Consider the following 144,179-nt stretch of genomic DNA (forward strand, 5'->3'; position numbering starts at 1 on the left):
AAAAATACAGATTAGCAAAAAGAAGGTTTATTCATAACCATAATCCCACTACAGTGAGTATTTGAGAAATTTTTCCGTATATTCCTACTTTTCTCTCTTTCTCTGCCTGCCTGTCTGTCTGTCTGTCTGTCTATCTATCCATCTATTTATATCTGACTTATGATATGAGAATCATACCATTTATAATCTCATAAAGCAAGAAGGTATTTTTTAATTAAGCTATGTACATAGAGATTACCACATGCATCACCACTGCAGGTACTTTGAAGAACTCCCTATGATATTTATAACGGAGAAGTCCTGCTTACGCCACCAGAAGGAAACTCATTAAAGAGGCAAGTCAATAAAAATCCCAAACAGACACCGCCCTCCAAACCCAACCGCATGGCACTGGAACGCCAGAGGAGAACACAGTGACCAGATACAGGTCACTCCTCTCTTGAAGTTGTGGAGTCTCTGATGAGGTTAATAACCAAGTTTTTAGCAACAACAACAAAAAAGACAAACTTTCAGGGTAGAAAATGTCACTTGAACCAGACCTCTGAGCAACCCAGGTCCTTCAAATGACCAATGGTGATCTTGCAAGCTTTTGATTTTAGACTGTGTGGCTGAGGCGCTGGTGGTTTCAGCTAGTATCCCCAGTCCTGAGTGGGGAGACATCATTGTCCTCATGAAGGGATCTATGTAGCCTATGCACCATTTCAGCCCAAAATGTGGGCAGCCAAAACTACTCTGTTGACTCTGTTGTTTGTTGGCTGGCAGCCTGTCCCGCCATACTGAAGTTCTGGGGGAAGGCTACCTCACACCGGATGGACTGGCTTCTGTAATACTCGTCTGAGTGTTCCCATGCCTGCTCTCGGTGTTTCCAGGGCTACCTCAACGATGCATTCAACTGCCTGCAAGTTAGTCTTGCACAAAAATACAGAAGCCTGTGAACCACAATCCACAATCCTATCAGAACCACTACTAAACATATCATCTGAATTCTCAGCAAATTACATGCCATTTAAGACCCAAAAGAGAGGAACCCCGAGGTTTTCACAAGGAAAAAAGAGTTACGCTTTTGAAGGAACATAGAGCAAAATATTTATATGACATTTTTATTCTAAATATCACAATTGCAGTTTTCTAACTTCTTTTTTAGTTTTAGTAATTTGAAATGATATACTAATGCTCACTTCTTCACATGCCCAATTAAACTAGCTTTATCTATGGTTGTGAAGGCATAAAATGCCTTTAGATGAAACATTGTTTTAAAATATGACTTATGCTTTTTACCAATTTATTTATTCAACTATCGAGATTAAACATTTTTGTTCTGACCGCAGTTTACTTAAGGATGCTGTGGGACAAATTTGAGCTCTTAAATACAACAATTAATTAGTTTAATGTATACCTAACATACAGGACAGACAGGTGATATCAAATATCAAATTGATTGTAATACAGATCTTTTCATTTGCAAGTCTTGCTTCTCAGAACTAAGGAGGTTTTCCTGGAAAGCTTGTGATTTTTTTTCCCTTTGTTTTGGCACATATTATTCAAATTATGGAAGGGGAGGGTAGGCGAGGGGCAGTCTGTGAAAGAGAGAGAAGGAGGAAGGAAGGGATGAAAGGAAAGTCTTACAAGTTCAGGAGGAAAACTGGGGATGTGGGATCACCGAGTGCATGCTCATTTTTCCCAAACGTCTCCTACTATGTTTTGCACAACACCCTAATTACCTGAGAGGAGTGTGTTTGTGTGTGTGTGTGTGTGTGTGCACGCAGTGCACAAGGTAAGACTTCGGAATGTAGGTCTTTCTACACCAGGAATTACCTTGTTCTTACCAGATCGTATTTATGTGGCCCGGAACTTCAAGACACAAACGTCTAAAACGTCTCCATCTCAAGTGAATTCAATGACAGAGAAAATGCTCTCCTGCTGCATTTGCTTCATCCATAATGAATGCAAACAGGATCAGTTCTAGTCACCGAGTATAAGCCTTTTATTTTCAATTTAGTATATGACAGGGATTCATTTTCTCTCCAGAAATGTGATGCTAAATATTGACCATTTAAAACCTAATAAGATGCTGAATGAGAAAGATTAATAAATCAAGCGCATTAACATTGCAAATGTCTTTGAATGTTTCAGGCTGCCATCAGAGCAGGGATTTGCTTTGACTCCACGGTACCATTATGCTCGCTGTTGCTCTAAACTTAGCCCATTGACTGCCTGATGGAATGCCATGTACTGCGGGTCCATTATAAGCACATCGGCTCCTGCATCTGCAGTTTGCAAGTTGAGACAGTTATTCTTTGAAAGAACTCTTAATGGGCTTCAGCGTTTGATAAACTGCGAACTATTTCACCTAGGACAAGGCTCTTCGAGTGAAAACAAGGGACTTTCCTCTTCTAATTTAAAGATCACAGCAAATTCAACAAAGCAATACGAGCTATATTAAATTCTTATTGTATAGTTATAGATATCCAAGGTGAACGTCCATTCAATCAAATAAAATATAAAAACAGAAAGCTGATGCTATTTATTTAAAAAACAAAAACAACTCTAATGATAATAACAGTAATAAGTAAAATTAATAATAATAAGGAATTTAAAAATAATGAAAAATAAAAAGGACAGGTTTCTTCATGGAATACTTGGGTTAAACTGAAGACTGGCCTACATCGAGATGTTCCACCTCACAGCAACTCTCCGAGTAGGCATTATTTTCTGTATACACCCGAGGAGACTAAATTTCAAAGAAATTAATTATTTTTGACAGAGTCACAGGGTTAATCAAAGCAGAGTCAGATTTGGAGCCTAGAAGTAACTAGTTCCAAAGCCACCCTGCTACGTAACCATCCTAACAGAGGTGTGTGGTTAGTTACTCTTGTCTACTCTCATAATGTGAGTGGTGGTCAGCTATGGCCTGTAATTTAGGTTGTGAAAATCAGGGTATGTTCACAGTAAGACCGCCAACACTGGAGCGATTGCCTAGCATGTGTTCCATACATCGGGCGTCACGTGGTAACCTCTCACTATGTTCAGGAAAATGCCTTCTTATACTGAATGAAGAGTGAAGAGAAGAAGAGAGACAGAGCTTGACCTGCTCTCTTGGTCTCAGTCATTCCCGGTAGCAGTTGTTTCCCAGGGGAAAACAAATTCCTTATTTATGCTCTCAGTACTCAAAATAATGAAATGTGTTCAACCACCTCCTCATTTGACATGGCTTCATCATCAACGCAAGCCCCATTTCATGATGGAGCAACTCGAAAAATTATACAACTAATTACAATTAAATTGCAGTTTCAGTCTTTAGATTCCAATTCCTTTGCATTTTGCGACAGTGTTTTTTTCTTAGAAATATTTGGAATGCGTACTCGATGTTTTCCTTGTCCATTTTTTAACATAATAAACTTAAACGATGCGACAATCAGTTTATACCCTCAGGCTGCAGATTTCTTATACTTGTCCTGCATTGTAAGTCTTTTTTATTTTTCCCCATAAGGCAGATAGGGAAAGTAGGTCTGGGCAGATTTAGGCAGAGGCAACTGTTCCTCAACCCCAGGCACTATGAAGGCCGAGCTTTCAGAATTCTCTCTGATTTTCCCTTTGAGCACCTGGTGTAAAATCTGCAAGAAGGTGCCAGTCTCCCTAGGGCTTCACCCTCTGTCAATAGCCCAGAGTTGGCCTCCTACAATGCATTGTAAATTTCTGGCCAAATCTTACCAGCTTTTATGGTATTTGGGGCATCTCTCCCAGATAAACGATGCTCAGGTCTTGCTTTCCCCTGCAGGAACAGGACTCCGGATTTGAGAATACTGGATTGCCCTGAGATCTCAGCTCTTTGATGGCTTTAAGGAAAGTTGTTTACTTAAAGTGCGTCCTCATTTTTCCTATTGTAAGGGGAGGAGAGATCCTTTCCTGCCCTTCACATATTCAAGCTTTCAGTCCTTGGCAGGCACACAGTTATCATCTTTCAACAGCAGTAACAGGTTGCTCGTAGCACAGAGGAGGGACACTTACCCCAGTCTCCAGCACTCAGGAAAACTCTCTTTAGGACATTTTTTTAAAAGGAAAAATTGGGATTCCAGGGAAGAAGGGACATCCAGGGAGAAGGTTGGCACAGGGAAACTGCATTTTGTGATAAAAGGAATCATAAACAGGTTGGGATCTTTAGAGCTTAAATTCTGAAGGAAAAAAGTGCCCAGAAGTAATGCTAGAAAGGGAGATAGCTCCAGATACTGGATGCCATTTTAAGAAATTTAGACCATGTTCTCTTGTTTATAAGAAGTTGTGAAAGGGGTCTCCAAGTAATTAATGTGGCGAGCTTTCTAGTTTACATACATTTTAAGTGTATGTACAAATGGAAGCCTCAAGAGGCCGTCCAACGCCTGCAGGACGGCTCTCGGTGCCTTGTAACAGTGGCACAGGAATAAGAGGCTAAGAGAGCGTGCGACAGTGGTCATCAAGGAGGGTAGACTTACCAAGCTTTAGAAGCAACATAAAATTTAGAGATTGACTGAATGTAGCAGGTGAAATGATAAATCTCTTCAGGTTCTTGACTGGAGATACGAGACACAGGAAAAAAGACAAGCAGGCTTATTCCAGAAGAAGATGAGTTTGGGTTTTGACCATGAAACTTGAGGTGTTTATGGACCATGGAGGGCTGTCGGATGCATGACTCAGAGGCTCAAAGGAACTGCTTGGGCCTGGAGACAGAGACTTGCCAGTCCTCTGCATCAATGTGGTGGGTTGAAGGGTATCAACAGGGAGCTGATGGAGGGATGATGTTTCAGGAGGGAAGAACAGAGGACTAGGACACCACCTGGTGAATTCCTGAAGGAGCGAAGGAGGGGAGCTCAGGAACTCGTTAGTCTGCAAGAAGGAAGTCTTAGACATCACCAGACTGCACCCGTGGAAAGCCAAGAACAGAGCATTACAATCTTGTTTACAAGAAAGATGGCACGGAGCTCTAATGGGATGGGCTGGGAAGGAAGGAAGAAGGAAGGACCAATAAAAGCCATTGTGTCTAACAAGTAGGAGGCCAAATTAGAAAAGGCAGTTTCAGTGGCATGCTGTGGGCAGAAGTTGAATTGCAAAGCATGGAAGATATCAGAAAATGAGCAAGTGACGATAGACTCTATGAGAAGTTTTGAATAAGATGATGAGACTACAAGAGAAGCGCAGCTGCTCGCAGGGACAATTACAAATGATGATGTGACAGAGAGTGTCAAAGGGTAAAATCCATTTGTGGGCACGTGCATCGACACCCCGGCCTGAATTCGAGTCCTAGGTTATCTGCAAAGTCAAACGCTCCCTCTCCATCCACTTCGTTTCTTCCCACAAATGTCTCTCTGTAGCCTTCACTCTTCTCTCTTCCTCCCTCCGTTCCTTCTCTGCCCTCCTTCCTGCCGTCTCTCCTTTTTCTGCTCTTTCTCTCTCAGCAGATTCATTATTGCTTTCCCTTTCCCTATTAATACACATGAAATTGATATATATCCAAAAATAAATTCTTAAAAATTAAGGAAATCAAGGGAACACGAACACTAACTTACATAGATTGGTTAATAGGAAAAAAAAAAAAAGTCAATTACAGAGGGAGGTAAGGGCTAGCAAAAGGCTCTTTGAAGCCAAATGACATCAGTTATGTGTAATGTTTCCTTCCCCTGGGAACAGATGAATTTGATAAACCATCCCTATTTTTTCTGAAGCTTGTTACTACAAGGCTCTAACATTCCATCTGATGACAAGAAGGAAAGGAACCAGAAACCAGCTAATACTCTGCAAAATTCCTGTGATAGCTTTCTCTACCCAGAAATTTTATATGCTTAGTATCTTGAAGTTTCTATCAAAAAATAAGACGAGAAGGACACACAGGCACACACCCTCCTCCTTCTCAAGCCTCAATTTGGGAAAATCTGTAGTTTACTTTTTACATTTTGTTTAGAATTTTTAAAGGTTACACTCCACTTAGAGTTATTACAAAATATTGACTATATTCTCTGTGTAAGCATACTTTCAAAATATCTGTCATTTCTGCCATGAGAGAGATGAAAAAATCAGAATCCCTTGACATAGTTTTGGCCGCAACACACCCCCATCTTTGTCCATCCATATGTCTTTGAGTGAGTCTAGGTTATAACCAAGAGTCAGAGCACAATGTCCACCTTTAGATTAGCCACAAGCCTTAGAGTTAAACAGCCAGTTCCCAGCCCACGGTTGCCATCACCTCTGCCCTGCTGTGCACCCAGCGCAGAAAGATCCCCTCACCAGTATTATAGAATGCTGCACTCACACTGCTCCACGTACCACCTGGGCATGACCGAGGCAGGCAGAGATGAAATCTCCCTTAAGGGAGTATTAATAATTAATTAACACAATTATTTCTCTGTTTCTAAGTTTTCTCTTTGACCACTGTATGCTTATTTCTACTCCAAGTTTCACTCATGTGTTTATTTATTGTTTTTGCATAAAAATGTTATCTCAGTAGACCAAGGAATTTCTTGAAGTGCTGAGAAACGAAAGAAAAATGTGCAAAAGAGAGGCAGGAGGGTTTTGTCCCCAGCTGTTCTTGGATTGATCTTAATTTCCACTTGCAAAAAATGATTAATCATTTACTTTTATTTTATGTCATATTGAGGTATTCTATGTGACAGATGTAAATGATAAAACAAAATAACACAATTAAAACCACATCCTTTAAGGACAAGGAGAATATATATTTGTACACAGGCAGACCTATGCAGATACGTATGCACAGATGTACACGTATGTGATTCAATGCAGGTGTCAGAATGTATCATCAGATTCCCTTGGAAGACTGAGCCAACAAGCAACTAAAATTATTACAGTCAGTCTTCTGTACTTTATCACTATATCAAGTTGGAGATAGATAGATAGATAGATAGATAGATAGATAGATAGATAGATAGATAGATAGACAGACAGATAATAGATGGACACTTAGATAGTAAGATTTTAAGATCTGTCCCAGGCAGAATTCTAAGACGACCTGAAAAGATCCACACTTTTGTGTAAATCCCTCCCTTTGAGCTTGGGTAGAATTTGTGGCCTTTTTGTGGCCAAAAGAGTATGGAAATGAAATGGGGTGTTTACTTTTTGATTATCTTACATAGCAAAGGGGATGGAAGGATTACTCACAGATTTCAGCATAAGACTCCACATTCGCAGTCTGGAGAAAGATTCTCTTGCCGACCCTGAAGAAGCCACCGTGTTTCAAAAGGGCCCATGGGCAGCTTCTAAGTGTGGAGTGCAGCTGTCAGCTGACAGCTGACAAGACAAGGAGGACCTCAGTCGTGCAACCTCATGAGATAAACTGCCAACAACCTGAGTGAGCTTGAATGCTGATTCTTCACCAGACGAGCTTCCAAACATGGATGCTGCCTGGCCTACCCTGATGATAGCCTGTGAGACCCTGTGCAAATGCTCAACTGCTGACCCCCGCAAACTATGAGACAATATGTGTGTGTTGCTTTAAGCTCCCAAGTTTTGGGTAATTTTTTACAGAGCAGTAGAACATTTATACAAGACTGATGGCATCATACACAGGTCAGGAACTCTGTGCAGATTAAAATAATCTGTGTGTGTGTGTGTGTGGCCATGATATAGGGTAATGGTTAAAAACATAAGCAAGTGTAAAAATCACATATAAAAAGAATGAGGAATAAGAAGAGAAAAGAACAAAAAAGAATGAAGAAAGAAAGAAAACAGACTGACCTGAGGAAGATAAAGGAAATGTTTCAATAAAGGAAATTGGAGTTAGACCCAGAGGACAGAAGGGACAATCACATCATGGAAACAAACTAAGAGACAAAGGAATGTGAATGGATGCGGGGGAAGTTCAAGAAGTCGGCTTGAAACCTAGTCATTCCTTTCACCAGAGACTCAATTCAGGACAGAGGAAGAAAAGGAGGCAGATGGGCAGGTAGCTTGATCTATTCTCTTCGTCACCTGGTCCTCTGTCATCTGCACCGAGGAAAAGAACTTATGTCCGAAGTACCGTTAGCAGGATGTAGATGGGTAAGGTCACCTGTAGGAAATTGGATCTGGTATCCAGAAGGAATGACAGCCTAGGGAATGTCACATAAGCTCTACAACTCTTACCTGGACAGAAAATAGAGACTTTTATAATTTAAACAATCCCTCTGTGTTAGGTGACCATGGACCTCATTAGAGACCTTGTCCATCATTCTGAAACAGAAATGCATGACTGGTGCAGGGAGACAGGACCCTGAGGTGCTGCCCTCAAGCCCCACAGCCTTTCCTCTGCTACAGCTGAGCACTGGAATTACTAGTCATGCTAAAAAAATCAGGACGATCTCTGCTTCTATTAGTCTGATTTGACAATGAGATCCCATGTGTTAGTGCACAGTCAACATTATTAAACGTTTCATAGAATCCAGAAAAATAATGCTTAAAATATTGGTTGGATTTCTTTTTTTTAACTTGGGCAAGCATTAGCGGGCCTTCGCTGTGAGCAAGATTTTAGCTGACTGTAGATGAAATCAGGAATAACAACGTGGAGACGTTCATTCTAGCATCATCCATTAAGAAGGAAACCTGAGAACGAAAGAGAGGAAGCACATTTTCTCTGGAAAAAATACCTGAAGAAGAGTGGCTTTTTCCTTTCCCTCTTCTCCTCTTCCCTCCTTCTTTCCTTTTTTCCTTCCTTCCTTATTTAAGTAATGACAGAAGAGGAGAGGGCCTCAGAGCAAGAGCAGAGATGAAGGGGTTTTCTATGGACACAAATAGGAGCATCTCTCACTCTGAGACCAGCAGGAGGTAACAAATGATGAATGGGGATCCTGGGAACTTTTGGAACTGCGGGAAGTTGGGGGATGTCATGTCCGATGGCCTCTATGGTGTCACTCATGGAAGTGACGAAGAGCTATTATACATACGAGCATCATGGGGTTAAATTTGAGCTGTGAAACAGGGAAGGTTAAGAAACGAACCGAGGTGGAGGATTAAAAAGGAATCAATGAGAATCATCTGAAATGCATTCACTGGTGGATTTCATGACATTTAAAGCATTCTGTATAACAGAATATTCTGTCTCCTCGTACCCCTCCCTTACACACTGAGACCACTGTGTCATGGCCGTATGAAATCCAAGGTAAAAAGTTCTCTTCTTTGAACTTATTTACTCAGCTAAACCAAATCATTAATATTTATTCTGCACTTTGAAAATTCCACAAGCTAATTTTCTGTCTCTAAACTTCTGGCATGGAAATCCTCGTGGGGCCTCTCCAAAGCCTCTTTTTCAATGGCGGCCATCCTTTCTTGTCTCGCAGCTTGCTGAAAGTATCTGAAATATATTTTATTAATCTCACTCTGTCTGCCACATCCTGGAAGCTAGGTCACAGACTTTTATTTTGTTTTTTGTTCTTACCTTAGTTTCAAAAAGTGACATTTTATATTTTAGAAGAACTAGAAGAAACAAAACCTATTCTTTTGCAACATTTCATAATACCCACTCCATTCCCAATGGAAGTTTTTCTCTCTGTCCACAACCAAGATTATAGAGCCTCGCATCAAGAGATATAAGAGCAGGCAGCCAGTTTGTAAGGGGTCCTAAAGCATCACACCAAATAGGTGGGTGAAATATAAATCAGCCCCAAATAAGCACCCTCATGTGTATATATCTCTATCTGTGGAAAATTTTTCATGTACATGATGCTGTCTCTATGGTTTAAAATTCTGAAACAGAAGAATGCAGAGCCTAATGCTATTTTCCCAGAATAAATTATATTTAATTTAAAATTTAAATCATTCAAAGATCTCATAAGAAGTTGTCCATTTCAGGAAAGCAGAAACAAAAACAAACTGAAAGAATAACAACTAGGTAAAATAGAGAAAGGGTTACCAATTTTTTTTTATCATTGTCTATTTTTGTTGGTACAAATGTGTTAGGAAAGGAATCTGGTTTCATTTGGAATTACAATATAACATAGAGTGTAATAATTTATGCGTAAGTATCTGTGGAAAACAATATGATTAAAAATAAATGAGAAGCAATATGTATCAATACAAAGTGAATTTCTTCCCATTTCCTCCAAATAAATTTTAATCACTTAAAAATTTTGGTTTTAGAAAGAAACAAATTATTAGACTATCTGATGACTCTGCTTCAAGGTGTCAGATACTTGTCCTATGGCAGCGCTTCCTTTCCTCTTTCCTTTAGAAAATGTCCAATTTAGCCAAACATCTAGGGCTTGGGTCACACCCACGTCTCTACTCTGTGCACCCTGCCCCCAAGGCCATCATTACTTACGGAGAAGAAGACTGATTTATTTTCATTCTGCAACCCAAATGGGGGAGATAGACATAATACATTGTAAGGAAAATGAGATCACAAAATGTTCCGTTCAATTATGTTTGGTGAGTATAAGCGAGCATGAGAAATGACAGGAGAGCAACAGCATACTTGGTCTGGGAAAACAGTAGAGGTAACACCACACTGACTTTAGACTAACATACCCTGTTGCTCAGGAAGATGACTGGAGTTTCTGGATCCATATCTGCCACCCTCTTCATACTCTCTGGTGCTAGCGACCTGTGTACCAGTCCATGGAGCGTCCAAACAAATGAGGATATTTCTAACGAGTAGCAACTCGCTCCAGCATACAACTTTTATTCACCCGTTTTAGGCTGCTCTGGGCCTTGATACTCCAGGGTCACTGCTAGATGTAATTTGTAGCCTCCATGATCTCCCTCGAGTATCGTGAAAGCGCCATGTAACCTCTGTGAAGGCCAAGGCAACGAGGCACTCGTATTTCGTTTCAATGTCTAACCCCTTCCTAGTGTGTTCTCAGAGACCCAGGTGACATCAAGACTGAGAAGACAGGAAGTAAGAAGTGATTTGGTGGTTTGTCACCTGGTCACTTGGTGGGCAATGAGGACAGTAGGCTGAGGGATTTGTGGGAAGAGAGAGTTTCTGAAACAAGATGGCAGCCTTATTAATGAACATTTCACTGGGAAACATTTTGGTGGAGAGAAATAAGTGATTTCAGCATTTGAAACATATGCAGGAAACAATGTATACAAAGAGTTGTCTGGTTATTGAAAAAGTGTGTTAACTTCCCATCTTACTCAGCTTAGGTGGTCATAACAAAATACCATGAACTGAGTGGCTTAAACAACAGAAATATATACATCACAGTTCTGGAATCTGGGGAGTCCAAATTAAGGTGTCAGCTGATACTGTTCCTGGTGAGAACTTTCTTCCTGACTTTCAGATGACTGCCTTCTTGCCATGTCCTCCCACAACAGAGTTTGCGGGAGCTCCAGGATCTCTTCCTCTTCTTAGAAGGGCACCAGCCCTGTTGGATTGGGGCCCCACCTTTATGACCTCATTTAACATTTATCATCTCATAGACCCTATCTCCAAATATTAGAGCTTCCACAGGTGAATTTCAGCAGAGGAGTGACACAAACATCCAGTCCGAAAGACTGAATGAGGACTTCCTGAAGAGAGATAATGAGAAACTGAGTGCCGTTAACCAAGTAGTTAAAGGCTAACCGTGAAACTAGACGTCCTCTTTGGAAGTTTGCTAAGAGGCCCGTATCTCCTTTAGTAAGACAGGGTACAAAGATGAAGAGCAGACTCAGAACCTGAAAGTCGCAGATCTCCAAGTGATGTTCATATATTCAGCCAAAGCCCAACTTTTGGACTAAACTGAGGACCCTGCTTAGAAAAACCTGAGAACTGGAAACACGGAGTAAGGCACCTGGAGATGTCCCAGTGGATTTTGGTTTTGCAGACCCCCTAAACTGCCATGGCTTACAAAAGTGGCCCACCTCTCCTTCGTGAAGAGACTCCGTCCCCTGTGATGAAAGACAATGCACAGGGAACAGAGCTCCACCCCCGGGAGCTTCCAGGCTGGGAGCCTTGGTTCAACCATAACAAATGTAATCTGGCTAAGGACCCGCTCCGACTGATGACAGAGGACAACCACCAAGGAGCTACAAGGACTGGTGAGTGTGTTCTGGCAGGAGTGCCACTGGGGTTAAAGTCTGAGTATGCTTGATTACAAGTTCTGGAACTGAAGACTGGAAAAGGAAGAATTCATGGACCTGGTGGCAGTTTCTTAGGACACAGTGAAGACCTTAAGGATGAGCCCGACACACTGGTAGCATGGCTATTAGAAGCTCGGAGAACTTGGGGGCCAAGGCTAGGTAAGGTATGCAAATCTGAGTTGAGATGGTCGGGGAAGGTAGACAGAGGCTGACAGAGGAGGGCATGCTGGAACAGATGTATTATGTGATGCCAGAGCCCCTGCTCAAGGATTATATTTCCTAGGGCCACACAGGGAATGTCCCATTCGTCAAGATCACCAAGAATGCCGTGGTCGAGAGATAACCAAGTTTAGAACTTGCTGTCTTCTGCAGGCTCGGACTAATGTTAAAAATGCTTCTCTAAAAAGATAGGACCAGGGGCATTGTTGATATAGGCTGAAAGAATGCTTATATATTTGTGTTTCACAGACCAGAAAAATTCAAAATGTATATGAGAGAATTGCAGCTGGGTTGGCAACATTAATTTTTTTTCCTAATAGAGATCCAAAAAGACAAAAGAAAACTAGATTTTACCACCAAAGTAGAATCTTTCATCACTTTTGTTTCATGGAAGAAACTGTATTTCAAAACCAAAAATTAGAAAAGAGTTAATCTCAGCTCTTATTTTAAAGTCCTTAATAATAAATAAATCTGGTTTGAGGAAAATTTTACTGAATTAACCTTGTTTCTTTCATTTTGACATGGGCCAATAAAATCTCATTTGTGGAAGAAGACTGGTTTGCTGATCAGAACTTGGAAATAGCTAAATTAGATTTTGTTCCAAAACAAACCATATGTACCAGGGATAGAGACCAGTGCAGTGCCAAGTGCTTAGATGTGGTTGAGAAGACTCAAATTGGAAGGTCTGAGTCTTAGTAATAATGCATTTGCTCCCTATTAAAGACTCTAACATCTTCTGGGGAAAATCTGCCACTTAGCTCTTGCTTGAGCTGGTAAAGCAAAACTTCACTGGGCACAGGTGAGTGGAAATTCAAATTGGATTAGCTGGCAACAGATCAAAATCAAGACGGGGGAAATTGCCATTAGATCTTGAGGACACAACCTGTTTAACTTTTCCTTGTGTGTAAGTCAGGAACTTCTCTTTTCATCGCTGGTTAGAATAATATGCTTAAGGATTAGCACGGCACTATGTATCGGAGAGTGGACTGTTTCTCATGAACCTCACTGAATAAGCTTAGCCTTAAATATGGGCTGTCCCCGGAAAGCGGGAAGACAATAAGACAGCGCTGGGCTAGGGTAGGTGGAATTTAACCTGGTTCAGAACTCATCTATCAAAATTGCTTGTGGGCAAGGAATTCTAAAGAATATTCTTGTGTTATCCATTGCTCCATACATTACATTCCTCTGGGATTCCTCATTTTTGTGTAAGCATCCTGTATTTTCATGTATTTCAGAAACCTCAGTCCTGTAGATGTGTTCTGACTCTACTTTCCAGTTCATTAATCTTAACTTTATGTTTGACTCTTCGTTTAATTTACTCCCTTGGTTTCACCAACATTTGTGGCTTTCCGTAATTATAATAGCAAATACCATCAACTTGCATAGAGTTCTTGGGAACCAGGCACACATAAAGGGTTGAATCCCATTTCTACCTGCTTGTATTCCAGAACCTTTTGTCACAAGGCCAAAACTGTGGTTCAAGAACCAGAATGTTGGGGTCAGATAGAAAAGTTTTGACTCCACGCTGATAAGTTTGGATTTTGTCCAGTAATGAGCCAACAGGGGGCTGTCCTGATAAAATTAATTTAAAACAGCAACCCTGGTGACAAGGGAGGTGATAAATTAGAAGGGATTAAGACATGAGTAAAGTTAGATAAATAGTACAGTCTTTTAGGTAAGGGATTCTGAGAGGCTGAGACAGGAAAATTTCACTGGGGCTAGAGAGGAAGGAGTGGATTAAAGAGACATTTTGAGGTAGAATTGACTTAACCATGGTAAGTGATGTAGATGGGAGAGAAGGAATGGCTAAACTCCAAGACAACCGGGGTTTCACTGTGAAGACACAATGTGAAGATCTGTCCATTGTTTTCAGAATAAAGTCCACCATATGTGCTAACAGAGCCTGTAAACATGACTGCACTATCCGTCTGTGTGCATTGACTGTCCATCTTCCTGGATCCCTTCGTCTCTGCCTAAATGTTCTGCCTTGTTGTTTATTTCATTTCTCCTTTTGCAGAGCTGCTTCTGCAAGAAAAGTGCTCACCTCAAGTAGGGTGAACACTTACTTAAAACCCACACCAACTGAGTCACTCACTCACTCACTTTGAAGTTTTTCTTTTTAATTATTTGTATTTTTTCCTTTCTCCTGAGTGTTCACCCTCAAGATCAAATCACAAATTACTCTTACTTGCCCTGAATATATCCCCCATGTATCTATCTCATGACAGACTTCATTGAATTCAACGTTTTCACACTTATTTCCCTCAATACAGGACAGACACTGTATTACATTTAGTCCAATAGCCAGTGTCACTAGGACAGATTGTTTGTTGAATGAATAAATGAATGACTAGTTGAACCCACATTGTCCATTAGGCAGTTGTAATTATGAATCTGATATCCTGAAGATAGGCTGTTCATTAATAGATAGTTGGGTGGCACCCAAGTAGATAGAAGAGCATTTCAGTGGGAACGTAGTTGGTTAAGAATTTCAGATGTCAAGGGGGGATCTAGAGGATGAAGACTGAGAAGAAGCTGAGTTTGTAATTAAAGAAGCAATAAAGACCAAAATAATGGTTGATTTCTGAGCATAGCACTGGGCAGTTCCATAGCAAAAATGTAAGACAATCTATCTATCTAATTGTCTATCTATTATGCAGTTAGTGCTCCTTGCTCTTTTTTATGAGGCATTTATAGAATACACACATGGGCATATCCCGTTCAATAACCCAAGCTATCTACCGAGAATGAATGTTCATTTACAACTAAAGTTCAAACAAGAAAAAAAAACCTAATATTCTGCAACCTGGACCTCTGTGATCTCATGCTGGGCAGACTACTTCCTGAGATAAATAAATAAGTTTTATATATATATATATTCAATTTAATGATTGTATTCCTAAAAGACATTAATATGTTTCCTTCCCCTTCCCACATTTTGCAGGACATTTTTACACAGAAGAGCAGAACGGCTTGAATATGGATTTATTTTGCTATAGGAAAAAAATGAGAAATATTGAGGTATTTCAGTCAACCATCCAGGAAAAAGTTTTTTTCCAAAGTGATGAATCATTTAATTTATTTTTATTGTTTAGATTTCGAGCTGACCAACCAACCTATGTAATAAAACTAATTTCTCATATAATCATTTTTGATTAAAACCAAAATAAACACATATCCTCACGAGGTCTAGGATAAAATAAACATTTATATGGAATAACTACATCTTAAAAGTCTATATAAACTAAAAAGTTAGTGAAGTGTTAATTTTACTTCATTAGGTTAATTGATCTATTTAATTATATTTCTCTTGAAATATTACATTGATTATAACAGAATACCTTTAATCCTATAATTGTGCAGAGATTTGCCAAGTTATAAATTCTTTTTTCTCATAATTAATTTCCTCCACAATATAAAATATCAATTTTCGAATCATGACTATGATGTAGCTCACAACAGCTGAATGTTTCAAAAATAGTTTAGGTAGCCTTCTATTCATTGCAGCAAAAAACTTCAGGAGCTTCTGAAATAGGTCAGATTGTAATGATGATATTGAACTTTTCAACTGAGAATAATTAGGTTTTATTTTCAGTGCTCACTGACCTAGCCTGAAATTTAAGGTAATATAGGAAGAGTTTAGCTCCATTTGGCCTTAGTTAGCAGCAGTTGTTCACTCTGTGTCCTATTAAAATGGTTATCAACCCTGAAACTTTTGCTGACATCTGCATTGACAACTCCTTGCCACAGTTTGGGAATCTGAAGTGATCAGTGGCAAAAAAAAAAAAAAAATTACCATCAGTTTCTCCAAAACAGGCATCGACTATTAAATCATTTTAGCTTCTGTGTCCCTGCATACAAATGCAAAAACTCTAGTATCATTATTTCTGAAAAAAAATTTTTTTAATAATCATAGTAGCTTGGAACAAGGAGGCATTATAAAGTCTAGCTTAAAATTTGGTGCAATATTAAGAAAAGAAAACTACTTTTCTTAGCCTGATTTCTCTTTTATCCCTTGACTCAAGAAAAAGCACCTATTAGCTCGAATAACATCTCTCCTTTACACCAGGACATGTATTCAGTTCAGACAGTAAGGCTTAGCAATAGGATATTCTTTTTTACAATTAGGGATAAATATTTTCCTTGCCACAATAGGTACTGCAGCAAATAATGCACCATCTGCTTTCATTCTGAACTTGTTTTCATAGGTGTAAGGGCAGCCTGCTACTCCGTGTCAGCATCCATTATAAGGCACCATGCAACTTGGCGTGACACAGGATGACAGGTGAAACCCAACTCAGTATGGCATCCGTGAAGCTGATGCAGATGAGGAACTGCAGTGCGTGGAGAGAAATAATGGAGAGATGCTCAGGTGTTTTGTTTTACTGAGCTCTACCAACCTAATTTTTGAAAGAAACAAAACGCGTTCAATTGATTTTTCTCAAAATTCCCAGAGCAGAATCTCTGTGGTCCAGTAGAACTAGAAACCTTCATTTAGGCTGTCATTTCCTCCCAGAAAATGTTCACTAAGCAGAAGATTAAATTATTCAAAGTAAAATAGTAATGACATCACATGGTTTATATTATGGACATATTATCAATGGAACACTTTCTGACACCTAACGTATAATACAGCAATAAATATTACACCTTCAATACTTAGGCATGCTGTGCATTGATAGTTTTGCTATTTTGATGTACAAAATTGTGTAATGGTTTTTATTTTGTCTTACATGCTTTTTTTTTTCTCCAAATAGGTTGTCACTTTACTGAGGAGATGTATCATGGCTCATAGCCTAGATTGGGAGAGAGATAAATAAACACTGTAAAGTATCTAAGATGTAGAGCTTAAGATAGTTATAAGGTACTTTGAAACCTCATGGTAGTAAATGCCAGTTCTCATACATCTTGACAAGATGAAATAAAACAAATATTTTCTTTAAAGTAAAAGCTCAAATTCATTATGGGGTATTGTAAGTTTGCAAGAAAATATGGAATTGAAATTGATATTTTAAAAAATAAATGTATTTTTAAAAATTTTGGTAAGCATAATCTAAAACAAAACACTTTCTGAAAGTTTTCTATTTCAAAAGTCGCAAAGCAGTATCTTATTTTTACATTTCAACAACACAATAAGCAACAGAATATTCTGTTAGGAAGATACATGTAAATGGATTAATATTTTTGCCTCTTATAAAGCAGAAAGAAAGATTCCTAATTTGAAAACCAGAAAATCTAGGTCGTGTCCATGTGGCCCCTTGATTCTATGATTTCCGTAATTTTGTTAGATTCATTTAGTCATCTAATTGTGTCCTAAATAACATAATTATTATAATATGATCTGATTTCTATTAAATCTATGTAGCACAAGGACAGTTTATAATTATATTCAATTTTTAATAAAATAAACGCTATGAACATTTGAGTTGATACTATATGAGAATCCTAAAGCAATTTCACACATACAAATGAAAATCTTTTTCTCTCTGTCTCTAAATATATATATATGCATATTTTCTATTTTATATATGTATATGTGTATGCATATGTACACATATATACTTATATAAGTACTTAGGTTTTAGAAATAAAAATAAGAACTAACTCTAAGTTACTTGCTAGGGGGAAAAAGTTAAATAAGCTTTTAATATATGTTTTAACAAAGGTTCTTAAAGGTTTTAATAAAGGAATTTAATGCAAAATCTTAGAATTTATTATGGGCCATTTCCCTAGATTTTTACTCCTTCTGTAAGTTAAGTCAGGGACTAAATAACTCAGCAGTTTATGTTGTTTTTATATATAAATAGATAGTGTATACATTTGCATATATTCTAAGTGGGGGGTCAGCAGTGTTTTCTGTCATAAATACAAATGTGAGTATATGTGTGACTGGCCAAGAAAATCACCCTTCTCCTCGATAACTTGATAATGAATATTTAAGATAAAAAGGAATTTTTACAACTCTCCACTCTTCCCAATTTAGAACGTACATCTCACTGAAGTACTCCCAGTGGTATTAGCATCCTTCTAATGGGTCAACCAAGCTGAGTCACTTTTATCTTCCTTTTCCTTTGATACTGATATTTATTTTAGTTTTTGGCAGAATCAGCTATTTTCCCCTTTGTTTCCACAGCCTCTAGACTAGCCTCATTATGATGTAATAACATGCATTAAAGCAACTGCCCTCGTTTCTATTTGTCTCCAATGTTCAATCCATAGCCTAGGACATAACCATAAGCACCATTTTTATCCTGCCTCTCCCTTGTTCACAGCCCCCCCAGAAAGTGTTCACATTTTCATATTGTGTTTCATCCATACTCTTAGAATCAAATTTACATTCTCTGTTGGTTAATGTTCAGGTAACGTTTAAATTCTTGTTTTCTGTTGCAGCAATACTGTACTCATAGTCTGTATCTGTTCCTCCAAAGTTAAAGCAGATTCACACTAAACTTGGAAGATCTCATTTTATGTATATATATTTAGGATTCAGGGCATTTATCCTTTAGCTGAATCGCTTCCTTGTTCATGACTCCTATATTAAATAGGACCTTGTGACAACTCATTTCTATAATCTCTTAAAACATCATTGTGTAAGTTTCATTGAATAAGTAACATTTATACAAAATTATTTAGTAACAATATACCACTTAAGAAATTTTTCATTTCTTTCTAGTCTCTTATTGCTCAGAGTTTTCTATAGTTGAAAAAATACAAGTATGGTTCTATAATCTCTTTTTAGCCTTGACAGTACTATGATAAACATCTTCAAATTATTATATAATCAAAACAGTTATCCTTCTAGTGATCACGACCAAAAATAATTATACTTGCAATTAGACTATATACTGTATACATTACCTCGTTTTATCTCTCTACAGAATTTATGATTTGGTACTGTTACTTCTATTTTATACACAAGGAAAATTTTAAGTTCAAGGTATTAGGAGATTTGTCAAAGATTATGCCCAGCTAGCAAGTAAGTGCACAGCCCAGGTGTTTTGGCTTCTCCAGTAACAGAGCTGCCCGTGCGCTGCCCCCATCACTATATCTTTTTACTCCACAATGTGTCCTCAAGAGAATTTATTAACATTTAGGATGGTTTTACTTTTTGCCTTTGTTTTTGGTTCTTGGCTGCTGAGAAATAAGCTATATCTTGCTTATTTTTGCAAGGAAATGTTATGGTTCATTATATGTGTTCAGGTCTACATTCATAAGTAAGTTTATGTTCTCAAGTAACTTTAGTTAGGTCAGCAAAGCACATCCTCTGCCATCTCATCAGTAAAATAAAAATAATTAAGCCAAACTCACTGGGTTTGTTTCATATTTGACGGACACACTGTTCATCAGCATGGCTCAGGGAGGGAAACATAGCAGATATTTCATAACTTTAACAATTATAAAATAATAGCCTTTAGCTTCTGAATGATTGAGATAGACAATTATATGTAATACAGCAACCAATAAATAAAAAGTAAATAAAAATCTCTAACACTGATTGATATTTCATCAATCATTGTAATTGATGGGAAAAGGCCAGTTCCTCCCTCCATCCCTTCCTACCTCCCTTCCTCCCTCCCTTCCTTCCTTCCTCTTTCTGTAAGTCTCTTCCTACTCCTCCATCTCTTTCCTTTCTACATTTGTTTCCTTCTTCACTTTCTTTTCAGGTTACAAATGGTTCTGGGCTTCAGATATTTGTATTCAAGATGTTAATTTATACAAATGTTATGACTATTCGTACTTTCATAAATAATTTCAGGGTGCTCTTCCCTTTGGGGTTTGTAACTGTGATTGACGGGGGTGGATTATCTCTTTTAAGCCACGCACCACGATCTGTATGTTTCAGCCCAGGTAAATTTCACAATCATGGGATCTTATTGCCCCATCTTATAGACTGGGCAATACATGTTGGCAGGGACGGTGCCGGAATTGTGACCTAGTTCTTTTTTATATGCTTTTTAAAATTAAAATATATTTGATTTACAATGTTAATTTCAGGTGTGCAGCAAAGTGATTCAATTATATTTTTTCAGATTATATTCCATTATTGGTTATTACAGAATATTGACTACAATCCCCTGTGCTCTACAGTAAATCTTTGCTGCTCATCTATTTTATGTATAGTGGTTTATATCTAATTTAAAGCACTATTTTGAAATGATTGTAATTTTATTTCACATATGCTTGCATTCTCTATCAACTAGTTTGTAATCCTTCTGAGGACAAATATTTGTTTATTCATAAGTATATATTTGAACTAACAAGATAAATTAAGGGTATTGATAACTAATTATTGAGTTTGTAATACAGGAAATAGTTAATGAAAACTACATATCATGTAGTTATACCTCTACATGGTCCATCTCTTAATAAATATCTTCTTAAAGCCACTGAAGTTCCAGGATTGATAACCATAGTTAGATTTGAGAACTAGACAGTGCATTCTTTTCAGCAAACAAATTAAATGCCTTTAGGGATGGAACTCTTCCCCAAGTACAACATTTCGTCTATTCTAGAAGAACATTTTCCCCCAATTATCAGCTCTAAGAGATCAGGACACTTCTAGTAACCGATGGCCTCTTTCAGTCTCTGCCAGCAAATGTCAGCCATTGGAGGAATAATTGCAATTGCATTTATTTTCTTGCAAAACAAAAATACAGTGTTTTATTGTACCTGAGGTTGGAAAAAACCCACAAGTAGATCATAATGTGTTACATTTTGCGAGTGAGTTATGTGCAAAATGATTGCCCATCACCTACAAACAATATAAAAAAGGAACAAAATGACATCTCCCTTGGAATAGATTACGTATATTTTAAAATTTTCGAAGGCTAGTGTGATGAGGTTATATGCTGTGTAAATTATTCCTAAGCATGCACTATAGTTTATAAACTTCTTTCTTTTTGAGTGGTACATAAAATAATGGTACATTTAATCGTCAATGGCCTGTCAGATTTGAGTGAAAACAGTGTTACTTTGTATCTACAACAGAGATTGCAATTCCATTATTTAGATTTTTAAGCACTTTGTTCAATGTAAATTTTATAAGGAAGTATTTCACTGGATTGATCTAAAGGCTTCTAAGAGCAAGGCTCTGTAAGCAGGACATGAAAGTAATGTTTAGGATATTGGGAGGAAATGGAAAGTACTAAGAGGAAATACAGAATCTTTATGAAAAAAGATTCATACAACTTCAACTGCTGCCTAAGCTCTCAGCAAACTGAAATAGGACATTTATGCCACAAGCAAGCAAATTGATGGTCAAAATATTTACCTCCTTAAGATTTATGTATTAATTAATAGACATTTGTTGTTTATCCACAACATTGAAAAAGGTGAAGTAAAATAAAGGTTTTTTTTCCCAAGGTTGGTACATAGAAAACAGTATTTCACGATGAATTGAGGAATGAAAATATTTCCTTCATCCAAGTGCTTCTGAAACATTCTAAGTTAATGATTTCATTCATGTATTTTCTTCTCATCAGCTCTTGCCAGTATGTAAATTATCCTACAGGAGTTAAGTAATTGAAGAGGCTTAGTAAACCTTCCAGGAAACTATGATACTGTTTAATAAGTTATCCCAGCCAGAGCAGTAACATGATTGATACACTTCCCATATTGTTCTACTTTCTTTACAAAATATGAATGAACGCAGAAGAACACTCAAATAGAAACACATCATTGGGCTGGCTTTCCCATTAAGGATTTCATTAAGATCAAACAGTCCTGTTTTATCCATCTTAAACCTTCACCAGGGGGGGAGGGCATTTTATAAATCATAACCTGCTCCTAAAGTTATGCTTCCTAGAAAACAGGTCACAATGTTCCCAGAACCATGGGGTTGACATGGGGGGGGGGGGAGACCACTGCATTCCTTTTGAATGGACACATGTATTCCTCCAGTTCTCAGAGATAACTCATTTTTTTTTCTTAACAGGTTTACCCATTTCTGTTTGCCAAATGCTTACAACAAACAAACCATCTCTCAGAGTAAACTCACTTAATATGCTACTTACAACTATTCATGTTAAGAGGCAGCCAAACATTGATGTCTGTGTTTCCTCTCTCGATAGCTCAGCCTTTTGGTTCCACCGGATTAAAGCATATTCAAAGATAAGGCATTCCACTGCATTAGCTCTCCCTATGGGAAATGTGACCAATTTGGCCATATATATATTTACATATGCATTGCTGGCATCTTTTATCAAAAAACCTTTCACTTTTAAACCCAGTACATTGGAATTCATTGATAACCCCTTCATATCTACACTTACATTATTTTTGCAGTATTTTCTTTAATCCAGTGAACAGTGAGTGATTCCAGGGCATCACTTACCACCCACACATACTTGCTGACATAAGAACCATGATAAGAAAATAATTGCTTTAAGAACTGCGCGCTGGACATGAACTTTTTCATGCTCCTTAGACACTTAGTTAGACTCCAGTAAAGAAGGACCGAAAAACAAACCCACCAACTAGTTTTTGTAAGTGAAATAGACACAATACTTAGTTCAACTTATTATCGATAGAAGCACAACGCATTCAAAGTAAAGGTGAGGACAACATCATAGCCCTGCTTTGCTTAGAATTCCGGCTTCCAAAGCTCTGCTAAGGAATGCTTTTGGGGTGTATGCATTCCCTGTACCCTGCACTTCTGCACAATGAAGAGATCCACTCCAGCTCCAATTAAATATGCCATGTTCCAGGAGTTGGTTTGATAACCCATTGCCTTGAACTTCACCTTTTTCCTTTTTTCTTTTTAAGAGACATTTTATTTGTTTGTTTGGGGGGAAGGTAATTATGTTTATTTATTTAAATGGAAGTACTGGGGATTGAACCCAGGACCTCATGCATGCTAGGAATGCAGTCTACCAATGAGCTATACCCTCCCCACCCCCGCCTTGAACTCGAACTTTTTCTATGCAAATATGGTTGGCTTCTCAGGTCAATCCTTCAAAGCTGATCTAATGCATAGTGAACACAAACATGGTTCCCAAGCCCCCTTCTCTTGTGTCAATGTTGTTTCTGTGTGGAAATCCCTTAAGCATTCCAAGCAGCGAGGCCAAAAGCACATTCAACTCCGATAGGGAAATAGAGGCATCTCCCTGCCTCACCTCCTGCTACTCTTATCACTGTGAGAGGAGGACCATCCTTAGCACAGTGGTCTGCAGCCCAGTCACTGTGGATTGGGTCAGGAACTCCAAGAAGACAGAGCTATGCCGAGGCTGAAGGTCAAGACTGGTCTTCCCAGAAGGCTGCTGGAGGTTCAGACTCGATCAGAGCTGCCTTAGGAACAAGATTTGATTAGTTTCCTAATCAGCACCTTTCCTATCTTTTACATGTGCCCTATGTCTCACCAGTTCACTTTCCCCATCACCACCATCTGCAGCTACTGCCCAGAATGTAACTTTTCCTTTCTGCCTCTCCCTCAAAGGGTTTCTCCATCTTTGGAAAAGTGATGAGTCATACTAATGGTGGTAGCAATGGTGGAATCAGGCAAGGAGTAAACCATTCTCCTAGAAAGAGTTTCATTTCACTAGATGCGATTTTCTATTCAGCCAAATAAAACTTTACACTTTCACTAAAGACCACACTAAGTCACGGCAGGGGTGTCTGGAGTGGAACAGAGGGTGTTAACAAGGGGTGAGGAAGAGAGTGGGACCGCAGTGCCCAATGATGATCCTGATGAGAGATGGTACAGCTCCTGGGGTCACCGCTCTCCGCTCTGTTGCTCTGCAAGACTGGAGTCTCAACTCCAACTTTAAACTCATCTAAATGTGCTTACAAGAATCAAGCTTGTTATCCAGAAATAGAGCATTCTGCCCGCAACTGGAAATATCTGATGCCCAAGGGTTTCGTTTGGTTTTTTGTTTGGTTTTACCACCTAACTTTTAAGCACCTGCACTCTCCTTCTTCAAACGTGGAGGAATTTATCAGCACACATTCCCAGCCTAGTTTGAGAGGAGATTATTCTGTTGTCTCTGTGCAAAGTTATCCATCAGAGCCAATTTCTCACTTGGCTGCATCCAGAGGCTCACGTGCCTGACCCTTAAAGTCACGCTGTCCTTTACCAGGATTCAGGGACCAACGATTCTGGCATCCAGGGCTTTAGAGTGCCTGACACCTGCTCACATGACAGGAGGGAACCTGGGGAGGATGGGCTGCAGGCTCCTCATTCAACACCTTGTTGCTTTCTTACTTTAGCAACTTGACCCAGAGCCACTGGACCCAAAAATAAATAAAAGGAGGGAGTGGAGGAGAGGAGTTAATTGCATTGTCCAAGGAAAGATCTCAAAACATATACAGGTTACATCTGATCCATTTACTCTACATCGATATTTACACTTATATCTGTACCAGAATCTATACCAGAACCAGAATCTGTATCTCTATCTACCAATATCTCTCTCCATATATAGTTATATAAAATCTATTTCTATCTATTCATACAGATACATATCTGATAAACAGATAGATAAGGAAAGGATATGGAAAAAAAGTTAAAATTCAAAACATACTATGTAACACAATCTTGAAGCCCTCCTAAAATGACCTTAATCTGAGTACAGCAAAACCAAGTGAACAGAATTAAAATAAACTAAGCATGAGCTCAATAAGTAAGAATGAAAAGGTGTAAAATAGGCCCAACATTAGAATAGTAAACTAATAAAGAATAAAATTTATATTGACATAGATAACTGAAAAAATAAAAATTATAAACATTAAAGTTTATCCTATGAAAAATAATATATAGTAGTTTTTTTAAGAATAAAAGGCTAAATAGGAACTATCAAAAATAAAGATAAATATGGTATAAAAGAAGAGCAGGTCCCCGATCATGCAGCTGCGGTGTTCAGTGCTGTCTCCCTGGCACCATGACGTGACCAGACTTTAGTGAATATCCTGTTTTTAGTGTAGATTTTCTTTAACTGATACAATAGCAAGTGGAAAAGTATCTTTGTAGATTTAATTTACTACATAGATATGCCAAAGAAATGCAATTAATATATATTAAGAATCATAGAAATCAAATTAAAAAATTTCCGAAATCTAGCAGTAACCAAGAAGCTTATAGATTCAAAATCTTCATTAACACCTACCATAAAAATATACATCATCTAAAAATTAACTTGATATGAATGTATATCCATATCTATCTATCTAATTTACAGAGAGAGAGAAATTTTCTAAAACTGTATGAATAAATACAAAAGCATTTTTAATGCAACTTATCCCTAAGTAAAATATAAATGTAAATAACAATATTATTTTGGGCTACTTAACAAAAATATGATAAAATGGTTTTGGAAGTATTAATGGAAGAAAATTTGTCAAGTTTTTTTATATTTGATTAAATTGTAATGAGACAACTTGCTGTACTGAAATATTAAAATACATTTTAAACATTCATGTGATTCAAATGTTGTACTCCTGAGTTGGAAGAAGAGAAAGAATTTAATGGAACAGATCCAAAGTACAGAAGTAGACCTTAGTGTATATATGCTAAAGGGGACTCTATGAAAGAAATGAGACATTATGTAATAAATAGTTCTAGGGTTACTTTATATTAAAAAAAATAAGATAAAGTTAGTTTTTCTACTCTGCTATATGTCCAACACATTACATATAGATAACATGAGATAATATTCAAAGCAAAATAAAACAATAAATATCAGTAGATTTTCCATGATTTGAAGAGATTTTGCAAGCACTTGTACAAAACCATAAACTATAATAAAATGTTACATTTAATTTTATACATTTGGAATTATATATATGCAAAAAAACCCTTTAAACTTGCTAAAAATATAAGAAAAATATTGGTAATATAAGATGAGTGATTATATTAATGATATTAAGTAGAAAATATACAAATAGGTATTTATATTTACATAAACATTTATTTATGATAGTTATTCTTAGAAGAGTCCAATAATGCAATTTAAAGCATTGGATAAACATTTTCTTGTAATTTGGAAATTTTATTTAAGACATTTGTATTAGATGCCATAAAATGGACAGTTTAAAAAATTACCGTGGATCTACTTTATAACAAAATAAATAAATAGTGTAGGGTTGTTTTTAATATGAGGATAAAGGAAATAACCTAAATACTCAAAAAATCTGATCAACTAAACTGTGTTGTATCTGTAACATGAAGAATCACAAAGCTAAGAAAATTCCTGTTTCCAAAGAACGCTTGCTGACATAGTAAATATTCAAGATATAATCTTACATGACAGCGTAAAACAGATGCACAAAAGTACGCAGCAAAGTCTTCCCGTTTATATTTACCCACAGCTATAGGACTGTGTCTACTGTATGTGGATCACCGAGTGAGAACAATGCAAGGTGGACAGATACATACCAAAATGTTAGGAATCTAAGTCTCCTGTTATAGGGTTTTTTTTTTTTACTATATTTGTAGCATTGAATTCCTCTAAAATCCTTATGTTCTCTTATAAATAACAAATTATTTAAAAGTAAAAGTCATTCAAAAATCATTTTACTACAAATATAATTTTGAAACGTTATAAAACTGTTGTTTTACAATTACCAAACAATAATAATTCAAATTAATTAAAATCATTTTTTATCCAATAGTGGACAAATTAAGTTCTCATAAATGGTTATACTGTTGTATATGCAAGAAAAAAAGTTATTTTTCTCAAGACCAGTGGTTTCTTTTAATAGCAGTGTCCCCACAGCCATTAAGATGAAGTTTTCAAACTATAATGCTTGTCTCACTTACGATTAGTCATATTAGTTTGCTTTAATTTCCTTTTCCAATGTCTGTTTTTAGAAATCAGGGGTAAATAATTATTCTCCAAATGAATAAAAACTGAAACAGGAAGTGTTCCAGAATTAAACTCTGGACAATGTATTTGGACAGGGGTTACATTTAGAATACTATTATTTTTATCTCAACAGATCAAACAATGGAGATCACATGATATACAGATGCATCTTTTTAAAATGAGAATCTTTCACACACCAGGAGAAATCTGCACATATGCAGATATAAAAGTTTTATAGGTTTATAATATACACATAGAGATTCAGTGTGGGGTGTTTATGCTTCCTTGCAATGTTTTACGTGGCTATATGTTCTAACAAACTACAAAAGATGCAGTGTTTCTTGAGCTGATTACCTATCTTTCATGTTTCTAATCATTTCTTTTTTCAATCCCTTCTCTTAAGGGATAAAGAATCTGGGCCAGCCTGAAGGAGGGCATACTTTTCTCCCTTACTCACTTTATTTTGAGGTATCCCTGATTAATAAGATTTATGGATGGGGGCTTATTCGGTGGGGCTTCGGGGCTGTTTTATTTTACTGTAGTCATTCTAGCCTTCCCTTGTCTCTGTTCTTCCTCAGGAATTGAACTTTTTACCTCCCAGAGTCCATATGCTCAGTGGACTACAGAAAATGCCAAACGCTGCCTAATTGTATTTTTACCTCAAAAGCGGCAACAATTATTTTTATTTCAAACTTTACGGCCGGTGAAAATGCTCAGGAAAGGAAAGAACTGCTCTCTGCCGAGAAGAACCCACTGAGTCTCATTAATAATTTAAACGAAACGGAAACAGAGAAAGGCTACGGGATGTTCCCAAACTTTAATGCACTTTTTTCCCTGTGTTTTTCTAAACTTTATTTTGAAAAATCTTCTCTGGCTTGCTGTAAACCCACAACCTAAGAGATTAGACGTTTTGCTAAAGTGCAACATTCTTGCAACTGACGCTCAAAGACGTCAGTGATAGTGGACTGAAGTTCTACATTTGCTGCGAAGTTTTTACACAGTGTTTCAAAAGTAAATGTACTCAGGACAGAACTAGTTTCTTGAATCGCTCTGTTCTTCCTTTGCTCACATTTTGTCCTCTGTTAAGCACCCAACTTTAAGAAAACTAAGGATGAAAATATGCACTGTTCTCTGTAGGAACTTGAGTCGGAGTAAGATGATACAGGTTGGCATGGACTTGCTAGTTTGATAATAAAAATCTGACCTGTCATCTCTGACCCAAATATTTGTAAATACTGTGCTTCTGGGATTATTTCCATGGCGTGCAAAGAGCAAATCCAGAGCAAAGAGACCGCAAACCCGGGAGCCTCTGGTGGAAGTCATTTGACTGCCTTATCAGCCGAGCAACAATTTTACCAGCATCTACCTTCACTTGTCTGTTTCCAATGCTTTTCACGCAAGGGATGATTTTGAATTTGCTGATTTGCAGCATCCCTGAGCCTTTGGTGTCTTTTTTAAAAGCTATTTCTAAAACCTTTTAGGGTAACGGGGGCGGGGGAGAATTTCCCCATCTCTCGAGATGTGTCCTTATAAAAATAAAATTCCCTCAGGAACTGTCCTGTAGGCTTAATCCTAAATTAAAGTCGTCGCTGAAATGCTATTACTTAACCCCGAGGCACATGCGATTTCTAAAGAAACATATTGCGCGTTTAATTAACTCTGAAATCCTCTTGTAAATGGAGCTGATGTGTGTGCGTGCGGCGTTCAGGCGGGCCGCGTTCGGAGGGGAAAAGCGCTGGGAGGCCGGCCTGTCGGACGGAGGCGGCCGGACCCAGCGCGGGCTGCGCCGCGGCGGGCGCGGAGGTTCATCTGGAGTGCACAGATTAAGCATTTCAATAGGCCGAAAAATGTCTCGAAGGCATGAGTGAGCCTGTCGCTTCGCCTCTGCGGCTCCGGCCCATGATGGATCCGCTCCGTGCCCCCCGTCTCGCCCGGCGAGCCGCAGGCCCCCGGCCGTCTTCCCCGTCCTGGGTCACGCTGACGCGCAGGCTGCGGGCGCACCGATCTGTTTCTATGCAGCAAAGCGCTGTGAAACAGAGCTGATTAGGGCCTGACACATCGCATTAGACCGCGCCGTACACTTGGCCGGTGACTCTGTTGTCTCAGGGGCCAGGCTCTGGCTTGGCCAGTCTTTCTAACGACCCGAGGAACTTCGTTTCATTTTCGTTTAGGGGAGAAAACGTTTGCAAGAGTGAAATAATCATGACTGCAGTCTTACGTATTTTATTTCTAAACATATTGGATGCATTTCTTTTTTTTTTTTTTCCTCTTCCCCGTGCAACTTGAAACCCAGGTTCTTGCCAGCCAGACACTAGACAGATCAGCTAACGAAGGTGAAAACTTACCATTGAAGGAATGGTGTTTTATAGTATTATTGTGTGAGAAATAGCAAGTCAAATATAAAATATGCTATAAAGTATATAATAAAATACGTGTTAAATGTCCCGAAATTGTTTTTCCTTTCGTTTTTTTTTTTTATTGAAGTATGGTCGGTTTACAATATTGTGTTAATTTCTGGTGTACAGCACAGTGATTCAGTTATATATATATATATATTTTCCTTTTCATGTTCTTTTTCATTATAGGCTATTACAAATATTGAGTAAGTTCCCTGTGCTAGACAGTAGGACCTTGCTTTTTATCTATTTTATATATAGTAGTGTGTATTTGCAAATCCCAAACTTGTAATTTATCCCTACACCTCCCCCTTTCCCCTTTGGTAACTTTAAGTTTGTTTTCTATGTCTGTGAATCTGTTTCTGTTTTGTACATAAGTTCATTTCTGTCATTTTTTTTAGATTCCACATATAAGTGGTATCATATGGTATTTTTCTTTCTCTTTCTGTGAAGGTTTTTTTTGTTTTGTTTTGTTTTGTTTTGTTTTTTTCAAGAAAACCACCTCTAAAAATACAACTAAGACTATCCTTTAGTATCTGGCACAGAAATATTACCTAGTTTGAAAACTATTCATAAAAACTACTAATCATCTTATAAGAGGATGGTTGTTATCGTATTAGAGTAGTGAAATTTCTTACGCTTGTACGTATTTCCTGGATTCTGTCATGTGTGTATGTACATTTGCCCACCCAGACAAGTCTAGGGTATCTATCAGTAATTTATTCAAAGTTTCAGAGCAAATATTCCCCCAAAGATGCTTACCTTTAAATACATCATTATTGCTTTTTATGCAAATACATTATACTTTCTTTTTCTGACTCTATAGAGAATTTTGAAAGGTTACTCTCCCGTTTTTATCTGGCAAGCGAATAATACTTTTTAGTAGTCTTATTTGCTTGAGATAGAAATTCATCTTAGGAAGAGAGCAATGTAAAGACCACTACTTAAGAGAAAGTAATGGATTTTTAACTCATCAATTAGTTGCATGCAGCATCTTTTTTCACATCGCAGTTTAACAAACTGAGCTTTAGATTGTAGAGGAGAGTTGGATTTGATATGTGGATCAAGCTTTATGTAAGCACAGTTCCCTGGGCCTGCCTGACCCCCTCCCTGAGAACGCCCCCGCTAAACCCTCTGTTGCCTGTGTGGCCAATCAGCCGCTAGTCTGTGTTGTTCCCACCGGATGGACCCTCAGCTCGGAGTCCTATCTGCCACTTTCCTAGGGCAGGTGATAGAAATATCTGATCTCAGACGTTTTTCAGATATTTGAGTGATGTGATAATGCCAAACAGAATGTAACATACACAAACAATTGTTCACGAAATTGCCATTTTCCTTGACATCTTCTCCTCTAGCTTCTCAATTTCAGGCAGCTCACAGGGGGGTTGGGATTGTTCCAGATTTCTAAAATTTGAAAACGAGATGAACAAAATCTGTTTTATTTTTAATATTTACAGATTCTTACAACTGAAATCCTCAGCCTGGCCTAGTCTGATGGTCACTGTGAAATGTCAACATGTTAGAACAGCTTAACCTCAAAAACCAGACTGATCCTTTTACTGCGTGTGTGTCACAGACCACATGTGAGTGTGGGTTGGTTTGGGGTTTTCCTCCTCTGCATTATGTCTGACACTACAGGAAAGAAATGATGTTTTTTCTGAGCACTTCTAGACATGGTCGGAGCACTCAGGACCACCTACAATCTTTATATGGTGTGGAAAGTTAGGAAGAAACAGGTTCTCATAACTTGTTATGATTTCATGACTCTTGCTGTTAGATTTCTAATAGAATACTGTGGGTGGAGGAGACCCGCAGGGGCTCCCCGAGGGTAGGGTTTGAGTAACCTGCTTTCTGAGTTGGGGTTCAGAGGATTCCAGGGATCAGAGGCTCCAGCTGACTTCGTGACCCATCGCTGTGAAGACTGCATCAGCTGGTCCCATCTGATTCTGCTATCAGGAAAAGCAAGAGGGCCTTTCTGGAATCTCCATTTGCATCTGAACTTGTTTCTTGATACATTTAAAGATTCCTTCACACATGACCATACACACGCACGCCTACTCACACATACACATCCCAGATCTGCGATTCCACCAGTGGTAACAGCAGATGGTTATGAAACACGGTTACAATTGGGAAGTGCATTTTGGTTAACTCTGAAATTATATAGACCTGTTATTTTAAATTAAATCTTGAAATAATTTACCTAAGGTCATTTTCACTCAATATGTCACTAAAATCGATGATCTCTTCCCAAAATACTCCAGTTAAACAAAATATATGGCACTAAAGTACTTTATGGAGGAAATTGTCTTGAATTCATGGATGAGATGGTCTTTTCAAGGACACACCCAAATATCAAAAAAGTGGAAGAATACTGTCTTTGAAGCTAAGCAGAATGATAATAATTAAATCTTACCAAATAAAAAATGTGTCAGGTACAAAACCATTTACTGCTTGTATCTATTTAGGTTTTATGATATAATTCTTTATGCACTTAAATGATATTTGGGATTTTAAAAAATAATTCTTAACTTCAAGAGTTTTACACATAGATGTAATCCTCTTAAAATAATTACTTTCCTGCAAAGCCTACCAAATATTACATACTTGCTACATGCAAACAGATCTAACAATAATTATAGGTATTTTTGCTTCCATATTTTTACATTTCCATTATTGGAAATCACAGTTTAGCTGAACAGTTTAACACTTAACAACCACTCAAGTGAAATTCATTCTATTTTATTAAAAGAAAACTACACTATCATAATTTACGGTAAATTAGTGATATATTAGCTGGAATTCTTAATATTAGATATATTTAAACATACAGTATACAAATGGTAAGTGATGAAATAAAGGTAGTAAAATATAGAAACATCATTACAAATGATTGAAGTTGCAATATGACAGTATTTCTCTCTAGATTAATATGTAAATGATTCAATGATTCAAATTTTTTTCTCTCAGAATTTAAAGGTTTTTTTGTATGTACATCTTGCATTTAAGGTATACATCTTTTTATTTGGGTTTTTCTAGACTGGCAAGTGTTTGCACTATTACTTAATAATACTTTAACACTGCCTTATGATTTCCCATCAGAATGACAGATATTGAAGCTAATATGGTTTGAAATAGACAATTCATATGAGGGGAAGTAAGAGTTGCTAACTCATTTTTTTAAAATAATAACTTGTTAACATAAAATTAAAAATATAAAATTTACCATATTTTAAGCCAAGTTTTGTTGATGCAAAAATACTGATTTTTTTTCCAAATTCTCTCACACTCTTAATGGAATTCTATTCAGACTTACATCAAGATTTTATTTTATTTTACTTTTTTTTTGTCAGGGATGTGAATAACAAAAAAAAACCTGGAATAGTTCATACAGAAGAGCTACAGTGTAAGACTTCCGTGTGTGTCTATTCAGGGCAAGATCAGTGAGCGTGTTGATATCTACACAGTTACTGTAAACAACAGTGTGATAATGACTTTAGACATTCAATTGAGAAATCAGTCCAATTATTTATGAACATTGAAACATGACAAACATATTATTTTAAATTATTCTGACAATGAGGGGTTACTCAGTAGATATTCTTGGTCAGTTGGCAAACACTTTAGGGCAGGTACCATGTTCCAAATCCCGACCATCGGATGCATGGTGCCGAGAGAGAGTGACAGTGCGTGCTCAGTTCAGTGGCATTTTACTAGGAACTCTATACCACACAAACAAATAACTACTGGAGATAATTCCAGCCTTTGACAAGTGCAAGGGATAAGATAAAATCGGTAATTTGGTCAAGGGTTCTGAGAGGTGGGTGTGCACAGGATGTTCAGGTATTATGATCAGGTCAGACATCTGTGAGGAGCTGGTCCTTGACTTCAGAATTATGCACAATTTTAGAAGAAAATAATTCTGGGAAAGGAGTAGCATTCATAGGATGCTGTAATAGGAAAGACCTTGGTGATCTGGTAAAACCAACATAAAGCCACTTGGGTTGGAGTGTTGTGAAAAGGAAGCATGGGCGGCGGGGAGGGTCACCGAGAGTCAGCAGCCCTCACACCATGCAAGATCTTTTAGGTCTTTATACAAAGCTGGGATTTTATTTTAAGAACCACGGGAAACAAGTGGGGGTGGTAGATAGAAGACTGGTGATTTATATTCCTGGGCAATCATTCTGGTTGTTCTCTAGAACATGCACCGAAAGGAGATAGCGTGGAGGTGGGAACCAGTCAGCAGCTGCGGCTACTCCCTCGGGGAGCGACGCTGAGAGGGACTGAGGCTGTGGCCATGGAAGCACCTATGGTTCGAGGTGTTTTAAAAATAGAGGTTACAGGACTAGGTGAGGAGGGAGTGGGTGCTGGGTACGAGAGAAGGAGATGAAGAATTTCTCACAAGTGATTGAGAGAATGGCCCTGGCATTAACTGAAAGGGCAAATGCTTGGGGGGCAGAGTTGGAAGAAATGAGTAGAAGGAGAATCATTACCTCTGTCTTGTCCAAACTGAGCGCAGGTCCTACTGCAGGCAGCAGGTAGGAGGTGGGCTAGAGGGATCTGATGGCCATGGAATGGGCTCTGCCAGTCTCATTATTTGAAAGTCATTGTAGGATGCTGTTTGCTGTCTTGGGACCAATATGTTTGTGTATGTATGACTGAAACATTATGCTGTACTCCAGAAATTGACATAATGTAACTGACTGTATCAATTTAAAAAAATATGGTGGTTCTTCTTTGACTATTTACTTGACAGAAGCTAGTTCAGGTATATATTAATTCCTGGAAGGAAACACGGCACTTCATTTATTAAGAAAGAATGCAGGAAGATCTTTGGAGTTAATGGATTCTAAAAAGACTTGGGGAAGTCTGCCAGATATTGTTGTTTAAAATATAATGAAAATAAGATAGATTGACAATAATAGCCGAAATGTGTTCATCAGTTACCACGTGGAACTATGTTAAATATTTCACATGTATCATTTCATTTAATTTCCACACCAACCTGAGGGGCTAAAGTCTATTCTCAGTTTCCCTTTCCTTAGGAAATGCTAGAGTCGAATGAGGTTAAGAAACCTGCTTGCACCTAAAGTTTGGAAGCAGGATGCAAATCGAGGTTCATTTAATTCAACTGCTAGTGCTTCCTACAGGCTGACTGGACGTTTCATTAAAAAGTAAATAAAAATTAAAAAGCTTCATGGGCAAGAAAGTTTGGAAAATCATGTTTTGTGTGAGATACTTCTTTTGAAGAGTCAATCTATGTATATACATGCATGACTGGGACATTGTGCTGTACACCAGAAATTGACACATTGCAACTGACTATACTTCAATTGAAAAAAATCATCATAAAAAAAGAATCAATCTATATTGGTGCATTAATACATCCAGAAAGCAAAAATAATAGAGTGCCTATATAAAGAAAGAAAAACATTTCACACTTACTTGTCCTTTTGTATTTAACTTTTAATTTTGAGTACACTAAGTCAAATCAGTGAAGAATAGATGGCTTAAAATGCTGGGGTTTAAAATGTAACACTTGATGAGAAGGAATGCTGAATGGGGACAGATGTCTGATAGACACATAGGACCCACAAATTATGGTTCAGATGTGTACGAGTATGTGTGTATTTTTATGCAAGGCAAACGGTAATTCTAAGCCTGTTGTTCATAGAAAGGTAGTAGGTTATACACAGTTCTTAAGTCTACTCTTTTGGTTGGGTAACTGGAAAAAATTCGTGAACAGGAGTAAAACTGCTTTCCAGTCTAAAGCTTAATTATACCGCATTTTACACTAGCATAGAAATTGAGCACAGAAGTATTTCTCATCCGTTGTTAGATGCCAGACTAACAACATCTGAAAGAATCTAATGCAATTCTTAACATCACTTTCCCCTTGGCATCAGAGAAATTCAGGAAACAAAGTTGGCATAGTCATAAGGCATTGTACCGCCGTACAGTCACCACTGTAAACGGAGGGTCTGTATCTTTGAGTCCAAGGGAACAGCAGCAAAATTGAATGTCAATACAAAATTTGGAATAAAATGTACAAAAGTTATCACAAATAACATGTTGTTATTTAATACAGCATCAGTGATAGACAATTTTAAAAATATGTCACCTCCCATGGCCTCACGCATACATCATATCTGGCATGCTATTTTGGCTTGCAGTGTATTTGATCTGATTTTCCCCTTCTTGTTTCATGTAGGGACCAAATGCACTTAATTGTTTATAGACCACACACCACAATGATGATGGGAATTTGCAGTCTGTGCTCTGTGGCTCCTTTTAATTGACATTCTAACAACTGTTGGAAAAAACTTTTAAAAAATCAGCTAAAACTGATTATTCTGAAAACTGATTATTCTGAGTCATATAAATAATTTTTAAAACCCTCATTTTATTAATCTTATTAAAATTAAACCTTTCTATCAAACTCAAGTCAGGAAATCCACATATGTAATAAAGCACATTAGCCAAGCATGACTTTATTACATGCTCATTTATTAGAAGAGAAGTGTATAGCAGAAGGAAGGTGTTGGCTTTTACTGAGCACCTGCTGTATTGAAATTAAACAGCTCAACAGAAACTCTCATTGGGTTTCACTGACTTCATGAATTTCACAAAATTTGCTGGAGGATTGCTAACTATAGATTTAGAAAAAGGAGTTTTGTTTCAGCAACAGAGGGTTAAAATTATCAAGGTTTCACCATTGTGGATCCCCATGATTTTAGGAGGGGGCTGCCTATGGGCAAAGACATGGGTGTGAAGCATCACTAATAAATGATCGATTAATTAGCTGGTGGCCTACAGAGGGGAAACCAAAAGCCAGAAGAGGAGCAGGTAGTGGCAGGCTAGGATGAGTGACAAACTCTTTCAATAAGTGTATCAGGCTGGAAGTTCAAGGGCAGTGGGGGAGGCAAGGAATGGCGTGTGTGTTGCGGAGCAACCTCCCATTCGAAAGACACGAGACTTTTAAGTTTATTATCCCATGTCCTCCCATGAGCCCTATGAAGTATTAATAGCCAGTTTTATAGGAGAAGTTCCTTGAAGCTGAGAGCATTTATATAGGTTATCCAAGGTTCCCCTGCCAGTAAATAGTGAAACCAGAGTCCAAAATCCAAACAAACTCACTAAATAATCCATGGTGTGTCAACTAAATTCTTGCTACACAGAGTGATCTGAGTCTTGGGACTGTGTCTTCATGTGGGAGCTTGCTGGAAATGAAAAGTTCATACCCCCACCAGCACCACAGAAGCAGAATCTGCATTTTAACAAGGTCTCCAGGTGATTCTCATCTACATCAGTTTGAAAAGTACTCAACTAAAACCCTCTCAGGAAGGGACACCAGAGGATGAGTGGAACCAATGACAGGGACTGCGGACATGGAATGAGCCAGGAAGTGTGAGCATGTGAGGGTTAACCCCTCCAAGGAGAGCACCTGCTGGGGTCTCTGATGGGAAGGCTGGCTACCTGCTATGCCAGGCAGAGTGGGAGGATTAAATGGCCCAGATGTGGCCAGACTGTGGCCAAATTAGGAATCAAAGACCCCATATCAAAACGTTCACTGAAATAACTTCGAGAATTATGTGCTCCCAGCCCGTCACTTTCCACTTTAGGCGCTGACATGGGCAAGGCTGGTGGGTTGAAACCAGAACTGATTCTCCTGTTTGTCAGCCCCAAATCAGACCTTCAGAAAAGCATTAGCTCCCGCCAAATGAAACCACACATCCTGGGTTGTTCAGAATAACTCTGATTCCAGATACTGGATAATTATTAGACCAGACATATCAATGTAATGAAATACCTGGGTATATAAAGCTTAAGTTTTGAAAGTGCTGGTTTGCTAGAAATTTTGATAAGTCTAGGCAGAATGCTCTAATATCTAGCATTATGATGTTATATATAAATTCAGTATGACAAAGCCAAAATCTACTGGTTTTTAGTCCATGGTTTACATGAGTTGTTAAATTGATGGCACTTTTCCACATTTGTTAATTGTGTTGAATTTAAGCTTGCTTAAATTATTTCTAAATTTTAGTTATTCATTTATTTAATGTTTACTGAGTGTTTAAGAGATAGATAATATTTTCTAGATAGATAATATTTTCATCTTTAGGGTTAAAAATGCCCCTGATTTGGCTCAGAAAACAGAAGCATGCAAATAAAGTGTACCAAGGAGCATCGTTAGCTGTGCTTTAGAAGCACAGACGATTCAACGGACGCAAAAAGAAAGGCTCAGTCCAACTTGGGCGGAGGCTGAAGCCTTCTTCAAGATACGAAGCTTGAGATGAATAGTGTTGGTGGTTACTATGTGAAAAAGCTGTTTGGGATGAACCCCAGGGTAATACAGCACAGTAAGCAAAGGGATGGGAAAAAAGACAGGACATCTTTGAGAAAAAATACAAGCAGTTCGGATGACTCCCGTGTGAGCTGTGAAATGGATTCTCTTGAGAAATCAGCCTGTGTTTGGTCGAGTCTGACATACACAAGGTGAGACTTTACTCTTTAGACGATGGAGAAGCCCCTGAGGGACAGAATAAAGTGACCATCTGGCCATTTCAGAAGCTCATTCTCGTGCTGGTGTTTGAAGGATAGATTAGACTAGGGGAAACTGTTAAGAGAGGAGAGACAATGAGAAATGGAATTAAGAAAGCATTATGGTGAGTTGATGTTTTTTGCATCAAGTATCAAGTAACCTGAGATTAGTGTATGTGTTTAGGTATTGGGAAAAAATTAAAAACAGGCATTAATATTTCAACTTGGAGGAAAAAAGCTTTAGAAAAAACTTTAGTAAAATACTTGAATGGGAAGTAAGACCTTCAGGGCATGAATCAGAAAAAGGGAAATGGCTGCTTTACTTTGGAAATGGTCAGGAAAATCATGGCGATGCAGCCGAGGAGGAGAGAGGCGAACTGGGGGAAATGAGTAAAGGAGCTGAAACGCAGAAGACAGGATGGTCCCATTTTCAGGATCATGGGTGTCTATTGTTAAGCCTGCTTTACCTACAAAGGCTGATATTAAAATATTACTAAGTCAAGAATCTCTGTGCCCAATACTTGTATGTTTACAAAATTTAGGAGGAGCTAAATTTGATTTCTGGGTCTATGTGATAGGAAAATAGAGAGATTAAGTAATGGATAGCAAAGAGGAGGTTATCCTCAGGGTATGAATAGGAACTCCAGTCTATTGTGGAAGTCAACTCAGCTGTAAGTTAGCGGATCAGCAGAAATAAGAAACTAGATGTGTAAGAGACTCGGGAAGGGTAACATTCAAAATATGTAAGACCCTCCATGGCACGTGCTCCAACCTCTGAGAAAAGATGTATATATCTTTAAACCAATATGTCCATGAGGGGTTATTATCTGAATGCAAGTCTTGCTAAAATTATTGGTAAATGTTTGCTTAGTTTGGAGCTCAGCTAAATAGGGCAAAGGAATCACAAATGGTAAGAATTACTTTCAAACTGCTCCCTTAGGGAGTCCTTTGTATTCAAGAACTCTGGATTTACATAGTGACAAAGGGAGGACTCACACGGAGCCAGTTAAGTATGGAGTCTTTCTGTTTGGGCTTGTGTTTCCAACCTAAGAGCTCACATCGTTAGTATCCGAGACCCAATATTTCCAGGGCCTGGATCTAGAATTCCTAGCTGAGTCATCTAGCTTAGGGTTTCCAAGTTAATATAAGGGCTTTTTGTAGGGCTAAGGGCCTTTGTAAAAACCAAAAATCAAAGGAAAGGAAATATATTTAAAAACATGACCACCAAGCTTCCAGCCACTCTGAAGCAGCCGCTGTTGATTTTGCGACAATCTTTCCACATGTCATGCAAGTGTTTTCAGTGCAGACACAGTTTAAAGGTTTTGATTTGTTGTGTTTGATTGATTTTATTTTTATTTACCTTTTTGCCCCTCATCCACTCCTTACACTAACACCCAAGGCCCTACAAGCAATGGCAAGAACCAGGTTGATCTCCTTCCTAAAAAGTTTTGTATTGAAAATTTCAAAATATTTTTTGTATAAGTTAGTTTTTCAGGCCGAACAATTTTTGTCTTTATCACATAGACATAACAAAATAGAGTGGAAATAACCTGGGCAGACTAATAACATTTGATTGTACTGTCTGATGATATGTTCAAGTCATTGGAGTGACAGTCTGCTGGAGTTTTTCTGCAGGCTGGCCCCAGAGATAAACTGCTTGCAACTGCATCCTGCTGATTCTTTTTTCCTGGCTGTGTGGAGCTGGGCAGTTACTCAACCTCTCTGTGTTTCAGCATCATCTATCAATAAGGGTAAAAATAAAAGCTTATGGAGTGCTCTGGGAATGAAATTGGTGAATACATGTAAAGCAATCTGAATTATGCTTGGCAAAAAGTATCAAAACCTTCTCTTTTTGTTTATTGCTATTGTTGTATTTACCAGTGCTATTACTATTCCATTCCTCACTCTAGAACAATGCGTGACTCCCACTTGACCTTGTCTACGTCAGTTGCCCATAGATCTCTTTTATGATGTACCACCTACATTCAGGTGGTGGGGTGAGGAGAGCGTGTTACCTTTGTCCATCAACATGTTTTGAAATAGTTGTGGCCCCATGAGATGATGTCTCAGGTCAGAGTTCCGTTTTATAAGAAAGCACCTGTCTCGGTTATAGGCATTTTGCACAGTGTCTCCCTTGACCATAACTCCTCTCGAGGTCACCCCTGCGAGCTTTATGAGGGCTGCAAACCTGCCTCCCCGCCCCGCTCCCGACAGCGGGGATGACTTGGAGGGAAGACAGCCAGCCCACTGCAGAGCCCCACTGCAAAAATCACTCCAACATTAATAAAAGCAACAAAGAAAGCTGGAGAAGATTGAGCAGCAGGAAAGCCACAGGGGACATGAGTAAATAAGCCCACTAAGTACCATGTTCAAGTTCTTATCTTCAGATTCATCTACAGGCTTTAATTAATGTGAGGCGCTCGTAATTTACCCGATTTCAAATATCAGCAGTATTTCTTCAAGCGTTTTTGTCTTGATGGTTACCCGAACTCATAATAAACACATTGCATTTTAAATGAACACCACTACAGTCTGACTTATAAAGGCATCATTCCATATATTGTGAAAAATCTTATTTGAATTTTAATAAAGATCAGTATATATGTTGTAAAGGCTCTCCGGTTTCTTCTAAGAGATGACTATCTACAGTTCTTTGAATTTATATAACCTAAACACATGGTTACTTTTCACTTGAAATTCATTATTTTCAAGGATGTTTGGGAAGTTATTTGCTCTTGATAAGTTATGATTTGATGGTAAATAATAATTGTTTTCCCTGGTTATCAATCAAAAGAAAAGGTATTAATGATTAATATGAAATTCGATTTTGGCCATTCCTAATTTTATTTACTGTACCACTAACTGAAAGCTAACAAAATCTAGGAAAGTGAGTTTAAATTAGAGGAAGACTGTTGAGAAGATTTACTTACTCTCTTTGAAACAGGACTTATTTAGCGATTATGCTTGTTGGGGCTTATAAATGCAGACGTCCTGTAAATCAATGGGTCTTAACCGTTTGCATCCGCTGCAAAAGACATAACTTTTGAAGGAAGCTGACTGGCAAATTCAGATATTTATAATAAAGCTTTAATCTATTATAGTGAGTCAGAATTACAAATCTGCCCTCAATTTAAAAGAACCAAAGAACAGTAAAAATCATAAAAAGTAGAATAGAAATATCAAAATATTACATTCTTTCAAGTTAGTATTTTTTCAAATGTGAAGCGTTAGCCAAAATGCAGGCTCATTTTGGTCTTCTCGACAGGGTTTAACTCAATTTTCAAGAACAAAAACAAACAAAAAGCCCTATTTTATTTGAATTCAAATTACTAAGCGTTTTAATTACTAAGTAAAATTTCTTTCACACATAGTGAAGAAACACATTCAGAATTATTTTGAATGATAACATCTAAAGAAAGGTATTAAAGACTAGCATACTCTTGGAAAAGTCACCTTATTATTGAGCCTTTTAAAACTATATATGCTTTACTTTCATTTGTAAGCTAAATAATTTCAGCAGTGTTTAATATTCTTGCACCTACCATTTAAACAATAAGCTAACATGAGAAATAAAATTGCATGTGGATACTCATTAAAGTTGCTTATTGGCTAAATAATGTTTAAAATTAAAATTTTTAAGTGAATGAAAATTATTCAGTTGTTTCCCCTACGGTGTCAGATAGGTATGTGTCCCAGTTAAAGAGGGAGGCAGCAATTAGCGAGCAGCGAAACAGTCCCCAGCCAGGATGAATGCAATATTTAATATAAAGTCAGGAAATCTATAAAAATGCTGCAGGCCCTTGGTAGCTAACCTAGAGACCTCTGGGTGCTGAGCTAGAAAAAATGAAGTCTGATTTTGACTTCATCGTATAAACAGAATGTCATCCGCACATCAAATTCCACCCACAGTGAACCCCTGGCATGGTTAATGATTATAATCTTCACATTTAATCACGGGAACTCAGTGACAGGCAAACAAAGGTTAGCTAAACTGACAGTTCAGACGGTTTCAACAGAGAACTCCCCAAGTTTTATTCTTAAATGTGGATGTACAATTCCAACGGCACTTTCCCACCACGCAGGTGAATTTGTACACAGCGTACGTGCAGGAAAGATTTGACCGTTTGCTTTATCTGCTTTATGTGGGAGGAATTACACGGGAGTTTGTTAGATTTCTTTCCAACGCTTGTTTTTTAATGTTGCTTTTGCAGTTGAATTAAGTTGTGGGTTCTCAAAGCTGAAACAACGATCTGGGTAAAAAGTGGATTCTTTTCACTGAAAATGCTCACATGTTTTCGTCTCTCTTCAAATCCTTGAATTGGTTTTTCTAAATAATCTCATTTTAACGTGTTTTATTGCTTCACAGAACACGCACCCAAGTCATGTATAATCTAATATAATGAGTCAGGACATGTTCTGTAACAGTTAGAGCTCCTTGAAATGACGATAATGTGAAGTTTCTAGAATTTTACAGAACCATACCATGAAAATAAAATTTATTATCTTTTAATTGGATAATCATGATAATTGAAAGAATATGTATTTAATCAGTAATCAATACACTTACTAAAACATTGAAACTGCACAGGATTTAATTATTTTAAATATAATGAAAGTCTTTTAAAAATGGTGTTATAATACATGGTCTGTGCCATTATGTACAAATGATATGTTTGTTTTTATAATTTTTGTATCTTTTCCAATATTGTGCTTTTTCTTAAATAACGAGATGTACTTTGAAACATATCAAAAGTTATTTGATGATTTACGTTTTATTTGGAATTTCTCTCTCATAAGTAACATATAATATGTTGTTTCTCTTTACAAAACGTTCATATAAGATAACTGTATTAAATACTTTGTAGTATTTAATGTGTTATCCTACTCAAGTAGTTTTTTTAGTTACTTTGTATTATCATTTTTCCAAAAAATGAATTTGTCGTCCTTATTCAGCAAGCAACAATAACATAAGAATATTATGATCCTTAAGATATAATAAGTCTTATGACTTCATAATATTATTTGTAAAAAATATAAAACCTATCTTCAAAATAACTACAAAAAACAGGAAAAAGACAAAAAAAAAAAGAAACAGAGAGAGTGAAACCAAAGAATCTACACAGATACAATCAGTCGTGTGGGCGTTGCTGCTCATACAATTTAGGGGCCCATTTTAAGAAAGATGACACAAGCTCATGAATAAAAATGTGTGTAAAAAGCAAATCTCCTGTACAGCATGGTGACAGTAGCTAACAATACCATATTGTATACTTGAGATTTGTGTTTCAAGGGTACATCTGCAACTCAGTCTGAACACATAGACTCACACACACACGGAAACTATGTGAGGGGATGGATATGTTGTTTAGCTTGACTATGTTGATCTTTTCAGTGTAGGCATATCTTCAAACATTAAGTGTTCACCTTAGATATATATGCAATTTTATATGTCAAGGGGGTCTCAATAAAGTTGTTAAAAAATGAACATAATCAGAATGAAAATAAAACAAACCGTAACAAATAATAAATAATGAAAAATATCTCAAAGTACAAAATCTAGAAAAACAGCACATTCGTATCTGGCTACTTGGCAAACTCTGTAATGCTTCCTTAATTTTCAGTTACTTACTTTGAGATCTCCCTTCACATGACACAATATTATTTGCAATATTTTCTGTAGCGATAAGAAAAAGACAATTCAGTCTTTCTTTTAGCCCAACTAATTAAATTTTGCTTTCCATTACTGATTTTAGACAAGTTTAGAAAAGTTCCTTTCAGCTTCACAATTGTAGGATTTTTTATCAAATTTGGGGAAATCTCAGAGGTTCGCCCATATCTGAGCTGTTCCAGACATATCCATTTTTTTGTGGGGCTGCTACAGTTTATGCTCTGCAAATGTAAAAATTCTGATATATTCAACTTTGCATGAAATTCCTCAAGGAAAAACTAAATTGTAGGGCAAATATATAATTTTATTCAATGCATTATTAAGAATGTCTCTGACAAGAAAGATCTTCCAATTGACAAGGTAACCATGAGCATAAATTGGGAGTTTGAGATCTGCAGATACTAATTATTATATATAAAATAGATAAACAAGTTCATAATGTATAGCACAGGGATTCAACATCTTGTAGTAACACACTGAAAAACAATATGGAAATGAATATATATACGTATATGTATTACTGAAACATTATGTTGTGTACCAGAAATTGACACAACATTGTAAACTGACTTTACGTCAATAAAAAACTTAAAAAGCAAAAAAAAAAAAAAAAAAGGCATATTTGATGTTTTGAGAGTTCTACAGATTATATTCTAGCTTCATACATTGTTGACCTTGTTGTCCCTCCGGGACCCACATACTTTGAAGACATATGTCTGGGACACCTTCATATTCATACGACTGCAGGCCCTGGACGTTTGAGTTGAGACACAGACTAGACACGGGGGAAGCATGAGAATCCTTGGAAACCATTTTCATTGCCCGGGAAGCTGGCAATAAATGAGCTGTACACCTAAGTGGTATGAATTACAAAACTACATCCGCTCAGTGCCTTCTCACTCAACATCCCTTAATGGGATCCAAGAAGACCCACATCTACTCCTAGAGACACCAGTCACTCTAGGGAAAAGGTGTTGGTGGATGGATCTGAATGGAAAGAGTGACCTTAATTAACTAGATTTTGGCAGATTTTACAGATGTATGACTGCACAAATACATTGCTTGTCTAGGGTCTTGGAAAGGCCCCTGCAAGTGAGGAGGGTCCCAGAGCTTAAGTTTCTCTAGAGCCATGGAAAATTCTCCCATGGGCACATTATAGATAAAAATGTTGATTCAGGAAACACGTTTGAGGCTCTTTGATATCACAGATTTTCTTTCATGGTTCACATTAAAATAGAAAGTTGTTGAATTACATAGCCATGAAATGTATAGCTTTGTTTTCATAAAATTTCTCTCTTGACCTCTCACTCCTCATACACTCATATGGGCTCGGGGGCAGGCATACCTCACACTGAAAAATCCTAGAGGCAGTGAATAGCCATAATGGGGATTCTATATATCCTCAACAAATGTCCTCTTTAGTCAGTTAGAACATTTACAAATTGAAATAATTAAGAAATTATTGAAAAATAAAGACTTTAAAATCAAGGTCAGTTTAAATCCTCCAGATTTTATCAGCTACGCATAGACCGAGAAAGAATTCATTACATCTAAGGAATAATTCCCAGCAATGACTGAGATATTAACTAAAACCTGGTGTTACTTCCTAAATCAGGGACAATTTAAGAAGCAGCAATTGGGATAGGAAAACAATCAGGAAAATTCACATTTTATTTATGGAAGTTAAAATCATTTCAGGAAAAGAGAAAAACCCCAGAAATGTTCTCTGTATTGTCAAATGAAACTATATGCCTCTCCTTTACATGTGTGAGGAAGAACTGGTAGTGTGGGTGTTACTAACGGAGCAGATGTGCCTTGAAATGGTGAAGGATGATCCTTGTCACCCTGATAATCTATCTCAGACCTTGTTCACATTCTTGTGTCCTAATCATGTAATTAAAGAAACAACAAAAATTATGTTAGATTAACACATGTACTTCCAACAAATAAAAATACAGTTTTTGGTCCACATTTATAATTTGATAAAAGTCAGTTCATAAATGTTGTTACAAACTTTTTAACCACAAAGCAACGTTCTTTTTTACATTACTCTCCCCATCCAATCAAAATTCAAGCACACGGTTTCTCCAGTTTTCTCCTGGGAAATGTTGCTATTATATGAGTTGTTTATAATGCAAGTAACTTGACCTTATCTGAGATGTATCTGGAATATTTGCAATAACAAAGATTTCCCATTCTAAGCATTAAGATGATCAGATAGCCCACTTGTGACCAGGTTATCTGTCCCATTTTAGTGAATGATTTGGCAAATGCCACTGTAATTCCTCAGAATATTTTAAATAGAAGTGTAATTCAAATAAATTCTCAATTTTTTTTAATGTAAAAATGAGGAACAGTAAAAACTCTAAGGAGCATTAGTGACGATTTTGCATTTAAATGAAGATTAGGAGAGACTGAGTGGTGATAGATAATTTTTAATCTTTTTTCCAAGGTTATATAACACAATGCTTGAGCTGTCAAGAAGTTATTAAAGAGGAAAAGAAATGAGGGGAAAAAAGATGTATTTTAAGCCAGCGGTGATAGAGCGATGGCAGCAAAAAAGATTAGAAGTGTTGTTTATCTTCACATCACTGATTCTGGCCGGTAGACGTTTAAACTGATGGCCAACAAACAAGTGGAAAATAAATGGGTAAACCATGTACCTTCTTCAATTTTACAGCCACAGAAGCAGGACGCGGTGACTTATAATCCTGAAACATCTGCTCTCTCTCCAACGGGAAGGAGCAACACTGAGGGGTAGACTGCTCACCTTTCTAGAACAGGTAAAGGTCTGTGAAGGATATTAAGACACAAAAGAACCACACAAGTATGAACATGAGCCTGGAGTTTCATGATTCGAATGTGTTCACGAGGGGATGTCTAGCTGGGAAAAGAAAAACAAACAAAAACTACTATGTCTTACTGAAAAGAAGTTAGAACTCAATTATGAAACGTGAATCCTAAGTGAGCTTCTTTAGGCAAGTTTTTTTGTTGTTGTTGTTTTTAATTTTTAAAACAGCGATCATGCCACATGGAGATCAAGCACAAATTATGTAAGATGATCTATGTGACAGCACTTTAAAATCAGCAAGTGTCACGTAAAGAGCAGGTCCCTACGCCCCGCAGAGAAGCACGGGGTGGCGAGAGGAAACACTTGATCTGCCCTTCTCCCAGGCAGCCTTCACAGTCTTCATCTCTGATGCCTCTCGCAGGGCCAGGGCATCAGTTCACCGGTCATGTTATCCGGATGATACGCATTTTCACTTCCCACGCTGACTTCAGAACCTAACTCCGTAGAAGAGATCCGACGCCATGCAGGACTTCATCTGCGAGTGGAAGTGAAGTGTGAGGCAGAGAAGATGTCCCAAGGGTTATCGGGGCACAGAGTCTTTTCCCAGTGCACCGTGATTCTCTGTTGAGGAAGTCTTTTCTCGGGATATTGTCCAAATGAATTCAGTGCCCAGGGAATAACGGAAAACGACTCTATGAGACCCTAGTGGCTGAGCCTCAGTGATCCCCACCTCTACTGAGATCAGATATAAAATGGCTGCTTTGTTTCCCAAAAATGCGGTGAGAGCAAATACCATTTTCCTTATGGTCTGTGCTGTTCTCATCACAATTTCCATCCTGCTGCACACGGAGGCATAGACAAGCCACATGTTTGTTTTGCTGATTCTCCCTGAGCGCACAGGAGGGCACCACTGGACAGGAAAGGGTGGTGGATCTTTGCATAAAGTCAGATGATCACTCTGTTTGCCCAGCTACTTGCTATCAGACAAAGAGTGCCTTTTCCTGTCAATCTTGACTTCAAAATTCACTTCTATGCATAGTCACAGATATAGCATGACTTGCTAGTAGTTTATTACCTGTGAGTGGTACACCTAAACGCCTAAAAGAGGTACCTCATCTGATTATGGCAAATGAGAAGCTACACAAAAACCAAGCCGAAATTAAGCTAGAAATTAAAGATTTGATATGCATCAAGCTGAATGAAGCAGAATAGTGAAAGATTTCCCCAAAGGGAAAAAAGAAAACTTCCTCACTTTATTTCTTCATCAATATTTACAGCTAGTAAGCCATAAAAGGGGTTTGTCTGTGTAATAGACGTATGACATGTAAATTCACCATTTCAAGGTGTCCTAGGAGGACAGAGCTATGATTCACCCATTGCTAGAGCAATCGTTAATTATCGATTAATGTCATAGCTCCACTGCCCTGCACACTCTGTGCAGACACACAGAAATCCCAACCCCCTCTTGAGAAGGGACTAAAATAATAATTACAAAATGACAATTACTGCTTGCACTTAAAAATATGCCTTTTTTTTTTAAAGAAAACTTACATGAGGTACTGGATCATGGCATGGTCAAAAGAATACTTAACTATCGACATCACTACTCACGTTTTGAAAACACTTAAAATTGAGATGCTCTAGTACTGAGTTTCAGGACCGATGGAACGATACCTGAGAATGCATGAGTCACGTACATCCCTGTCCCAGAACAAAAGTATACAAAACAGCCACAGTTACTGGCCCCATTTTAGAGATGACAAAACTTCACACACTTCACACGTTTCCCAACACCAAGTGGTCTGTAGGTGCTGTGTTAAGTCTCATACCAGAGTCCAGGCCCTAAATTACAACAGCCTCTCCCTACCAGCAGGATAGCAGCGGGAATGGAATGGATCCCCAAACAACCCAACCCTTCCTTCAAAATCTCCGTTTTCTTCCAGCACACCCATTTCAAACTGAGAACCTAAAAAAACAAAGCCTGCTTACTAACATGTTTTTCAATTGTTCAGATATAAATATCACAAGGGATCCAATGCATATATTCATCTTTCACAAAGCCCCAAGCATTTGTGACACATTTCTAAGGTCTCTTATATAAATTGTTATTTCATCACAGTGATTTCTATAATTGAAGATGCACATGCCTCAAATTACAGTCCAACAAGAACGGATGCCACGCAATGCTATCATGCTGCGCACGCGGAAGCAGCAGATACAGGAGACTCTCTGATTTCCAGAAGACGATATAAATTATATTTCTTTGTAGTGGATTTTACCTCCCTTTTGTCAAACATATAACATCTAAGCAAAAAGAAAACAAAGACCCTTATTCCTATTTTTTCTTTTCTCTTTTTTTATTAAGATAGTATTGCTTGTCTTGCAATTTTGTAGGAATGTGTTTTCATTAACAGTAAACGCTGTCATTTTTATTCTGATTAGCTGGCTCAAATTTCAAGCACTTTATTATTTCAATGGTTAAAAATGTCTCGATTGATTTGAAGTATATAATCCATTTTTCTGTATTTGAAAGGTTTTTCCTCACAGATTGCCTTCTATGAAAAAGTTTATTCTACCAAAGTAAACATTTTAAAACAATTTTTAAAAGGCCAAAGCAAGAAAAATCAGGATAATATATAAATCACTGAAGTAACGCTCATTTTACATGATGTTTTTGAAATGTTTTATTTTTAAACAACCACAAATATACAAAACCTTGCAAGCATGAGATGGAGAACTTTTATTTGTCCTGAATCATTTGAGCTTAAGTTGTCTTCCTGATTCCCCATCACCCTGAAATAATTAAATGTTAACTTCAACAAACAAAAACAGTCCCTTACGACCACAGTGCCACTCACAGAATCAACAAATTAATACTGGTACCTTACTGCTGTCTAATCCTTACACCTTCATGCTTCACCCATTGCCCCAATAATACTTTATGGGAAAAGAATTCATTCAGAATCACCGCGTTTAGTCTTCATCTTGTTCTACAGCCTTTCACTTTGTAAAAGTCCCAGCTTTCTTACCCATCATTCATAACCTCTTCACCTGGTAAAGCCTGGCAGGAGAGAGAGACAGCATCCACTATATTTGTGGATAATGCGAAGTTATTTGAGGAGTAAGTGTATTCTATTAAGTGTACAGTGATGATGATGATGAATAAAATAGAAACATAAAGTACCACAACTATTAGAAGAGGTTCATGTAAATATAAAATAAAGCAAGCAAAAGAACTCATATAACAAATTAAAATGTAAAAATAAAAACACAAACATTATAGAATGAAATTTGTCAGAACTAACATCAAGCATGTCTATCACATGAATAAATGCTGGTGAGAAGAGAGAAACTGGTGGCCAAATGCTTCCATTCACCACTCTCAGCCTCTGATTAAAACATACTTTAGTATAAAGTATATGCAACAACAGAGGACTGATTCCTAAATATGTCAAACACTTGACAGGAAAAAAGGCCTTACAGTCATTTTCCAAGTGCCGATGTTCTATTCATAAATATTGACCATATTTTAGGTCATGATCAAAAATCAGTAAGTCAAAAATAGAATTAATATAACAATATCTGATTATAATTTTTTTAATGTTAAGTTAATAAATATTAGGGAAAAAACCCTTCATTCTGGAAATTCATGTAAGAAATCTCTATGCAACATATAAGTGGAAAAGAAAATAGAAATCATCACTGTAAGACTTATCAAACCTCTACGCTGAAAACAGAACTTCTGCGACGTTCCTAAGGCAATGATCTGGGATATATTCAACTGATACTGGCGTCATGACATGTGACAACTGGAATACGGATGAAACTCATTGAACAAAAATTTCCCAAATGACCAATACAAGCTGTTATAAATTTGTGTATGGGTAGAAAATGCATTCACATTACAAAATAGATTTTAATATTACAGAGCAAGAAAAATGCATGGCTATAATTTCAGACTGTATGTGGCAACTAGCTTTTGAGAAAATACTGTTTGTCAAGTTTTGGTGTAGTATAAAAGAAGAACATTCATGGTTATTCTGAAAAGTCTACTAAAACACTCCTTCCATTTCCAACTACATAAATGAATGTGAAGCCAGATTTTCTTTCCCTATATTACAACCATAACACATATAGCAATAGTTAAATGCAAAAGGAGTTGTGGAAATCCACTGGCTTCAATTAAGTCAAATTTTAAATGAAATTTTGGGAATAAACAATGACAGTATTTTCATTTTTCCATTGTTTTCAAAAATATGGTTATTTTTATAAAATATGTATGTAACATGTATGATTTTATTCTTTTAAAAATTGATAGATATCTATTTCAAAATTTTTCATTTTATTTTCAAATATAGTGAATATCAATATGAATAACCCACCTAAAACAATGACCTTTGGAATCCTCAGTAATTATTTAATGTTCAAAGGGCCCTCAACACCAAAAAGATTAGGAGACAGATGATCTATAACTTTCCTTCTGTAACGTCTTCCTCAAGTTTGAGTATCAAAGGTTTACTGGCTTAACAGTTCAGTTGGGAAGGATAACTTCTTTATTCTTAAAGCCATTAAATCCAGGTTATCTTGTTTTTGTGGAAGAGTATTAATACTGGTTTGCATTTTTAAAAATTTTAATGGTGAGGAAAAACACAAATCAATCATTTTTAAGTGTACAGTTCAATGGTGTTAAATATATTTGTATTCTTTTGAAACAGATCTTTAGAACTTTTCCATCTTGCAAAACTGAAACTCTATACTCTTTAAACAACCTCTCCCCAACCCCGCTTCCTCCAGGCTCCTGGCCGCCCTCATTCTCCTTCCTGTGTCTGTAAGTCTGACTACTTTAGCATACGTCATGTAAGTGGAATTGTGTATTACTTGTTCTTTTGTAACTTGCATATTGGTCTAAATTCTTAAGTACATTTAGGAGTAATTCTATTCTGTATTTCTTTTTGTGATGTATTAAATTAGTATTTTTCAATGAATTGGTCGATTTTAAACTGTCAATTTGTAGCATAAAACTTCATCATATTTTATTATTTTTAAGATTTCTAGAATATATAGTGAAATATTTTCCCTTCTGGTATGTTTTGTTACTCTTCTTTATCTTCCTACACTCCTTTTTTACCTTTTACTTGTCTTAATAAGAGATTATCATTAATTATCTTTTAACCAATATTTGACTTGCTGTTCATTGTTTGCCTTAGAATCAGAGGATTAGAACCCCCATTTTTAGGTCTCTTTTCTAATAGATTTATTTAAGGTTAGAGATTATGTCTCTAGCACTATTTTATGTGCATTCCTGTAAGTTTGACATTTTTATCATTTCAGTTCAATGTATGTTCTAATTTCCATCATGACTTGCATTATTTAGAAGCATGTTGCTTGTTTACCAAAATGTAAGGGCTGTTTTTAGTTCCTTTTATGTAACTGATTTCTACCTTCTTAATTTCACTACGATCAGAAAATCCACTCTGAGTGAGTTGAGTCTTTAGAAAATTTCATCAGTTTTGCCTACTGACCTTGCTGTGGTCAGTTTTTGGTGTATGTTGTCTGTACAGTTGAAGAGAATGTGTTTCATGATGTTGATAGGGGCATTTTAGGTCAGTTAAGTAAACTTAATTAATTGTGATTTCAAATCTTTTATGTTGTTCTAGAATCTATGTCTTTTTCTTCTATCAGCTGATGAGAATGATGTGTTAAAATCTTCCACTAAGACTGTGCAGTTTTCTCTTTCTCTGTTGACTCTCTCGGAAGGGCATCTTGACTCAGGTGGATCACTAATCCAGCCAGAACCAAGGCTTTCTGCCTGCGGTTTGTCTCTAACCACCAAGGGCTTTTGTCAGAGAATCTTGCGTATCCCACATGCCTCTTCCCTCAGGCACCTCTGATCCTGGCTCGCCAGACCACAGAAAAACTCCAGTCTACTTTTCAAAAGCTTCCTGTTGGGCTGTTAGTCTGTTGCCCTTGGTCCCAGGGCAGTGTCCCCTCCCCAGGCTTCGCCTCCAGTATCTGTGAACGTCCAGGGAGAAGAATGTCTAGGGGTTTGAAGCCCACAGGTCTCTGCCAAAGCCCTGGGGTTTTGCTGTTGCTTTTCTGTCTTCTTAACCCCTGGCTTCTTTTGATGGATGTAATGTCGGATGCTTACAGTGAATCAGCCTGAGAGAAATTTCTGCAGGTCACTAACCTGAACAAGATTCTCCCTTCAGACTCCTAGCTCTCCGCTTCCACGCGTCCCCGCACCATCCATGTGCTCTGAAGCCAGTTTACCACTGTTCACTCCATCCTTTCTAGCTGTTTAGGCAGAAGTTTCTATCTTCCGTCAGTTATTCTGTTCTACTTACAATCAGAGGACACATGAGTTCAAATTATTAGATTATTTCCTTTTTTTCTTTCGTTGTCTCAGCTTTATACAGGCAGGCTTTTCCTGGAGCAGATTTAGCAACAGATCTTTGGTGCTTTTTTTGTTTTATTGTTTTTGTTTTTACTTTGGGACTTTTCAGGGGGAGGGGAGAGTGGGGCAAGGAGGTGTTTCTGATTACCTGGAGTTTTTCCTTAATAGTCCAAAATGCATGGGTAAATTAGTTTTTTTTATTTACTCTCCCCTAACAAAGAAGGAACAAAATTTGTATGACTTCTTTGTTATTTTATTAATCTGTTTATTTTAAATGCAAAGACTGGATTTTTCCCCTCCACGGGGACAAGCTCTACTCAACAAATACAGATTTTTAATGCAATTCCTTATTAGTCTGCAGAATCGCTTTCTGAAATCAAACATTTCTGTGGTTCTTAGCTACCATCCTACTCAGTCCTTTTTCCCTGTGTCGTAAGCAAGTGGTTCGGATTTTGCCCCCAGCCCTTGCAAGTTGTATTTGATAGGTCTTCTTTGATCCCAAGGTCCTCTTTCCTTGACACCTTCCTCGTGGATCTCTGGTCTCCATATGAGGGCTGATCGGAAGACACCCTGAAGGTCTTACGACCAGTCCTCAGATGGGGACTCTTGCTTTCCTCTAGTTTCACTTTTTTTTAAAGAAAGAAAAGTGAGGCTTCATTTTGGTTTAATTCTTCTTGATGCTTTTAGCTTATATGTAGGAGATAAGAGGGAAATACCAGATTTACATACCTTCAAACAGAATTAGCAAGCACCACTCTTACTTCCCATATTTTAAGGGCAAAATATACAATCAAAAGGGTTGGCTCTGTAAAATATTTTCCTAAATCCTCAAGTTTTTTTAAAAGAAAGAGACACCTGGCTGCCCATATGTTACATTTTAATTTGAATACTTATGGCAATATCTTATTTACATAATAGCCAAAGATTAAAATGTGTGGGACCAAATCAGAAATATAGCAAAAGAGATAAAGCAATAACTCCCTTGAATGGAAATTAAAACACACACACATATGGATAAATGCAGAAGCAATGCTATAACAATGTGGCAATACCACTATGTTTCTAAAAAATAATGATCTAAAGTAAAACTTAAAGAATACTTGGAACCTACTGCAACAAACCAGTGAGTTGAAATCTCCTATAGAACTGTAGTGATTGAGAAGAGAAAGGATGCTTAATAAAATTCAATTGCTTTTCTGAATTAAAGGCAAGTTACACTAAAATGTTTAAGAGCATCAAATTTTTGTTTCCAGATTTGTAAAGTCTCAGGATAGAGACAAACTGACCTAAACTGATGCATCAGAAAAGTCATGAGAAACCACATAACCCTAGTCTTCTTTCAAATCCATGAACACAAACAACAAGAAAAATGTGGAAATTCCAAGTTTTTATCTCAATAATTTAGATTACTTTTCTGGCAGTCTAATCTTTTAAATCTTTCAGTACATCAATCCAGGTAAGACATAAAAGGGAAAGATACTATGTTACCTTCAGGAATATTCACAATCTCATGTAGCAAATAAATACACTGGGTTTTTAAAAATTATATTTTCCATGTGTATCTCCCCTCAGAATGCTCAGTATCTACTTAACGACCTTGTTTGCTGTATCATTACAATTTCTGGAGAGCTGTTGCTAAAGGAACTTTGAAAAAAATCTACAATAGTTAAAAAGCAGGAGGAGATAATTACTTTCATTAATGAGCTTGCTTACCAGATTCTGCAACAGTCGCTGGCACGGCAGGAGAGCGAGGCTATTTTTATGTCAGATATACTTACCCTTGACATTCCTTAATTACTTTTCTTAGTCTTTCTTGACTCACCTTAACTGCCATGAGTGTGACCCCCAAATCCATCACTAATTGTAGGTAGTTCATATGACCATCACCCACCACTGGACTTGATGTAATACTGGTCCCGAAGGTCAAGCTTGTTGTAAAGAAATTAGAACCACAGGCTCTATATGAGATCTCAATCCTTAGGTTTATTTTTAACTCTGAGAATAAAAACTTTAAAACTTGGAATGAGAAGATTGTCATTCATGTACTCAATTTCAAAAAGTAAATATTATGAAGTCTACAATAAGCAGTGATATTCACAAGGGATACATGAGAGAGGGTTTGGAAGAACAATTACAGTTACCAAGTTACTGAATACTGAAGATTTCTGTGTGTCAAATTGTTTCCATTATTTGTTTTGTTAAATTCTTATAATAATCTGATGCAATTAAAAATGAATCCACTGGTTACTTTGATGGTTTAAGATAGGATCAATAACTTGCCTACATGCTAGATCCTGGATTAAATCCCACAAAACTGACATATCATTTTCATGCAGTGGCATGTTTGGGGTGGGGAGGGGGGGCAGTAAAACAAACCCCCTGACAATGCCATCTGCTCTCTTGTAAATTAAAACTGTTAATGATATTTGACAATGAAAGAGAATAAAGGCAACCAGGTGATTTGGTATAAATTTTGCATTATAGAGGGGTTTCTTTTTGTTTATTTGTTTAGAAGTAGAAATGCTTGCCAATATACAGGAAGAGTAGTATTATGGAGTAGATTCCTAGAAAAAAGAAATTGAAGTGAAATGTTTAAAAATAACTTAAATGACTCTGCATGAGTCCTTATCGCCATATAAAGTTGTAAAGCAAATTAACAGAGCTCTTTAAGTGATTCAAAGTGGTGACAAAGGGTAACAGAACTGAGGAGTGACAGGCAGGTGCAGCTTTCTTAGGCCCCAGGTACTCAGTGTCAGGTTCCTGGTCCTTGCTTGATGCAGCTCAATTCAGACAGGTCACTTTGTGTACTTTACCTACAATTTCTAAGAAATTATTTACAATCTCTTAAGGCATATGCTTTAAATACATTCCCTAGTATTAGGGAATGCTGGACATGCTTGTTGTCACTATTGGCTTAGTGCCTCCTAAGAGGAAAACTAACACATAACGTTAGAAGTAATGAGACTATGTGTCCCTTGAAGACTGATTAAATAAAATTGTGACCATAGGTGACAGAGCAAATCACACTGACTCGGATCCCATGACCGTGGGAGCCTATCTGAGACATATTCATGTAGAATAATGCTGGTACCAGTTACTGCGGAACAGTTACTTTGTCCATGAAAATGTATTGATTGATTTGGGATACCGACATTGTCACTGGCTGTCTTAGTATCATCATGGCTCTAAATAACTGATTTTACCAAAATGCATCAATCTTGATCTTTGTCCACGTGACACCAAGTCCTTCAGGTGAAAACTAAAGTACACAGAGGAAATCAACAGCTTAGCCTCTAAGATTCATCCTGACTTAGATTTTTAAGTTTTTGATTCTTGTAGCTTATATATAGTGTTTCTCTTGTCTTTTGATTCTATGGTAATGTTTCTCCTGCACCCACATGTCCCTGCAGGACACAGTACAATCTATTATAGCAGAAGGAGCATGGAAGTTGTACTTATGAAGAATTGGATTTATATCCTGATTTTGGCAAGTAATCTATTGTACATTATAACTTCATAACTGTATTTATGAGCTACAGTTTCTGCATATTGATTAAAATATCTCTGCTCCAGAATTATATTTAGAATGTCTAAACCTTACATAGTATTGGCAGCATTTCTGTCTCTCAGTAAATACTGTTTATTTCATTATCTGGTACATGACTAATTTACGCTCTCACACCCCCATGTACACCGGCAAGGTGGGTGGTTCTGTTTTTTCTGATCCTCATGGGTGCCCTGAATCATTTCCGTGCCCCTCTGTTACCTACACGCTGTCTCCTAGAAAACAAAGCTCTCATCTTTTCCGTATCACATGTGCAATTTTTCTACACTCGAATTCCTTTTCTTTGTCACTGGATTATGTCAAATTAAAAATTATACCTTTCTTTTCACTTAATTTTATAGCCATTTTATATTATCCTACTACGTCTTTACCTTTATAGACAATGTCCTTCTTTAAGGAAATTAAGAAAATAAATGTTATTTTTATTATTTTCCTGTTTCCTGAAATAAATAGATTTCATAGTTTTAAAAATAATTATTATATTTATTATTATTATTTTATTAATCATATTTAATTATTTTACTTTATTTTCATTCTTTGGGTTCTTCCTTTTTTGGATTTCAGCATTTTCTCACAGATCACTTCCTTTCTTTATTTTTTTGGCCTTTTTTGCTCACTGGATAAAGACCCCTACCACACAGACATCTTACTCTTTCTAAAGTCTTTCGTGTAAGGTTTCTCTTTGGGACACCTGCTCCCTACATGCAATCACTCTAACATTGAGTTTCTCTTTGTTAAGCCATCCAGCTCAAATCTCTTTTCATCTCTCTGAATTAGTGGATTTCTCCCAGTCTCCACAGACATCCTCAAATCAATGCTTTCACAAGCAGGGGATTCATGAGATACACTCCAAATCCTTTTATTTCCATTTACTTATCCCCTCATAACTTCTGGTGTTACTCTTTAACATCCATATCTGATGATAGATAACGCATCCTTGTGCCTCCTCCCTCCCTTTTTTCTTTCTTTTAAGTTTTGTCTTTTTCTTCAGATTTTGGGATTTGATGCTTAGGTCCTGGATTGCACCTCAAAACTTTCAGCCTGATTTTCTGCAGTTGAACACAGTTTTATGGATCCCCTGAAACTCTGTCTCTGCATGTAGCAGTAAATGTGGTGAGGAATATATCTGAATATTAGAAACTGATCCAGATTTTTTTAGAAGTCTATAGCAATTTATTCTTAAAAGGCCCACATTTACAAACTGAAATGCTGTTCTCAAACGTGAACTTTTCAAAGAAAGCTGTCCTCAAACTTTTAAAATAATAGAGAAAAATTTTAAGAAATATGACTTCTTTGACCAAATTGGGTAATTATGAACTTCTTTAAATTAACATCTTCATTATGAAACAGATGATAAAAAAAAATCCATCCCTTAGGGATTTTGTTTTTGTTCTTGTTTCCCTTTACTTTATAATAGCAAAAAAAAAAAAAAAACAAAAAAAAAAAAAAAATAAAACTTGTCTTAAAATATGGTTACAGAAATTATAAAAAAGAGACATTACAAGATTGGTATTCACTAATATCTGGCTCACTGCTGAGTCTTAACTCAGAAAACTTAGAAGAAAAGGGTTACGTGATTTTCACTTGAGTAATTACTACCAAGATTTATTTTTAGTGTATTGTTGTAGACACTTACAGGAGTGAATCTTTCCTCTTTCTTCTGCCCATTCCTCCATCGTGGTTTACCATTTGGTAATCATAAGAATGATTTCAATCTTTAAGGAATGCAAATAACTATGATTACCAATATCACTTGATAAGGAATATACCTTTCTCACTGAGTTAGGAGAAATAAAAAGTGGTTTCAATACAAACAGCCCTTGTGCTGTAGGAATGTACAGTGTCAGTCAACGATACAAGTCCACATTAGAAATACAGACATAAATAAACAATCCCAAGCATAAAATATGTGCATTTTAAATCCGAGAGTGATATGAAAGGGATGAGGCTTTCCGGGAATCTGGAGGAATAAGTAATATGTTAAGAAGCAGGATTCGAAAAGGAGCTTAGCTCCTGGCCAAGCCCTCACTGCAAACTCCTTTGAGTGCCGCTAGGGGGAGGTCTGACTGGCACCCCCACGCTGGTGGCCACGTATGCCACCTGGGGTACAAACTCTCCAGTCCTTCTCAGAACAAATGGAGAGTTATCTCTCATTCGAACCAAAATATATTGCATTTTTCTGGCAGCAAGACCAGCAAATGCAAGTTACAATGTAGGTGATATTAGTCTATTGCTAAAGTGAAAAAAAAAGTGAAAATAGAAAATTGGAAGCAGTATTGAGGAGCGCTGAGGTCAGAGATCCTGGGTTTGCATCCTGCTACTAGTCTGCAAAACCTTCTAAAACTTAATGAATCTAAATCTCAGTTCATCTCAATTTCTATCACCTCATGTTGTCATTACCAATAAGGGCCATCACTCCAATCCAAATTCCATGCATCCCACTCAGGGATAACTTCCATCTTTCTTTTCGGCTTTATCTTGTACCATATTTTTATCCAATTTTCATCTCCACCGGGACCTCCAGTTTATTGATTCTACCAGATTTTTACTGTCCATCATTTCTTTGATAGCAATTCTCTCCTTCTTACCTAACTTAAATCCATGATAAATTATTATAACCCCTCCCTTCCCTTACACACGCAACTACCTTACTCATTTGTACACCTCTTTTCTCTCGGTCTCTCTCTCCTCTCCATTAGAAGAAAGCAAAACTTGAATTAAATCTAAGTTTCTGTCTACTCCACACTGCACATGTGCAGCTGGACAAGAACCACACCTGACAACTGGCTTTACTTTCAAATGGTAATGCTGAACTTCAAGTGTCCCCTCAGTGCTGTCAGGAGACCATGCTCTTCCCTAGGTTCCTAGGATATTACTTTTCCCTTTTCCAAGGGAAGACTTCAGTCTCTATTCTTTTCTCAAACCACAGTGTCTCCCTGTCCACTCTCACTTTTAACTGGCTACCCAGACCAGAGCCACACACATCTGCCAACTACCAGCGTCTGCACCCCTTCACTCTGCGGTCCTGCGTCTTACTGTAGATGGGACATCACAGGCCTCCTGACTCCCTCCACTTCTGCACCAACTCCTGCTTTCTTCCCCTTACACTCCACAACTCCAGTCTCCACTCGTCCAACATCATCTGTTCTTTACTCTCTAGTGGACCATTTCCATCAGCATGCCAAGAAACCGTTACTCTGCCCTTCATTAAAATATAAAGTAACCAGAAAACTTCTTTCGAACCCACTTCCACTTTGTTTGCTTCTAATTGTCTGCATTACTGTCCCCAAAATTTCTTTCTACCCATTCTCACAACAACCCAGTAAGCTTTGGTTTCCACCATCCCAGCAAAACTTCTACCATTAATGCAAATGATGATTTCTTTGTTGTTGAATTCCATGGTAAATTCTTGGGAGATGATAACAGTTACTCATTCTTCCTTCTTAAAACATTTTCTTCACTTGATTTCAAGGAGAGCTTACTCCCCTGGCTTTTCCACTTTCCTCCTTCAGTATCCATCAGTTTTCTTCACTGGATTCTCCTGCCTCTCATTCTGTTTGAGAGCCCCGGGGCCCTTCTCTTGTCTAACTACACTGACGCCCCTGGTAAGCTCCTCCAACCCACGATTTTAAATGTTATTTGTATATTAACTACCTCCAAATGTAGTGCTCTCTTTGGGCTTCTCTCCCAAACCGGCAAAGCTATCTCCACCTGGATATCGAATCTTAATCTCAACATGTTCAAAGATAAATTTCTGATTATCCCCCCAAACCTGTTCTACTTACAATTTTCCCATTTATGTTGATGGGTCAAGCCCATAGAGTTAGCCTCATCTTCCCACTTATCTCACAACTGACATTCAATCTGACATGAAATCCAGTTAACTCTACCTTTAAAACATATCTAGAATCAGATTTATCCTTAGTATTTTTGTTACAATTTTAAACAGCACCAATCTAGAATTAATATTTATTTTCTATTTAGCATAGAGGTAATTTTAAGGTCTATCAGAACAAATATTTTAAAACTTGACATATCTATTTGTATACATATATAACATATACATGTACACATAAACATATATTAATATATGTATGTACCCATGCATACATATATTGAATATAAATATACATGTAATATTAACAAAACTAACCATTTTATTCAAATTTCTTAGAGCTTTTAGTAAATTAAATAAAAATAAAATATTTGAGAAACCTATATTTGATTCTGTATTGGATTTCTCAGCAGATCATGAAAAATATTTAAGACAAGAATGACGCAGTAAATTACTACAATGTTAAAGAATTGTGCTTTATATGTGCCTCTGTTTTATTTTCCCATGCTCATTTCCTTCTAAAATTGCCTTTGCATTGTCAGTATTCCTAAAAGGAATATTTTTGAGGTTACATACTGTTTGTATTTGTTTCTTTTTATTTTCATAAACATGGACAACACAACAGCACAATGACGAGCCTTTCCAAATGTGCTAGAACCCTGAGGATGTCCCTCAATCAATGTAGTTCTCTCCACCTACCTGCCCAATGGATCCTTCACAATATTCATAGTATAATGTCAAATCCTACTACGTCCCGCCCTTGCTTAACAGCTCTATTGTGCAGAATAAAGTTCAAGTTCCTTCTGCTGGTAGGCGAGGTCCTCCACGAGCTGCCTTTGTTTGCCCATCTTCCCGCGAGACTTGCCTTTGCCTCCCCATTTCCACAAGGACTCCAGCCATAGCGACTTCATAAAATCCCCTAAAACACCACATTCCTCTCCGAAACACTGTGCACATACTTCCCAATGCGTGACATTTCAAAAATATAGAAAAATGCTTCCTCTATCCCAGACCTTTGGTAACTGACCTTTGGTAACTCCTACTCACTGACCTTTGGTAACTCCTACTCACCCTCCAAAACCCACGCAGGCTTTAGTTCCAAGGGGGGGTGTTTGTGGAGCACACACGACTGGCCTCGCAGCCTCTCCTGCGTTCCCGCAGCACGTTGCAGCCCCTCCGCGTCCACGCTTCCTGGCCTGTTCACTTGCTTGCCTCCCACAGGAGGCTGTTAAGATTTGAAGCAGGAGCAAAGGCGTGCCATTTTCTCAGCCCAGATAGCACCTGATACAGGGGAAGTTCTCAGTTATGGCGGTTTGCTGACCACACACTAACGCACGAATGGACAGTAAAACCTAGCCGCCCCGGGAGTGACAAACACGCTGGAAGACACGGGGAGGAATGGCTTCAGTGCGCGCAGCTCTGGTCTGCAAGCATCTGGCGTCCCCATCCCACCTGGAGTCGCAAGACCGGATAGTTCTCATCGTGCTTCTATCTTTGACATTCTGGGTAAAATTTAAAACTTTTCTTTTTTTTTTTTTCATCTTTATTTTCTATTCCATTCTTTCATTTTTTGACATTGACTCAAATATTACGGCTAATGTTCTTACCAGTTTCACTTTGTTTTCAGTTTTTACTATTTCTTAGCTTCCTCAGTGAATTTCCTTGTCCCTGCTGACTTAATTATCTCCCCTCATACTACAGCTTTTATCACTGCCTCTTTGGGTTACATCTGCTCATTTTCTCGTATGATCTGTATTTCCCATGAGGGTTGATGGAAAGCTTGTTTTCAAAGCTTTTCACCGCAGGCTTTTAAATTTATCATTTATCTTGCAAAAACCTCCTCTTCAACATCCACTTTACTTAACAATTTTACTCTTAAAACATACTTGCCACTGACTTTTACAAAGTTCCAAGCCCCTCTCAACCTTATTTAATTGTCTCATACTCTCTACCTGAATTACTGCCAGCATCTGAGTCATAATCAGTAGACAAAAATATTATACCTGGCCTTCTAGATTTTTTAATTGAGTCTAATTCAGTGACAGTCCTTTATTTCTCTTCCTACTTTCATAACCTGGCCCGAGGTTTCATCCTTTCAGTCACTTCACAAACCATCCTAAAAGTATGTCCAGCTCTGTGCTTCCACCGCACACGCTTGGGTCCATCAAACACATGAGTGGGCGCAAACTTCCAGATCCCCTGCTCACACACCCGGGGCTTGGGCGGTTCTAAACAGCACTGACCAGGGGGCCGTGTGGAGAACTGTTCAACTTTGGTGAAGAAGCTGAAGTGGTCCCTGGAAGATTTACGGCTGGGGTCTGGCAGGTGACCACTTTGTTTGCACCTGGGCAGTGGTTCTCTCTTCAGGAGGATGTGAGCAACATATATATGTGTCTTCCACAATCAGGTAGGAAAAGGGGCTGTCAGACTGTAGCCTGTGCACCCACGGGTCCCCAGCAATATTCAGAACAAAAGTGTGAATGAAGAGTATTTGACAGAATAGTAAGATGGTGCCAACTCCATTAGCATCGTTATTTTCATTGTCTGGTCCGGACACTTGTTACTTGTCACCCAGTGCTTGCTCATTTGTCTCATGACAGTACTCTATTTTTTTTTCGGTTAAGAGCAGCCACCTCCCTGGCTCTCAGTCCTTGTGGTTGGAAGGAGTCACCCAGGCTCAGTTTTCAAGGTGGTCCTAGTACAAGTCAGACAGTAAACCCCAATCTCCCAGCCAAAGGACTGGTCCAGAGATACGCAACTAATCCCACCCAGGCCGAAGGGATCCAGACGCAGAGCCTTTGCAGACAGTCTTCGGGAAAAGCATCTCTCCCTCCTCTGCTGGCCTTGAGGAGGAGGATGCCGTCCCGGGGCTCCAGGAGCCTGCGACGCAGCCGTCACGTCCTCGGGGAGGGTGCTTATGTAGAGGTGAGCAGAGCTCAGGTGGAGAAACACCCATTTCTGGTGACGCACTGACCCCCTTGATCAAGCCATTTCAGATATTCCCTGGAACATTATTTCACAGGAGACGATGAGTTCCTTTCTCATTATGCAAGTCTGAGTCGGCTTGGTTGTCACCTAATAAATCCTCTTGAGTAACAACTGCACCCCGTTTCCAGACAGAACATTCAGATGCCGAGAGCTGAAGCACTTTGTGTGGGATGATGCAGGACAGGGCAGAGTCCAAGCCCTCCATGCCTTGCACTTGAACTCAGACTTCCCAGCTGCATTCCTTAGGATTAGACACTTCCCCGGCTTATCTAATCAGTGACTTGACTTGAATAGCTTTTTAAATAGTTTGTCTTCTTTCAGCTTTGCCAGTTCTCTTCTCACTTTAAACATTCTGGCAGTTCTAGACCAGAGTTCTCCTTCTAGAAGGAATGTATGCCCAGGTTTTTCCTATTTAACAAACTAATCTTGTTTGCAATAACCTGCAGGATAAATCCCTAGTTTAGTGGATGGTGTGTAAACTCTGTTAGTCACACCAAACGTGCCCTGCTCAACTGTTTCCCCGTTTCTATTGAGACCTTTCCTGCAGCCTCAATCTTCCTCAGACCAAGAGTTGTATCATCTTGGGGGGGTGGGGTGGTCTAAACTCACACCCCTTGGGAAGTCTGTGTCATCTTCATACACTGAATTGTGTACCTGGAGGGCGGGCGTTATCTTTCATCCCAGTCCTGTCCCTTCGTAAAAAGAATGGTCCTTTGTGCACGATAACCCCTCATCTGCTTTTGAATTAACTAATTGTTTTACTAGCTGCCTCTTCTGTTGTGAGACTCCAAAGACTGAAGAAAAAAAAAAAAGTTTTTACAGGTTTGGCCATGTCAGCTAAATCAAGGGGGGTACAAAGACAAAAAAGAACCAGTCATCTTTTCATCAATAAGGTATCATTTACTTTTTGATAGCAGTAGACAATCACTAATAAAACATTCTTGACAAAGAAAAAAAAATGGAGCCTTACTCTGACTAAGCACCTCTAGAAAAACAGAGGACAGAGAATGTGAAATAGGACACCAATGAAATAATCAGAATATTTTAGACTGTGAGGAACTCTATGGGACTAGTTACTTGGAATGATTTCCAAATGCATTGCAAAAGGAATGTCAGCAAGGAGGACGTTACATAGTAAAAGAGACTTGCAAGTTATCAACCAGTTACAAGATACAACTTTTTGAATCCTGATTCAAACAGACTGTGAAACCAAATTATTCATGAGGCAAGTGGGGAAGTGAGCCCTGACGAAATATTTGATGATCTTGAGCAATTTTTAAGAGAATGATAATGCTATGATGGATATTTCTGTTAAAAATTGTCTCTCTTAGAAAAAGATATTGAAGTACTTTTAAATACAATGAAACGATAAAAGGATCTATTTAAATTCTGTGTGGGTTCCCAGGGAACAGGTGGGGATACAGAAGAGATTATATTGGAAGGGAGTTTAAAATTTTTGGAGCAGGGTGATGAGTACACCTGGGTTCATTGTACTGTGCCTTTTATTTGTATACATGTTTGCGGTTTTTCACATTAAAATATTTTAAAACACACTCATTATGTCGTACTCCAGTGTGTTTCATCTACAGTTGAGTGTAGAGGATCTCAGAACTTATCAAGAGTGAATTCAGCTTCTCTGACTTCGATGCCCACGTGGACAGCATTCTAGCCCAGCAGTGACACACTGATAACCACAGTGAAGGTCGAACAGATCATTTCAGCACCATCATTGTAAAAAGAAAAAATCAAGTTTAACAGATTCCATGAATTCCATTCTCCTGCCCTTCCTCCTTTCAAAACAAGGCAAATATACTTGTTGTTATTTATACAGAAGCCAGTTTTCTGGCACCCGTTTCTTAGGAAATGTGTGGGTTACATTTTGGCAGCCAGTTACGCACAGGGACACTTATGATTCAAAAAGGAGCTGAATCTCAGTGCTTGAAGGGCTTTGAGGTACAGGCGTCATATCAACAGGGAAAAGAAATGCAAAGAAGTCATTTTGCAAACAGGTTGCATAGACGACGTTTATTCCTGTCCTTATAAAAACAACTGCTGTTTCTTAAGATCATTGCCACGTTCTGCAATGACTTTAGCTCCAAAATGAATTCTGTCCCATTCGCCATCAAATGAAGGAGCTGGCTTGTCTTTATTTATCAGACTGATATCCGATTACCATCATAGCAAATGCTGGTATTTGTTGAGAAGTAATTCAACTCCATTTCCCTTTAGAGAGGACTCACTGAAGTAAAACTGAGAAAAAGAAAGCACTCTGCTCCTTAACATTTATGAACCAACATCCTAAATGCATCTCTCGTGCCTTTAAAACGGGTGGCTAAATTAAACAAGAACAGCATGGCATTAGATCACAGGATCTAAATTCCTTTGGGATTCTACTTAATGCAAATTCCACTTTTGGAGTTGAAAGGAAATTAGAGAAGTTTAGGGTGGATAAAATGTTTCAATCCAGGCCCTTACAAGAAACTGGGTAAATTACTGAGCATCTGCTCAGTGCAGTCACATTGGGGAATACAACATTTAGAAATGAAGCTCCAAAGGAAAAAAAAAATAATAATAATAATAACATAGCTCTTTTCCCCAAAGACTAGCACCTATTGTAAGTTATGTTATTTTTTTAATGACTTCCGTTGGTTAAATAATTTTTTCAAAGCCTTTTGAAACAAAACCAATTATTTACCTTATGAAAACTTACTGCACGGATGCCTAAATTAACAGACACCTAACCATGGCTGAGCCAGTCTTTCCTGTACCTTCTTCCTGGATGAAACTGACTTGATCTGCAGACATTCTACCTTATCTGTCTCACTTCTTGATGACTGATGGAATGATGGTTAGGTCAGTTGGTGGTCTGAAACATATACAGTGCACCATTTTTTCTCCTAAATCTTAATCTGGCTCATATAAGGGAAAATCCATTTACAGGTGTGCTCTTTCTTATAGCTTACTTGGCCACCTGATCCAAAGACCACTTCCAGGAAAGACTGATAACAGGGAGATAGCATCAGCCAGCTACTGAGAGCTGCCAGCCTTTGAAGCTCCTCTCGGCTTAGATGTAAATCATACACAACGAAGGCACAGAACATTAGAGGCAGAAATTCTGTAAAACCAGTTGAGCTGATTAGTACTCAATTACTGATGTTCCATCTGCTGGAGTGGTAATTTCTTTTTCTTTTTTTTTTTAACTGCCTGACTGAAAAGCTTCATTTCACAAAGAATCCATGCTCAGTAGTCTCATGAGATGCACTTTATGGATGTACAAAAGGAGGAGATGGTGACAAATATGCAATCATTTTATGAGGGTTTAATGCCACCATTAAGAAAACTAGCAACTCATATATGAAGGCATTCAGAAAATATGTTTCCTATAGTATGCAAATATGTATATTGACATCAGCGTGCTGAACAGAAGCTAGGTTTGGAGCCTCCAGATTTTCATGCATGTATATAAAGGTATGAATATACAGATGAGGACATATGTCACTGCATAATATCCTACATTAGTGCAGATGCTAAGGTTAATATCCAACCATGAACTGTCCAGGAGAGAGAGAACCAATCACCTTTGAGTATTCCACACCTGCTCAAGTCACTCAATGTTAAAGATTATTGCATCTTAGCCCCATGCAAATAAACATTTGATTTACCTAAAATATTGTAATAATGATTCTATGTTTTCCAAGCAGTTATTCATCATGATTTCTCTTCCCTTGTAGATTTGCTTATAAAAACAGCATGCACAGCTCATAAGGACCTGGAGTCTTGGCATCTCAGCAGTGATATTTCTCTGTAAATGATACAAGTTGCTGAGAGAATAATCTAGAAACGTGATGTTTATCATTGTAAATTAAAATGCTGGAAATCCTGGTGTTTTATAGTATTTACAGATTTTGTGCATGAGAGATGACTCCATAATCAGTATAGTGACAAATCGGGTTGCTAGCCTGCAATTATTTTGAAGGTAACAGAAAATGTAAATTAGGCAATTTTTCATGAAATTTTACTTAATAGACAAGAAGTTGTTCTGATAACTTTATAGATCATACAGCTTAGACTTAGTAACATCATGGAAGCAAACAACCCTTAAATCCCAGTAGCTCACTCGAGTCCAGGTTGGTTGTGCACATACATGTATGTCTTCCAATGGGAACCGTGGTCCTCTGTGCTGTCTTCCTGCCAGGACCCAGCCTGGAGGAGCAACTTCCACAGCAATATCACGATCTCACAGCAGAGGCAAAGAGAGATGGTGTGGAAGACACAGTGGTCTGAGAGTCTGTACAACTGATACGTATCACTTCTACTCACAGTTCACTGATTAAAGTAAAACCAGAGCCATCACTGATCAGTGTGGGAGAGATGCATGATCACTTCTGAGAAAATGAAAACCAGCACCGTTTGCAGCCAGAGCAAGGTGTTCCGAACTGAACACAAAGCATATCAAATAAGGCCAACCTGCAAGCATGTTTGGAATAAGACAAGGACCCAGCACCCCACCACCCCAGCAACGACTGAACAAACCTAGCACTTGATTAGCACGTTGCTTTTTTTTTTAACCAATGACCATCCTAGCCCACTTTAATATTCCTTCTTCCTAGAAAAAATGTTGAAGTTTCACAATATCTGAGTTCCTCAGCTTTCAGAAGATATCCAATTCAGAACCAGCCACAGCTTCATGAATTCCTCCCAGGAGTCATATGGCTCAAGCCTGAATTCTATAAAATCCTCTCCCAACCATCCTTTTCGAGATGTCGCTATGATTCCTATGGGAAGCTCTGTCTTTGCTGTAGTAAGCTAACATAGTCTAACTTTCGGACTACAGGTATACCCCCCGTGGGTCTTTAGTCAGTGACCTCTAACAGTATGTAGGGGAGACGGCCCATTTTCAGCAGTAACGCCAGCGACCATACTTAGGATTATCTGTAAATTACAGCAGCACACCGGCGCAGTGGCGTGCTGTGCAAACACCAGTGACGTTACAGCAGAGCAGTGGCCTATGCTCTTACCACCCCATGCAACTTACACATCATCGTGAATTACTAATTGAACACTGCTTTGAAAAAATATCTACCCAGATTAACCTTAAATCTATCTTCATGTTTACAAACCTTTCTCTAGATCATTCCCTCATACTGTTCCTTTTTTTAAGGTCCACCTATTTGAGTAAATGTATTTTCTCTACTTCAGAAATGAGTAAAGTGTAGACAATGAAGAGGATGAGTGTTGCCTGGATTCTCCAACAGTAAACGTACGTTATTTAAAAGTAATCTATACAAATTAACCTCCTAATAACTAATACTAAGAACTTGTCCCATGAGAGTTTAAGGCAACATCAGTCTTTTCTGTATTGGCCTGCATGAAGAGTTGTTCATCAACTTCTTCCATAAAGAAAGCTATAAAGGCGGAAAGTTCCATTGTTAGGGTACAGCAGGTTAATATTTGAAAGAACACATTTCTATCTCTGCTTTCAAACCAAAGAAAAAGCCAAGTCTTTGTGTTTCTTTGCCCAGAGTGCTTTAACGCTGCGGGGCAACGCTACTAGCAAAGCAAAGGAGTGGGCAGAATAAAAGGAAGCGAATGGTTTGCAATGAGAGGGGAGTATTCGTGGGAGGACAAGAGGCCAGACAGGGCATTGCACATCAAAGAAATTGATACATGCTCAGTAGAGCTTCAGAATAGAGCACTGCTGAAGAGTGATGAGAGTAAGAAGGGAAAGCAGAAACCGGAGCACAACAGCCCCAACAAGCATCCTCAGGAGGGTAAACGTGATCCCAGGAACAAAAGGAGGCACTGAAGAATCTTCATCAATGGAGGACATTGTGATAACAGTACAATAGAGACACAGTACTGGGCGAAATATGGAGTATAGCTTGACAGATACCAGACCGAAGACAGGAAGACAATGAAGATATTGTGGCAGCAAATCTAAGCGCAAAAAAAAAAAAAAAAAATGGCAGTAACCTGAAAGAGAAAAATGGCAGTGAGTTGGGAGGAAAGGGACTAGATGGGGTAATATTTAAGAAGTGGAATATGCAAGATTTGGGGAGCAGTTAGATTGTGGAATGAAGGCCAAAGAAGGGCCTAAAACACATCTAAATTTGTGAATGATGGAGATATTTATCACATGAAGAAGGGCAGGCAGGAAGTGGGAAGTCTGTGGGATGAAACAGGTTTAACTGGGCATTTTAGGGTTGAAAAGTCTGTGGAGCAACTACATAGATAAGTCCAGAGATCAGTTACGTATATCCATCTGATATTTAGAAAAAAAACCCTGCACTGAAAACACTAACTCTGCGCTGACTTTCATTTACATGGTACAAGAAATATGGAAATGGATAAAATTGCATGGGAAAAGTATGTAAAATGAGGGATTAAGTCTGGCTAAAGCAGAACCCCAAAGGACATCTACATTTATTACACAGACTTAGAGAAGCCCACAAATGAAACTGAGAAGCAAACATCTTGACTTTTGGAAGTCAAAGGAGAGCTTTAAAGAGGGTGATGTCATTCATATCAACATTTTTTCATTTTTTAGACATGAGACTAAAAACACTAAGGGTTGATGAGCTGGACCCTGTTAACATCAGAGAGTTCAGTTTCAATGTAGTGTAGCTGAAACAAAAAAATCAGAATGTTTTAAATACATGTGGACAATGATGTAAACAAAGGACATAAAGACAGTGTACTTGTGGCAAATTAACTGTGGACAAAGAAGGATTTAAGGGAAAGTCTTTGACCAAGACAAACAGGGTTAGTTCAAATTGATGAGATGTCCAATCCACAATGAGTAATCACTCATGCATGTTTATATAACAAATACGATGGCAACAAAATATATAAACCAGAACTCTGTTAGGATAACAATGATAAACTAAGAGAAACATAACTATTCTGTGACTTTGACAAATCTCTTTATGGTTCCATTGATCTTGTAGATCCCAAGATAAATAAACAGATGATTTAATTGATAAAATTAATATAAAAACAAAAGATACGTAGAAAATTTTACTTGTTCAAACAGTGAAAGACTAAGTATTAAATCAGGGGAAAGACTCACAAAGGAAGATATTGATTATGTTGATAAAATAAGAAACATTTCACACGGCAAAGAAAAAAATGTTAAAATATAACAAGAAAATATTGATGACAAATACAGCAAATAAAAATTAACCTTAGTATAATCACTTATGTTTCAAATGACTAAGCAAAAATGTAGCTCTCTAAAATTTTAAAAATTCAAGATGAATCTTCAATGTCCATTTATAAAATAATAGTAAGGTAAAATGCTCAGTGGAGAAAGTTACCAAATAGATATGCATTAAACAGCATTTAAAAAATATGGAATTCTGATATGATAACCTTCATAGACGATGAGCATCTGGTAAGAAAAAATATTTTTGTATATGGTGCATATTACTAGTCAAAATGTGGTAATAAACATTAGACCCAAATATGCTGTAATATATAAGTGATGGTCAAAAGATCGGTAGGGTATTAGAGAACTTTAAAACCCACTTTTTAAGCAAAATTATATACGTCTTCAGAAACATCTAGCCTACAAGTGAATTAAAGGACTGCAGATCATACACACAGAATGAATAGACTCGTGACACACATGGACTAAAACAGAGATTCATATTAGAAGGAACACAACCTCCTAACCACACTTTCAGAGATGATTCTATGTATTCTTTCCAATAGTTTCAAAAAATATTATATAAAATATTGTTTATTTTACATAAAAGTATTTGTTGTAATACACATAAATGAGCTAATGTACAGAAGAGGGCATTTAAACCCAACCCGTTTACATCTCTATGGTCAAGTCTTTGGTCCTATGATGGAGATTCCAGCATTTTTTTCACTAAAAAGAATGTATGGCTTGAAAACGATCCTAACCGGTTCTTCGTGTCCTGCACACGTGATATTTACCGATTTCTTTACTACAGCTCCTTCCTCTGCTCTGTTGTCTCTGAATATTCTGGCTCTTGAGTAAGAGTATGGAAACTGACTAAATCTCCGAGAGCCCTGTGTTGAGATTTGTTGGGTTTTGTCGCTTGTTTCCCATGCTGCTCCTGCTGCTTTGTCCTTCAGTTGTCTTTTTATCACTGAAACTATAAGACTAAGTTGGAAGTGGCAGTCCTGGTGGTAATAATTATGTTTCACGAGGACCCAGTTTGGGTTCTAACAAAGTTGGTAAACAGTACAATAAATAAAAATGACTCTAATTAATGTGAATGGTTTGTGGGGTGCATTAAAAGACAAATAACTGAAAAAAAAGATTATTAGAGAAGTGCCCAAAACTAAATGCCATCAATGCAGCAAGGATCATAAATCAGAAAATTCTATTTGAAGTTTTTAAAATATGGTGACTTGAATATTGAATAATACAGACAAAAGAGCAACCAAGAGAATAATACGCCAATCTGGATAAGACAACATTCTATTAAGGGGCTGCTTATCTGTTTTAATTTTCTCTACCACCAAATCAAAACAAGTCAGGCAGGAATAATTTGGTGTACAAATCTATCCAATAAATTATTGGAAAATAATATAAAAATAGCATGGTATCATTTGAGCAGGACTGAATGTAGGATTTTTGTTTAATTATTTTATTTTGGCAGAGGGGGAGGTAAATTAGGTTTATTTACCTTTGGAGGAGGTACTGGGGATCGAACCCAGGACCCTGTGCATGCTAAGCATGCGCTCTACCACTTGCGCTATACCCTCCCCTCTGAATGCAGGTTTTCTGATCTAGCATTCTAAAGCATACTTATAATGAGTTTCTGATATTAAAAATTCAAGTAACTAAATATTAAGTATTTACCCATGAATCTCTAAAACTATTTTCTTCTTGTTCAGTCCAATTTACTAATTTTGCTCTTTCTGAGTCTTGTTCAATTTGATGACTTCTTCTTAGACTTTTCCAACTTTTCCACGTTCGGTGGGGCACCTCACTCTTTTCATCATTTTAGAATAGATACTTTCACCTGTGTTTAGACACTCAGTCTTTATTAGATTCTTGCTCAAAATTCATCTTAAATGCAGTGTCTTGAAGAATTATCAGTAGTGCATAATTTTTAATCCATCTGTTTCGCAAACTACATGACTGGTTATTAATTTGTGAACTGCTGTGCGTTCATTTGAACTGCTTTGCAAGTGAATCACATGCATTTGTTATCATATGGAAATTGGGTCACCTGGATCTTGCTGTCTGAGGGACTCCACCTTAGCCTTCTGCCAAGGTGACGTATTTATTTATTCATTCTTTTGTATTCATTAAATCAACAGATATTTTGAAACACACATTCTGTGCCCTGTCATCCATGAGGTGTTCAAAATATAAAATGATTTACACAAACACAGTACTTTGTAGGAAAGCTGTAGAATTGTGCCAAACCTTTTCTTCTGAGTTTAATGTGTGATCTATCTATATTCAGACCTTCTTCTCTTTAAATTTGCATGGCTGCCTTCTTTGTTAGAGAAACGACTTGTACTTCAAGTGCCACCACATTTCCTTGACCATCAGGTCTTTATCCCCTCAGGCACTGACATCTTATCACAGCTGCCACCTTTCAACGTTTTCAATTATCACTTTACTGATTGACAGTCTTGAGCGTTTGTCAACATGTTCACTCTCTTCTGGATGGCATACGGACATTCCAAAGCAAACATTCAGGCAACTCAATAACTGTGGGCTGTTGGGAAGCATGACTACTGACAGCCAACAACAGGCTGAGCCGGCCAGCAGACGAGACACCATGTTGTCAGTACCTTCTACTTAGCAGGTGTGTGGCTTAGACCAGGAGGTGAACTGTCTTTGAGGGTTTTAGCAAAGAAATTGACAAGTGAAAACAAAACAACAGTGTGAAATGTACAACTGGCCGTACGCACAAATCAGCACCGTGTGTGTGTCTTTGCAAAAATAGATCTTTGTAGTTGAATGGGATCTTTGTAGTTTTTGGGTATCAGCTCTTCTCATCACAGGTGGTAAGACTGAATCCAAAAGAGAGTTTAAAACTTTCCTAAGCTCACAGATGGTTAAGATCAAAATTGGAATTCAGCAGCATCCTCTCCAGGGCTTCACATTGTCTTTTAAGCACTAGTAAGAGTTGCTAATCGACATGTATATTCCAGTTAGAAATAGCTGTTATTGCTGTCACATTACACATATACCTCCACTCCTGTCCATAACACCAGCTTAATGTGTTGCATCTTCACACAGTTTATTCTCCAAGTTTTGAGGGTAAACTTGGTACCTGATGGCATTTGCAAGTGAAATGTCTGTGTAAAAGTTTGTAAGGTCTAAGTAGGCAAATTATAAGCTGCAGTGCTAGGTATAAATATGGAAACAATTTTGTTAGTGAGTTGCCAAATAAAGTCTTACTGGATTTTAGATGAAGTGACTGATACAGAGACACATAGATGATATACAGAAGGATGGATGGATGGGTGTGTAGACACATAGATAAGCAAATAGATAAATATAGAGAGCATTCTTTCTTGCCTTTGTAAATGCAACCTTATTTTCCAGAAAAACATATCATGAATGAAATATTTAAAATTTAAAAAGTATACTTCTTGCAAAAATGGACTTTTCTGCATTTTCACTAGCAAAATTATTTTCATTAATCTCTAATGATACACATTTAAGGTGATATTTACATGCCCTACTTATCTTTCGAGACCTGACTTAAAATGTTATTAGAGTCAAGTTTCCATGCTTTGTAGCAGGTGACAAGTCTGATATTTCTCATGTTTGAAGCTCAAATATACTTGAAAACTAATTAACATAAGTTTAGCATCTGCATCTTACGGTAAAAATTTCCTAAAACAGAAAGGAAGAAGTCTGCTTGGGATCTACTAAAATTTATGAGCCATTGAATTTCCAGTTTGCCCAAATACAACACTAAACTCTATATAGAAGAGAAAAAATTAATTACCTTAGTAGAATCACCAAAGTGGAACTACTTTTTGTTATGTCAAGAAGTTGCTTTTAAATTGAATTAGTTTTGAATTAACCCAATTACACATCACTATTCAACTGTGATATTAAATTTAGGACATTTAATGATGTGAAAATACTTTTACAGAAATATCTTGGTGACAGCAGAACATTTGAAATGTTCATATTTAGAAAATATTAATTATACAAATTGAATTATTTAAGCAATGTTTCTCATAAAAGTATCATTTAAGAAGGAAACTATTTTAGTTGCATAATATGTGATTAATAAAGCAAAACAGATTTAGAATAACACGGCAAAAAGGAGGATTAAAGAGCACCTAGACGTCTTTGGGAACAAATTTTTCATAATCTGGAAAAAGAAGACATGTTTTCAAAAGGGAAATGAAAACCAGATTTTCAACATATTCTGGACGGAAATGAAAAGTCCTTGGAACATAGTAACAAAACACTTTCACCCTAAATTTTAACCATAAACAAATTTTGAATTTACATATTTATTTTTCCTAACGCTTTTTTAAATGCAATGACAAAAGATGGAAAACTGTGTCTAACATATAACTGGCCTAGTTTCAATTTTAAAGTGTGTACAAAATATTAAGTAAATTCTATTTTTAAGTGAAAAAAAATGAAGAAAAATAAAGTTTTATATCTTTGGCTATCACAAAATAATAATATTCTCCTGTGAAGTTCTATGAATTCTGTGCATATTTTCATTTTGAATGGACCAAGTATCATACATCTTAATGTAATGAAATTAGTAGAGCGAATTGTATCATCATGACACAACTCATTGTTTTGGACCCCAAATATATATCATGCAAGAAAAATCATGTTAGCTATAAACAAATCTGCTTATTTAAAGGTATAATGGGAAAACATTTTAAAATGCTTTTCATGCTTGAAATAAATATTTTTATGATTAAATCTTAACAAATCATAAGGGATCACTATCCAATACAGTTTTATCAGCATATAACGTCTTATTGTAAGGTTGTAATTAACACTTTAAGAAAATGAAAAAGAAATATTACTTGGGATGTACGTTGAACTGAATCTCAATACTCTCTAGCTAGTTAATAAACATCAGTTGAAAAAACTATTTTGGGATGTATTAATTGAAAGGGCAGTGACCTGTAAATAATATTTCATTTACTATCTCTCTGTTGGCCATTCCCTTCACTTCTCTATACAAGTAGCACTAAAAAATTATCAAATATGTATCATTTTGACAGATGTGAATGAAACTGTACACGAAATCTTTCTTTTTCTAGGTTACAACCAAGGTAGTCACTAATTACTATTCTTCTACTGTTGGAATAAGATAAATTTTAAAAAAAAATTTTCTTCTCTCCTCATTCATTTAGATAGACTTATTCCTTGAAATAGTTAAGTCTCCACTATGAAAAAATAAATTAAGTTAAAAGATATGATCTAACATGAGTCTGATGACAACATGGCTTTAATTTGTTAGGGGATTTTATATGCTTTTGCTAAATCACAGTTATATTAACTTAAATAATGAGTTCTACAGTAAGTCTAAACAAAAACAAAGAGATTAAGAATAAAAAGTCTTTGCACTACACTTTGTCAAGATCCTATATTAAAACGACAGTCGTAAAAATGGAAGGAAGTGCTAAGCATAGTAAGCAGTCATGAACAAAAGCTTCAGGTGCTTTGTTACTTAGTGATTTCATATTCTTTAATCTTTCAGAATTTGTCTCTCCATCCCTCATGACAAAACCACACTTTCCTACTTTAAATAAATAGTACTGTAGAATGTGTTTTAACCTTTAAAATAATAAACATACTTTATAATTAAAATCTTTCTTCTCCAAGTCATTTTAGTGAGAACTCCATGTGAGAGTTACTGCAAGGTTTTCTAATTCCGCTATGGACAGGCAATAATAATAATAATTGAATGCCAACTATATGCTATTTACTGAGCTGTTTCGCAAGTTTTATCTTATCTACTATCTTCAAAAGTCATTTGCGATAGTTTTAATTTCCCCCATTTTACAGGTGGGAAATCCAAGTCTTACAGGTCATCTGCCCAAGTTCACTCATCTCCTGAATGAGGTATTACAATCCAGGTCTGTCTGACTCAGATAACATACTCTAAGTCATTACCCAATTCTCTCTAAAACACTGACTCCCTCAAGTCATTTTTAGATTTTTGTAACCAAGGATGTTTGCCCTTAAGCCAAAGAGAAACATCACTAATCACTATTTTCACAAGTCGTCTTTTCAGGGAATTCTATAGTATTCTCCCATGTAACCATGTGGCATTAATTCAATCTGCAATTTTTTGATACTGACTACCAACAAAAAAGGTAAATTTATTTTTTTAAACTTAGATTCATATTGTAGCTTCCTCCTCCTTTCTTTCTCTTTTTTTTTTTTTTGAGGATAAGATCTACTTTACAATATGTAATAGATCTGAGTTTTAAAAAAATCAAAGTATCTTGTAGTAGAATTCTCAGCTATCCAATATGATATTGTTCAAGATCTAAATGAAAAGAAAAACCTCCAGGATTAGTCTTATCTCGAACTTCAAGAGATTAATCTCATAATCTCACATTAACATTATAATTAAATGAAAGTATAATATTATCTCTTTATCCCAGGGCTCCCAAACTCTTATCACTAGTTTGAATATTATTTACTTAGAGGTTTCTGAAATCTCCTTCTAGGAGTATTTGATTTGTTTTGTTCATTTTGAAGATAGAAGATAATAGGGTCTTTTATTTCTCTGTGGAGTGGAAAAACACTATTAAGTAATTACAGCATTGCTCCTTACATTGGCTTATATATCCTCTTTAAATACATGTATTTTGATTGGCATAAATACATGAATACATGCGTGAGTGTCAACCCCAAATGGAGAGTGTGGAAGAGAATGGCCTTTATCGAAGTTGTGTGTGGAGATCATTTAATTTTAATCAGATTTTTAAAGTGTCTCTCTTGAGTCAATGAAAGTTGGCTCCAATATATACTCCTGCTCCAGCCCAACCACCATCTGGCTGTATCTTCAAAGGAGACTCCAACTGAAAACTACCTATCAGAGCTCAGCAAACACACAGACACAGAAGAGAAAATAATATAGTTTTCCTTTTCAATCTATAGACACATTAAAGAAAATAACACATTTTTAAGACACTAAATTTTAGAAGGGTTTGTTATACAGCAATAAAAAGCTGGAAAAGACATAAGGAACCTACTAGTAAATTATGATACATAGAACACACTAGAAGCCCTGTTACAGGACAATTCAGAACACGAAGTTGGGTGTTTATGCATATTAAATAATTATTGACAACTTCCAAGGTGTAAGCATGGTAACCTGGGGTGTAAGCTAAGGAGATTCAGTAAACGTTTCTTCAGTTTAACTTCACTTGTCACACGTGAGCAACATAGGGACTTAAACTGCAAACAACGTGCCCAGTACATAGCCAGCACGGTGACCGGGTCACACTCCTTGATACATTTTCATCCTCCTCATACTTATTATTTTAATCAAATAGATACACAAAATAATATTTAATCATCTCACAAATTCAGAAAATGAGTGAAACACAACCAGCAAGGACAACATCAGAACATGGGACAACTGTGACAAAAGCATAGGAAAAAGGAGCATCGTCTTTTTTGAGCATCTCTCAAGACTGTCCCTAAAATGAATGATGAAATGTTCATATTTACTCTTTTTTAAGGCTAACAACCAACCATGATAAAAAGCAGGGCTAGAACAACAGCAGTATTTATAGTATGTTGTTTATGAACAAGGTGCAACTGAAAATTATGTGACTAAGACTAATCTAGTGGCAGCTCTACTGTGGTGAAGAGATGTCTTAATGACGCTGAGCAATAAAGTAGGTACACTGAGTGATGCTTTTGATCGCTCTTCTCTTCTCTGGGTCAAAGGAAATTCCAGAAGGGCTATGTTTACAAGGCATCACTAGCTTCTATTTTATGTCAGTCTGCTCCTGAAAGAGGCTGTTACCACCGATGTAAATGTACTGTTATTAAAAAGTTGTCCATTTTCTTTTTAAATATATTTCATTGAAATAGGTTTAAATGCAAAGAACAAACATGTCTAATGTATTCCTGTTAATCACTAAATGCATTTAGTGTTATCCAATTACCACAAAACATTTGAGGTGGCTTACAAAGCAAAATATATATAAACAAGATGAACATTTTGCAATTAAAAACTAGATCCAAGGGGGAAGAATTGGAAAGCAATATAAAAAGCCAGCTTCACATGGCTGTCATCTGTAGTAACACTGGATACAAATGAAATGCAGATGTTCACTGACTGGTATGGACTAGCTGCTGGTAGACAAGTCTTCCTGCCTCACCAGCTAGAAAAGTACAATTAAATTTAAAAACAGAAGAAAAGCTATAGGAAGACAATAAGAGTGTCTGCAGCAAAGAGAAGTGGAGGAACTAAGACTAGTGAGAGAAAAAAACCTTTCAGAAGGAAGCTAACCTTCTTGCCAACAATCCTATGACAGAGCCATTTTCTAATTCTGAGTGATTACGGAAGGCATTTGATTCTGCTTACATGCCCATGGAGGGCACCTGCTGAGAGAAAAAGAGAACTGGCAACTACGCTTGCAGAGATTTGAGGGGCCACAAACATATAGCCAGTTTCTCCCTACGTACATTGCTCAACACTGGAATTCTATGGGGCTGATACAGAACACCTTAGTTGAAATCCCAGGGAAAGCAAAGCAGAGCATTTTGTCAGTTTTCTGAGACAAGGATAAGATTTCTTTATAGAGAAAGGCTCCGGAGGACTCACAATGACCTTACTTTAAGATCTTAAAGGACCAGGGAGACCATAAATAGAGATGGCCTTTCCGGGACTGCACCACAGCTGAGATACAGCCCCAAGTCCCTGATTAGATTAAGATGATCAGGAACTACTTTATTTGCTGAGAGCTGGGGGCAGATTTTTTCTGTAAAGGTCCAGATAGTAAATACCCTTGGCGCAGCAGGTAAGGCAAGTTCTGAGCTCTGCCAATTTACTGTGCATGTAGTCATAGATAATATGTAGATAAATGTGCATGGCTGTGTTCCAATAAAACTTTATTTACAAAAAACCAGAAAACTAGTCAAATTTGACTCATGAGCTGTAGTTTACCAACTGCTGGTATAAGGGATGGTAATATTACCAGAAGCCTCCACAATTTTTACATGCATGTCAATGTCTGGCATTTAATCAGAAATGGCTAATTTTATCAAAGGATAGAACCGAAAACCAAGAATGAGAAAGGAAAATGAAACAGACAGACAGGTGAGGCAGAAACTGAAGTTAGGTGACTGGAGTTTCAAAATGACTATCATAATTTGTTTTTTAAAAAAGGATGGATGGACAAGGTAGATGAAAAGATAAAGAATCTCACAAGTTAATTAGAATCCATAGAGGGAAATATATGGAAACTCTGGAGCTAAAAAATAGAACACCTGACATTAAGAACTATTTAAGTCATATTTTCAGAAGATTAGACACAGAAGACATGGAGAAGTGGATGTTAATAGAGTACACAGATGGGCAAGTGTAAGATTGAAAATTAACTTCCCAATAGAAATCACAAAATTCACAGGACAATGGGTAGAGTTCTCTATAATCCTTCAAAGAAATAACCAAGAATCCTGAACCCAGGAAAAATATCCTTGAAAAAAAGGCTCAAAAGTATTTTTTGTAAGTCTGCAAAATTCTGGTAATTTGAAAATTCATCTAATTGTCCATGAATATCTCTGAGCTTTTCTGTATTTACATATAGTTTAATAAAAGATACATTAATATTAAAATGTAGGAAAAATAGACACAAACAGGATATTCTGTAAGGGTTAAGTCAAGACAGCGTAAGTGATTAAGTTCTGATAGCCAGGTAAATTCACCAGCAGAACTCAGACCACGTAGCGGAGTGTATATCCTCCATCACACAGAGCGTATTATCTGAATAACATTTCTCTCAGCCAGATTGCTGGTAAGATGCCAATTCAAGAGATTCTCTCTAAAGAGGCTCTGGAACACTGGTACTTTATTCTGTTGGATGAAAAGATCTACTTGCTCTGGACTCAGACAAGGATGTAGTGGGGAAACACTTCTGGGAATCTGGACATATCGATGATCTCATCTTTGGAATCCTTCAGAACTAATCTCGATTGCTAGAGAAATCCACTCAAGAGCTAGGATAGCAAAACCGTGGCTTCAGTGGCATTGTTGTTGAAACAATGGATGAGATTTCAACAATTTATGCTGAATTGATTTAATAAAATTAACATTAAAAAACTAAGAGAAAATGGTAATGATCCAATTGGAGTTGGAATATGAGACAAAAAAATAAGTTTTATATCCTTTCCTGAGCAGCTTATTCATTTTATAAATACATTATCGATGCCTACCACATAACTGAAAAAAACAAAACGTGCTGAGTGCTCAGGCTATAAATGAAATGTAGTTTCTGTCTTGTAGGGTTGTAGACCAATTTTGATAGCTAGCTGGCCAAGATGAGTACAAGAGAACGTATACGCTCAGTGGGGGGGATGGCATCACCTTGATAAATACAGCAAAGCAAAGGCTGCTTTTAAAGAAAAGTAGTAACTTGCAGGGACGCCTGTCTCTCCCTATCCATGCAGCTGCTAACCAGTAATCTAATTCATTGCTTTAAGGACTGCAATCGTGTCTTAGCCAGGTAAGTTCTACCAAACTCTTATATGTGTGTATCTCTCCTCTGTGCCATATTTTAGATTGCTTGCAGGTGATGGGAGGAGGTCTCTAAAATCTCCACATTGTTATTGTTCTACTCAGATAGTTTTGGTCGTTATCAAGTAAAACTTTTTCTATGACTAGTCAAAGCAATATACGATTTTCAACATTCTTTTGGAAATTATGTTACTTATATATTTTTAAAATTATTTTACTTATTTGTTTTTAACTTACTTTTATTTTGGGGAGTAATTAGGTTGGAAACTGTTATTTAAATTGCTTTCATTTGGAGTATTAACTACAGGATATGTGTCTGTCTTTTTACTTCAATCAATTTAAACATCAAAGAAAAAATTGATATTAAAATACCCCATGAAATATTTTTCTTAGCTGGTAAAACGACAAATTCTGTTATAAAGTTGGAAAATACTGTACAAAAGAAAAACTTTTTGAATAACTGAATAAATACCAAAGTGCTGACAATAACCATGGAATCATTGAGAGACCGAAACTGATCCAAGTGTGTTTTGCTTAGATGTAAAATAACAAAAAGAAATAGTGTTATCTTACTTTGATATTATTACTCCCAAGCTTTTGTTTTTTCTAGCAATCTCTAAGAAACCAAAAGCACCATGAACCAAGAAATTTCAGTGTGTGTTAAAAAAAAAATTTGCACTGAGAAGACATGAGGAGACACAGAATCAACAGGAAACTGAATTCCCACGGACGTTCAGTGCGGCAGCTCCTTGTGGACACATTGAGCCCATTAAACTTACCAAGAGTCTGTGACTGCAGACTATTTGAAGTCAATGAAGCAGTCAGACAATTAGACCCAGTTTTCCATTTGGCTTAAATGAGTAATCATCTCATTTCCTTTATACTATTTCTTGACATCTACAACCATTTCATACCCTGCTCCTAGGGGAAAAAAAAAAAAAAAAAAACCTCAATCCAGAGCAGTAATTGTATGGTTGTGTTGACTGAGAGGTGACTGTCAGCAGTGGGCATCATTATTTTTTTAACAAAGAAGCAAAAAAAGAAGTTAATACGTTTATTTTCTTCTAAAACTTTTTTTTTCCCTCATTAGTCCCTGCACTTTCTTTGTTAGGGAGTGAAGAATCCACCTTGGGAGCCAAAGACAATTCTGCATTCTCTTTGCTTGCTGGATGGAATAGAGGTGAAATCCAGGCATATTAATTGAAATTGGAAAAATGCCCTGGTTGCCTTACAAAAATTCTATATCAATTTCTACCTTCTTGTCTAAAAAAATTGGGGAATCCAATTTCTGAATTTCCATAGCAACTTCTAATCACTGTTCTTTGGTAATTAGCACAAATAAAAATTCACAAAAACTGCAACATGTAAATATATTGATGAATAAATAATATGATTATGAACATGAGCTTATTTAATACATCTTTGATTTTTAAAACATATTTAAATATTCTGTTGATAATTGATTCATTATTTATCCTCAAGCCATGAAATATGTTTAGGTTAAGTTACCAGCTGATTAGTTCTCATAACGTCATGAATCAGTAGTGAGCATCTGGAAATACAGTTCATGACACCTGACTCTACGTATAGAATTTAATATGTCATACTGTGTTTTTAGAGAACTCGTTGGGTCTACCAGGCAGAGTTCATACCATTTAAATTCTACCACTAGTCAAAATAGAACATAGGTAGGTGGCCTTTTATACTTAGTAGGTACATATACCGGTTGATAAACTCCAAAGAAATATAAAACGTTACTAAAGGATGAATGTATTCCAAAATAAAAGTATTTTTTAAAATTAAGCATCTTATGAGTCTTTGAAATATGGAAGAGTCAGTGGTGATATATTCCATACAGAGACAGAAAAAAATAACACGATTAATTATTTTAATATAAATTATTTCTGAGCATTGGATAATAAATACGCATGAAAGTGACTGGTATCTCAGAGAGGCAAATGATTTTGCAAGTGACTTCTGTACGTGAAAGGTATCAGTGATGAAACTCAGAACCTGATCATGACAGTCAAGATGCAGGCGAATTAATGCTGGAGAGAATTTTCCCAGATTTCAAGGAGAAAAGTCTGAATCTTTGATTACATGCATAGCGGTTGTAGAGGTGCAATTATACGGGTCCGGGAAATTGTGATGCAGATACAAATGCTAAATCTCCATTTGCATACAGCAGAGGAGGAGGAGTGATGGTCAAGCTTCTTATTCTGGCTGTACTGTAAGGGGAGCCGTAACTCAGTCAATTGAAAGGCCAAGGGTACATACGAAGACTAGTGGGGAAGCTGGAGCAGAAGATCTTCTGTATCTTCTTCGATCAAAAATGAGTAAAAACAACTCTAACATGTTACTTTGCCATCTTGAGGTGTTTCTAGTTTTCATTCGGCACTTGATACTTCACTGTTCACCATACATTATTTTATGGTTATTGAGTTGTTCAATAGCAAGTATACAAAGATTATGTCTCATGGTGGTGAGCTTTCCATCCTCTTGATAACGAGTGTAGTCTTGCTTCAGAAGGACTGGGGATTGGGAGCTGGTTTTGGTGACTTGAGACCGGTTTCCATTGTGTGATTAGTTTTCTCCATTCTAGAATCTTCTAGGATTGCCTGTTTCACATTGATATTGTTAACTTTCATGATAATGTTCTATTTGGTTTTTTTTTTAATTCATGCATTCATTGATTCAATGGCATCACATGGACCATTTGAGATGGTAGATTAAAATCTCCCTTCAGCTCCAGGAAGCATTTTACTATTACTTTTTCGTAATATTCTTCCTTTTCTTCGTTTGTCCCATTGCCTTGAACTAACACTAATACATCAGATATTGCATATTTGCTCTTTTTATCTTGTTTTGTCAACATACATTTTTCTCTAGATTTTATGAAGACTTGTATAATTTATCTTTCAAGATTTGTGTTAATTTTTGAAGTTTTAAGAAGTCTTTCTTGTTTTCTGATTATTTTATTTTGGTAGTATATGTCTTTCCAACCCTCCCCTCCCCCATTAAGTGCCATATCTTCTTGATGCTCTAGGAAAACAAATTAGAGATTTTTGTTCTTGTCATTGTTAAGGCTTCATCTACTTTCTGAATTATCTCAGCACATTTCTGGAATGATTTTTTTCTACTTGTTTGTTTATCACATTTTAATTTCTTTACATTTTTATTTTTAAATAACTTCAAACATAAAAAGTGCAATAATAAAAAATGAAATTCCACAGTCCTTTACCAGACTCACCATTTTTAATATTTGCTATATTTTTATCCTCTCAATACTTACTGTTTTATTTTTAATTTTTTTTAAATTTTAGGATAGCCTTAGATTTACAGAGAAATTGCAAAAATAATACAGAAGATTCCCATATACCCCACACCAAATTTTCCCTACTGTTGACATCTTTCATGGTGATGATATGTTTATCACAATAAACAAAATTGATATATTATTAAGTAAAAGCCATACTTGATTCAGCTATCCTTAGTTTTAATACCTAATTTTTTTTTTTTTTCTGTTTCAAGATCCCATCCAGGAAACTATATTACATTTAGGTACCTTTTTGTTTGTGACACTTTTTCAGATTTTTTTGTTTTGTTTTTGAGTAATTTCTTTTCAATTTTAGCTATGTTCATATGTCTTATAAACTTAAATTTTCCATTTATATTTTAAAATGTAAATGTATGCTCTATTACAAGTTGTTTTTTTTTTTTTTTCTGTAGGTGTGTATGCACATCTTCCCTCTCTTTTCCACCCTCTTACAGCATCTTTCAGATGAAGAGAGTGGCTAATGATTAGTAATTTTGATTTTTAAAAAGTTTATTGTCTGGAAAGCAGCTGTAAAAGTTGATCTACTAAATAAAGGTAGAGCATTCACAGATATGGACTTTAGGCTGGATTTTTAAATGTCAGAATGGTTGAGTTTTTCTTCCATCTAAGGCCATCACTACCTTAATTCCCCATTGGCATTTCTTTTGATATCTTTATTAAAAAAGCACTGAGTTTTGTCTTTCAACTTGGGGATGAATCAGAAGCCAGCTGCTCTTAGTCTGCATGAATATAAGAGAAAGGCAAAGAGACTGAGCTATGATTAAAAACTGGCATTGTGGTTCCACAGACAGATTTTTAATTAGCCATTTCCTCTCTAGGCATGCTGCTTTCAGCCAAAACCACAGACTTTGAAATTAGACATTTTGTAATGATTCTTGTTCTGCATGTTCCAGGGTTCCTCACCTCATGTTCTCTCTGCTGAGAAATCTGAAATGTCTTCTTCTCTGTGGGGCCTCTCTCAGTCTCTGTGACATTTGGTTTTATTCTTTTTTTTAAAAAGTCCTTCCTTAAAAGCTGATGAGACTCGGGAATGAGGAAGACAAGTCATTTTCTCAGTCTTCCAACTTTAACAAGAAAGCTCTTGTGATTCTTTTCAATATTTGACCACCTAACAAGAGAAACAATATATGATGGGTGTATTTCTTTGATTACTGTTGAAGTTAGTGCTTTTTCTTAATATTTATCTCATTCTTTTTTTCCTGGAGTTATATTTTAATTGTCCTTTTATAAATGTAACTCTGGAACTTTTCTTCTCAATATCTACTATTTTCTTTCTGATTTATATTTGTGTTATTGAGCAATAGGTCTTTACAATTTATAAATATTCACAAATATTTATGTACATTTGTGATTTACATATAAGTAAATAAAAACTATGTGTTTATCCAAATAAAATAACTTACTTTCTTCATTTAACACCGTTTGAGATTTTGTGCTTTGTCCATAATCACATTTATCATTTCTGATTCTTATGAAGTGAAATAGCTTCTCAAAACGGGGACTTTCTCATTTGCAAAATGAGGAAATAGCGCCCACCAGATAAAATTCTGTTTGGAAGAATTCAATGGCAGAGCAAAGTATTAATACTTAATCAAAATTGCCTTCATTAATATTGCTAGCAGTGTATTAACAATAACGGCAATACTTTACTTTTGTGTGTATTCTTCTCATCCCTTTAATTTTAAACTTTCTGAGGTATCTGATCAATTGAACTTTATCTCTGGCAATGTATGCCAAAGAATTTGTTGTAGATGTATCCAAGGATTCTACACAAGAATATGGATAACCGTCTCATTTTTAATTGTGACTATTGGGGGCAATATAATTACCAATAGTAAGGGCATCTGTTAAAGACCTCTATTTATGGGTATGGAATAGGTGCAGTAATGAAAATTGAATTTTAGAATAGTTAGTGACATTGGGACAAGTTGATAATTGTTTTTTTCAGAAAAATAGGCTACATGTTGTAAGACACAATTTGGTCCATTTTTAAAATTTGGGTGTTTTTGTGTCTGAACAGAATATAGAACTGAACTGACTAAAAAATTGCAACAAATGTCATTACTTTGTTGGTTGATTAAATGTGATTTTTACTTTCCGTTCATGTGTTTTATTGAGTTCAATGATGTATGCATTATAAATGTTATCAGATAAATAAAGAAATGACATTAATGTAGAAAATTACATTAAGCCACTGGACTAGAATTCAAGGAGTGAGGATAATATGGAAATATTAAAAAGCATGTATGTTCAATCAGAAAGGCATCTTATGAGATGTACTTGAAATATGACTAGTGAGAGAGAAAAGAGTTGGAAGGACAGTGACTGCACAGGACCTTAGAGAGCACAAAAAAGGGAAGTAAATAGATTATATGTATACTGTATGATAAGTGGTCTGAGCATCACTGGTCACCTAAGACATGACCGGAAGGAAGTGAACGGGTTTGGAGTTGGGTGAGTGACAGAGAGGAATAGAGGGAGAGTGATAGAGGGAAGAGGAGAGGGAGGGGAGAAAGTCAGGATGGCTCAGAGATGTTCTAGACGAGGGCGCAAAACAGCCCATGGTCGGATGGCTTCTAAAAACACACAAAAATGGAGTATTCACCTCATAGAGCGAACCCTTTACATGTCGTGGGTAATTGTGCTGCAGAATAGAAAGATGCTTTTGCATATGGATGTACCCAAGACATGCCCTGGTTTTTCCTTTGGAGGGTTTATAGACAAAACATTATAGTGTGAGAATGTGTGCTAAGCGTTGTCCTGCAGTTTTTCCAGGTCAATGAAGGTAGTAAATCCAGCAGTGATTTGCACCTGTGAAAGGATCAGGCTAAAAGTCAGTTGTTTTCTCTGCTTGCTCCGTAGTGGCCCTTATCAGGCAGGATTTTATAATGCATTCATTGGTTAGTTCTCCCTCCGCAAACAAAACTATGATCTCGTAAATTTTTATATATCTAAACCCTAGCACAGGGCTCAATATAAATTTTAATGAGTAAATGGATGGATGGAATATTCATAAATAAGATCTTGAAGAAGAAGAATATTGAAAAGCTGTATCTATAGAAGAATTTATAAGTAAAATGTAATTCCATTACATTGTACATTTTGGAGAAAGAAAATGCTATGGAAAAAATAACAAAGTTCTGTGAATGATCACCAAAAAATAATTGAGTGGAAGAAACAGAAAAATATTCTTTTTCAGAAAAGTTTCTTTAAATAATCTTTCAGATGTATTTTTACTTAATAATAGTGGAAAATAAAATTATTATATAAAATGATAGAGAATAATCATGTATTTTGAGGTAATGGATTACTTATGGCTTAATATATTTTAATTTGAAAATTTTACCCGTCACGCCTGAAATTCAAATTATGCCCATTAAAGCCTAACTTGGCTTAAAATTAAGATTTAATAACTAAACATCCTAATGCAGAGTATGCATAGAATATTCACTACTACTTCAATGATTTTAAAGTGTAGATACTATATAACACTTACATTAATTAGATTTATGTGATTTTCACAAAATCCGTTAATTTTACATACCTAACACAAAATTATGGGACTTTTAGTAGCCCTGATTGTTTTGAGAAATAACAGAGATATACAAACGTAGGTGTAAAATGATGAAATATTTAGACCTTGGGTACATGCAAAATATTTTTCCTAAAACACGAGTGAAAAATAAACAAACTTTTCTATGAAATTATTTTTTCTTGGCAAAATTGTTATTTCATAAGTAAACATAGACATGAATGGAATAATGTTTTAAGAAATGATCTCATATTTTACTGTTTGTTTTATAAATTAAGTAATCTATCTCCTTTCACTAAAGTTTGTTGGCACCATAAGCTTTGGATAATATTGGTTTGCTCCAGAATGTTCCTAAAAACAGAAGTTATGAATAAAGACATGAGGTTATATGATCAGAATCTTACAAAATAAATGAGTTCTCACTTAAAAAATTAATAAAAAGTCAAAGAAATAGATTTTCTCTAAGTGTTCTGTTAATGAGTCTTGGTATTGAAAAATATTAGACTTTCCATATTTGATTTCCATATCTTCCATGGGATTTTAAATGTATTTGTCAAATTTCTAATAATTGAATCATGTCCTTTCCCTGCTTTGAGCACCTCTTCTACCTATGAGAGTTCCTCATTACTTCAAGAAAAAAACCTAAGCACCTCAAAATCACACTCGGTGCCCTTCACAATCTGCTGTGTTCCATCCTTCCAAGCACATCTTTTGATGTCCTGACCAATGACTCTGACTTTCTGGCTGTAGCCGGTCTCTGAACATATGGTACTTTTCACACCTCTATTTCTGACTATACTAGTTTGTTTCCTGGGACGTAATTTAAAGACAACATAAAATATATTTTCCCGAAGTCGCACTTCAATCATAACTGAATAGTGATCTTGTCTCTTCCATAGCACTAACTACAGGCTGCTCTTTTCTCACCCATCACAGTCATCTCCAGGAATGTCTGTATACAGATGATTCTGCCTCAACGTACTGACATATTTCAAGACCAAGAAATGCCTTCCACATTGCAATACGTACTCGGCAACTGATTATAAGTGGATCAGATCCTAAGAGGGAGAGCACACTCAATTTATTCAGCAGACCAAAGGTCTAATTCTCAACTTTTTTGCTAATAAGTATGTTTGCTTATGACACAACTAAAACAATGACATTGGATGATACAAATCTGAGCACGTGTTCAAGCTGAAACTGGCTCCATCACTTACGATTGTATTACCTTGAGTATATTATTTAATCTTGCTTATGTCTAATTTCTTGCTTGAATAATAGGGAGATGCAGGGATATTCTAAGTTAATTGGGTAGATTAACAATTAATTGACCTGCATGAGACCTGCATGAGACCTGCATGAAGTACTCAGAAAAGGGTAGAACACAATAAATATTAGTTCATATTTTCACCCTTACATTTAATAAAATGCTTAACTTTTTTTTGATTCAGTTCATTTCATTTTGAAGAAGGATTCTGAAATGATTTATAAATTTCTAAGTATCATTGATATTCTAATCCAATAATGATTTCATAGTGTTCAGTCCATTAGTCTGTATGCGTGACACCCCTCTTATAGCTCTCATACTGCACCATGTAATGATATACAAACACATAAATTAATAATATTTTATGTGTGCCATAGCTTTTCAACTGCTGACTTGCTTTAAGCATGTAACTACTCTTGCCCTGCTTTTTTTGTAAGTAAATTTGGAGCAAAAGTTTCTTCCCTGCCTAATCTACAAACTTGCCGACGCATCAAATGACAACACATATGTGAACATTCTAAAATAGAGTCCGGTGTGAAATAAGTGGGGAGTATTTTTATATCTTACATTTATAGTTTGAACATTGTTTACATTATCTAGATATGCACAAAAGTCCTGATAGGTGGCTACATATTTACAACATATCTCTTCCTAGCTGAGGAACCGGAGCCTTGCCCAAGGGGTCCTAGCCAACAAGGGGAAGAATTCTGATTCAAACCCGATTTTCTCCCTCTTTATCCAGTTCCCTTTGCCCTGTACCAGAATGTTTTCAATAATTATTCTTACTATAAGTATGTAGGAAATAAGGCAGCGTAACTGCAGAGTCTTCCCATCCATGAATAAACTAGCTACAACCAAGAGGATTTTATCAATTCAGTCATCGGCAGATAAATTATTCATAATAAAATGGTATATAGATAAATTTACGTATCAACTTTTTTTTTTATGTAGAACTACTTTATCATTGCTACCTAAATTTATTTTGTGTGGATGCCTGCTAAGCCATTGTAGGTTAAAAGTCACATGATAAGTTCATCCTTACAGCAATCTTCCTCCTCTGAGGATGTGGAGAAAAGGGAACCTTCCTACACGGTTGGTGGCACTGTAAATTGATGCAGCCATTATGGAGAGCTGTATGGAGGTTCCTTAAAATCTAAAAATAGAGTTACCATATGATCCAGCAATCCCCCACTCCTGGGCATATATCCAGAGAAAACTCTAATTTGAAAAGTTACATGAACCTCAGTGTTCACAGCAGCACTATTTACAATAGTCAAGACATGGAGGTGACCTAAGTGTCCACTGACAGATGACTGTGCTCTCTCTCTCTGTCTCTCTCTCTGGAATACTACTCAGCCATAAACATGAATGAAATAATGCTATTTTCAGCAATAAGGAAGACCTGGAGATTGTCATTGTAAGTGAAGTACGACAGAGAAAGATAAATATTATATAATATCACTTCTTATATGTTAAATCTAGGAAATAATATAAATGAACTTATTTACAAAACAGAAACAGACTCATAGACATAGAAAGCAATCTTATAGTTACCAAAGGGGAAGGGGGAGAGAGATAAATTGGGAGTTTGGGATTAACTGATACACACTACTATATATAAAACAGATAAACAATGACTTACTGTACAGCATACTCAATATGTTGTAATAGCCTATAAAGGAAAGGGTCTGAAAAATAATATATATTTAATATATATAGAGAGATAATATATATTTTATATAAATTTATAAATATAAATAATATATAATATATATATATAAAACTGAATCACTTTGCTGTACACCTGAAACTAACACATTATAAATCAACTCTACTTCAATAAAAAGATTAAAATGATTTCCCTCCCCTGACTCTGTAGGTTTGTATCACACATCCCTAACTAGAGCATCACATACTGTTACTGTCAAAAAAGATAATTTTGAAAGTAAAAAAGAGCTCTACATAAAATTACTTCAAGACATAAGGTCAATCCATGCCTAAGCAATCACTCTCTTTATTTTGCTTTACGATAACTTTTAATAAAAGAATGGGAGAATAAGTTAGGGAAAAGGTTGAAATACTGAGGTTAACTGAGAAAATCAAAAAGCAGAATCTGAATGTAGGTCTTGAACCTAATGATGTTATTAATGAACCTTTGACACCTGATCAGAATAAAGAAAACATAGTTCAAAGCGCTTGTTCACTTGTGGATTCAGCCACTCACTCTTTCACTTTATCAAAAACAGTATTTTTCCATCAGGAATCTTCTTTCAAAGGGTGCAGGTTTCCAAGTAGATGATAAACACACTCAGGAGAGCTCCTGTAGTAAATACAGTTAACAATACTGTGTTGTATATTTGAAGTTGCTAAGAAAGTAGATTTTAAATATTCTCACCACAAGAAAAGAAATGGAGCTATGTAACTTGAAGGAAGGTGCGAGCGAGCTGTGCAGTGATAATCACATTGCAATACAAGTGTATCAAATCGATACGCTGCAGGCTGGAAACTTACACAATGCTATATGTCAACTGTATTGATATAAAGCTGCAAGAAAAAAGAGAACCTTTTTTTTTTTTTTTTTTACTTTTTCATCAGCCACTACTCCTTTTATTTACATTCCCTTCGACCAAAATTCCTTATGTGAATCATCAGTTCTCACTATCTTTTCACCTCTCTTTGCCATTATTTCTTAAACTCATTCTAGTCGGTCTTTTCTCCTCGCTCCTCCATCAAAACTGCTCCTGTCAAAGTCATCCCTGACTTCAGCATTGCCAAATCCAATAGTCAATTCTCAATTTTCATCTTTCATGACATGGCAGCAGCGTCTGATGAAGTTGCCTCTCTCCTCTTGAAATTTTATTGTTTGTTTCTAGGTCACATTCTATGGTTCGCTTCCTATAGTAACATCGCTCATCCTTCCCAAATTGATTTGCTGGATCTCATTCCCAATTCCCCAGCGTTGACCTTAGAGCGCACGGATGCCTCAGTTTTCAGGACTCTTATCCTTCCAACTTACTCCATAAAGCATTCTGTTCCAGCTAGTTAATACTACTTCTGGCCTTTCTTCGATATTTATGATCAATTTCAGTTAGCATTTGTGAATGCCCTTCCGTTCTTAGCTGTGGAATACGAAGAACAATGCTTTCTAGTAAGCCTTGAAGTTCGTAAGTTAAATTTCTTTGAATTTCAAAGGCATTTGCAGAGACAAAAATCCCACTAGTAGAAGTATAGTGTTGAATTTTATTCATTAATTCAATAAATATTTAATGAGCACTTACCACGTGCCAGATATAGTTTTCTAAGACTAAGCTATTTTGCTAAGCATGTTATAGATATAATACATGTTCAGTTGGAATAGGTCAGAAATGTTCACCTTTGATGCTGTAAAATATCTTTCAATAGCTTGTGCTCTTGTCATTTTTCAAGAAGCATTGTCTTCTTTTCTCCAAAGAAAAGATCACAGATGCTCTATAAACTTTTAACCTTATGTGTTGTAAAAATTTGAAGACAAACAATAATACATGAACAACTGAAGCCACGTATGTCATCATTATTGATTTTAATCTTAAAATATGCAAAGGACTTTGGATGTTCTATTGATTTAATGCCTGGCTTTGTTTTACTTTTAAAATTACAATTGATTTTTAGGTCTTTGGTTTGTTTTGGGCCAAAGTGTTAAAATGTGCGTTCTGTAAGGAGGAAGAGATGCACAAACAAAGAGGAGAATGTTTTTGAAGGTCAACCTCTTCCGCAGTAATTCCAGAAAAATACTTTGCCATTTGGAAAATCATCAAGAGGATTCTAGAGCTGGAAATTGTGTTATTAAGCATATAGCATTCATCTGTTAAGTTGGGAGAGTCTTCACATCAGGAACTACATGTTTACTATAACTATTATTTATGTTTTTATGATTGTATGTACTTATTATTTTTGGTAGATGTTGGAGCAGCAAGTGTCAGAATCACTCCAAGAATTTAAGATACGTTGGCCAAGTCAACATTTTTTAGAATATTACTTCCCTGGAAGCCAGGTGAGAAGGAGCTCTTTCTTTCCCAGGACTGTGTAACCACCAAATATGGGACAGGACTGCAGATGAGAAGCCATTTCTTCCATGCTCAACCTACAATCAGGAGCTTTCAGACAGTCCTGTAACAATCACTGAGGTTTCCTGGTCTGTAGCTGGCCCAAAGAACATCAATATGATCACAGGTCTTATCCTTAGTCATGTATCAGGATTCTCTGAATTCCTGGAAGAATATTGTTTGAAGGACACAATCGAGGGGAAAATTAGTGGCATATTCAGTGACAATTTGACATATTCTCAAAAATCACTATAAAACTTTCTTTGGATACAAACAGTTTAATGATTTATATTTTATGCTTTCAGAGAAATGTTCAAAAAGTAAAAATGATTATACTGAGAACTGTATGCATAAAGTAGTTACAAGAGCATCTCAGCAGTCAATGTAATCTGGCAGTTGAGGAAGATGATGCATTCAACATGCACTTGCTCAGTTTTGGCAACTTCGTTTCCCATAAGAATTCATTCTCAGGGACAAGAACCTCCGGTTACAGACCCCGTGCACAGAGACCCAAGGAAGTCATATCGTTACAACAAACCCCGAAGCAAGCAGCCAGCCATGAAGAACCCTAAGTCACACAATGTATAAAGTGGATCTACAGCACAATATTCACAGAAACATGAATATGAGTTTGTGATAGATTTCATAAGCTCTTTATCACAGAACCTATTACAGGAATAAGCTGGGGAATGAATTCTATTAGTAAATCTCGGCTTTGTAATATAACAGCTAATAAATAAACAAAAAAAAATGTACCCTGCAATCAAAGGCAAATTGATTTTTAACATTGAGTATGTGTGCCTATATGTCTCCTGTGCACCCTTTCTGAGTGGTAGTGACAATAATAACTTCTTTCACAAATATCTTTAGTAGAAGTATGCCACATAATGTCAACATTAAGAAATTGGCTCTTGATTACTTAAAAACTCAAACAGAAAATGCTCTTCTGAGCATATTTTTGTGTGTTTTAAAATTAAATTAGTTTAATGGAATTTTGAATATCTTGGAACAATAGTGTTTGTATCTAAAATTGTAATTATATGTGACAATGTACTTGAAGTGTAATATAAAGGAGAATTTCAGAATTATGTTCTCAGGAGAAAAACTTTCTAGTAAAAATTTATGAGCATTTCTAGATCCATAAAAAACAAGAGATAACGGAGAGAGAGAATTAACATTTTGGAGCTACTTATTATTAAACTGCAGAATGTAACTGGCCAAAGGGTGTGTGTGTTTGTGTGTGTGTATGGTAAAATATATATATCTATAATTTTTCTGTTAACAAGAAGCATCATTCTCTGACAATGTATAAGAGAGCATGGTTAAGTGCCTTTGAAAAACAACAGAGATTTACTTCATTTTATTTCATTGCATTTTTTTATGCAGTGGACATTTTGTTATTGTTTTTACTCCAGCAGAAAATAAGGTTCACATTATCTAATGAACAAGCTCCAGACAGGTATCTCTCCATCAGAGAGAGAAGGGAAGTAGGGACTTCTAGGAGATAGTTCAGAATACAGCCAAATATTTATTGATTAAAAAGTAGTTGGTATATCATAATTATAATGAAATAAGCAACATATATTTTGTTCTTTGATTAAGAATAAAAAATACTGAAAATGTTTAATCTCTGTGGAGATCTATTTAAACAGAAATGTGTAAATATTAATCTTAATTGTCATTTTGTTGTAATTGCTGAACTTAAATAATGTAATTTCATCTATATATACAAAAGGATATTATCATTTCTTTCTGGTTAATATGAGAAGACAGGAGTGGACGATCACTAAGCACCCTTGGAGCTACTGCATTGCAGTCACTGACTTAAGTTACAGACTAACAGGGTCAGACATGAAGGTGCTGTGTTTTAAAGCAATCTTATTCTCTTTATTCTCAAAATGAAGTTGTTCTTTCCTTTTGAGTTTACTCAACATTGTCACTGGATTTATTTGTTGAAATAAGAATCAATAAAAGCCTAAAAATGTTAAATTTAAAATACTTTTAGATAATCTTCTAGTCCAGTAAATAACAACAATCTATTAATCATTAGCAGACAAATAAGGTTTGTAACAAAAGGCACTCTTTCAAACATGAACCAGAGCAAGTCAGGTCTCACCAGTGGGGCAACTTCCCACCCTGGGTGCAGATAAAGCTATAAATCAGCAAGCAGACAGTGACCACAATGACTATTTTATGTCTATATATATATATACACACACATATATTTATATAACTGTGTTTTATGTATATACATATAGTGTATAATGTGGCTATACAGAAAAAATATTTACAGAAACTTTAACGTGAGTTTAGAAGTTACATAAGCTCTTTATCACAGAACCCTTAAAGGAATAAGCCTAGAAATCAATTATATTAGTAAATCTACCCTTTGTAATAGCAGTTAATAAAACAACAAAAATATGTCACACAAAGTCAAGTTGATTGTTTTATGTCTATATTTTTTAAATGTACTCTTTCCAGGTGGTAGCGAGGATAACTTTTTTCTCAAATATCTTTAGTGGGAATATGCAATATAGTTTCAACAACAGGAAAATGGCTCTTGATCCATTTAAAATCTCTGCAGTACTCTGGAGAACCCCATCGTTTGGCTGAGCTTTAATAAAGTCAAGCCATCAAGTTTGAATGATAGTGTTTTTTAAAAGTCCCCTTGAGATACTTTTAAAGATTAATGATCACCAGATATTATGGTATATAAAATCATTAATGGTCATTATAAACTTGATGATGCAATAAGTAATCTTCCAGGCCTATGATCCTATGAAAAAAAAGCATGTTATCTCACTGGAGGTGATGGAGAATAATACAAAACAACTTGAATAGAAAACATTCTGTAAAATATAGAATTCTATACAAATAATTGTTTGCATTATTTCTTCCTTGCTTGTGTTATTTCTTCCTCAGGTATCTTGGATAGGGTCATGAAAAGGACATCACAGGGACACATGTGACAAAGAACATAGTGGCCTGAGATGTCCTCCTCTTCAATGTCCAGGAGGGTAACCGGTTTGAGAGTAGGTTTTTCCTTTATACAATAATCAAGACTGCCTTTTCGTATGGGATATCGCTAGTTGGAAATTGCGATCATGATTTGGGTATCTCTGGACAATCCAAGATAATGGCTGACGTTGGATTTAGCCTGAAGTAGTTAGAGGGCTTTTGAACACTTTACTAGCTGTTAGAAACAGTGGAATGTTGACAACACGCCATAATTTTATAGCTTAAAACAGAGCATGCAACTGTCAGGTCCAGTGGGACTCTTTGTGGAGTGTGGAGCATCTGGGTGTAGCCTGAACACACAGCTGTAGTGTGCTCGTTCCATTCTGGTGGCTGCTGATCAGGGCGGACACAGAGAGACCGAAGATGGGAGAGGTGCTTTCAGATCCAGTATCCAAAAGGCAAAAGAGGGATAATTGCATTTTTGGATTCTATACACACAAAAACCTTAACAGCTAAACAGAACCTTAACACTTAATTTGGCACTGGGGATAAATATCAGAGTGTTTGTTATCAAATTTGCCCTTGAGAAGGTAGTATTTAGCTGGGTGCTAAATAGATGTTGCCTTCAATTATTTACATGCCCCTGTATCGGTAGGTCTGCTGTATTCAACAGTAGTAAATTCTAAAATTGCACAAAATTTAAAAGCTAACTTTTCATCCTTTTATACCATCTAAATTCAGCGGGGGAAGGTCTCGGGTCAGACAAAACATAGTCTTGCCAAGGTATTTTTTAAGGGTCTTATATTTACAAAATCTTTAACAAAGTCCTTACCAACATCCTCAGAAAGCGAAATTACAGCATTTTCTAACCTGCCAGTTAGGAGACGACAATACCCCAACCCATCCATTCAGGAAACTTAGTTACTGAGGGTCAGTTAGCTTAGGTAGTCGTTTGTGAGAGCCGCCATAACAAAATACCACAGCCGGGGTGGCTTAAACGACAGAAATGTATTTCCTCATCTCTTCTCCAGGCTGACGGTGTCAGCAGGTTTGTTTTTTCCTGAGGACTCTGTCCTTGACTTGCAGGTGCCACCTTCTCACTGTGTCCTCACATAGTCTTTTTTCGGTTGGTGCGTCCCTGGTACCTCCCTGTGTGTCCTAATATCCTTTTCCAATAAGGACACCAGTCAGGTTGGACCAGGACCCAACCCAACTGCCTCCTTTTAAGTTAATTATCTTTCTTTTAAAGATCCTATCTTCAAATGTAAACAAATTCTGAGGTAGTGGGGTTAGCACTTCAACTTATGGATCTGGGGGAACACAATTCAGTCCATGACAGTTTGTAGAAAGGAACGGCCAAGCCTATGAGAGAAGTAAGTCAGAGACTGTCAAAAGGCTATTGGTGTGTCTTAGAATAAACACCTTTTTTTTGCTCATGCCTGGATTAAACATCAACCCATCCAAGAAATAGCTCCTCTTGGAAAATGAAGTTTGGAAATTGTGAAAAATATCATCTTGCAAAAATAAAAATTGTCATGTCCTTATTGACTCAACCAAATGGAACTATCTTGCCGTCTGGCACAACAAGCTTTACTTCAGATAGAAAAAAGAACCACATTGTGTATTTAAAATTTTGGAAAAAAAATGTCATCATCATACTGTTCTGTCATCATATCCAGATCCAATGAAAACCCTCAGACCCATATAAAGATGAGTATATTCCTTCTGTAATCTTACTTGTGAAAGGGACTCTCCAGCTTGTTCAATGCAGTCACTTTCCTTGAGTCTGGCAATATCCCTGATAAATTATGCAGTTCCATATGGTCTGGAAATAGCTTCTATTACTTTCCTTATCTTTCCAAAAGGAGGCCTAGTTGGAAAGTGATAAATAATGGACATTATGAGCAATTTAATTTGTTCTTGTGTATGTGTGTATACATATATATATATATATATATATATATATATATATATATATATATATATATATACATATATATAACATATATATATGTATGTTCTATTTGGTTTCTTTTTTCCTATTATTTCGTCAGACATCGTAAGTCAAAAGTTATTCACCTATTTCTAAATACTAAATCATAGTTCTTTGTAAAAGCAAATGAACCTAATGCCTTGCCAAGAATACAAAAACTGTAATTTAAGTAAATGCTAGCTTCCAGAATGGGTTTTGGATAAATAGGTCATTTATTACAAAATATATAAATAAACGTTAACCTCCTAATGCCAGTATGCCTTTCGATGGAGAAGGCTGTTTTCTAAAATCAAATGGAGAAGTTGGTTTAGTGAGGCTTATCGCTACAGCCTCCACCACACGTTTATTAAATACATACTTGAGAGAGTCTGCGTATTGTTCGGAGCTGTGATTTGCACAGACGGCCGGCCCAGCCGTGAGTCTGATTACCGAGATCCCGCTAATATCTGAAATAGAATAGAGTCACTAACTGTGATCACTTACACAGTCTTTGAGAATTCTCATCAGTAATTCTGTTTCAGTCTTGACTTGTCTCAATTCTAACCCTAATCAGCAGCATCTTCAGGGTCAGTACTCCTGCCATGTGTGCACAAACAGTCCTTACTGATATAAAAATCAGGTAAGCCATCTCTGCTTGGACTTACATAAATTTCTTTTTTATTATTCCTTTATTTATTTTCATTTGTTTATAATATTTTCTACTTTTAAAAATCTTTTCCTTTTAAAATTGAGAATAGAAATGTGAATTTAAGAAAACAGTGACAGATACAATCTGTTCCCTACATAAAGCCAAAATGCTCCCTCCATTTCCAAAAAGAGATCTTAATGAATTCGGAGAACCCAAGTCTTACTTAACATAAAAATTTTCTTTCTCCTTCAAAATGAATGCCTTGAAACAAACTCAACCCAGTGGCAATTTGACAACACTGCTTTAAAACCACAAAACTGCACGTCAGCGAACCACAAGCCAGATTTCCTCTGGAAGGAACGACGATACCTGGCTTAGTACATTCCAAGGAAAGGGTGATTAAGATGCAGATCAACACATTTTTTTTGAGCAATTAAACATAATGTGGGGGAGGGGTGATTGTTGTCTTGTGCACTATCCAGAGCAACATTTTTCATGTATCACACTCCATTCTTGTACTTACTCTTTATTAAATTACATTCAAAAACCGTACATCATTGTGCATTTTCTCGAATGCTCAACCAAGGGAACTCACCTGTGTGACCATTCCCAGTGGGTCAAGATCAAGACTATGTCCAACACTCAGGTATTTCTTTGGTGCCCTCTTCCAGTCACTCTCCTTCCTCCTGACATTTACCAGCAAAGAGTAGACTGGTTTGGTTTGGTTTTTTATGTAAATCATACAGTATGTGCTCTGTGTCTGGCTTCATTCTCCTTGGTGTGGACACTGTGTCCACTGTGCATTCACACTGTCATCTAGAATTCCATGGTGTGACTACACTATTGTACTGATGATGGATATTTGGGCAGTTTCCAGTTTGTCACCATAACAAATATTGCCATTGCAAACCTTCTGTCTAGTATGTGTCTAGGAGAGGAATTGCTAAAATACAAAATATGCTTTGCAGACCTTGCCAAAATTTTCCAAAGTGGTTCAAAAGGATTGTTACCAATTAACATGTCTGCCAACCATGCCAAAATCTTTCAGGTTTTCCACAGTCTTGCTCACATGTTGTATAATTCTTTAGTTCACAGTTTTTCCTTTTGTTTATTATTACTTCCTGTTTTAAGCTATTTGGTAGTGCATGGTATTATTGTATTATGATTCTAATTTACTTTCTTCCATGAATAAGAATTTATTTTGACTAATACCTTCCTGTTTTTCCCTCCCCCAGCTTCTGACAACCATTCGTCCATTCTCTGCTTCTATGAGTTGGACTATTTTATATTTCTCATACAAGTAATATCATGTAGTCATCGTCTGTTTGTGACTGGCTTATTTCACTTAGTATAATATCCTCCAGGACCATCCATGTTGTTGCAAGTGACAGGATTTCCTTCAATAAACATATAAAAAAACCAAAGAATCTATGTTCCTATATTTATTGATCATGTAGTTACCTTTCTGGCAACATGTCTACTTAAGTCTTTTGATATTTTTCTATTAGGTTATCTTTTTCTTACTGGTTTGTCAGATTTCTCTATGTATTCTAGACATGTGCATTTGTTGAATGAATGCATTGGAAATGTGTTTTCTCACTGTGGGATTGCTTTTTCAAACTACCATTGGTGGATTTTCTAATGGATAGAGAGAAAATTTAAACTTTAATATAGTTCAAATCATATTTCCTTTGCGGTAAGTGATTTTGAGCTCCTACTGAAGAAATCTTTGCCCACTTTGGGACTGAAAGTTGTTTGGCATTTTTGTGTTTTTAGGTTTACCTTTCACATGAATATCTTTATGCCATCTGGAAATAGTTTTGTGTGTGTGACTGAGGTATAGCTGATTGACTCAATACCACTTATATTAAAGACCATTTTATCTGTACTGTATTAAAGTGTTATCTTAGATAAAATCCAGGTGGATATTTATAAATATTATGTAAGAATGGGTTTGAGTCTGGCCTCTCTTCTATTCCATAGATCATTTTTCTATTCACATTATAATGCCACATTCTCTTAATTATTATCATTTATAATAATAATTAATACCTGGAAATGTATATACTACAGCTTTTTTGGTCTCTTCAAGATTTTGATGGCTATTCTTACTTCTTTAAATTTACACATGAATTTTAGATTTGATCTTCATTATATTACTTTATTTTTAAGTATAGAGTTTAATTTGAATTATTTCAATGCACATATTACTTGAGTCAATATATCATGCAATTAGTTTATAATGTTATTTCTATAAACTCCAAAAATTAAATTATATTTCTTTAACATTTTTATAATATAATATACATATATGTTATATATAGGATATACACATAGTTTTTTTTTAAATGGATAATTTTTATTATTGCAAAGTATCATTTTTTTTTAATAGTTTAAACCAAAACTTTGTATGTGGGGTTCTTCTACCTCCACAGCAAAAGAAATAGAAGGAGATTTCCTCAACCTGATAAAGGGCAATGAGGAAAAGCCCACATAACTTAATGGTAAAAATCTGAACTCTTCCCCACTAAGATCGAAACAAGACAAGGATGTACACTCTCAGTTCTTCTATTCAACACTGTTCTGGAGGTTAGAGCCATGGAAATCTAACTAGAAAAAGATACAGGAATTACTCAGATTGAGAAAAAATAAGTAAAACTGTCTATTTGCACAGGACCTAAACTTGTACAAAGATAATCATAAAGAATCCACTAAAAACAATTAGACTCTAATAGAGAAATTTAGGAAGGGTGCAAGACAAAAGATTAACATTAACAAAAAAACAATTGTGGGGTTAGGGGTATGGTTCAGTGGTAAAGCATGTGCTTTGCATGTGTGAGGTTCTGGGTTCAATCCCCAGTACCTCCATTAAAAAATAAATTAATTTTAAAAATTAAAAATCAATTGTATTTCTATACACTGCATATAAACTATTTGAAAACAAAATTAAGAAAATTATTTTATTTACTTTAACATGAAGAATAAAATACTTGGGAATAAATTTAACAAAAGAAGTACAAGACTTGTACATTAAAAACTGCAAGGTACTATTGAAAGATATTAAATAATATCTCAATATTATTCCATCTATAGATTGAATAAAATTCTTTTCAAAATCCTAGCTTTTCTTTTGCAGAAATTTACTTGTTATTCCTAAAATTCATGTGAAATTACAAGTGACCCTGAACAGCAAAATAATTCTGAAAACAAAAGAACAAAATTTCAGGACTTAGATTTCTTGATTTTAAACCTAATATAAACCTACAGTAACCCAAACTATGTGGTACTGGCACAATGCTAAGCATATAGATCAATGGAAGAGAATTTAAAGTCTTGTTATGAAACACTGTATTTATGGTCAATTGATTTTGACAAAGGTACTAACAAAATTCAATTAAGAAAGTATAAACTTCTTTAAAAATGTGCCAGACAACTGGATATTTACATACAAAAGAATGAAATTTGATCTCTAAGTTATATAATATACAGCTTTAGCTCAAAATTGGTTAAAAATATCTAGACGTATGAACTAAAACTCAAGAACTCTTAGAAGAAAACATAGGAATAAATACTCATGACCTTGGTTAGACAATGCTTTCTTAGATATGATGCCAAAAGCACATAAGACTAGAAATCTGGACTTCATCAAAATTAAAAACTTTCATATTAGAAATTAAAACATCAAGAAAGTGACGAGACAATAGAATGGAAAAATATTTTCAAATCATATTTCTTCTTTGACTTAAGACAGGGTTAAGTCCTGATAAACCCATTGTATATTGACAATGCATTTAATATACTTAACCAACCAATCATCATAGCTTAGCTTAGCCTAGCTTAAACGTGCTCAGAATAGTTACATCAGCCTGTAGGGGAGCAAAATCATCTAACACAAAGCCCATTTTACAGTAAGATGTTGAGTATCTTACTTAACTTATTAAATATTAACCTAAAAGTGAGAAGCAGAATGGTTATATGAGCCGGGATGGTTGTTGACAGTCAATTCCACATATCACCAGCCCAGGAAAAGATCAAAATTCAAATTTCAAAGTTTAGTTCTACTGAATGCATATGGGTTTTGTACCATTGGAAAGTGGAAATAATCCTATGTCAAGCCATTGTAAGTCAGGGACCTTCTGTGTTTAAAAGTATTCACATCATATTTAGCAAATTTACTTATGTTGGATTTCATCAAAGTTAAGAACATCTACTCTTTAAAAGACAGTCTAAAGAAACTAAAGAGACTAGTTATTTACTAGGATAAAATATCTGCAATTTATACACACATAATATATAAAAAAACTCAAACTCACAAGCTCAAAAATTAAATAAGAAGTCCAAGTAGACATGGATAAAAGATTGAACAGATATTTAACCAAGGAATATATAAGCACATGAAAAGATGCTCAATATCATTATTTTTCAGTGAGTTGCAAGTTTATTAAACCTACAATTAGATAGCCACCTATTAGAATGTCTTGAAATTTAAAAGTCTGACCATCTACATTTTTGTAATGCTATTCAGTAACTGGACCATTCATGCAATGCTGATGAGAAGGTAAAATGGTACAACACTATGGAATACAGTTTTGTAGTTTTCAAATATTTTTAAAAATAAGTTTAGCCTCTTCCTGACACTTGATGCAACCATTTCATTTCTAGAGATTTAACCCAAGATAAATGACAATTGATGTCACTAAAAGGACTTGTTCACAAATGTTTCTAGAAGATGTATTAGTATCGTCTTAATCATCAGGTGAGTTGAAAAATAAATGGTAGTGTAGAATACCACTCAGCAATGAAAAGATAACTGTGGATACAGACAACATGGACAAGTGTTGTGGGAAAGAAGCCAAAAATATAAGTGCAGACTGGATGATTTCATTTCAATAAAATTCTAAAAAATACAAACTAACCTAACAGTGGAAGAATTCACATCAGTACATTGCCTGAGGATGGCTGAGTGCCAGGAGCAACTACAGAAAGAATTACAAAGGGATATGAGAAAGCTATTGGGAGTGATGAATATGCTCATAAAAAAATGGATACATATATTTGCAGATTTCTGTGGTTTTCCATTAATGTGTATTAATCTGTTCATAGAAAATTAGCAATCTACTGTTCAGGGGGCACAGACTAATTACTCCATTTTATAGTTAGGCATATGGCATGGCTGATGTTGATGCCCTCATGTCAGTGTAAATTGATTATGATCTGAGTGGAACTATCTCTTTGGTTTCTTTCATTTGGAACAGAAAGAAAAATTAATATGGTATAGATGTCTCAGAAAATAAATGTTTGAAAGTTTTTTGTCTAATATTTCCAGGCAAATGAAGATAATTATTTTTAGATTGCTTTTGAAAATGTTTGAAAATTGGTTTTCTATCTCAGTCAGTTATTAAAGCCAATTCATATTTAAAAAAAAACGTTTTGTATTTCTAATACATTAGTGACATTATTCTTTATCTATCTAGATATCACTGCATGCTAATTTATGATGTAATAGTAAGTTCAAATGACCAACTCAAATTTTCCTTGTATAATTTCAATTTTATCTACATTTAATTGAGGTGCAAGTTGATTAATAGAATCACCTACGTTTGTATAGCTCATAAGGAATTATTTGTAAAATGTGTGCTAAAAATATAATTACTTGCCAAAAGGTACTAAACATATTCTGGCTGAAAGTGTAAATTACCTTAAGTAAAAGCTATCTTGGCACAGAAAACTTTTATTGTTGCCGAACTAAAGGAAATTGTTTCTGTTTCTTTTCAAATAATAAGAGAATGTGAACTTATTACCCAATCTGTTGCTAGCATATATTTTGATATAAGAGAATAAAATTCAGGGGGAAAATTGAACGATTTATTTTCTCAAATCATGTCTATAAAGTATTATATGTGGCCCTGCTCAGGCATTAAAAATGTTGTTTTCCTGACTTCAAAAGAGACAAATAACTCACTTTTGTGTCATTTCCTGCTATATCACAATGGTATTTTCCCCCTTTTCTATAATCTTTTCCTTCGTACACCCCTCCATGTGCTTATGCAACTAACAACTCCTCTTTTCAAACGTAAAAAATAATAGAAAAAATGATGAGAACTCATGGCAGGTAGCTGAATAGTTTTACTCGATTTTCTAGTGAAATATTAAAAATCTTTCACCTAGCCTCTAGTCCAACAAAAATAACAAAGAAAAAACAAATAGGGAAACACAAATCTTCCTGATTTTCAAACTGAAAAGGGTCTTAAAAATTTTTGTGCTAAAGATTTAAATTTGCAATCAGCCTCTTTCCTCCAAATCTGCCTAGACTCTTCTTTCTTTTCAGAGCCTTTCTCTTCTTTGGACACTTTTTTGGTTTTTACTTGTGCTTTTCTTAATAACATATGTAGACAGCAATTTTTGATTGAATTAGTTATAGACAAAGGCTTTTAATTGCCTGCTAAGAGGCTGAGGGGCTCATTCTCTTCTATGTCTACTACATCTGGCCTAAAACATCCCATTTTAAAGGCATTTTAAAAATGTATAAACAGCAAATATTTACGCTCTTTAACTACTTGAATATTTGCACTGCCATGTCAAGTAATGTGTTATTGTTATTATGTTTCCTTTTATAAGTTTTCTGAAATTAATCATTTATTCACATATTTTTATCTGCTTAGTCTTCTGTGTCTGATTTTAGTCCCGCCACCCCAAATTCTAAACTATATCAACAGATTTGTTAAACTCCTAGCAATTTTCCTAAATAATTAAACATTCTAGAGAATCCATACGCTACACATAAATTTATGATTAGTTTTTTTAACTTAAACTTAATATCCTAAGTATCTTTGCAAAGCATATGAGATCTTGTTCTTCCTTTTTGTTTTTAACTGATTCTCAATTAAGCAGTCTTTTGCAGAAAGCAGTGTTGCCATAAACATCCTGGTTCACTGTTTTTTATGTTATGTTTTCTATGGGACTGATTTCAGAAGTGAGATTGCTGGGGAAGAGCATGTGCATAGTTAATATTTGATTGAGCTGATTAAATGTGAGAAGCAGCCATGTGCTAGTTAGTGTTAGTTACTATTCCAGGAGTACAAGGTCCAGCAGAAGACACGGTAGACATGCTTGTTATACAATGACACTTATTTGCAGATGGCTATTTTTATAGCTCCCCTCGAAGTCGATAAAATGAATAGGATCACCAGTAGTTGATGATCTTGTTAAATTCCATGCACCACGGCAACCTTTCAAATTTTTACTTAATTTTACAAATCTGATGGGCAAAGAGCCAAATGCCATTGTTATTTTATTTTGATTTATCTTGATCATAAATGAGGTTCAATGTAATTTTATACAGTTAGTGGCCATTTGTAGTTCTTGCTCATTTCCTGTTTGTATATCATGCTGATTTTTAATATTAGTTTCTTATTGATTTGTAGCAGCTCAATTATGTTTTCATGTTTGAGTTAAATGTTGCTGAACTGTTAGTGATACTATCACCTTATATGAATTTTTTCAAATAGTTTATCTGAGACTATTTCTTGCCTTTTCAACTTTGTTTATGGTGCATTTTCTCTTAAGATATTTTGTTTCATAAAGTTTTTGCCTAAAAATTTTCATTAAAAAAAAAAAAAGCCCTGCATTTGATTTTGTTGATGATCCAAACTTGAAAATCTCCAATTGAGGTAATTCTACGTCTGCCTTTTTTATTTGTTCTACATACAAACATCTGAAATGACTTCCCTCCCCTCCCACCAATGGAACTGAAATCTCTGTAATTACTTCGTAATGTTTCATAATAGACAATGTATGAATACATATTATCAACTAAAATTTCAAAGAAAACTCTACAGAAGATGGTTCATGTTGTTTGATTCTATTAGAAAAGTTAGCGAAAGAATTTATGAAAATGTTTCCCAATAATTCAAAATATTGACGACAGAGTTTACATTCTTCTTAAATTGTAATACTCCTTGGGGTAGCATAGCATATGGGTTTTCACTTTCTTGAATAATGTAAGCATTTCTAAAGGTCATAAATGAGGGTTTAATCAATATTGTGGCTCTTTGGTGGTATTATAATGCTGAGAGGCTAACATGTTAGTTAAAATTAAAAAAAACAAAAAAACAAAAAAAACCAACCAACCTAGATCTTTTTATCAATGTGACAGACACACATGCCGAGAGCACTAACAAGGGACAGCTAATTACTGACACAGTTGCCGGAAAGGGATTCTGACAGTCATGATATACGAGCAGATTTGTCTCGCAGTTGACAAGTCCAACGGGCTACAAAACGTGTCTGCCCGAGCACGTTGCTTTGCCGGGGGGTGGGGAGGGGCCGCGGGAGGCAGTCTACCACCAGCTCAGACTGCTGGGTCCCTCAAACATGCTCTTACAATTTCATTAAAAGTCCCAATATTTCTTTCCACGAACGTTTCCAAAAGGATTTGAAAAATCCAGCTACTAGTTAGGTTCCCTCTAAAGTCCCTGCTTACATTCTTTGCATCTGCATGATTTCTCTAGCAACATGCCCTTTGTCTAAATTACACACACTGATATCAAACTGTAGTCGCTTTAGTCATGCCCTCGCTTGTAGATGGAAGTATGTCCTTTCACATACATAAGGCGTAAGTTTCACATTATTGATCATTGCCAAATTTCCTCATTATATTCTCAAATCCAGAGAATTATGTCATCTACAGAAAATTGGAAATTATTTTGCTGTAAGCGAATGGCTATATATTATGTTTTTGTATGTGTCCGCTTTTCAATAAGAAATGACTGCCTGGAAAGTGACGCTTATATTCAGAGGCACAATTTTTAGACTACTGATTCAGGTTTTTCAATGCTAAAAGTAAAATAAAATTCAAGTTACGCATCAAAAGTTTTCTGAATCTCCTCACTTCCACAGCGTTAATGCAACATTCACTGCCATTCATCATGTAATAAAAGAAATTATTCTCATAATAAATTAATAAGAAAGACTAATATGTGGCATTAGTAGGTCAATATCCCAATGCTACTATGAAACCAAGGCTGTGTATAAATTTAATACAAAGCAGACACAGTAATATGTGTACATTTTGTTCCAATCTGCATCATATTAATTGCCTAGTGAGTACTCCTCCTATTTGTGAAGGTTTGTCTATTTATAAAAGACAATGACTCAATGGAGAACTGTACTTTGTATGCCCTCTGTGTGCTATGGCTTGGAATACAAAGATACAAAATGCCCCTTGTAGTATAAAATAAATGAGACTAAAAACAGGTATGTTTTACATATAGAAGAAAATTGCCCACTTTTGTGACAGAATAGAAAACAAACTTTTTCAAGCTTGAAGAAAGAGAGTGTGGCATTGGTGATGGCAACAAAGAGGTTTTATTGTGATGAAGTGGGTGACGGTGCCAGTGGTGGTAACAGTGATGGAGGGTCCTGGAAGGAGGGCAGTTGAGCCAGTCCATGAATAATGACTAGGGTTGGGCTGGTTAAGAGTGAACAAATGGAAGGGTGTTCAGAGAGAAAAATTAAATACAGCCAAGTGTAGGTTCTCCTTGGAAAGAGTGTCATGAGAGATGGTCTGTCTCCCTTCTCCACCCACATCCCCATTCCTGTATGCCTTTGGCTCAGGGAGGATGAGCTATTGCAGAAGAACACGTTTAACTTTGCAATTAACTACATACAAATACAGGAGGTGTTAACACATACTATTCAGGTCGGCTGTTGATTTCCCTCTTCCTTACTAAGTGAGCTGCAGGGAGATTACCTATTAGCAAATTTATCCTCAGCACTTGAATAGGGTCTGCTCCAGAGTGCTTAGACAATAAATGTTTCTTCAAGATTCAATACATTTGTTATCTATTTATTTTATGTCTGAATCCCTGTGGTGGTTAATTTTAGCATTAGTTTGATGGGCTAAGAGATGCCCAGAGTGTTGATAAAGCATTATTTCTGGGCGTGTTTGTTAAGAGATTAGCAGTTGAATCAGTAGGCTGAGTATAGAAAAATCACCCTCACCAATGAGGGTGGGCATCATTCAGTCCATTGGGGGCCTGACTAGAGCGAAATGGCAGAGGAAGAGTGAATTCCCTCTCTCTTCCTGAAGGGAGACATCCAGCTTCTCTTGCCTTCAGACACTGATGGTCCTGTTTCTTAAGCCTCTGGACTCAGAGGATGACTTACACCATCAGAACCTCTGTTCTCAGGTTATCAGACTGAATTACACCACTGGCTTACCTGGTTCTCCAGTTTGCAGAGGGTAGATCATGGGGCTTCTCAACCTCCATAATTATGTGAGCCAATTCCTGTAATGTCTGCTTTATGTACATCTATATATTTTCTGATGGTTCTGTTTCTCTGGAGAAACACCGACTAATATAACCCCCAAATAATATTTGAGGTATTTTACACATAAACATAGTTGTTCATAAAGATAAAATTGTTCAAATGGGGTAATAGGAAAAATGGAAAGTGAAAATAAGATTATATTGCAACTGAATGAACATGTAGTATTTCAAAGACCACACATATACGTATTTCCTTTTTTGTGCATTGTACTCTAATATTTATAAATCTATAAATTTATCTGCTCATAAAGTCAATCAAATAATAGTTGTCTATTTCAAAGCATGCATATTTTCTAAGTTTTATAAATACATGCCATGATAATATTTTAAGCAGATTTTTTTTAGTCCAGTTAACACAGGGCAGTGGCATGGGAGGCCCAGTTGGAGGAGCCAAACACAACAATGCTGTTTTCACTGGGAATGGTTGTCTGGTTTTAGCAAGAGGAACATTTTGCTCTCTGCGTCTATGGAAGAGAATTAAGATGAAGGACCAAATGACTAGGGTTGGTGACGTGCTTGAGCTTACAGGGGAAAACAGAAAACACAGAAAATGGAAGATGGGAAAGAACATGACTTAATTAAAATTAGGGAAAAAGCTGAGTAGAATAAAATTATTTATATTTTTGGCTTCCTGGAAAAGTTGTCTACAAATATCATCTCTGAAAAATTGTCAACCTTTCTTTGTTTTAAGCCCATAGTTTCTTAATTTCATGGGAAGTCTTGTTTACCTTGGTGACATACATAGAGTCTTTCTTTTATTCCTCTGAGTAACTATCTCCTTTGAATGTTTTCACCCAGGAACTAATTTCCTACAACAACTCTTCAGGGAGATGATGGCATCCTGCTAGAAACTTAAAAAATCTTCTTAGGAGACATATGGCAAATTTACCACAGATATTTATAATGTTCTCTCTTGAAGCCAAGTTAAATTAAAAAAATAAATAAATAAAATTTATATAATCCCACATCAGCCAAAGAACAGGGCAGACTTCAGCAGAAAAGAAATTTCCAACCTTTTAGTAAGAAGGAAAGCTAAGGGATGACCATTGATTAATGAGGCTAAGCCAATCTTAATATGATCCAAAAGCTCTCAGAAAGGTTCCAATCTCACTGAGGTGTGGCTTAATATACAAGATGCAAGTGAAGGGTTGTGTGGAGAGCATGTTAACATCTCGAACCAGATCACGTTTTACTAAGAGAAGTAATAAAGCCAGCTGATCATCCCAAGGCAAAAAGGGGGGTTTGCTTTCAAAAGAAATTAAAGAAAAGGTCAAGACAATTACAGTACTTATCTGAACACCTTGCAATAAAGCTTCCCTAATCTTGGGTTTGAGTGTCTCCAGCAGAATGTCTGGTTCTGTCCTAAAGCAAGTGTGAACAAATGATGAACCGTGTCTACCTTTCCTGAGTTGCTAGTTTATAATATTCTATGGCCACATTAAAAAGTATCCGTGGGAAAGTAAAATTGGCCATACCTTTAAGGGAAGCCTGAAATAAGAAAGACTGAGTCTTAGATGAACAAGAAATAAATTCCTAGAGATAAATGAGAACAAAAGTGGTCAAAATAGTACTTTTCATGAAAAACGTGGAGTAACAAATTCATAAATAAAAATCAGAATGGTATGAAAAAAGAGAAAAACAAAAGATCTCTTGAAAACTAAAGATAAACTTACAAATTTAAAATTTTACCACAAATTCTGGAATATAAAATTTATAGAGAGTCTTTGATTTGTCCAATAAAAAGGATACATAAAATGTGAGGAAAAAAGACCAATGATACAAAACCATGAAACTGATGATCCAATTAATGTGTGTTCCAGAAAGAAGAAACAGTAAAAATGGAAGAGAAGAAACTATCAAAAAATTATGAGAAAAGAATTTCTGAGATTTAAAGTGGCATAGGCATTTTCAAATTACCTAAGGGTTACTGAATAAAATGATGAAGAAAGGCATACTTAGCTACATAGTTTCAAAATATCAGAAAACCCAGGAATAAAGAAAGAGAAGCTTTCAGGGTGTGGTGGGTTGAACTGCATTTCCCCCAAAGGATAGGTTCAAATCCTAAGCTCCCAATGTTTATGAAAGTGATTTTATTTGGAAATGGGGTCTTAATCAAGTTAATATGACATCACGCTGCATTAGGATGGAGCCTAATCCAGCCACTGGTTTCCCCTTAAGAAGAGGGGGATAGAAGGGGTGCATCATGTGACCACAGAGACAATGTGTAGGGTGACACAACTACAAGTCAAGGAACATCAAGGATGTGGCGACCCTCGAAGCTGGAAAGAGGCAAGGAATGATGCTGCCCTGGAACCTGAGGAGGGAGCAGAGCCATGCTGACACCATGGTTTCAGACTGCTGGTCTCCAGCTCTATGACGGAATAAATTTCTCCCATTTTTAAGCCACAGAGTTTCTGGTGCTTTGTTATGACAGCCCTAGAAAACTCCTTGACACCTCCACAGGGTGGCAAGAGGTGGGAAACAGGCAATCTCAAAAACAAAACAAAACAAAACAAAAAGCTCCACAGAATAAGTGGGAGTACTCAGCAATGCTGGATGGGTCAAGGAGAAAATGCCTTCAATTTCTGCACATAATGCTTTTCCACCTAGCACTCTTCGCCGAGACAAATTAAGTTAGGTCGAACAAGGATATTTTTAGACAATCAATGATTCATAAAGTTAAACCCTATATACCATTTCTTGAGGTTGTGCTCCAGACAAATGAAGAATTAAATCATTAAATGGAAAGATAGAATGTCTAGAAAATAAAATACCATATTCAGGAAGCAAATGATGGGACATCTTATGAGGACAGCTTTGTACAAGCTAGGAAAACCGCCAGCCTAGAAAGATGGAAACCATCAGAGTAAAAGTCTCTTTGGGGAAAAGTAGATTGAACAGCACACTTAAAATGTTTATTAAACATCAAAATTGGATACTTTGATAGTGAAAAGAGCAAAACTAATTGCAAATAGAACCTCTCAGACAAACAAAGTATACAACAAGAAGTCAGATACAATTGTGATACACTCTTCAGATACATGTTTAACAATATTCTCAGAGTATTATGTAAATATATGGATATATTTGTATATATTCATGCTTACATATAGTGGATTTACATGTCTGCATTATTTTAATCATAAATCAAAAGAGACACAGCACAATGTAATTCTTTACATAGATAATTTCTTATTTATCAAGAGTCCGTAAGTAATATGGAGCAGTGAATCAACCTTTTTGTGTAGTTTGTAAAGACCAGACTAAGAAAGTGGGTGGGGTGTGTGTGTGTGTGTGTGTATGTGTGTGTGTGTGTGTGTGTGCATTTGGTGGGAGATTTCCCACATTAACTAGACCTGCATTGCCAATATTTCATTGCTTTTGACGTCCAAAATAACAATTTCCTATGATTTAACCATGTAGTTTTCTGCATGGTTTGAATTAATCAGATCTAAATCCAGGTTTCTAATGAGAAAGAGTCAGAATAGAGCCTTCAAGTTCCTACAAAATAGCTAAGGGGAGAATTTAAAAGATTTTTTTTTTGGTTCAAAGTAATCTGGGGATCCAAGTTGTTCTGATTCTCCTGTATGGTCAGCCAACTGTGTTGGACTTCACTCACAGACCTTCTTTCATAGGATATCAAAGATCTTCCATATTTAATCAAGCCTAATCTGGACGCTTGGTGACTCAAGGAATAATTAATATATCGCCGAGGAAGTTCTGTCAGATAAGAAGGAAAAAGAAGAAATCCTACCCCTGATGGATGTGTTGGGGTCCAGTCTGAATTCCCAGTGGGCAAGTTAGAGAGTGGGTAGAAATAGAAACATACAAATAAACAGGCAATGAATGAGAAAGCTTTTCTTGTTTCAACAAGTCTGATTGACGTCCCATACAGAGTAGTGTTCAACATGATGTCAGTTAATCACACAGCAGAGGGGAGAATTTGCTACATAGGTGATGAAGAGCTCACACTACTACTTGTTCCTGGCATCCAAGAAATCAAGAAGTTTCTGTGTGCTCTGGTAAGGACATATGTCGCTGCTAAGAACCTCACTCAGCTGGCAGAGACTTGGGATGGGTTTTCACGTGGTCAGCTGCCAGCATCAGTGGTTCCACGTCACATCAAGCGATGGATGTGTGCATTAATCTTGGCTGATGCTAGTACTGAGGCTACCCAAGCCAATATCCAACGGCAAAGACCAGCCAAAAAGACACAGCACTAGGACCACCAGCTCTTACCTTGTTACTGGGAAGTCTGATCAGATTTCCCCTGCTTCACCTTGAATATGAGAAAATTCAAAAATTTAGTTGGACTCAGAATGAACTGAAATTTAACCAGGGACTTTTTAAAGAAGATAAAATCAAGATAAATTTAAGGGATAAATCTTAATTTCTTTTCTTCTAAGTAGGTTGGGGACTTATAAAGAAGATTAAATGACTTCTAGAAAATTAGAAAAATAAATAAATTGGTTTTGTATATCACATTTAAGTGATTAAATTTTTGACCTTGTCTGCATTATAATTTGTATAAATTTGAGTTAAAGGTTTTAAACAAATGACATTTTCTCTAAGCTTACAATCCTTGGAAGATCACAAGGATAAGATAAAGATAGAAAAGTCTCAATTTCTCTTTTTTCTCCCCTTTGTTATTAATCTGTAGTTTATGAGTCAAGCAAGTGAAATGACTCAAGTTAAGACATCATCATAAAGTAAAAAGTACTTCTTTGTTGGTGGTCAAAAGTTAACTGGTCAAAAGTAGATGAACTGATATTCGGAATTCAAACTAAATTAAGTCACCATCTAAGGACGCCACCTTGAACCTTTGAAGAGGCAGAAACTCAGTTTGCATATATGGTACATACATATTTAAATGATTATCACTCACCAAACCAGAGGGGAACATATATCCCTGCTGATCATCCCAACCACATCTTAAATCTAATGCTTGCTTCACTTTATTGTAATAATTCCTCTACACAAAGTTAATCTTTTTCCCTGAATGAAATAAGATGAGTCCTTCTAAAAAAAAAGTATGAAGGACAAAACTTACTAAAATCATACCAGTGAGTCTCAGAGTCTGATATGTGATAGAATAAATGACCCTAGAAACAAAAGCTTAATTCACATTAAAAAATGCCAGCATAGCCAAAGTCGATGCAATGATTACCTTATGCATTATGGTAACATGACTACAATAAACTATCAGGACAAAATATTTACTTAAATATTAACAACTTGCTTATAAGTAACAATGACTGCCCTTAACTTGTTAGGAAATGAGTCTTTAGGAACTCAAAAGTACGTAGAAAGGGACTCAAAATTTAGATAAGTGTTTATCACCGCAGTGATTTTTCCTCCATTAGGAACACAACCACTAACCTGACATCCTTATAACTCAGCCGCTAAAATGTTCTGTCCTGACAACCAGGGCAGTTCTCTCCTGAGACAGTGAAGGAGCTAATCTGTCATAAAATTCATTCCTACATCTTATCATCCATTAGATGACGGAGACAGAGCATAATCTAAGATTACTGTTTGAGTTAAGATTTGAAAAAACAGAAGGGAATGTGCAAATGTCTCCATGAACTATTAGAACCATATTGCTATGATTATGGGATACAAACAGTGCTGCAGTGGAATTCATTAGATGTTTGTTATTTTTTAACCTGTAATTACTATAGGAAGGATTATATAATGCAGGAAATAGATCTCAATATTAGATTGTCTTTGGGAAAGAATCCATGAAGGGAAATCCCCTACAAATGCTTCAAAAAAAAAAAAAAAAAAAAGACTAAGCTGAAAATTATTGAAATAGCATTTGCAAAGACACACAAAGAATAGTTCTTCCATTTACTAAAAATCTGAGTGAGCCAACTGGCACTATTCAGGTCTAAACTATTCTATGTAGAATCTCCAATTCATTACCGAGAATCAGTCAAACATATTTTATGTTTATTATGGACATCTTATTGAAAAAAATTGCTGATTAAAAAGCAAAAAAGTTTGTACAAACTCATGGAAGCTAGTAAAAGCCATGTTTTCTATTTATTGATTGTTCCCCAAATAGCAAAACAAAACACTCACAGCAAAAACGATAACCAATGACAGGCATAATTTTTTTTCCTATGTGGACTATGTTCATTTCTGCTTTTACCATGAATTTTTTAAAACTGAAGTATAGTCAGTTACAATGTGTCAGTTTCTGGTGCACAGCGTACTGCTTCAGTCACACTTCTACATATGAATATTCCTTTTCATATTCTTGTTCGTTAGCAGTTCCTCTAAGATACTGAATATAGTTCCCTGTGCTATATAGAAGAAACCTATTGTTTATCTACCATGAAATGAAAAAAATCCTTCAAATGCTCATATCAGAGTCCATAGTCCTGCAAATGGCATTCAAAAACCAAGGTAAGAAGAGCATAATGCTGATAAGCAGTTGTATGAGGTCGTGTACTCATAGCCTTGACCAGTATGTTTTGTTCATCTAGAACTGAACCTACAGTACAAGCTTTTCTTACTCTGCCTTAAACCTATTATCACAAAGAATCTGTCCATAAACCAAATCCTGAGGTAGCCAGTATGTCAGTAGTAGCCAGAGGCCAACAATTGTTTTATAAATCAAAACTATTTGATATTTGTTTTCTTCATTACTTTGAAATCTGACTTAAAAGCACACAAAATATCATACAAGATGACTGACTCGAGACTCACCTCTTAGCTTGTGAAGTGAGTACTATTTGTCCATAGACTCATAACGTGTCTACTCTTCATGGTTTCCCAATAAGAGAACAGAAAGAACTATTTGAGCCACCCGAAGTCTTTACTCCTCCAACTGATTAAATGGTTTGTTTTTCTGACACGTCTCACCTCACATAGGGAAATCAAATTTTTTTTTTCTGATTGAAATATCTTTCTTTTCTAGGTAATAATTTTGGTAACCTGGACGTATTCAGTCAATGTTCCTACAAGAATGGGATTGTTTGAATTTGTTTGATATATTTGCAAGATTTAATATAACCATCATATACAGGGATCAGGTCAAGTCTTACTGCTTTTTTCCTTCCTTTTTTTAAAAGTGATTAATCATGTAGTTTATGGAATACATTTCAATTCGTATCAGCAGCAAAAGAGGTCAAATTCTGGCAGCTGTATAAAACCAGTGAGGTAAACTAGGACATAAAAAATGAATGCTAAAGTGTTCACTTCTCTGTCTGCTTTACGACCAGTGACTCTCTTTCCTGCCTTGTCTATTTTATTACCATTTTCTCAGAAAAGTTGTAAGTAATTTTGAAAACAAAAACAAGAAGACTCAACTGCCACCTGTAGAGCCTGTGATACAGCAGAATGAGCCAAGTGGCGATATAATTGTGTGCAAGAGAATGAAAATGCCTTTATTGACACTCATCTACATTTAGTACCAAACAAAGCTGACAGGATCCATATATTTTTCCATAATTAATTTTGTACTCCAGTTTCAATTCTCTGCAGAGCTCAAGTAGTTCTAAAATAACTGTAGAAGTAAACAGCTCTTTGAATACTAAATAGTTATTAAAGATACAACAGCACTGGATCTCAGTCTCACGCCATAACTGACTTTGAATTATAGAACTTTACAGCTGGATATTACAGAAGAAACATCTACTATACAGAGGAAGTAAGTGACTGAGTGTTGTGGCCAGCGAATGTTTGACATCTAAATAATCTGCAACTTGGAACAGGAACTTTGTGTAAAATTTCCATTTCTCGAGGAAATAGCCCTTGTATTATACTGTATTTCTCTCTCGTGTCTAATGCTCTTCATTCCTCATATTGATGTTTTTCTTTCTTTCAAATACTCACGTGGCCGCTCGCAGAACATTCTTGTGTCCTCGCTCTTCCCCAGCTGCTTGCAGTTAGTTGTGTTGATGTGTAATTGTGTGTTGTAATTCTGGCCAACTGGTGATAAATGGACGAGATTATGCATCAATTCTAAGCCAAAACAGAGAAAGCAGAGCCAGCCCTCTTGCCCAGCTCTGATGATTTAGGAAGTCATATGATATGGCAGGCAAAACTGGAAGGCGTCTAGATGGCTGAGTCACCTCATGGAAGAGGGCGACCCTGGGGAGGGACCCAGCTCCTTCCGGACATTGCATGAACCAGAAATAAATGTGTCACACCTCTGTGGTTTGTTGATTAAATTAACACTGCAGCACAGCTCGGGCCATCCTGATTAATTCATTCCACAAAGCCTTCCCTCCAGCTTTCCATTCCCTGGAGCTGCTACTCTACACTCCGCTTCCCTTTCACCATCAAACTTCTCCCTACGGTCGATTAACTCACGGTTTTCAATGTTGACCAAGGCTAATTCCCTTTCATTTCTCAATTTCCTTTTATCAATATATTTATTTTGTTGAAATTGTTGTTACTCAAACATTATCTCATAATTATGAAGACTATTTCATCCTCTGTATCTTTCAAGACCAGTTGACCTAATTAAGCACTTTCTCCCTTAAAGAGATTTCTAGTCAATCTTCTACTGGTTCTCTTGGTCTCTAAAACCACTCCTTCCCTCTCCTTTCTATGTAAAAGCACAGACCTTTCCATGAAGACCTACTGTCAGCTTTCTTGTCCCCCACCTTTTTTATTTTTTGCAAAAATCACATGCTTCTTTTATTTTGTATAAAGCTCCATTCTCTTGAATTTCAGATCTACATATAGAATAAATTGTGAAAGCTTAAGTTGAGAATTTGGGCATTATCTCAAATTCAGATGTCTAATACTAGTCTCATGGTTTTCTCCACCACTTTCCTTACAAGTCAGTTTTATAGGAACTAATGATCTATCCATCATCTAGACTTTAAAACTAGATTTAGTTACGTTAACTTCTTCTTCACTGTTGAGCGCCACACGCCATCAGTGGTCTACACCCCTTTAGTTCTCCTTCCATACTGCCTGTTACCACATCAGTTTCTGCTTTCTCCAGTCCCACTTCGCTGAGGCACTGGTAGTAGCTCCATTCAGAGGGCAAGGAAATGTGAATGAAGACAGTGAATAAGATTAAAGAGTTGGTGCATTTTAAAACTAGTTGCCATCCTAAAAGCTAAGAAAAAAATATGTCTAAAAACTGACTTTATCAGGAGGAAACTATGGCCTTCACTAGTTCCCATGAGTTTGTACACTTTTTTTTTTTTTTAATAGAGTCCATGCTTCACTTTGCTGAATATACTTCTTGTTTTATGCAAGACCACTTATCCAGGGCTCCAAAAGTCTTTCCAGCTCGTTCAACCCTCTCTCCATGGTGGAAAAAGAGGAAGCTTGACTCTACTCTTCATATGACTAGCTGCTGGTGTTCTAATCCAAACAGAAGGGTTTGGATTACACTGTTTAACTCTCTGAATTACAGAATCAACACCCTTGTTTTTCTTTTTATGCCACTATTTTCAGAGCTTCATCATCTCTCACATAAACTAAATAATAATTCTTTAACTTCATACCTTACCAGATCCAAATTTTATCCTGATGGCTACAGTAGTTTTGGGAGGTTATGACCATTCCCCTCTTCTGATCCACATCACTACTTAGATCCTTAATATAATACCTAGTTTTTAATATAAAACCCCAGGGGCTTTATAATTAGGCTCAAACCTAAGTTCTCAATTATATAAATTACATATGCATTCTTTGCATCAGTTTACATATACAAGTAGGGTGCCTAGACTGAATTTATTATAAAAACTAGGAAACTATTGAGAAAAACAGGTCATAGGGCATAGGGATAACAAACATGGGTCGAATGTATCTGTCCCTGGAAAACTGGGATGTATGGCCAACCCGACACAGGATTTTCATCTTGCTTTGTAATTTTCTACTTGTGCACGATTGATCCCTCCTCCCTGGAGTGATCCGTATTGGAGCACTGGTCACAGTTAATTCTAGCATATATGTAACTTCCCTTGTGTTCTTTCATCCTCCAAGCATGAAGTGAATTATTTAGACAGTTTTAGGTTGTAAGTGACAGGATCCCAACTCAAATCAGCTCATTGGGAAGTCCCGGGGTGAACTGAGACTCAGGTCTGAGTGGACAGAACTGTGGGCCCCCCTCACTGAGCTCCGACCTCTTTCCCTTAAACCATAGCTGGTGTTCCACACAGCACGCGGAGGTGGGACGTGATTCCAGGAGGTAACAGCTTATGTTTTCACAAACAGAAACCCAGGAGGAAAGAGAGAGGATCCTTCTCCCAATAAATGTGCAAGAAGCTACAAGGGAGGGAATTTACTGATTCGGCTTTGGCCTTCTGGCTGTTTCTGGGCTAACTATGGTGGCTTGGAGGCCTCTGTCACATTTCCACCCTTACCAGGTGGAAGGACAGGGGACCAGGTAATTGGTTTCCACCATAACCACCACCCACCATCAAGGAAGGCTTTCGCCAGAAAATGGGAACAGGATTTTAGTCAAAGCAAAAAGAGTCACTGGAATAAACAGTTATGTAGTGAAAACAAATCCTTATGACTGGATATATGTGTTTGCAAATTCCCTCTATGACTTGCTGGCTACCTCTCTAAGTTAATCTACAAAATGTGTTGCTTGAGACATGAGATAATTTCTTTTAACAACTCAGAGTTTAAGCAGTGTTGTTATTAGTGGCATCAGTGTCACCGCTCCTTTTCCTCTTGATGTGTCATTGACCATGTGGTGCTTTTTCTTACTTCTTTCATTGCTCTATAAGCTTCTTATCCCCATCATAGCTAGCATGACCCCCTGCTCTAATTAGGCACTTGCTACATAACCCTTGAGTGTGTTTTGCCTTTTTGTATACCATGCATTGCTCATGGCCATCTTTGTCCTTGAAAATGGCCAGCTCAGATGAAAGCACAATGTCCACCACGTTGTGGCTGATCCAATGACCAATCCGTCCTCCCTTCAATGGAACCCTTGTCAGAATAACCATCAGCTACGTTTACATAGGATACAGCCCTTCAGACGTCCCCTTGCGTGTACCTGCACCCTCTCTGGACGACATTCACGTGCCTCAGAGAGTAAGAAAGAGCTTTACAGTAAGATCATCACAGTCTAAGGTCATTTCGGTTAAAAAAAATTAACCAGTGTGCGCTTACATTTTTACTTAAGGAAAAACTTTCCTAATTTCCAAATTTCTACAGCCTCCTCCTTTCCATTCCCACCGTCATAAAGCTGCTAACACTCTTCTAATTTTGATTTGTTTAAAGGAAAAAAAGGGGTGAAGAGTTCATGCCGTCATTTTTATATGCCACAAATAAAACCACTCTGCTTCTTTTTCGGCACATGCAGAAGTATGAAAAGCCTCTCCGATTCCTGACAGAACTGTCACTGTTTACCGTGAGCACTGTCATAGCTGTGTGCCTTGTCACTCTGTACAGCGGGGCAGGGGCTGGCACCGTGCCTGGAGCTGATTTGCAGAAGGGAAGCCTCCTGTCCTACTTCCCAGGATAATTCCTGGGGCAAGTGTGCTCCCTAGTGTTAAGAGAGGCTTAATGGCTGGAGGGTCCCAGCTGACCAGACCGACAGAAGGTGGCTGTGCATTTCTCAACACTCTCTATGTCCACCTTGTGCAACCATCAGGTTGGCCGTCCTTCTAACCAGCTGGGGGGCAGGTTTGATATTCCACTGCAACAAAACATATAAACAGAATTTTTACATGCTTACGAGAAACCCTCTGAATGTGAGATCTTTTTTGCTGTTTTCCAGTGGGTTGACATCTTGGTGGAAAACATGAATAATTATTGCATTTATAAACGTACAAATCCCAATGTAGTCTCCTCCTTCCTTCCCTGCTTTAAAATTGTATCCACCGTGTAGGAGTAAAAACCTCTTTTTTTTTTTTTTATAGAAAATCAATGTTTCTCTTTTGTTGAATTGCATCTCTGTAAGTAATTTATTTTACTTATATGAAAATGAAAGAGGTAATAATTTATAAAGAAATTAGTCACTAAGAGGCAAAAGTGAAGTATATACACCACCATTATTCTAATTAAAAGCTATTTAATTCAAAGTATTCATTGAAAGATTTATTTTGCTGGAATACTTGCAGATTATAGCTCCTAGGAGTTAATTTTTATCTTATTTTTTAGGAAGAAATCCACTTTAATGTTTTGGATTATTTTCAACATTATTTTTAATAAATATGCTGGAGTTATTTATTTCTCCACACACCTGCACAAGTGCATTTTGTTTGCAGAGTTTGATGATGAAGATCCTATTCAACAACAGCTCAAACATTTACTTCTACATTTCAGCATTGTACTATTAGCGTTGACACTTAAAAAACAAAATAAAACTTAAAACAACCTTAATAAAAAGCCTAAGAATATTTTGTAAAGTCTATGGTATTAGATTGTTATGTATTTTAATGATTTAATCGTTTTTTAAAAAGTCAGCGTAATAAGCATCACCATTCCCCAAGGTGTTTTAACAAATATGTTTCTGCCAGGACATGCACTATAATTTAATTTAAGGTATAGGGGCATTATAGGGGGAGGGGATTAAGAGATACAAACTATTAGGTATACAATAAGCTACAAGGGATATTATGCAAAACCTGGAACATAGCAAATATTTTATAATAACTACAAATGGAGTGTAACTTTTAAAAATTGTGAATCACTATACTGTACACCTGTAACTTACATGATATTGTATACTTAAAGCTGTACTTAGAGAAAGCAAAGAAAAAGAATGGCATCAATAAAATGTTGTAGTTTGGAGAGCTAAATCCATGACAACTTTGCTTCTCAATTAAAGAATCACAGGAGTTAGACAGATGGAGATTAAATATGACCTTTATCACCTCAAAAGTCTGTGTTGGAGAAGGCAACTTTTCTAATAGCCACTCAAGAATTTGGTATTCCCCTCCCAGCTGGCATAGTTAAGAAAACACACACTGGATGCCCTCTGGAGGTAAGCACACACCAGAGAGGTGAAGAAAAGAGCCACTCAGCCAGGCAGCTCAGCGACCCTCTCCAAAATTCACCAACGGGCCATCACATCTCTCCCGTGAGAAGAAACACCATGAGGAACAGCAGAAGAAAGTCAGGGAGAATTTCTAATGGACTTCCCTCCTTATTATAGAAAAGAAGGCTGGCCTCTCCCCCATCCTCAACAACCAAAAGTACCATTCCCAAGCTGAAACGGAAATAACTTGGATTTCTTGAAATGACTACACCTTTCCTTTAAAGCTGGTTAGAGATATTACATCACAAACATTTTTTGGTGTAAAAATATTCCACAAATAATCTTGGAAATTATTTCAAATCTATAACAAAGCCAGATATGATGTATACTTGCCAAATATACTGTTCTAAAGCAAATTAATCACTTGAATATTAGAGAGCTTCTTTGAGTCTGATAGTTTTACTAAATTCCAGCAAAATTCAAATGGCATATTGTGAGTTAAACAGAATTTCTTTCTTCTTTTATTTTTTTGCCCTCAACTTAATTTATTTTTTAAAATATACAGTATTTAATATTTAGGTTAATGTTTTTCCAAGAAGTGTAATAAAACTAGTATTTTCATTTGCATTAAGTATCTACAATCTCATATAAAAATACTGCATGGTTTCCTTTTATTCTGTCCAATATTTCAAATGCATTACAAGTTAGCTGTAGGTATTAAATCACATTAAAATCTGCATAATGACATCAAAATTCAGCCTGCATGTTCGTATCATATCCATATGATACCACGGAAGACTCCTGTCAAGAGTGAGGCTGAAACTGTTTAAACATTTCCTGTTTGGGAAAGAGAGCTCTTGGAATTAGGGAAGAGTCTGTGCTTACCGACGAGCACCAACAGCCCCCGCTGTAAGGAAAAGACAGGGTGTGGATCATGAACAAGGCTGAATATGTCACTTTCCAAATTTGAAATGATACAAAACCAGGAGGAGTAGGCAATACAACAGTTGATGACAAGATTGAGATTCAGGTTATCTCAAAAGACCGGAATGTTGGATGAGTACCAAGAATATGAAATTTGATAAGCTGAATCTCGAGCCATGCCTTGGGCTTAAAATAAGAGAAAAAGAAGTGCAAAGCGGTGCATAGTGCAGACAGTAGTCCATGGTTCTAAGATCTGACTTGGCCACAACTCAATAATCAGCAACAGTGCCAAGAGGCTGCTAAAAAGAAAAGTATTTGTTACATTAGAAGAAACTGAGTTTATAGAACTGTGGAAAGCAGAGACCTCATTTTGGAATGTTATGTATACATATCTGAAATACTAGGCTTGATATGTGAACAGGAGGTTGGTGGGCAAAGATAGAATTTTATGGTGAAACACCTGAAACCATTATATTGTTAACTTGGAAAAAACAAATATTTTTGAAGAAGAAAACATGATGACTAATTTCAAGTATTTAATGGCTGCCCTGCAGAAGCATAAAGGACTATCTTTGTCCTCATATTTCAAAGAAGACTAAAAACTAGTAATCAAATTAGAGAAACATTTCAGTACTGACGACATAATAAATGCACAATTAACAATGTTGAATGAATTAATGACCACACAGAGAACTGTGTCACACTTCAGTGTATGAAGCAATGGGACAGCCTTCCTAATTAGCCAGTGAGTTTTCATTCACAGAGGGCATTCAAGTGTAACATTATTAACGTTTCAGATTTTGTCAATTTGGTCAATAGTTTACTCCAATATCCTTCTTTATTTCTTCTGATTCTATTCACTTCTATAATTATTTCATTTTTCACAAAAAATGAGCTCTATATAAATCCATGTTTTTTCTTTTTCTCGAAGAGTCTTAGGAAACATGATTAAAATGGAGAAAATTTTAATTTAAAAAGGGGTGGGGGGGTAGAGCTCAGTGGTAGACTGCATGCTTACTCCTGGGTTCACTCTCCAGTATCTCCATTAAAATAAATGATAAATAAATTAATAAACCTAATTACCTTCCTCCCCCCCAATTTTTTTTTTAAATAGAGAAAATAAGTAACTCTCCAATAAAAGATTCTTAGTGACTAGTAATTTTCCAAGAGCCAAGATCAATTATTTAGAAATCTAGTCATCCTTATTACAAAATATTCACAGTCAAGACAAAGAGATGTTCCCCTATCATTTACCCACCACACTGTGCCCCAGCAGGGGAAGGGTACATCTCACGTGGAAGGTTCCTGATTTTGTGTGTGTGACAGTCTGTATGGGCAACATCATTAAAATTTCAACCAGCGTTACTTAGTATTCGCCCAAGTCTCATTTGCTGCCTATCTTTAAAATGTGCCTTCTCTTTTCCTGGTCCCGTGTTCTGCTAGTACAGAAGTTACGAGGCCAAATATCCATTTCTCCCTTCATTGAGAGAATGAATTCTCTCCACCTTTGGTAAAAATACACAGAGACATCAGCAAGCGAATAAGAGGTTCAAGTTAGAAAGACAAAGAGCCTGTTTATAAAGCTGGGGTGAAATCCTTTAAGTTTTTTTCACTGTTGACAGTCAACTATGCATAATGGACCGTCTCTGCCCTGGCCCTAATTGGCCATTTAGATGGCTTAAACCATTGATTTGAGTGGGCTAAGTTTGATGGGTTTTTCTGGACATCCTGAAATTGCCTAAGGTGAAAAGGGCTCAGGTATACATAATTTATGAATTGATTATCATACTATCCAGATAAACTTATATGGCCTCCAGGCTATTTGGGTGTTACCATATAAAGTGTACCTCATTTAAATGCATCAACTTTCTCTTTCTAGGTGCATGGTTTTCCATCCTGCATGAAATATTTTAAAGTGATAATAATGAAATAAAGGAAGCAAAATGGACAGTCATAAGGAAATAATAATATGCTGAATTTCCATGTCAAAATAATTTTTCTTAATTTTTATATTAAAAAGACAAATGTCTGCTATAAGTGGTTAAAATATATCAATGCTCTTTCTAAAATAAAAAATCACTTCAAGCATAATGATTCATTTAATTTGATGAAATTTTTCCTTGATAACATAAATGATTAACACAAAAAAGAGAATATATTTATACTGAGAAACAGACATAAAATTAACACTAAAATTATTTTGCTTTGAGGAAAATTTAGTAACTGAAGTGAAATCTAATTCCAACAGGGGAAGAGAAAAGAAATCACTTTTTATTCTCGTCCCAATTTCTTTGTGTGCCAGTGCTGACATAAGTATTTTGTTGTGTTCTTCTGAATGTCAAAGAGTAAACAGTCTTGGAAATGTGAAACAGTCACTAGGCTGTTTGTGTCTGCAGCCTGCACTATGGGTCTGACATCAGCAAGAAGTTTCTAAACCACAGGAAAGCCACGCTCAGAGTCCAACTCCATTCACGTGCTAGTGCCTCGAATGTCTGCTGGAAGAGTCTCAGACGGCCCGAAAAACTTGCAAAGAAAGAGGAAAAAGAACCAAGGCCTATAAAACCCAGAATTTGCAATTTCCGTAATGACAGAGGAATTCGTAAATGCTACAATGAAAGGCTAATGAAAGAATTTTGACTCACCTCGAAATTTCTTATTCCTCTCATTTTTCTTTTTAAATTTTTCGGGGCAGTCTCATCACTCTGTTCATGAAGTTGATGTCAAAACTCTGTGTAGAGCAAAATCCATTAATAGCAGTAAAGGAAAAATGTGGTCATGTGGTCTAGGAGGACGATTTTTTTAAAGAAGAGACATATATTAACACAAGGGTTTCATCGAAAATTTAATTACCTGTACTGTTCACTGTATTAAGGGGGGCTCTTCGTGGCTGACATGTAAGGTAACAGTTAGCTAACATCTTCCTTTCTAAGAGAACCCTGTTGTTGTTCTAGATGGTCACATAACATACCTCCTCCCAGACTTGCTTAGCTTAGGGATAACCGTGTGACCCAGTTCTGGCCAATGGGATGTAAGTGCAGTTTAACAAGGTGGGGTCACTGCAACATTGCTTTTTGTGAAAAAAAAAAAAAAAAAAAAAAAAAAAAGACTCAGTGGACATATGCCTTTAGTTTTTTGTTCTTTCCCTTTTGTATTACTTGTGCTGCTGACAGAAAACTGGAGATGGGAAGGCCGTGGGGCCAACATGGAGACAAAACAGCCATGAACAGCCATAGAGAAGAAGTTGGAGGTGGACGTGAGAAGGACCCAGCCCGCCGTCATCTCTGGGTAAGCATTCTTCCTCCTTTATGACGCCGAAGGAGGTGGCAAGAACCCTGTCCAGCTCAGCCACAATCCCTGAAGATGTCAGCTTTTCTGAATAATAGTAACTGGGCTGTTTTAATTATTTTACTTTTGATATGAATACTTAGCTAATTTGAGCTTGGGAATGATAATGTGTTTCTAGAAGGTGAGAATTCTCAGGAAAGAACTGAGAGGAGGTACCATAAAATAACAGCACCTGCTTCAGAAAAAATAAAACTGTCCTTGGAGATGTATGTGAAATACGGGCAATTTGACGGTTACTGCTTGGAAGTGTTCAAAAAGGTGAAAATTATTGGATAACATACTAAAAATCATGATAAACCCAAGTAATGGAAGAAAGTTAAAGCAAAGGAAAGGAAGAGAAAAGTAATTAGAGAAAAAGTGAACAAATGAACTTGCCCAAATTAGAAGGTTCTGTTGGGTATTACAACTTATTTTTTTTTTAAATTTACCAATAAATTGAAGTATTTACGGAAATAAAGAATATGCGCAGAACTCCAAGTAACATTTCAGGCATACAGTGCGAGGACCGCATGTGTAGTCATAACAAGAACAGGGGCAGCTTTATTTACAATTTTTTTAATTAATGAATTTATTCATTTCATTCATAAAGTTTTCATTCACAAATTCTGAACACTCATGTACTGTTCTAGGCCCTAGGAATATAGCAGGAAACCATATAAGCAATACTCATGTCCCCACTGAACATGGATTCCAACCCAAATAAATCAGAATAAATGTGGTGCCTGGAACGGGCTGTGTCACACTGATCAGGAAGGCTTTGTCTGAGGAGGTGACTTTTTACAGCATGTGTGTTAGAACAGTTTTATGTACATTAGATTGCACATTTTGTAGATATAGACAAGCATTACAATGCTGTGTACCTACCTTCCGGTGTGTGTGCTTTTCCCTGTCTGTCTGCCACTCTCTCTCTCCCCCATTTATATACAAATATATATATGTGAATAAATGACTGTCATCAGAAACTTACGCAAATCAATAAATTCCCATTACAGAACCTCTTTCTTGGACAATTAATTTGTCATCTCAACCACAAATGTTGCCTACTCCCTCTATGACGAGCATTGTGAGATGCCAATTATTTAAGAAAAGGAACAAAAACAGTTTCTACCTCAGAGTAGCTCACATTCCCAAGGGGAAGAAAGGTAAGTATCATTATAAAAAATTATCCTTAAAACAGAAATAGACTCATAGACATAGTAAACAATATTATGGTTATCAGGGAAAGGGTGGCAAGAGATAAATGTGGGAGTTTGAGATTTGCAAACGTTAGCCATTATACATAAAAATAGATTAAAAAAACAAGTTTCTTCTGTATAGCACAGGAAACTATATTCAATATCTTTTAATAATCTTTAATGAAAAAGAATATGAAAATGAATATATGTATGTATATGTATGACTGGGACATTGTGCTGTACATGAGAAATCGACACATTGTAACTGACTGTATAATAAAAATAACTAAAGAATGATAAAGTTTCTTAGAAAGAAGACTTCTTAAAAAATATTTGCCTCCATTACTTTGTGTGTGATTTTTTTAACTGAAGTATAGTCAGTTATAATGTGTCAGTTTCTTGTGTACAACATAACTTTTCAATCATACATGTACATGCATAGATTCATTTTCATATTCTTTTTCATTATAGGTTACCACAGAAGACCCTAATTAAGCTGAATACATTCATTGGTCATTCTGATTGGCTTTAATTGAAAGGCTATGTGACAAAGAGACTTCATTTATCACGCAGGATAAAATAAAAAAGAAATTTGGGGTTTAATGGGAAATCCAGAGGCAAAGGATGAAGTGGGTGAGACCGGCAGGCAGGGGACAAGGACATCAGCAGTGTCGTGTGGTAATCGGCCTGGTAACTGAGGGGAGAGTCCTGGATAAGGACGGGAGGGCACACCTGTCAATGGAAAGGTTTGACTGATGTGTTATCAACAGCCACTCTCCCAATTTTCTCTAGCTAGTTGTCCTCCAACTTGAGTGGCCATCAGAATCGGTTGCTGCGACATAGATTTGGGGGCCTATCCCCCCTACCCCGGGTGTCTGACTCAGAACATCCAAGGTAGAGTCTGAGAATCTGCATCTTTAACCTGCTTAGAACAAACAAATGAACTTGCCCAAATTAGAAAATTCTTACAACTATTTTTTTTTAATTTTACCAATAAATCGAAGTATTTATGGAAATGAGTAAAATGCACAGTACTGCAAACAACATTTCCAGTCGTGCAGCACCAGGACCATGTGTGCAGTGACAACAAGAATAGGGTCCTGGTGGTGGGTGCTGCTAATCCAGGGGGTTCTGCTCCAGAATAAGCAAGATTTTGCTAGGATCTGAAAGCTCTCCTGACTTCCCCCATTAATTTAAAGCCCTTTGTCTTTATTTTTAATTCTCCACCACAGATGTGTAGTCAGTCCATGCCATTCTGTTTTCTATTACACTGATGCCTGATACATTTCTTTGGAATTGTCCTTTAGCCATTTCGCTTACATCTATATAGATACAGATCTTTCTTGATATATATTGACTTACTGTCTAGCACAATAGTTATCTAGATTTAAGTGGTAACAGAATTAGAATATATATGAATATATATTATAGGTATAGGGAGAGGAAACACTTCTGTTACTCTTTTTGCTTCTTCTATTGTTCTTAATTTACAGTAATAGATGCATTACATTATTAGTTTAAAAAACTGTTTAGCCTAAAAACAAAGCAAACAGATGACTACTACATGATAGACACTGGAAATTGAAATTAGGCACTCTGATTTGAAAAAACTTTCCTAAACCACCCTACCCTTTACTGACCTTTATGTGATGTCATTTCCCCTGAAATCCTGTCTTAATTTCATTATTCCTATTTTAGGGTCAAGATATTAATCCAGTTTAGACCAGTTTTTTGTTTGTCTTGTTTTGTTTAGCTCATTTTTCTAACCAAGATAAATGTAAACACCTGCCTGAGAATGTTCAATATTATTTAGAGAATGCCTGCGACTGCACTGTTTAGCTGAGCCTCAACCACACAAAGATGTAAGAAACCTTATTTAGCAGATGAGGAAACTGCAGGAAAAAAAAGCACACTCAAGATTACACAACCCTTCCAAATACCATATAATTAGCATTGTGATCTCTGCATAATCAACAGCTGAAACACGTTTGCTGCATTAAAAATAAATGAAGGGCATGAGTGCACAAAATTATGATTTAAATGTAAAACCTACTGGGGGAGTGGGTTGTGGAAACAACAAACTTGCTTTCAGTAGCTAAAGGTGAAATGGATGCTGGGCCAAGAAAGGGTGTGACGAAGACTTCACCATTTGGAAACAATCACTGAACACGCCGTTAAGGAAACTAGAGGTTTACATCTGCAGGACACAGAAGAGAAGCAACACAAGACTCAGACCCTTTGTCTTCGTAATGTTGGTAGAACTTGTGCCTTTTTGAAGCGCTGCTTCACCATTATTACCCTGAAAACACTTAATATTAATATTAAGTATCTTTCTATGCAGTTTATTTCAGAGGTTATGATTAAAATACGCAACCCTGGCAAATCGCTGACTCTGTGCCCTCCAGTATTTCAAGGGTTTAGAATTCTTTCTAAGTATATATACATTTTGAATTTTGCATAAACCTATCAACAGAAGCCTGAAGATTGATATCAATGCATATTAACTGTGATGAAAATGTTGTTTAATCTTGAGATTATAAAGATAACACTGTTGTGTAGTCTTCAGACTGTTAAGACAGTGCTGTGCAAATGAGAAGCCTGACATTCTAATCTAATGCTAAGCGGTAACTGGCATGATTTCTAAGTGGCCATTTGGTAGAAGATCCGTTTTTATACTATCTCTCCCTCGCCATCTACCTTTACACATGTTATGCAAGGCAGTATCTCCCAAACAACCCTCCCTTCTATTTCACTTGCTCCATCTATATTTTAAGGAAACAATACATATATAAATAAATGCAATGACACAGAGACACCACAAAGTTAAATTTTGGCAGCAAAAGCAGGATCTCAAAAGGGTATTCAGTTTGTGAAACTTCAATAATTTTTTAAATGACAGCAGTATTCCCATGCTTTAAAGCACCTCAGGATTGGAGGGGACTCCAAAGAGCATGTTATAACTTCTTGTTATCAATTTATATACGTAAGTTTAAGCATAACTTTTTAGTTTAACTGTCCTCCACATGATTCTTAAACATTTCTAGCTTTGAGGATTCAATGTCTATCTTTTCAGAAATGTAATTATTGTCACCACTGAAATGAATGGCCAAGTCAAATATGCATGTGAGTAAAATGAATGCAGTTTTCTTTTTGTTCAGTGGTAGACCTTCGCTATCAGTGCTCATTGTCCATTCGCCCCTTCTGTCCCCTAAAGGGTTCCTGATTTCAGGGTATCTACCCTTTGGTCCTAGCTTTCACCCACAGCCCTGGGGATATAGATGTCCCAAGAACTAATGGTAATTATAACACTTTTAAGAGTGAATGATTCAAGACATATGTCTTTAAAAATTTTTTTTTTAAATTGAAGTATAGTCTGTTTACAATGTTGTGTTAATTTCTGGTGCACAGCATAGTGATTTAGTTATATATATATATATATATATATATATATATATAAAATATATATATATGTGTATATATATTCCTTTGCATATTCTTTTTCATTATAAGCTCCTATAAGACACTGAATACAGTTCTCTGTGCTATACAGTAGGACCTTGCTGCTGATCTACTTTATGTGTATTAGTTAGTATCTGCAAATCCTGAACTCCCAATTTTTCCTTCCCCTTTCCCCCCCTGATAACCACAAGTTTGTTCTCTATGTCTGTGAAGCTGTTTCCGTTTTGCAAATAAATCCATTTTTCTTATTTCTTTAGATTCCTCATATAAGTTGATATCAAGGCATATCTCTTAACTCAGACAGATGAGAACAAGCAGAGTTCTTCCGTGGACTTCTCATAAAGTTTGAGTTTGCTTTTCTGTTTACACTTCCATGAGCAGCTCTGCGTCACGCCTACTAAGCGCTACCTTTTACATGTGAGATCGCCTTAGACATCAGGCTATCAGATGGAAAAATCAGGCGTCGGAAAGAAAGAGGAGCCTAGAAAACCGGGGTAACTCCTGCTAATCACTGCAGCAGTGAACTGCAGGTGATAGAAATAGAAATTCCATGTTTCTTTAAGCCAGTTTCATGTGGGTGAGACAAATACAACCTTGTATGTTCCTGAAAAAAAAAAATGAAAGTATGTAAGATAGAAAATGTGTCACACCATCATGCTATAAGGCTGATTCTTTCTACATAAAGCTTAAGGTCAAATTCCCAGTGACACACGAACTGACACAGTTCTTCTGACATTCTGTTCATGTTCTGCAAATTTGTTCCTCTTACTCACAATTAGGTACCAGATATACTGGTTTAAGTTCACTGAGCATCCAATTGAGATGAAAGATTCCTGGCGTTAGTTTGCCCAATAATTCCCAACTCCGGCTCGTTTATATTATATTTATGAGACTCCCAACTGAATCAGCACTTCAGTTTTGTTTATTTCATTGTAAAGAAAAAAGTAAATACTTTGGAAGTATTTTGAAACTGAGCAAACCTGTTAAATAGCTAAAAAGAGAATACTGCAAAAATTGGACTCTGGGCTCTTTTACGCAGTAGGTGTACAGAGTTAAATGAGCATGTGGACATCAGTAGATAAATCAACTCACTGAGAGCAAAGAGGGTACATTCGTTTACACCCTGCTAGTGTATCCTACGTGCCTCTGCTTTTGCCTAAAATCTAGAAGGCACTCAAGATGTATTTGTTTAAAGAATAAATGATTATCCAAAGCCCCGATTAAAACATTTAATGTTCCTCGCCAGGACTAAAGATAGTCTTCATCTTAATAGAGAACACCTGAATAGTGTGAACATTCCATAGGACTGCTCCATTTGGGTTTTTACGGTTCCGCCGTAAGAAATATCAGAAATGTTCCTAAAACAAAAGTTCCATCAGTGCGGCTCAATACCCAAATATTTACTTAAGCCCTTCAACTATTTGGACTAAAAACATTTTCTGAAATGAGTTGGACTGAGCAGAACGTGAATGAAAACCTCTGCTTCTTCCCTCCCACTCCTGCCCTTAGTGTCTTCTAGGGCCTCGTCTGTTACCCTCTGCTCAGCGACGTCTCTGCTAGGACCACGGGGTGAAGTCTCACAGGCACTCGCACAAAGTTAAACCTCCTCACCTCCCTTTGAGCACAAAGCATCCACATCACGTGTGTTGGTCTGAACTAGTGGAAAATTAAAAACGCATGACTCTTACTCTGCATGCTTCTGTTTAAGCAGGGCAGCCCCCCGAGGAAATGTGGGTAATGTCTCCCTTTTTCCTTACTTGCCTCCTCCCATAGCCCCCTCGATAGCCCGTTCCCGACCACCCTCCCCCCCAACGTGGGAGACTAGAGCAGAGAAGTTGGGAAGCGAAGGACTTCATCACAGGAGCGCTCCTGCCCCCAGTGCCTTCAGGAGTGGTGGGTGTGGAATGCTGACCCCTCATTTCATGGGCTGTTTGGGTGTGTCACTTAGATGTCTCCCACTGGAAATTTTGAGGTTAGTACCAGAATTTGGCTTAGGCTGTGTGATTCCTCCAGATCCCCCAGTTCAAGGAAAAGCACCCAATAATCTAAGTGGCAGACGTCATAATCGGTTCACCCTCACATTCCCCCTTTTACCTCATCCCATATCAAATTGACCACAACATTCTCTCATCTCTGGCTCTTATAATTTGTATTCCACCATTATATAATAGCCCTCATCTTCCTGTGATTAAATCTTTTCCTCAAGTATTTTTCAGTCTAATACAAATATTGCTGTGTCAGATTTAAGTCATTCTAACAATAATATTTTTATCCTTTTCTTTGAAGATTTTCATATCTTTATATGTATCTGATTTGCTAGTAAACAATCCAGATTTTATTTTAATTAAATATGACTATTTAGGTATTTCATTTATTATTATGATGATGTGTATATCTGAGTTATTTTTAAATCATAAAACTTACATTATTTTGCATTTCCAACTTAATCCTCTGTACTTTATTTGGTTATTTTTGTCTTTATCCACTTACTATTGTATTGACCAATTTTTTATTTTTATTGCCACTGCTATCTGAAAACTTTACATTCTGTAATTTCAATGATTATTCTGTTGTCTTTGTGCGTCTTGATTTGATAACACCTTTATTCAAGTAACATTTGTGTCTAAAGAAGTAGTCCAAACTCCAGCCTCATAACATACATAATTTCCCTTCCTAATACCATGTGATGCTACATTAAATATTTTTGTTCATTGTTTATTTCATCCCACGAGAGTGTAAGTTCCAGAAATTTCACCTGACATCATCATTGCGTATTCCCAGCACCTAGGCATATTCTAGGCACCCAATAGGTAGATTTTAAATAAATACTTAGGACAAACTGCTTCCCTAAAAGTAGCATCATCATAAAGACTGAGCTGTACAACTCAACAGACTTTCCTCTTCCTTCCATTTCCAGGTAAACGCAGCTGGAACATTGGTTCATGTGGTTTGATGGCAGTTAGTTTGGTCATTGAGGAGAAATCAAGAGGAGAAAAATGGTACAATTATAATTTAATTGTTCTTTTTTTTTTTTTTTTATCTTAGAGTGGCCAGATGTTCTATGTATAACAATAGGCTGAAACACAAACTTTCATCATGTCCTTTGGAACGAAATTAATCTCAGTGATTTTTAAATACATTCCATTTAACAAATACTGACCTGATACTTGACCTATCCCATACAGTCTAAGATCTTCTGGGCTCAGCAATGAGTAAGATGCTGTGATTCACTTTGAGGCGTGTATCTTCTAGGAGGAACATGAACCTGTAGACTCTGGTTTCAGTTGCTCCCTATCTCTGCCCTTTGGTGCTATGGGCTGTGAAGACCATTAACTGGATCTCAGAAATGGTTTTGAAGCTGCCTCGCAAAACTCTTCTTGACTATACATATGAACTCGTTGTTGGTCTATATATATTAGTTAGTATCTGCAAATCTTAAACTCACCATTTATCCCTTCCCACGCCCTTCCTCTCCTGGAAACCATGTTTGTGAGTCTGTTTCTGTACAGCATAGGAAATCATATTCAGTATCTTGTAGTAACCTATGGGGAAAAAGAATATGAAAACAAATGTATGTATGTTCATGTATGACTGAAGCACTGTGCTGTACACCAGAAATTGACACAACATTGTAAACTGATTCTACTTCAATAAACACACACGCACACACGCACACACACACACAAAAACACTGTATAGACTCCATGTTTGTGTCCCTGCGAAATTCATATGTTGAAACCGGACCTCCATTGTGATGATATTTGGAGGCGAGTCCTTTGGGAGGTGATTAGGTCCTGATGGTGGAGTCCTCATGAATGGGATTAGTGTCCTATAAAAGGGGCCTCACAGAGCTCCCCCATATCCTCCAACATGTGAGGTTACAGTGAAAAGACAGCCATCCATGAATCAGGAAGAGAGTCCTCATAGACGCCTAGTCCTCCAGTGTCTTGGACTTCCCAGACCCCAAACTGTGAGAAAGACATTTCTGTTGGTCAAAAGCCACCCAGTCTATGGTGATTTTGTTACAGCAGAGGAAATGCACTAAAATCACCTCCCACAATAAACTTGGCCTCATTCATTTTACCACTGGGGTAGAGCACTCGCTCCTATGACTTCAGCGTCTTACAACTCTCTGCTCTTTGGTTGAAAAACTCCTCCATAAAGGTTACAACTTCCTTCACCCTGTTTTCACGGGCTTCTCCTCTTGGTCACAGAGGCCTTTCCTGATCACTCTCTATGACAGTTCATCCTTTCTCCTCATCGCTGCCCTGCCTCATTCTCTAATACCCATTTCATTACCTGAAAGTATGCCTCATAGTCACGTCCTTGTTTATCCGTAAGGTGTCAGAGTCCCCAGTGGAGTAAGTCTCATAAAAGCAGACCCCCCCCCCCCGACCAATCTCGTGATCTTAGTGGCCAGAGTGGTGCTTAGTATATAGGAGACATTCACTGTATGTGTTAAATGAATAAATAAGAAATCTAAAATTTGTAACAATTCTATAATAATAACAAAAGTTTTATGGTGTGTACATAAACTGAATGTTTTGGGAAGCTGTTAGAAAAAATAAGCTCACCAAAGCAAATATTTACTCTTTATTGCATTTTATTAAACACTCTGGAGTTAAGCAAAATAGAACGTGGAAATGGAGCCAGAGGCCAAAGCACATAGTATATTTGGCCTGAGGGATTATGGCCAGAGAGCACTCTTGTCTATTCATTTCAAGACACGATCCCCAGACTTTGTTCTCTACTCTCGGGACCCTTTAAAAGTTCAGAAATGTTTTCAAGTTTCAGTATGTTTTGAAGGTGGTTTTGAGGTTTCCTTTTTCCGTATATTCAACACACTTTTATATTCTATCTGGAACCATGACTTAAATTATTTCAATACCACCAGTGTATTGAATAGAAAGAAGTCTGGCTAATTTTGACAGATTGCCGTTAAATTATGCAGACATAAGGAAAATTAGACACCACACTTTTCATCTCCATATCAGCTAAAGCTCTCCTTCTATGTCAAGTAGCACTTCCAAACACAAAATTAGTGGGTTTTATAATAGATAACATTCCAGGAACTTCTAAGTTTCATCACTGATTTTTCACAAATAGTTATTTATTTTAAATATTAATAAACGGTTAATTGCATTTGCACTTCCAAATGGTTTTAAAACTAAAACAAACCAATAAGCCAAATGATTAGACGGTATCAGAATATTCAAGCGTGAATATTTAATCGACAGAAGAAGACATTCAACAAGCTAACAGACATAATATGTAAGCTTGGTGGCCAACGTCATGCAAATTACAATAATAGCTAACATTTATTGAAAGGATATTGTGTGTCAGACATGAATCTAAGAGCTTGGCATGAATTAACTAATTCGATCATCACAACGATCCTATTGAAATAGCATCATTATCATTATCAGCTCGATTTTATCAGTGAGGAGCTCATGAGTGAAAGTGGTGAAGCTTGTATATGAAACCAAGATATGTCGGTCTCAGAGATCTGACCCAGCGCACAATTCTGCCCCATCCAACCCGATCTACTTCTGTCTGTTTGCATACATGTCCTTATAGATCTAGCCATTTGTTTACTATACAATTGCACAAGTGAACTTTTGCATTTATCTCAGAGAAAGGCAAACACTCACCAAAAATCTCATGCTTAGATCTGTTGGTAAGAGACAAAAACTGAGAACAACCAAAATTTCTCTTTATAGGTGAATGGCTAATGAAACTGTGGCACATACGTACCATGGAATATAGCACTAAAAAGCAATGAATTATTGATACACGACTTGGATGGCTCTTTCGAGGACATTTTTTTGTGTGTGAAAAGCTAATTGCAAAAAGCATATTTGAATCATACAGTATGACTGCACTTCTATAACATTCTCCAACTGACAAAATTATACACACGGGAAAGAGATCAGTGGTTGCCAGAAGCCGGGGGATGGTGATGGAAGGGTAACCGGAGGAAGCCTTAGGGGGAGGGACAGTTTTATGTCTTGATTGGGGTGATGTTACAGGAGTCTACCCACGTGATGAAACTGCACAGAACTCCACACACACCGCCACCTGCCCCAACACACACATAAACAAGTACATATAAAAGTGGCGAAAGCTGAATAAACTCTGCATGTGGTACCGAAGGCAGTAGGCTGGTGTCGACCTTGTGTGATGGCTATGCAGGATATGTCTATTGGAGGAGTTGCGTGAAGGGTATGAGGGACCACCATCTACATAGTTTTGCAACTTCCTGTGAATCTACAGGTATTTAAAAGGAAAAAGGTAAGAAAAAAATGCTGAATCTGTGTGACTTGGCCCTCAAATTCCAACTTGTATGTAGTCACTTAACCTCTTTAGGCCTTTCTATCAATAAATAGGGGGAAAAAGCATTTTCCTTTGTAGGAACATTGCTGATTTGCCAAAATATATGAAATATTATACATGAAAGCACTTTATCTCTTTGAAGGTGGGGGAGCTATCTATGACAGATGATCTTGGCCCAATCTTTCCCACAGTCATTTTTCTGCTGTACAAAGACAAGTGATATTCTTATGGAAACTCTAACACAGTATGCTTTACAAGGCAATGAGTTCAATTAATTTATATAAATTTAGATGATAAAGTCCACAAACAGAAACAATCTAAAATCCATTTCACTCTGTCCCCAAAGATGATTCCCTTCATAATGATGGCCCCTTTAATTATCAACACTCAGAGGGGATGGTATAGCTCAGTGGTAGAGCACATGCTTAGCATGCATAAGGTCCTGGGTTCAATCCCCAGTGCTTCCATTAAAAAAAATAATAATTATCAACACTCAAAGAGTGCTTTCAGGAGCAAACAGTGTACAATGTTTGAACTAGAATGCATTAAAAAATCCCAGTTAATTCAATATGCCTCTCACAATCACGCAGTAGTAATATTTTTATAGTGAAATTACTGCTACATTTGATATTGTGTCCATGACAACATATTTACCACAAACAAGACAAAGAGCTTTAGATGATAATTTTCACCCAGGAGGCTTCAAAGGGATCTTTCTGAATATGTGCTTCTGCTCATGGAGTCCCTGTGGCTTCCAAGGGAAAGATACAAATACATTAAATTATAAGCCCAGGATTTTCTTTTTTCTTAATGGCATTTACCAAGAGGCAGGACAGTAGTCAAGGTTTATATTTATAACTGAAGTGTGTTAGTATAATATGAATTAAAGCTTATCTGATTAAAAATATATGTACAAGTACGCAAACATGAACATTTAACCAGACATTAAGTGTACCCAGTCACGTTCACTATGATTTCCTTAGCTATGAATCATGCAATGGTCTGAAAAATATTAGAACTAGATACAAAAAGATTTTTCTTCATATATTTCAGTGGCAATGAGTGGATTCTATTTATTCTGACTTCAAAGTAAATATTGCTGGAAATATAAATGAGGTGAAATTTGCATTGATGCTAAAATACAAGAAGTTTCTCAAAGCTCACGGTAAACTGGGCAATTTTTAAATGGAACACATTAGTATGGTAACTTCATAAAGTTTTATTTTTCTCCTGTCATTATTTTCCATGCCCCCCCTTTTTTTAGCAGAAACACATCCACTTATTGAACCAAAAACTAACCTGAAAATATCCCTGTCAGATGATTTACTCGTGAATAAAACTGTCAGCTTAGTTAATGATTAAGAAAGAAAAAGTCTTCGTAGCTTTTGAGGAAAAATCTTTTGTTAACCTTTGACAGTTGAGATAATTGCTCCTGTAAGTAATTAAGAGGAAGGAAGACCTGTGCGTTGCAGAGCCAGTTAACACAGACATGTGACGCTGCACGTATTTGACAAGCAGAAACCTTGATTAATTTGGGCGGCACTCATAGGAAATGCATTTTAAGAAGATGCAGCGGTCCCTCTTCTCTTCAATTCACAACTTCCTTTTCTAGTAGGGCTTCCCCATACACTTGACATAAATGTTTCCTATAATTCAGCACTTTTGCAACATCAGTCTTTTAAGCATTATCTTAAACTGGGAGGAAGGAGAGGAGCCATTGAATATGAGAAAATATTAATCGTTATGCAGTATCTAACACACATTGTTGATGGCCCTTTATGTATAAAGGTAAGATTAAATCTTCGATCCAGGATGACAAAGGTTTATTTTTCAACATAAAAATGAAACTTTCCTTTACAGTAGAGACATGGGACATTTTCCACATAAAAAACAAATATTCATCAAACATATTTCACTATGTTTAAAATAGCATGTGCATAGTGAATTAAAAATAGTAATAATGGGCCTTGCAATTATCTCAACTATTTTACCCGGATTGGGATTTATTTGCCCAGATAATTGGCAGGAAATGTATTTTGTACATATAATGAAAGTTGATTCCTTTAAGAGGTAACAGCATCTAGAAAGCATAACTATGTTTGGTTTCTTTGGTTAACATTCCCCTTTGCAGAGTCCTTAGGCAATAAAAACTACTTAGCTTGACTAGTTAGTATCTTGAAGACAAAAATCTCAGAATCATCTCAAGGAAGCAAAGACAAGAGCAGCTTTAGTGTTGGGGAGAAAAATGCAAAGATGGCAAATATTTAATTTTGCCATAAGATTCAAGTTTTTATTCCTTAAGCTATTAGGCAAAAATGATCAGGTGGGCAACTATATTCGTGTTTCCCCTTCATAATACACAGTTGTTGCTGGAAAATGTCTCCCCAGCTAAGAACTTCACTGACCAGCCCTCTTATTTGTCTGGAGGCCTTATACCGATTTCTTGCCTATGGGACGGGAACTGAAGTAATATGTGTTAATTCCAGGCCAGGGTATTTTAGAAGCCAGTGTGCTCTCTGTAATCTTCCACCTGCAAGCTGGATGCCAATGTCCACGGTGCCGTTGGAGTCCCCCTGCTGGAGACATCAGGTGTTCCAACAGCCTGAGCCTCAGAAAGGCTTCCCTGCCCTCAACACTCTTCAACAAAATCTGGAACATAAGTGGCGAACTACAATTTTTTTTTTTTGATGAAGTAGCTAATGTTTTTCTAATACAAGATTTATACTTTACATTTTACTTTCTGGAATTCATTTTTTTATATTTTAAAGAAATTTCTTTGGTTAACGATTAATTTGATAATTCTATTTTAAGAATATCAATGTTAGAGACTCACTCATTTTCAGAACATTTTTATCATAGTAGATGGAATGCTGTGTTTTCCTTTCCAAATTTTTAATTAGCCCTTAAAATTCTGATCCACTTCTGTACCTGTTTCCTTTCTTTTCCTGAACATTGCACTACTTGGCTTTTTAGACACTATATCTGTGGACTAATTTTAGTATCAATATAAAATATATCTATATTAATTAATGCATATTTAATTTTAGTAAGAATATCAAACATACAGATTTAATTTATATTAACTTACTTCATATAAATTATAATATAAAAATCAAATAGATATACATAAAATTTCTATAAAATCATAAACAACAGTAATTACAAATAGTAGAAAAACATGCAAATAGTTTCTCGGCATATTTGGTGAAAGAAAAAAACTAGTAAATATTTTTGTTTAAATATAATGTAATGAATAAAAGTGAACCATTTATCACAATTTTAGGTCAGTGAGTATACATATTTCTGATAAGTTTATTTTTCTGATTAAGAATAGTTTTCAGAAAATGTCTGATAGTTAATCAAGTTTCATTTATGAAAATCTCAAAATATCAATAAATTAAATTCAAAATTTTAACAAATTAAAAAAATATTTTAAATTATATGCAGATATTTTTAATAAAATACAATTTTTCTTTTACCAATCAGTACCGTGGCTTATCTCTATAAATAACAGAAACAACTTGTTACATTTTCTCACAATTCAGCAAGGATTCTCTGAAAACATTGCAAGTGAGAGCTTGTTTGCCTTGTTATACTCCCCAGTGCATAAATCTCAAGGTCATGGAGTGTAGGGTTAGATTCTGCTTTTATTTAAAATGTTGATACTGTGTTCATCATGGACATTTGCATTAATTTAAATATTTAATATTTAATATTGCATGAAATAGTATTCATCTTATTTATAGATTTTTTTTTTTTGATGTCCTACTAATCTTGTTCCTTGGGCAAATGATTCACTCATCTCCCCTTATCCTGGATCTAGGAAATAGCCACTTGTGTAATTATTTAAGATTTTTAAAAATTATTTAAATTTCTTAGCAAGATAATTTACTGTCTGAACAAAAGCACTTGCAATGAAATGTGGAGTTTATGAAGTACAGAAGTTAAATGTATGACTATAATAGCACAAAGTCAGGAAGAGAGACATATTCTACAGTAAAGGTTGTTTTACTACACATTAAATGACATAAAATCACTCAAAAGTAAGTTGTGATAAGGTAAAAATGTGTACTATAAACCCTAAAGAAGCCACTAAAATAACAAAACAGAGTTATAGCTAAGATCAAACAAAGAAGATGAAATGGCATTATAGAAAATACTCAATTAATCAAAAAGAAGTTAGAAAAAAAGGAAGAAAAAGGAAAAAAATAAAATGGAAGACAAGTAGAAAATAAAATGCTAATGACAGACCTAAACCCAAGCATACTGGTAATCACATTACATGTGAATGGCCTAAATACCATTAATAAAAGTAAGAGACTATTGGATTGAAAGCAAATCATGACCCAACTGTATGTTGCCTATGACAAAAATCACTTTTAATACAAAGACAAATATAGCAATAAAGTAAACAGAAGTAAAAAGATACATAATGCTACAATTAAAACACAACTGGAATGGATAAATTATCAAACCAAGTAGATTTGAGAACAAAGAATATCATTGTGGTAAAGCACATCATTTCCTAATGATAAAAGTGACAATCAAGAGGATGGATATTCTAAACCTTTATGCTTCAAAATGCTTGAGCATAAATGCATAAATAAATGGGACTGCAATGAGGAGAAGGAACAAAACCATCATTATGGGTGAATATTTCATTATCCATTTAAAATATTTCATAGGACAACTAAAATTCAGTAAGGATATAGAAGATTTGAATGAAATTATCAACCAATTTGACCAAAGTGACATTTGAGAACAATCCATCAAACAGCAGTAGAAAACAAACATACAATTTATTGTACATGAAATATTTACCAAGAAAGAGCAAACACGAAAATAATTCACGTGATACAAAGTATGCTTCTAGTCACAATGGCATTAAATTATATATCAATCAACAGGAAGATCTTTAGAAGATTCTCAGATGCTTGGTAAGTAACACACTTCCAAATAACTCTTGAGACAACACAGACAAGACAAAGAAATTTAAAAAGATTTGGAGCTGAATGAAAATGATAACATGACATAAGAAAATTTGTGAGAAGGCATTATTATAAAGGGCTACAAATCTCATCTGATAAATGACTCAAACCCAGATTGCATAAAGAATTTTCCAAATTCAGCAATATGTAACAAAATATGTGAGCAAAAGTTGAATAGATATCTCATAAAAAATACAAAGACGTCAAATAAGCACATGGAAAGATGCTTAACGTCATTACGTAATAGAGAAATGCAAATTACAGCCGCAAGATACAAGTGGATGTCTACTACAATGACTAAACTGTAAAAATTGACCATTCCTGTGTTAGTGAGATTTGGAAGACCAGAAACACTCATATACAGCTGATGCGGATCTAAAATTGTACAATCACTTTGGAAAACAGTTTAGCAGTTTATTAAAAAAAAAAAAGTAACATGTACACTTATCATGACATCAATTTCACTTCTATATAGTTCAAGAAAAAAAATAAGCATATGTCCATACAAAAGTTTATTTGTAGTAACTCAAAACTATAAGTCACCCATATGACCATCAGTAGAGAAAAATAGATAAACAAATTATTATAGAGCTATACAGTAGAATGCTACCTGGAAATTTTAAAGAACAGACTAGTGGTTCATGGATAGCAAAACAATTATGCCAGTTAAAGTTGCGAGGCAAAAAAGAGTAATTGATGTTTGATGTCGTTTTTATGAAATTTTAGGAAATACAAATTAGTGTATAGTGACAAAAAGCAGATCAGTAGTATCCTGGAGAAGGAGGGTGGTGATGCAAAAGGATAAGACACAGGAATAACAAAGTACCAAGACAAACTTAGGGGGGACTGGTACGCTCACAATTTTAATCAGAGTGGTGCTTTTACAAATGATTATTTATGCCAAAATATCAAATTGTATACTTTGAATATTTTTAGTATCCTGGCTATCAATTCTACCTAAATAAAGCTGTTTAAAAGAGGGGGAAAAGAACTTTGAAATTTGTGCTAAAAAATCAGTGTTCTAATTGAGAGTCTACTACTTCCCTGATAAGCTTTGGACTCTAGTCAAGTGACTTGCTATTTATGTACTTCCATTTTCTCATCCATAGAATAAGCCAAACAATATTTATTTCCTATTTGGGGTTACGTCAGTGAAGACCTAAACTAGAGTGAGTTCAAGTTGTGCCAGGTTTCACCATCTTAGTCATTTCAAATCATTATCCTCTCCATCTCAAATTCCTGGTTACAAGTACAGTGCTTTATTAAGTGCGATATACTTTTAGAGTTAGTTTCTATTTGAGTGTTTTTCCAAAGATAATATACATAGTTTCTTTCAAAATGAGTTTAAGGCCACATTTGCAATTTTTTAAATCGTTACACAATAGCGGAAAAAAATTGAATTTTGCACAAAAACCTCGATCAAGCCAGAGAGCCAACAGTAGTCATTTGCATGCTGATTTTGTGTCAATGCTTATAAACACACAGTGTGTTTTTTACATATTAGGAACTCGTTAATATAGATTTGGCTGCAGGCATGGATGAGTGACAGCACCATTTTTTGTGTTTTATACTGTGATTTGATCACTAAGTCTCAAAACATCTTGAGTAAACATCATTTGGCAGAATGTGGTTAATCTAAACATCTTTGAATGTGCATGTTGTGAATGTGAAATTTCTGGAAACTGAATCTCCAGCCGGTTGGAGCAATGGTGGCGGGACAGATGGCCAGCGGTTACATAAGGCAGTAGTTGAAGAATTTGCCTCTCAGCACCCCTCGTAGAGCTAAGAGTAAGCATCTGGTGGGTATGCACGAGGTATTAAGTGGACTATGGAGTCTGGGAGGGGAGCCACTTGGCTGCTCTGAGTTATCTGGGCTGTCTTAAAGACAGCGCCATATGGATCTATATTGGGAGAAGGGTAGTGTAAATGGAAACTGAAGAAAGAAAACGAGCTAAAGTAAATGAGAAACAGAAGTTCAGTAGATTTGTGAAGAACCAAAATC

This window comes from Camelus ferus, chromosome 14 (assembly GCF_009834535.1).
Source record: "Camelus ferus isolate YT-003-E chromosome 14, BCGSAC_Cfer_1.0, whole genome shotgun sequence".
NCBI lineage: Eukaryota > Metazoa > Chordata > Mammalia > Artiodactyla > Camelidae > Camelus > Camelus ferus.